Source organism: Cetorhinus maximus, chromosome 8, assembly GCF_964194155.1.
Source record: "Cetorhinus maximus chromosome 8, sCetMax3.hap1.1, whole genome shotgun sequence".
Taxonomy (NCBI): Eukaryota; Metazoa; Chordata; class Chondrichthyes; order Lamniformes; family Cetorhinidae; genus Cetorhinus; species Cetorhinus maximus.
In genome coordinates, this window is record NC_135886.1 from 17554899 (window position 1) to 17691747 (window position 136849).

The window sequence follows — 136849 nt, forward strand, 5'->3', positions numbered from 1 at the left end:
TTTCTGACCACACTACCTTTGCCATTTTCTGCAGCAAATCTGTCAATGGGGCGGCTAAAGTAGTGAAGTTCTTGTCAAACATGCGGCAGAACCCACACATCCCCAAGAATTGCATTATTTCCCATTCAGCCCTGGTAATGGGGAAATCCACCAGCGATTGCGCTGTCACTGCCTTGAGTAACACCACCCTTGACACATAATATGCCCCGAGCTTTAACAAACTCGCCTTTTGTGAGGTTTAACACTAAATTAGTAACAGTAACATTTAGAATGAGGCTTCTAATTGATTTAGATGGTCTCTCCACGTGTCACTATATGCTACACAATTGGACAGGCCAGCTACTCCCTGCTTCATCAGTCTTTGGAAGGTGGTTGGGACATTTCTTAACCCAAATGGCATAACTCAGGATTGCAAAAAACCATCCGGTGTGACGAAAACGAGATCTCTTTAGCTGGGCTGGTGATGGAAACTTGCCAAAATCCTTTTAACGCGTCTATCCCTGTGATGTAAATGGAGTTTCTTACTCCATCAATACAGTCTTCCAGGCGAGAGATCGGGTATGAGTCAGCTCTGGTCACTGCATTAACTTTTCTGTAATCAACGCAGAGCCTGGTTGAGCCATTGGGATTGGGCACAAGTACAACCGGAGAACTCAGGCTGCTGTGGCCGGGCTCCATCAAAATGTGCCCCAACACGGACTTAATTTCATCCTGAACCTGGGTCAGATCCTCAGGACCTAAGCAATCGGGATTTGCTTTCTGGGAGGGGTCTCTCCGACATCTACATCATGTAAGGCTAGGGTAGTGCATCCTGGATCGTCCTTACAGATCCCTTTAAACAATACAAACAGCTTTGTTAAGCCTCCTCTCTGTTCTGCATCTAAATAAGACAGTACAGCAGTACAGTGCCTAGCTTTCCCATGTTTTTCAGTGTTGGCCGGAAGGTAGTGGGTTCAATTTTGGAATCGTCCAGGCTTCCTTCTCCCTCTAACGCTTCCTCACTGTTCCTTTTCACCTCCCCTTTCCTCACTACCTGGCATATCAGTGCCTGTTTGTCACCTTACCAGCTGTAATACCACCCTAAAATGATGACGTAGCACATCCTTTGCTTTTTCCTATGGTCTGGGGTGTTAATTAAATAATTGACTCCACCAATCCTCGTTACTACACTGTATGAGCAACTGAACCCAGCTTTCAGTTTCACCCTGTATATTGGCAGTATAACACTATCACTTAGTCCCCTGGTTTATATGGTCAAGCCTTGACTTGTTTGTCTGCCTGCCTATTAATAATTTCCTATGAGATTTGAAGGTGCTCTTGAGACACGACACAGGCTCTCTTGAGCCGTTCACAGAACACGGGCGCATAGGGGAGAATTTTTCCCATGGCGGGCGGGCTGGGCGGGGGTGGGCGTGGAGCCAATGGCCACCCGCGATCGGCTGCTCACTGCCATTTTATGCGGGCGGGCCAATTAAGGCCCGTCCAGGGTAGCGCATGGCCATTAGCGCTGAGCGCTACCTGTGCGGGCAGGGAGAGGAGGGAGAGTTGGGGCCTGCGCTCTTTCAAGCATACGCACGGAAGAGTGCAGCAATCTCCCTGAGGCACAGCGCTGCCTCGGGGAGATCGAATAGATTATAAAACATTTAAATAAATGAAGTAAAAATTTATTTAAACATGTCCCCTCGTGTGACAGTGTTTATTTTATAAAAGCTTCAGGAAACCTCATCCTGCCCATGGATGAGGTTTCTTGAAAAACGCCAAGTTAGCTCCTCAAACCACTACTTTAGCTGAGACAGTTCTCAGGGGAACGGCCTCTGGAGATCGGGCAGCCACATCCATGATGGTGAGATTTGTTTTCGGCAGGGGTCCCACACCTTCCATCAACACTCTGCTGAACAGTTCCCCAAAAGCTGGTATGGGGATTAGTGAAGCGGTTTTTATTGCAGGTTGGGGCTTCCCTGCAACCTGGCACATGTGACCAGCTTTTATGAATTCCATCACATCCTTGTGGAGGTGCGGCTAATAAAAATGCTGCCTTATACAGACTTGGTTCTTTCGGATAAGGACATGTCCAGCCATTGAAATTTCATGGAATATCCTCAATGTTTCTCTACAGTATCTCAGGGACACTAATGACTGGGGGGACCACTGTCCACTCATCATTCACAGGTCTATGAGGAGGTCTCCAATTCCTCAACAGGAGAACATTCTTTAAATAGTAGCCATTCTGAACTCCCTCTGCTTCAGGTTCGGTCTGGAATGTCTGTGCCATTGGGAAGAATCTTCGGCACGGCGGGTGGAGGTGGGGCCCACTCGCTGAGGCATAAAATGACATGCGGTGATGTCGGGCGCGCGTCCCAACATCACCCCGGGTCATTTAGATTTTCAGTTCGGCGACCGTGCAGCCAATTCAGCTGCGCACCGTTGAACTGTCAAAGGTCCATTAAGGCCATTTAAAAAGCCAATAAAGCAATTAGCTGAACTGCCCATCCAATCTTAAGGTTGGCGGGCAGGCAAAGAGCCCAGACGGCCTTTGCATTTTTCATGGAACCTCATCCACAGGCGGGAGGAGATCTCATGAATGTTTTTAAAGTGTTTGAAAAGTTTTTAATAAAATTAATGGACATGTCCCAGCTCATGTGACAGTTTCACATGAAGGGGCATGTCCTTAAATTTTTTTTTTACCTTTATTCAATGTTTTATAAGTGAAAGTAATCTCCCTCTGTGCCTCAGGAAGATTCCTGTGCTCTTGCACGCACTTGCGCGAAAGAGCGCACTCCCCAACTCAGGCAACCCACCCCCGCCCATACAGAGAGCGCTCAGCGCTTCTGGGCGCGCGTCACACTAGGCAGGCCTTAAATGGCCCGCCCACGTAAAATGGCGGCACCCAGCCATGTGTCAGCCCCCACACAGCACCCCCTCCCCAATGGGGAGCAAATTCTCTCCAATGTTTTTTACATGGTTGTCGGTTTGCTGGGCCTTGTCCAAGGAAGACTGCTTATGTTTCCTCTGTCTCATCTAAATTTCTGAAGAAAGCTTTGGACTGCCGGACTGCAGAGTCATCCTTCTGTGGTGCTGATTCAGCCTCCTCTGACAGAGCTTGTTTGGCAATGGACTGAGTTACCACATGATCAGGGAAAATGCCAGAAACCTTCTCCTGTAACTGCTCTGCCTCCCTAACCTCGTTTGGCCTCTCTAAGACCACTGGCGCAGCTACCACTTAGCCCCCACCAGGTCATTATATAGGAGAAGTTCAATCCCATCCACATGTTAACTAGGGACAATCCCTACAGTAACCAGTCCTCAAATAAGGCTGTGATTCAGGTGCACTCAATACAAATGTACGGGCATGTGTCTCCCTCCAATAACTTCTACTAGCGCATTTGTATTCAGCATGCTCTCAGGTGGGAAGGTCATACCTTTTCCCAGCAAGGGGGATTGTGTGGCCCTGTATCCCTAAGCAGGACTATGGGCTAACTTGCCTCATTGGAGGGGTATGGCATCATTTTCCCTTTGAAAACAAAATCCTGGTAACTTTTAGTAATTCGGTCAAATTCTACCACACACACACAGCCAGGGATTTACTGCCACATTTAGGGCCAGACTTGTCTGCTGTGCTTTCCACCAGGGCTGCTTTGCTTGCACCAGTCTAGTTTACTCTGACAAAACATACAATTGTTCCCTTTAATTTCCAGTAGACAGCTCAGAGGTGGCCTGCTTTGTTACAATGGAACCGCACAGGCTTTCGGACATCACTGCTATTCTCAGCACTTTCATTCTCAGTCTGAGGAGGACCCGTTTTTCACTTTCTCACCTGTGGCTGCTTATTCTACTATCACTCTCCCACTTTCTAACCTTTTTGGGTTTTTGGAGGTGACTAGGGAAAGGTTTATCTTGAGAAAAGTGTTTGTAAACTCAAGCTTTTAATTGTCAGCCATAATTGCAGCCTGTCTGACTTTGGAACTGTTCTACTCTTCAGCATGGGTCTTTCTGGAAAGAGGGAGTGAGTTTTTCCTCAAGGAGAATCACATCTCTGAGCTTTTTGGACATTTGATCTATCTGGAGCACCAGTATCAATTGGTGGAAAGCAAGTTGCTTTAGCCTTTCAAACTCAATGCAAGTTTGCTTGTTCTCTACCAACAAGTTTGGAAATTTTCCTGTTACATCTCCGGCACCAGCTCATACACACTCAGGGTGCTATTTTTGCTCATCTCATAGTTTGATGAGCTCTCATCGAACAATAGGGAATAAACCTCATGGGTTAATCTGCTTTGCAACATTAGGGTGAGAACCTCTGCTGGTCACTCCAACATCATTGCAAATTTTCCAAATGAGGCAAAATGCTTTCACATCCCCCTCGTTAAACCATGGTACCAAGCATGAGTACTTTAAGGGCTCAAAGCTCGGTCCTCATCTACAGTCATTTATTTTAATAGTGGCATCTCCACTGAATATAGCCAACCTTCCCTGTTCAGTTCCATCGCCTTAGCTGCTGGTCTGTTTGTGCCTTTAACTCCTTTTCAAACTTTTCCCCTGGAAGGCTCTTTCTCTCTCCCTTTCCTGGAATTCTCTTTCCTCCTTTCTTTCCTGTCTCTCTTTTCTTTTTCCTGGAATTCTCATCCCTCTTTTTCCTTTCTCTCCTGTCTTTTTCTTTCCTCTTTTTGCTTGAAATTCTAGCTCTGGTTTCCGCTGCTCCACATGTATCTTTGCTAATGTTAGCCTGTCCATTTCAGATTCCATTCCTCCTGTTCTTCAGGTTCAATTGAAATGTAGGTGGCCAAAAGTTTGAGGATTCCGGGTTTCCTAGCTTTTGGGCGGACACTCACTTCTACATGTCTAGCTACACTCCCTAACCCTTCAATGGATAAGGCTTTAAAAGTGTCCCAAGTAACTTCATTCTATCCTATGAAGGTACCATTCCTGAATGTGGATATGTTAGTATTGTCGTACTGTACATCACAAGAAAACCCCTATGGAAGGTTTAAAATACTTCTAGGGATCAATTTGATTTCCTACTTCCTACTTCCAATTCTGAATTGTCCATGAATCCAATCACAGGCGCAGCCCCCAAATTTCTGTTAAGGTCGGCGGGGGTAGTATTAGAATGGCTCCTCTCTCTTTCCACCACATGGTTGACCGCAGCAGGAGTTTTTACAGAATATATTTGCCAATTCAGTGCCTGTTTAACTATTTAAGTGCTGTGGCTGTAAAAGTCACACGCAGGCAGGTTTACTTGTAAGTATTAAAAGAAAAGGAAATAGTATTTCTCCAACTCTCACTCACATATACATTCAAAATTTACACACACACACATGGATGCACACATGTGCATACAAATACACATGCACTCAAGTGTGCAACATACACACAGTCACACATCAGTTACAAAGTCGGGGTGGGGGTGGGGTGGTGGTAGGCTAAATTGCTTATAAGTCCAAAAAAGTCAATTGTATACAGATCTTGTGGATTGATGGTTTGGATGATTTCAGACTGGACTCGATGGTCTCACAAACTGGCCAGTTATCCGAACATGCTCATACCAAGCTAGTTTAAAGCCCATTGTTTGAAAATGATTAGATTATATGGCAGCTGGAGTACCTTTCTCAGTCAGGATCCATTGTCCAACTTGATTGGTTTAATGCCTCAGTCCACACCTAGCTGGATACATTGGTTATGTTTGGATGTATTGTGAATTGTTCAGGAGATGCGTCATTCATCTAAGTTAATTGCCTCTTATGTGTTACTTCTAGACAGCCCGGATCCTTGCTCATAGCTTTGTAATTTGTAGGGTACAGCTATGTGAATGTTCAGCCATCTTAGGAGCTGCCATTTTAAGTCACTTTTAAAATGCTGTTGTTCAGCCTTTTGAAACTTATATGCTCAATAAATATAGTTATTTTCAATATGAAACATGATTTTATAACAATATCAAAGGTAATTAAATGGAAAAACAGGCTTACCTGTTCCCAGTAGAAGCTTTGCTATCTTGCAGCTGGTGTGTTGTGGGCGTCAACTCTCTTTTACACACTGAGTTTATCATTTGTGGTAAATAATTCCATACATCATTAGATTTATCACTGCGAATGGATCAGCCACAATATAAAAATAACAGTTCTTATCTTATCTTCATAATACTATTTTCATCTTCTCCTGCATAACAGCTTTTCTCCTCTGCAATGTCATCTAGATTGTCGAACTTTATTGTAACCCCAAACTTGCTCTTGTACTATAAACCGAGGCTAGGAAGTTGGTGGGGAGGGTCGAGAGCCCCATGAGATCAGGAAGAGCAGGAAAGCTCGATGCCTCAGGTCCAGGTAGGTATGGATCTTCCTGTTGGTTAGCGTCATGTTGGGCTGTGTGAGTTCAGCACATGGTAAATGAACTGCTGGGCAATTTGAAAATCAAAAATTGATCCCACAAGACAAGCAGAACTCTAACTTAAATAAATTATTTCTGCCTTTCAATGTTCCTGACAAGAGCTTCTGACATCAGCACAACCATTTTAACCAATAGGGTTCACTGTCAACCAGAAAGCTACAGATTGAGAGGAGACAGTGATGTCACTCGATTAGTAATCCAGAGGCCCAAGCTAATTCAGATCCACCACAGCAGCTGGTCAGATTGAAATCCAATCAGTAAATCAGCAATATAAAGATAGCTTCAGTAATTGAAACCATAAAGCTATCACAGATTGTTTAAAAAATCCATCTAGTTCACTAATGTCCTTTAGAGGAGGAAATCTGCCATCCTTACTTCACTCCAGACACACAGTGAAGTGGTTGACTCTTAAATGTCATCTATAAGGGCTGAGTCAAGGGCAATTAGGGATGGACAACAAATGCTGGCCTTGCCAGTGATGCCCGCATTTCATAAAGGAAAAAAACACACCTCCTTCCTCACTTTTGGGGTATAGTAAACCTTCTATTGCCTGAAAAACGCTTGCTGTGCAACTTAATTTTGAGGACAGAGTGTCCTGGAACTTACTATTATGAATCATCAGTATTCCAATCAAGATGTTCAGAACAATAAGTAAAGCTAAAGATAAGGTAAATTGTACATGCAAAGAAAATGTTGGATGAACAAAATGAAGGATGCTGAACAAGCTCCAGGGCTTCTATTTCCTAATCCTTCTCCTATTTCTTACATTGGGGAAATATCCAACAATTTACCAGTTAGGCTCAAATCATGTGATAACAAGGATTGTCAGCGCGGACCTGCTTATCACTGATCACACCTGACCCTATCTGTTTGGTAAAACTATCCAATTAATCACATTCCCCACTTTTCCCCAAACCTTTTAAACATTTTCCCTTCAGATATTTATCCAATTCTCTTTTGAATGTTTCCAATGAGCTGCACTGCCGCCCTTTCAGACAGTGCATTCCAGATCACAACAACTCACTGTACACAAAAATGTTTCCTCATGGACAAGCGGTCACCTTAACTTGCCGTCCTCTGGTTGCTGACCTTGTGCCTTTCAATTTTATCACTATCACGTTGCATCCTCTCCCCTTTAAGTTTCTGCCTGCCCAAAGTAAGGTCATCTTTGGATTAACATGTATTTTATTCATTTTCTGTTAAGAAAACATTGATTGGAAGCCATATGCTGGTCGCTTGCCAAGAATAGAAGTTGGGTGCCTCGCATGTCCAAATAAGGTTCTCAACACTGGCTGAAATTGAAATGGATCTGCTGCTATGCGGAGTTTGATCCTCCCAGTTGTCCTGTGGAGCCTACAGGAAGAAATGTTGCTCCTGGTACCAGGAAAATACTCTCAGTCCAACCCTGAACCTGCCAACTTCTCTCCTCCACCACCTGTAGGCAGGCCTGGCATCGGAGCCACACAGCGTTGGTTAGAGCTGCATTGAAATTCCTGATTGGGGTGAGTAGCTCTACCATTTAATGCAAACGAGAGTGAAACCCCCATTTCTATAGGACATGCCATCTATCACCATTTATTCCATTGGATTCCTTTTATTGAAATAACTGATTTTTTAGATTTCATGTTTTGACCCGAAGAATAATAGAGTGATCTGGGGTTCAGAGGCTAAAAGAACTTCGCAAATTTCTGAGGGAAATATAAATTTAATCCAATAAAGCTGATGTCGGATATTTTATTTTTGATAGCCTAATCCAAATCATTGAAACACTAAATGTATTTTGATTTGCAGACTTTGAGCCATCACCAAATACAACATCACCAACCACGATCATTCGGTGGCATTTTCCGCTCCCTGACCAATTCCCCAGGTGGGAGAGGGAAGTCAGAGGGACTTCCACTGCAGAGCATGGTGGGTAAGCACGCTGAATCACACAGCCACACGGTTTACTTTGAGCCTTGTGGCAGGGCAGGCAGGAAGTCGGCCGCCCCGCCATCATGTCTGGCGCCATCTTTAAAACGTACACGGACAGCCCTGCATTAACGGTGCCAGGGCACTTGCAGAAAGATGTGCAGCAGAAGGCAGCAAACTCTGGCCCCAAAATTCAGCATTGCCTCCCTGGAGACACTACTCCATTCCAAAGGATGGCAGCCGGAGGCCCTCACAATTGACCATGGCGGCCCGGATGCCAAGGTGGTCAATGCCCATGGGGTCCACAGGAGGATCACCCTGCAGTGCAGGAAATGGGTCAATGATGTAATCCACTTCACTAGATTAAATGAACATTCTACTCACTCCAAATTCACATTACCACTCATTTTGTGATTCTGTCATGGGGCGTGAATGTCACTGTCAAGGCCAGTATTTTTGTTGTCCATCCCTAAATTCCTAAAGAAGATGGTGGGGTGTTACGTTCGTGAACTGCTGCTGCCCATGTGATGTGCTGTTAGGGAGACAACAGCAGGATTTTGACCCAGCCACAGCAAAGCCACAGCCATGGGGTGTGCAGCGGACGACAACTTGCAGGTGCTGCTGTCCCCATGCGCCTGCTGCCATTGTCCATTTAGCTGGTAGCACCCATGGGATTGGCGATATCAAAGGGGCCTTGATGAGTTGCTGCAATGCATCTTGTGCATGGTACACACTGCTGTCATTCTGTGTTGGTGGTGGTGGGACTGAATGTTGGAGGCGGTGGAAGAGGTGCCAATCAAGTGGGGTGCTTCACCCTGGATGTTGATCAGCTTGTTACATCTTTCTGGAGCTGCACTCATCCAGGCAACTGGACAGCACTCAATCACACTCCTTGAACATGGTGGTCAGACTTCAGGGAGTCAGGAGGTTAGTTAGTAGCCACAGAATGAGCAGCCTACGACCTGGTCTTTCATCAAACTTGCTCACCATCCATCCATCTGTCTTTTTGCAGGAGAAGACAGCCCACACTGAGAGGAAGGGAGAGCAGACGGGTGGTGGGATGTAAGAGCCGCAACCCTCACTGCATTCGCGCAGCAAGCTACGGAGCTGGGAGGGGAGGATAGGAACCGTGCCTGTGCCGAGGGCGAGGTCGGCCTCACCCAACAATCTAGTGAGCAAGCATGCATTATTGTGGGACCTTCGAAAATTCAAGGTGATCGATACGTGCAATGTTTGAGCCAGTCCAGCCAGCCGCTCATTCTCTTTTTTCCATTTCAGCTTCAAGCAAGAAGAGGGGGATGCCAGTCTCCTCCAGTGAAGAAAGCACAAGCCCCCAGGTGTCCGCGAAGGAAGAAGAGTTCTCACCCAAAGAGCAATCACAGCGTTCACCTGCACCGTCCACCAGCCCAGAAACGCACACCTTGGTGGGTCATTGACCTAGTGTAGGGTCCAGGTCACACTCTGGTGGTCACTTCACAAACCCGGTCCACAGCAGGCAAAGGCAGGGACATGCATGATCTCTGCCAAGAGGAGGGCTGCTAGAGATCAGGCATCTGCTAAATCCAAGTCCGATGACGAGCCTCTGGAATCGGTCACAGAGAAAATGCAGGAGATTTTCTTTTTTGTTCATTCATTGGATGTGGGCTTTGCTGGCTGGACGAGCATTTATTGCCCATCCCTAGTTGCCCTTGAGAAGATGGTGGTGAGCTGCCTTCTTGAACTGCTGCAGCCCAAGTGTTGTAGGTACACCCGCAGTGCTGTTAGGGAGGGAGTTCCAGGATTTTGACCCAACGACAGTGAAGGAGCGGCGATATAATTTCAAGTCAGGATGGCGAAAGACTTGGAGGGGAACTTCCAGGTGGTGGTGTTCTCATCTATCTGCTGCCCTTGTCCTGCTAGATGCTAGTGGTCATGGTTTTGGAAGGTGCTGTCGAAGGAGTCTTGGTAAATTCCTGCAGCACATCTTGTGGATGCTACACACTGCTGCTACTGTGCCTCGGTGGTGGAGGGAGTGAATGTTTGTGGATGCGGTGCTGATCAAGTGAGCTGTTTTATCCTGGATGGTGTCAAGTTCCTTGGGTGTTGTTGGAGCTGCACTCATCCAGGCTTGTGCTCCTGATTTGTGCCTTGTAGATGGTGGTCAGGCTTTGGAGACTCAGGAGGTGAGTTACTCATTGCAGGATTCCTAGCTTCTGACCTGCTCTTGTAGCCACAGTATTTATATAGTTGTCTACTTCACTTTCTGATCAATGGTATCCCCCCCACGGATGTTGATAGTGAGGGATTCAGTGATGCTAATGCTATTGAACGTCAAGGGGCAATGATTAGACTCGCTCTTGTTGGAGATGGTCATTGCCTGACACTTGTGTAGTGCAAATGTTACTTGCCATTTGTCAGCCCAAGCCTGGACATTGTCCAGGTCTTGCTGCATTTGGACATGGACTGCTTCAGTATCTGAGGAGTTGCGAATGGTGCTAAACATTGTGCAATCAGTGAACACCCCCACTCCTGACCTTACGATGAAAGAAAGGTCATTGATGAAGCAGCTGAAGATATTTGGGCCCAGGATACTACCCTGAGGAACTCCTGCAGTGATGTCCTGGAACTGAGATGACTGACCTCCAACAACCATAACCATATTCCTTAGTGCCAGTATGACTCTAACCAGTGGAGAGCTTTCCCCCGATTCCCATTGACTCCAGTTTTTCTAGGGCTCCTTGATGCCACACTCGGTCAAATGCGGCTTTGATGTCAAGAGCAGTCACTCTCACCTCACCTCGGGAGTTCAGCTCTTTTGTCCATGCTTGAACCAAGGCTGTAATGAGGTCAGGAGCTGAGTGTCCCTGGCAGAACCCAAACTAGGCATCCTTGAGCAGGTTATTGCTGAGCAAGTGCCGCTTGATAGCACTGTTGATGACCCCTTCCATTAATTGTACTGATGATTGAGAGTAGACTGATGGGGGCAGTAATTGGCCGGGTTGGATTTATCCCATTTTTTTGTGTACAGGACATACCTGGGCAATTTCCCACGTAACCAGGTTGATGCCAGTGTTGTAGCTGTACTGAAAGAGCTTGGCTAGGGGTGCGGCTAGTTCTGGAGTACGTCTTCAGTACTATTGCCGGAATATTATCAGGGCCCATAGCCTTTGCAGTATCCAGTGCCTTCAGCCATTTCTTGATATCTCATAGAGTGAATTGAATTGGCTGAAGACTGGCATCTGTGATGCTGAGCGCCTCCGGAGGAGACCAAGATGGATCATCCACTTGGCACTTCTGGCTGAAGGTTGTAGCAAATGCTTCAGTCTTATCATTTGCACTGATGTGCTGGGCTCCTCCATCATTGAGGATGGGGATATTTGTGGAGCCTCCTCCTCCAGTGAGTTGTTTAATTGTCCACCACCATTCATGACTGGATGTGGCAGAACTGCAGATCTTAGATCTGATCCATTGGTTGTGGGATCACTTAGCTCTGTCTATCACTTGATGCTTATGCTGCTTGGGACGCAAGTAGCCCTGTTTTATAGCTTCCAGGTTGACACCTCATTTTTAGATATGTCTGGTGCAGCTCCTGGCATGCCCTCCTGTACTCTTCATTGAACCAGGGTTAATCCCCTGGCTTGATGGTAATGGTAGAATGGGGGGTATGCTGGGCCATGAGGTTACAGATTGTGTTTAAGTACAATTCTCCTGCTGCTGATAGTCCACTGCGTCTCATGGATGCCCAGTCATGAGTTGCTAGATCTGTTCAAATCTATCCCATTTAGCGTGGCGGTAGTGCCACACAACACAATGGAGGGTGTCCTCAATGTGAAGGCAAGACTTCGTCTCCACAACAACAGTGCTCTCCTACCGATACTGTCATGGACGGATGCATCTGTGGCAGGCAGGTTGGTGAGGATGAGGTCAAGTATGTTTTTCCATCTTGTTGATTCCCTCGCCATATGCCACAGGCCCAGTCTAGCAGCTATGTCCTTCAGGGCTCGGCCAGCTCGGTCAGTAGTGGTGCTACTGAGCCACATTTGGTGATGGACATTGAAGACCCCACCCAGAGCACATTCTGTACTCTTGCCACCCTCAGTGCTTCATCCAAGTGGTGTTCAACATGGAGGAGCACTTATTCATCAGCTGAGTGAGGGCAGTACGTGGTAATCAGCAGGAGCTTTCCTTGCCCATGTTTGGCTTGATGCCATGAGAATTCGTGGGGTCTGGAGTTGATGTTGAGGACTCCCAGGGCAACTCCCTCCTAGCTATATACCACTGTGCCTCCACCTCTGCTGGGTTAGTCCTATTGGTGGGACAGAACATACCCAGGAATGGTAATGATGGTGTCTGGAACATTATCTGTAAGATATGATTCCGTGAGGATGACTATGTCAGGCAGCGGCTTGACTAGTCAGTGAGACAGCTCTCTCAATTTTAGTACTAGCCCCTAGATGTTAGTAAGGAGGATTTTGCACGGTGGACAGGGTTGAGATTGCCATTGTCATTTCCTGTGCCTAGGTCAATGCTGGGTGGTCCATCCGGTTTCATTCCTTTTTGGAGACTTTGTAGCGGTTTGTTACAATTGAGTGGCTTGCTAGGCAATTTCAGAGGGCACTTAAGAGTCAACCACATTGCTGTGGGTCTGGAGTCACATGTAGGTCAGACCAGGTAAGGACAGCAGATTTCCTTCCCTAAAGGACATTAGTGAACCAGCTGGGTTTTTACAACAATTGACAATGGTTTCATGGTCATCATTAGACTTTTCATTCCAAATTTTTATTGAATTCAAATTCCACCATCTGCTGTGGCGGGGTCAGAGCATTACCCTGGGGGGGACCCAGAGCATTACCCTGGGTCTCTGGATTACTAGTCCAGCGACAATACCACTATGCCAGCACCTCCCAATGAGAAGCACGGGAAGACCAATCAGAGGTGCCAGAGACCATCAACAGATTGGCACAAGAGATGAAGGAGCCCGCCCACTTGCTCTCTGATGTCATGTCTGTGGCACGTGAATGCATCAAAGTCTCCACGGAGAGGATTGTGGATGCCATGGAGGTCCAGGTGCAGCAGAATGCACAGTTTGCTCCATAACTGCGCTCCGGCCTGCACTCTTCTGCTGTAGCCATGGCTGTGTTCTGGCAGTGCCTAGCTGAGAGGGGGATGCAGGGCATCTTGATCTCACTCCAAGTGCTCCTTCTCCTCAAGGAGTAAGGGAGGGCCCTCCAACACAGTTCGTCAGATGGACACCCCAGGGGCATCCATCCAGGACTTTGAAAGGGTGCTAGGGCATTCCCAGCCCCTCTGCCTGTGACCCAATCAGCCCTATATGCTCATGCCAAGAAGCATGCACCTGCCCCAGAGCAGGAGACCCAAAGCAGCTCTTGGGCCTCCAGATGACACCCGCCAAAGTCATCGCAGACAGGAGGGCATAATAGCCAGCAGACTGCCTCCACTTCTATTGTGGACAAAGACGATGCACCTAGATGTGGCGGTAGTGTTAGAAAGATTAAGTTCTGAATGCATGCAGTGGGTGTATGGGTATATAATCATTGTATCTCGTTTGGGCACTTGTAAATACATGTTAACTTGCACTGTTTGGAAGTTTCCTGGATTCACTCTTGATGAAGGACATCCATAAGGACCAAGGATGGGTGTCCTGCCCCTTAATGCGTGACTGCACATGAAGCCATCACTATTTGACAAGAGTGATGACAGCCATGTGTGAGAAGCCTCCCTCTCACAATATTCCTCTTGCCTCCACTTCCCTTGAGACTATTAGAGAAATCTTTGCCTTGACATAATAGAAAGACTAACCACAAGTCTTTGTTGGACATGACCATGAAGCCGCGAGGATGGAGGTTTTCAGCCGCCAGTTGGCAGCCATTCACCAGCATGCCCTTTATGGGCATCCACCTCCCTCTCTCCCTTCATCCTTCACTCTGACCACAGCCGAGGGCTAATGGATCAGAACGAGTGGCAACCCAACACCTTGCTGCGATCTCATTGAGTTGAAAACTCTCTGGGCCTGACGTGCTGCCTTGTGGACTTCACCAGCTGTTAGGATTTCAATCATAGCCATATTTCCCATTCTTATTAGGGTGTTCCTTTAATTGTCCAGTTGTGCTGATCTTGACTTCCACCCACCCAAGAGGATCCACCTCCCAGCTGATATTTTTGTATTTGCACATTGGAGATATTGCCTTGCTACTGAGCTGCCTTTGTGAGAAGATGGTTTGTATCACTTGTTGCACCTGCTCCAGGACCTTTAACACTCCCACTGTCAACCACCAACTTCATCCCATCAACATTGACCAAACCAACAACCAGCCCCCGCCATCCCCCTCTCCCAACGTCACCTTCAGCCTTCCCTCTGCAACCTGTGAACCTCTTCCCATCACCCTGGACCCTTTAAATATAACCCTGCACATGCCTTCAATCCCCATGGAGCCCACACCTGTCACCAATCCCATGTCCACTCTGACCCTATCCGGTCCCCTTAACCGTTCAACATTTGGCCTCCGCCAGATTTTCCATCCCAGCCCAGTAAGGATGGAGGGAGAGAGGGAGGTGGATGCCATAAGGGGCTGGTGAATGGCTGCCAACTGGCGGCTGAAAAACTCCATCCTCCCGGCTTCATGGTCATGCGCAACAAAGACTCGTGGTTAGCCTTTCTATTATGTAAAGGCAAAATTCCGCCCATAATTCTCACTAACACTTCGTCAAGCAGCAGTAGAACAAATCTTATTTCTATACTCCACAAATTTTGCCAAAGCAAGGCTGATGGGTCCTATGCTGTCCCAGTTGATTTTCATAAATATTACCAGTGTCATGGTGGACGAACCCACCATATGATTTGTGCTTAAAGTTTGATCTTTGATGAAAATTGTAGTTGTTGCAACCAGCCTAAATTAATGAAATAATAATAAATATATTTACTTGCAAGATGTGTCCTCAAAACATAAATAAGCAATTAAAGCATGCAAAATGAAAATGAATTTGCTCATGTGCTGGTTTGTCAATGTATTTAGCCGAAACCAGAGTGATAATGTAAGATGTCTTAAGTAACCACAGCTGCATTTTAATGTTATTAAATCGATTGTTGTGATAAATTACCTGTTTGTGAGCAAACTGGTTAAATGATTAATAAATAAGTTAGCAGGGAATCACACAAATGAAAATAGTTTGACTATTTCTCAATGGAAGCTGGTGCAATGGTGTCAGCAAAGTGGATAATGGGGATCCTGTAGATGTAGTATATCTGGACTTCCAGAAAGCCTTTGATAAAGTGCCGCACAAAAGATTAACACACAAGATAAGATCACACGGAGTTAGGGGTAATATATTAGCTTGGATAGAGGATTGGCTAACCAACAGAAAGCAGAGAGTCGGGATAAATGGGTCTTATTCTGGATGACAAGCTGTAACCAGTGGGGTGCCACAAGGTTCGGTCCTTGGGCCCCAACTATTTACAATCTATATTAATGACCTGGATTCAGGGATAGAAAGTACTATAGCTAAATTTGCCGATGACACCAAAATAGGAGGGAAAGTAAGTTGCAATGAAGAAATAAGAAATTAACAAATGGATATTGACAGGTTAGGTGAATGGGCCAAAATTTGGCAGATGGAGTTTACCGTTGATAAGTGTGAGGTTATCCATTTTGGTCGGAAGAATAAAAAGGTGACTTATTATTTAAATGGAAACTTCAGAATGCTTCAGTGCAGAAGGATCTGGGTGTCCTCGTGCATGAATCGCTGAAAGCTAGTATGCAGGTACAGCAGGTAATAAGGAAGGCAAATGGAATTTTGGCATTTATTGCTAAAGGAATAGAGCATAAAAATAGGGAAGTGTTGTTGCAACTGTACAAGGCATTGATGAGACCGCACCTGGAGTACTGTGCCCAGTTTTGGTCCCCTTACTTGAGGAAGGATGTAGTTGCACTGGAGGTGGTTCAGAGGAGGTTCACGAAATTGATTCCGGAGATGTGGGCCTTGTCTTATGAGGAGAGATTGAGCAGTTTAGAAGGATGAGAGGAAGTCTAATTGAGGTATATAAGATGCTAAAGGAGATAGACAAAGTAGACGTGGAGCGGATGTTTCCCCTTCTGGGGCATTCTAGAATGAGAGGCCATAGTTTTAGGCTAAGGGATGATAGATTTAAATTGGAGATGAGGAGGAATTACTTTTCTCAAAGGGTCGTGAATCTGTGGAATTCACTACCTCAGAGTGCAGTGGATGCCGGGACGCTGAATAAATTTGAGGAGATAGACAGATTTTTAATTAGTAATGGGTTGAAATGTTATGGGGCGAGGAAAGGAAATTGGAGTTGAGGCCGAAATGAGATCAGCCATGATCGTATTGAATTGGCGGGGCAGGCTCGAGGGGCTGAATTGCCTACTCCTGCCCCTAGTTCTTATGTTCTTATGTTCTTATGAGCATGATAATTATGTAATTTTAGAATCAGCCCCTAAACACAGTAAACAATGACACTGCTTGATTTATTAAAGCTGTCATCTGTCCCCTGGATTCCGTTGTTCTCTCTGTAAAAATTTGCTCTTTCAGCAAAGAAAATAAATTGAAAGGTAAGTTTAAAAAAACCCTTACATTGGACAATTTTGGCTATATTTTTGGATTTTTAATTCCCTCTATCTCATGTTTAGTTGCACTCACACAGAAACTTTCAGGTGCACAGGTCGATGATTGCATAAGCACAATAATCTGAAGGTTGGGCCTATATCTCACCCACACAAGACGAAGCGGCATCGAAACAATGGCCAAGGTTTCCTGGTCCCGCTGTGGTGGGACCCACAGCAGGGGATGCGGTGGTACAAACAAATTGACTTTCAGCGGGACCAGACAATCCCAGCAGCGGGCAGGCCCGGAAGATCCCACCCAATGTTGAAACTCCACAGCACTCAAGAAGCTCAATATGTTCCAGGACAAAGCAGCTCATTTGTTCAGTGCCCCAATCACCACCTTATATATTCACTCCCTCTGTCATCGGAGCATAGTGGAAGCCACATGAACCATCCACAATATGCACTACAGCAACTCGTCAGGCCTCCTTAGGCAGCATCTTCCAAACTCATCCAACCTCTACCAGCTGGAAGGACAAGGGGAGCAGATGCATGGGGACACCAAGTCCCTCTCCAGTCACACATCATCCTGGATTAGAACTAAATCATCATTCCTTCACTATCTTGAGGTCAAAATCCTGGAATCCCTCCCTAACAGCACTGTGGGTGCACCTCCACTACATGGATTGCAGGAGTTCAAGGATGCTGCCAACCAACAATTTCTCCTGGACAATTAGGGATGGGCAACAAGTTGTAGTCTTGCCAACAACACTCACATCCAAAGAAAGAAAAAAACAAACAAAAAAATACCCTCAGGCAATTGGGAATCTAACTGAAAACAGCATTTTCCCATCAGAAATGAGCTGCCAATTAAAATTTCTAACCCACCCTACATCTGTCTCACAGACTATTAACGAATCCACTGTATAAATGATTAGTTTCATTTTTTCTTGGGAAAACAAATGGCGGTAGAATGTGGGATACCAAAACTCATTTACTTCTATTTTCCTTCCTGTGTTGAACCCAAAAATGCTTTCCCTGTGAAATGCTGGAATGATTGTAGACATCAGCGTGCTGTGATTTGAGCTTGTGTCAAAGTTTCAAATGTCTGTTTCTGCCTCGAACTGTTGGAAATGAATTCATGTGGGTGAACTCCTTTCAACTGATACAGTTGTATTTCATTCATTAAAAAAAGCAAGTAAACTGTTTTATTAATGAATCAATGATTTTATTTTGCTGTTTAAACTGCAATTTATGTCTTCAGTTGAGGCAAATTAGATGTGGTACATGGATGGTCTTTATCCACAAAGTAGCGTCACCTCAGTAATTAAACTGAAGACCAGTTACAGCTTCACTGGTGCCCAACGAAGATTACTAACAGGCTGGAAAAATAAAGAGTATTTTAGTGTTCTCTTGTATAACAATAATATTTAATATTATTAAATAATTAAATAATTATTGAATAATATTTAATAATATCACATTAGAAGCATAAAATTATTTAATTTTGTTATTTACTATTGAAAAAAAATTAATTATATTTATTTTCTTGTTTCCTTGCCTTTCTCCTTCCCCAACAACACACCTTCACCCAACAGAACTGACCAGGAGCACATGCAAAGACTTTCCCAATTCCACAACCAGCTTCTGGAATATTTATGTAAAAGCAACTTAGGCTGAAATAAAACTCAGTAACCTCGTTTTGTGAAAATGTCATTACAGATCTCTATGATGCCAGAGCACTACTGTTGCAACTGCAGCGGTTCAAGAATGTGGCTAATCAAAGGTAAATAAGGATGGGCAACAAAAGTTGGACTTGCTTGTGACCCACATCCCATGAACCAATAAAAATAACACTAATGTGAGAGCATACCATCCATTTCAACCCAATCAAAACTGGGAAAATGAACTTACATTCATTTGATACGCACATTGTCAGGATTTGTTGGAATTGTACACCCAGTGAATAGCATTTTGTTAAATTTTACTCATATATTTTGAACTCCTGATGCATTACTTTAGAACTTCTAATAAAGGCTACATTGATATTTTACACGGCCTTAATATTATTGTTTTCACAGAATGCCTGCTTTGAACTATTACTTAGATGAGTAAGCAAGCCTATCTTCTGCTTTCTCATTACCCCCAGTTGCAACAGGTATAGGAAGGATCAAAGACTAATCCAGGAGCACAATGCTTCAGGTAGGTTGCTCCATTGACATATTGATAACATTTGTTCCTGTCTTTTGGATCAGGGCAGGTACAATTAGCTCTGCCAGTGCAGAACCCGCATCCGCTACTGCTGCCACCACCATTGTCACCACCACTAAAACCGCTGCCACTGCCACCTGTCCCACCACTGCCACATCTGCCACCACTGCCACATCTGCCACCACTGCCACCACCACTGGAGGCCTGGGTAGGAGGAACAGCTGGCTGCAGAGTTGTATTAGATGGAACACAAGCTGGAAGGAACTAAAATTATTTAATTAATTGCTTGCTTCAAAATTAGTAGCAAACAAAGATAAAAGTTGCAAAGTCAAGGGCTGTTGCTGCATTGAAAATCTTCAGCTAGAACACAATTGCCTACAGTATCAGGAACAAGCTTCCTGGTAATTCAGTAACATAAAGGCTACTGGGGAAATCTTGTGTCATAGGCAATTCTGTCCGGAGTCTATTTGTGGGAGTGCAAGTTTTGAAGTGTGGTTTATTTCTAATTTTATTTTAAGTCAAGTTACAAAAAATGTGTGGCAGATGTTATTGAACCCCATCTGATAAAACAACTTGATAAATTTGTATCACAATACATTATCCTTTTAAATGACACAATAATACAATGCATTTCTTCAATTTATTTAATTATCAATGCATACTGCATGCAACAACTTGCACAGATTCATGACTTAGCCTGCTAATATTGTTGTGAAGATATGTTATATAAAATATTACTTAATATCATCAGCTGGACATTCAATTGCATTAAATCTTTTTGAAAAGGACATCTTTCCTCAACAAAGGACACTGGCTTACAGCAGCTACCATGTTCCATTTGCAAAGGGCACATGTTGCTTTTTTATGGAGACGTAGAGATCTCAGAAAGAGGTCACATAATCCAGCTCTTCGGTGAAAAGATACTGGATTTTGAAAAGCCAAAGAGAGACTGCCTCGGGGCAACAGCCATACCTAATATCCCTGTCCTCTGAAACATCTCTCATCAAAGTTGAGCTGCTTGTGATTTGATAAAAACCACCAGAAGACCTTATTGCTGGGAACCAAGAGGAGAATTCCAAATCAAAACCTCTGTCTCCAGGGAAAAACACCAGGAACCACCAGCTACTGTGGACCAGGACCCTTCAGCTGCAAACAGGCATCAGGTCACCCTGTGACTTTTTTTCTCTGACTCTACTTGTGACTTGGTCAAGTTGTTCCGTGTTTGATACTCTGAAGAGTTTCAGTTCTTTTCTGCATGCTTGTTGGGCAGGGGAGGGGGCTGCTGGATTGTGTGTGCTGTATGGTGGTTGGACTGGCTGGGGAGTGATTGCTCAGTCATTGGTATGTCTAGACAATAACTGGTAATTAGATTTAATGAACTATATACAGATATACATAACTAGATATTAGTCTGCTGAAGCTAGGAACATTCTCACTCTTGACTCATGGTCATGTGTCTCTTGCAACATCATTATGGGCAGTGCTGTTTATAGAGCCCCACACATTTAACCTTACATGCCTAATACTAGAGTGCAGGTGTTCTTTTTGCATGAGTGAGTATTTGGACATATTTGTTCATTTCAAACCTTGTGTTAGTAATTTCTGCAACTTCACCTGAGGGAGTTTTACCAATGAAGCTAACTCTTTACTTCTTAACTTAAGGAACCTGGCTGGCTTATTTCTTGCACCAAGCTATACACAGTTAAATATATATTAAATTGGCAATAGCGCCTCTCTTTTAATTTCAAGCTCAGGAGTGAGACGAAGAGAGTAAACAACCTGGGTCGAAACAATATATATATACATGTTTCAGTATTTCACTGAATGGCTCATCCTGTTTTAGGAATTTTATGCTTGTAGACACTTAGCAATATTCTAGTAGTCAGATTTCTGTGGATCTAACAATGTTGAAGTAGAAATACATTTAGGTACTCCAACCAATTGCTAAATTATATTAGTTGCTGTCCATGCTGACTTTGTGTTAGCAGCAAGCAATCAGCTCCAAGTATAAAGAATCCTGACATTTACCTGTAGAAATCCCAAGCCCAGTGTGCAGTGTATTAATGAGAGGATAAGGCCCTTGGTTGCAGAAAGTACCGGAGAAATCATCCATAGCAAGATCCCACACCATAGCTCCTCCAAAGTTGTTCTTTTTCAGCCACTCAACCTGAAAGACATTGTTCCCAATTTTAATTCACAAATCCTTATTTGCAAGCAGTTTCTACCCCAAATATAACTTATGTTCCCCAGGGGTCAGTGTTAGGACCCTTGCTTTTCCTGACATATATTAATAACATGAGCCTTGGTGTACAGGGCACAATTTCAAAGTTTGCGGATGTTGCAAAACCTGAAAGCATTGTGAACTGAGTAGGATAGTGTAGGACTTCCAAATGTCATAGGCAAGTTGGTGGAATGGGCAGGCAGGTGGCAGATGAGGTTCAGTGTAGTTAAATGGGAAGTTGTTCAATTTGATAGAAAGAACATTGAGAGGCATTAGGTTCAGGTTCAGATTCAATTGGAGCATATCAAGACTATTATCTGTAAAGGAAGAATGTGTAAGGTTTCAATGAGAAGGCAGGGAATGGCACGAGATGAATTGTTCATTCAGAGATCTGGTGCAGACACAACTGGTCAAATGGCCTCCTCCTGTGACAATCCTGTGATTCTGTGAAGATTTACAACGCAACTGAATACAAAAAGCGATTTCTAAAATCATGGAAATGCCCAAAGGTCCTCTGCTACTTTTGTATGAATAGTGTTTCATGCAACTTTTGTCATAGACCAGGGGCATGGAAATATTTACTTTAATGACTATTAAAGCAGATATTCCAAATATCATTGATATCGTTGAATTAGTATCTGGGAAGTCAGTCATTTCAGAAACTGTCTCCGTTTCTGTCATTGACTGTATCTTGGCGACAAAGACATGAGTTGACAGAAATATGAGCTTTTCCCAGCACTCTTGCATAAGAGACTAAATCAGAAATAAAAATGGTGGTTAAAACACATCAAACAAGATATCTCATCCATAACGCATGCTCCAAAAGTCGAATGAGTAATGGTGTAATGGTCAGTTATTCAACTGATCGCTACAATAACATGATTTGAATGCTGATTGTGACAAACTAGCTGTACATCACAACAAATATTGCACCAAACCATCAAACAAAAAGTGTAGAACATCAGTTTTTTAAAGATACCTTGGCTCCGAAGCTTTTCACATTATCGTATCCAACCCATTCCCTCCCTTTGTAACCATATGGAACCACTTGTGGAGCATTCCATTTCGAAGTGCCAGTTTTCAAAAATGTGCAGATCTGTGAGAAGAGTGAGACATTAGTATTCAAATCATCAGTGGTCACAAATGATCAGTCGTTTGCAACGCTCTCAATGCACATTGACAAGCTTTTTCACATCACTTTCCTTTAATGATTTATTCAGCTATCATTTTCTCTCAGACTGAAGGCACTGTTCCTTGTTTTGCTGCTGAAAAGAAGTTATTCACGAATAGCAAATGCCGACTTTAAAAACAATCAATGATCCCTCACGCTGCATGTTTCCAATCTCAGGCACTGGAGGAGCCAAAGAAGCATCTGGAATTTATTCACACACGTAGGGCAGGATTTTTAAGTTGGCGTGCGGGCGTGGTCGGCTGGCCCGGGAGCGGCCGATGATCAGCGCTGGCTGGGTTGGGGGTGGGGGGGGGGAGGGTGAGCGCTGAAGTCAGCGCGGGAGCTGAGGAGCGCTCACAGAAAGCTCCCTGAAGGTAGGGAGCTGCCTCAGGTAGCTGAAGACTTCAGAAGTTCAAATAAAGATTCTCAAATCCAGAAAAAAATGTCCGCACAGCACAAGCAGTCACCTGAGCATAGACGTTATAAAAATTCTGTGCATAGATTTTTTTTAAAATTTAATAACAGAAACCTAAACCCACCCGTGGATGAGGGTTCCTGAAAAATGCAAAGATCATCTGGCCGATTCGCCCGCCCGGCAACCGTAACATTGGATGGGCAGCGAAAAATCCCAGTTAGCTACATCGTTAATGAGCTTATTAGCCCCCTTAATTGTCGGCGGGCGCACATCCTACTTTAACACGCATCCGCCAACCGAACTATCGCGCGAGTGCTTGCCTGACTTCATCACACGGTATTTTATGCTTGAGCGGGTTGGGCACATGCCCACCTGCTGAGCGAAGAAATCCGGCCATGAGAAATAGATTGATTTAAGTAATAACATCCACGCCAGCTTCCTTACCCTTCCAGCAATGTGGAAACAAGGTTAGCGTACAAACAGTCATAATTGACTGTAATCTTTGTGTAAAAACCCTGGAATTTATTGTAGGGAGGGAGGTTGGGGATGTAAAAGATTATACCCTCCACTTTACCTCCTGGTGTATTTTACAAGACTGACAACAAAGGCCAGAGAAAGACGGTTAAACATCTTCCGATGGTGGAGGGTGTGTCATTATGTCTCTGTTCATCAGAGTATGATGACACATGTTTCAGCTCCTCCTCCTTTGGTGCCTAAGCTGAGCCAGGCCATGTGTTGTGATGCTGGCAGAGGCAGCAGGATCTTCATATACGGGACAGATGATCACATGGGGGCGTCTTTGGTAAGGATGTCAGAATGAACTGCCTGTCTTTAAATCAGGCCATCCTGGATACTTTCATCACTTAAACTGCACAAGGGGAGCAAGCACATGCTTTTATGACACATTTTACTTAATCTGTTTGAGGAAGTTCGTATGTTCGAGGTAATTTCTCACAATAAAGCTTGAGTCGTTTTTGGAGTGTAGAATTCAGTATTTGGTTGGTTAGTATTTTCAAATATAAGATCTTATGGAATAAAGAAGCTGCATCAGTCTCTATACCTCATAATAGGCCAAGATTCCAGCCTGTTTGGTGTAGGGTCCAGCTGGTCCAGCACCTGCTGAAGAGGCTCCAACCGCAGTGTCGGATGAGGTCAGTTTGAACGTGTGGCCATATGTAGGGAATCCAACGTTCAGTTTCTCTGCAGGAGCTCCCTGATCTTTCCAGTATTTCATTGTATAGTCCTAGAGAAAAAAAACATGGAAGTATATTCTAGAAGTGCTTTGCAAACCATCTGGTTGAAGATAGTTAGCCACTGGAAATAATAAATATGATTGGATTCTATTTTCAAGAACACTTACCACGTTAAAGTAAAGGTTGGTATAGCCTCTGTTATTTGGGAGAGGATAAAGAGGGCTATTTTCTCCAGTCATGATATTCCAGGATCCAAAGAAATCATATGTCATCACATTGAAAAAGTCCAAGGTTCTGTATGAGAAGAGATCTGAGTTACACTGATATCTTGTTTACTAAAATAAATGCTAATTATCTAACTCATTAAAAAAATGAGCTCTAACAATTAAAACTATAGAAAATAAACAGGCGCCTTGCATTATACAGGACCCTTTGTGGCCTCAGGATATCCCAAAGCAATTCACAGATGATGAATTACATTCAACATGCAGTCACTGTCACATTGAGATAAATGACAAATTAATGTGATTTTGTGCTGTTGGCTGAGGAGTAAATGTTAGCCTGAACACTGGGAGAACTCTTCCTCGAATAATTCCATGGGGGCTTTTACATCTGTTTAGGGGATCAGACCGGACTTCAGTTCAACGTCACATCTGAAAGACGGCAATGCAGCACTTCCTGAGCATGGCATCAGGGTGTCAGCTGAGGCACTCCAATTGAGTTGCGGCTCAGAGCCAAGTGCTACCACTGAGCCACCGCTAAGACCTTTGTGTGTTTATTAAAACATTTGAAGCTTTTTTTAAAACCCACCACCCAGTTTTTGCTGAAAATGGAGACCGGAAACAGAGAGTAGGAGTAAATGGGTCTTTATCCAGATGGCAAACGGTGACTTGTGGTGTACCACAGAGATCAGAGCTTGGGCCCCAGCTATTCATGATATATATAAATGACTTGGATGAGGAAACCAAATGCAACATTTCCAAGTTTGCTGATGGCACAAAACTGTGCATTGTAAGAAGGATGCAAAGAGGTTTCAGGGCGATTTAGACAAGCTGTGTGTGTGGACAAACACATGGCAGATGCAGTATAACATGGATAAATTTGAAGTTATACACTTCGGTGTGAAAAGCAGAAAGGTAGAGTATTATTTAAATGATTATATATTGGGAAATGTGGATGTACAAAGAGATCTAGGTGTCCTTGTACACCAGTCAATGAAAGTAAACAGGCAGGTGCAGCAAGCAATTAGGAAGACAAATGGCATGTTGGCTTTCATTGCAAGAGGAGCCAACTCAAACCAACTGGAGATTGCACAAAGGGCTTTCCAGGCTTGGGTGGCTCAGCTGCTAACTAGTTAAACTTGCTGAACTAGCAAAGAAGCACAAAAATATTATCCACATAGAAAGTCATGTGCGACGAACATGTTACTTACTTTCCAAGCTGAGGAACCTCATATCTGATGTTAACGTAACCTGGCGCAGCAGAAACTGCAGCTGAGAGCAACATTCTTGGTTTTCCAGAGCTTTTCACCTCAGCTTCAAAGGCTGCCACCATTTCCTAGAAGTTGAAAATGAATAAGATTTCTCTTAACAACAAATCCTCACCATATGGAGGGTTTCAAACTCAGACTGAAGAATTTTCCAGCTTCATGAAATGTATCCATGGCCAATGTCACACAATAATTTATCTAATCCCAGGTATAGTCAGAAGTAGGACCAGGATTAAATGGAGCCTAAATCAATAGCTGTTATTGCAGAGTAGCCAGAACAGTGATTAATGAGGATGCTATTAAATTATTTTGCTGTGTGAATTCATATGTTTCACATTTAAACATTCCATTTTCAAGTTTCACAAATTCAGTGAAATTCTATCCTTTAAAACTGACTCTCAAAGTTATGTTGCTGATCAGCCATGATCTCACTGGGAGAGCTCAGTGGCCTGCGCCTGTTTCTATGTTCCGTGTCCTTGCTGAGGACCTTGAAATGAAATTTAAATTTACAAAATTTAGATTTACAAATAGGTCTACTCAGATTAAGCATCCTGCTAAATACATTTGGTCCTACCTGTGCCAACATAGTGAAGTGCTTTTTGTCTGCTCCCGTAGGATATTCCCAGTCAATGTCCAAACCATCAAACCCATAACGGCGCAAGAAGCTAATCACAGACCTGATGAAAGTTTGGCGAGTTTCTGATGTGGAAGCCATAGCGGAGAATCTAGGGGAGAGTTGAATGTTAAACAAGATGAGAACAGGGGCGTTCTGAGTTTCAGTAATTAACACTTGAACCTTTAAGAGCTTCTAATCTTTTCAAATTTCAAAATATATGAGGAAACCAATTATAATTTCCAAAAATATAATTATGATATGGTGGTGCATTGTTGCTACCCTTGATAATCAGTTGAATCAATCTTCACTTATTCACTTAAATCAAGTCTTTGTAAAAATGATACAATCTTTCCTTTCAGATATCATCTTACAAATATTGTTTGAATTATATTTTACAGACAGGTGAACATAGTCACAGTGTGCTCATTAACAAGCAATCAATATACTTATCTAAAGCTACAAAGTTATCATTTCCAAATCTATCTTTTTGATCTCAACATGTTTACAATATTAGAAATTGGAACAGAATCACTTTTCACCCAATACTGAAATAAAATATTTTTGTCTTACTTCTGAGTTCCAAAGCTCCAGCCTCCGACAGACAGGAGTGTCTTAAGGTTTGCATTTCTGTTGTAAGAATGAGCAAATTTTTCTTTGAGAATAAGGAACATAAGCAAAAGCATTTATTAACACAACAGCAACTGCTGAAAACCATTATTGTTTTTTACTGCTTTCTCCTTTTGGTGACTTTCTCCTTTTGGTGCTAAATTTGAATTGAAATGAAATATCTCAATACAGAACATACATTTCACAACAAGATGTGCCACAGGAAAGAGGATAAGGTTCATGTGGGGATGTCCCACAAACAGTAAAACAATCGCTTTATTTTATTTTTTCATGGGTTGTGGGCATCGCTGGGAGGGCCAGCATTTGTTGGTCATTCCTCATTGCACTTGAGAAGATGATATTAGGAGGCCTTCTGGTGAAGTGGGCAGTGTCCCTGCCTCTGAACCAGAAGCTCTGGGTTAATAACCCATTCCAGGATTTGATGACCGAGGCAGGTGCATTCAAAACACAGCCAATCAGGTTTGATCCCTGTTCCGGCTGGGGTGGATTTGGGAAATGCCTTCTTGTCCTACCCACATTGGAGGTCACGACACTGTGGTAGGGTCCTGTCTTCAGCCTGAAGGATAAGCTGGTAGTGATCCACCTTCTTGAACTGCTGCAGTCTGCCTGGGGCAGTAGCTCCAACAGTACTGTTAGGAAAGGCAAGTCCAGAACTTTGATCCAGCAACAGTGAAGAAACAGCGATATAGTTCCAAGTCAGGATGCTGTGTAGCTTGGTGGGGAACTTGCAAATGGTGATGTTCCCTGGCGTTTGCTGCCCTTGGCCTTCTAGGTGATAGAGGTCATGGGTTTGGAAAGTGCAGTCCAAGGACTTTTGCTTCATTGCTGCTGTGTGTCTTTTATAAAGTACAGACTGCTGCTACTGTACTTCAGTGTTGGAGGGAGTGAACATTTAATTTGGTGAATTGGGTGCCGAACAAGTGGACACCTTTGCACTGGAAAGCATTTCTTTAATGTTAAGTGTTAGAGCCGCACTCATCCAGCAAGTGCAGAGTATTCCATCACACCCCTGACATGTGCCTTGCAAATGGTGGGCAGGCTTTGGGGAGTCAGGAGGTGAGTTACTCACCTCAGAATTTCCAGTCTCTGGCTGCTCTTGTGTCCACATTTATTTATGTGACTGGCCCAGTTCAGTTTGTGCTCAATGATAACCCCCAGTATTTTGATAGTGGGGGGAGGAGGGGTATCAGGGAGGGGTGCAGTGATGGTGATACCATTGAATGTCTTTAACTTTGCCAGGGCTCCTTGATGCCACAGCCGGTCAAATGTTGCCTTAATTACAAAGGCTGTCACTCTCACCTCCATAAATCTTGCTGGCAACATGAATATTGCAGCTTTGAGTGAACATCAGCAACAGAGTCAAGTGGCAAGTTACCTAAGGCACAACAGCGCAAATGGCAATGGAGGAATTTAAAAACCAGGGCGTGGGGATGGGGGACACCAAATCTTTTATTTTTGGGCTACAATGACGGGGAGTAATGTCAATTTTGTGAAAATATTTAACACGCATTGATCAGTGCTTTTTAGTTGGCTGGAATAATTAAAATGCAAATTCCATCTCACTCAATCTAAGCTGCTGAACATAGTCCAATTTCCAGCTCTCTCCAAAGCCCAGTGTTTCTGCATAATGCAGGTGCGTCTCCACTGCACTTTGCATGACAGACATGGCAGCCTGTGCACTAGTATACTCCGAGATTCAGATGCAAGTGCAACATTTAGTACATATGTGAAGAGGCATATCAGGATACACCAGGGAATTACCCAGGCTTGGCCAAGTTGCAGATATAAATTTTTTAAAGTGTCTGCAGTTAAAAAAAAAACTAAAATGAATATGACCTTTGAGCCAGGCCAGGAAGTTGATGAATGGTCTATCAGTTTTACTGTAATAAACTGATAGCTTGACCTCAGGTCAAGATATGAAGAGTGCTGGGCACTGCAGTGAAACATCAGGATAAGTAAGCAAAGTACATGTTTTAGGACATCGTTTGTGCTAATGCTCAGGTCATTCTGTGATTGTTTTATAAATTCTGCCATACCTATGAGGGGTTGAACAGGTCATTCCATGTTTATGTTGTTAGCTCATTTATAATTAAAGATATAACAATTAGATATACCAGATGAGAACATTGTGAGTTAATGATGAGTTACCTAAAAGATGACATATTTATCCAGCAGAAACTGTAACTTCAAACTGCCTTTGTACACACACTCATAGTAAATAACTACTGCTATAATCTGCCTAGGGTCATCTCTGTGTTGAGTGTCTTTTAGATACTCTACAATGTGTGGCAAGTATAATCAAGCTGCACACTAATAAAAATAACTTTTCAGTTTGATCTTCCATGTTAAGGGATTTTGCAATGCTGAATGAATATGTACCGCGGGTGGGTGCGCACCAAACCCAAAAGGGCGTAAAATCGTGCAAAATGACGTTGGGCGAGCATCCCAACATCATCGCGCACTCGTGCAATATTTCACTCGGCAGGCGCACACAAAAGTCAGAAGAGCACCCGTGGGCAATTAAGCTCATTAACGGACCAATTGTAAACGATTTTTCGTGGCCCGTCCAACCTTATGGTTGGCGGACGGGCCAATCGGCCAGACGGGCTTTACATTTTTGATGAAACCTCATCCAAGGGTGGGGTTAAATCTCCATTAGAATTTAAAATAAAAAGAAATATCTGGGGACTATTTTTTATGAGATCTGCTTTCTGGTGATTGATTGTGCTACATTTTTTACAGCAATTTTGTGCTTTTATTATTTGGAGGTCTGCAGCTCCCTGAGGCATCTGTCTGCCTTTGGGGAGATGAATGGAACTGGTCTCCTGCACCCGCAGTGACTTCGGCCCCCACCGGCAGTGCTGAGTCTTTCTCAGTGCGTGTTTTGCGGTGGCTGGCCACTAATTGGTTTCCCGTCCGCTCCTGGGCCCACCGATCGTGCATGCCTGATAAGTGCAAAATTCATGCCAAATTGTTCTTTTGTTTATATGGTACAACATGGTGATATCACGATTGTGTCAGGCATTGTCAGGCACATTGGGCATTGACTCATCTCTGCCAATGGGACACAAATCAACAGAACCCAATTTTACCCATATATCAGCTATCTGACTCGGTCAGTTATGTTATATTTACATGTAATTAGGCATAATTTTTCAAAGTTGAACAGAATATACTAAGGATCTTAAGCTGTACTTAGCACTGCAGGTACATTCTCAGTATTTATTGAATAATTATACTTGTTTTTAAGGCTGTTGAATGAGTGGTAGAGAGTCACATCATTCCATTCAATGGTGGTGATTTGGTTGTCCTTCATCCCAGCAAAAGCGTAGATCAGATGTGTGCACAAGCAAGGATCCACATTCTCTGGCAAATACTTCCCCGCTCCTGGTCTGTACTGAGCCCAGTTTGGAAAATAACAAACCAGTCTGTAGGCAGAGCCTGAGAGTGAGGAGAAAAGAAAATCAGGACAGAGCTTCTACTCATTACATAAAATTTAAAAATGCTTGAAAGGCACAAAGACTCACCCAGTTCCAGGCACGCCAACACGACCACCGCTGGAATGAAGAATATAGGATAAGTGTTAAATTATGATCAAAATATGCTGAAAGGCTCAAGGGTTCACAACAATGCTATTATATGAGTGAATAGGGACCCTTAAGAATCGATCCTTGGTCAAACTCTTTTCCTCATCTATTTGCTGCCCTTTAGTGAGGTCATTGATCGACATGGGCTCAGGACCTACATGTGCATTAATAACACCTGGCTCTACCTCATCAACACCCTCCTCTCCTCTGCCTCTGTACTTTCAGATTATTTGCCCAACAGCCAACCTTGGATGAGCCACAATTTTTTCCAGCTAAACAAAGTAGCATTTAATTCATCAACTGCAGCCCCCATCACCAACTTTCCCACCAACTCCTTCCTGACCACTGTCTCAGACTGAACCAGATTGCTCGCCAGCTCATGTCCTATTCAGTCGCCACTTGAGCTTCCAAGCCCATCTTCTCTCAATCACAAAGGCAGCCTATTTCCGCCTCTGCAACATCATCCAGCTTCTCCCCATCTTCATCTAAAAGCGTCATCAGCACCATTGTCACCTCCAAGCTCAAGGCAATAGATATTAGACTGGTCCATGCCAGAATTGGGTCTGGGTCTTGACTAGAGGTGAGCTGTCAGCGTCAGTCCTGCCTCCACAGCTAGATCACCCTGCAGGAGAAACACATTTTGGACAATGGGGGAAGGAAGGGGGTGCATCACCAAGTCTGTGATGTGAGGGGAAGTACTCCAGCTCCTCTCGGCTCTACAGAAATGGAGTGATTTTCTACATTAAAGTTGATATATAAAGGTGACTTATTCTTGTTTTAGTTTATATTTTGAGGTTGATGGGATGCATTGATTTACCAACATGGGACACTTGATCTTCTTATCCGAGCTGGACCTTTATAGAATTACTGATTGCATTTATTGCATTTGACTATAACTAGCTGCGGACTAATTAAAATAATGTCAGTTTGCTCTCCCAGCTCAATGCTTTTGAATTACATTACTGAATGACCTTACCCAACAGCAGCTGATTTAATTAAAACTACCCTACAAACCGTGAATTTACCTCAGATGTTAACTTTTCAACTGCTCCATTTAGCTGTGTTTTGAAAGTATCGATGTAAAATATTTTAAATGACAAAAGCTGTAAAACTTTCTTTCAAGTTGTCACGCAATTGATATAGTTTGAGAGTAGCTATATTAAATTCTACAGATAGATCAATCTTCAAATGCATCTGAAAATATTAGAATGATATTAAGATTTTCATAAACTTGAAATATCGAGCACTGTAATTGATGTCAATGTTAACACACCAAAATAGAATAAGTAGGCAGTCTGAGAAAGAAAAAATAATCATAACGCTGTTATCCATGAACAAATAGTTGATGCTATTTGATTACTCAGGGAAATATTTCAGTCAAATGAACAGAAATTGAAATGCCAAACAACTTTCTGACTGCACCCTTGCAAAGGAAATCTTCTGGAGCTAATCATCCATTACCATGGTATTCCTTTGCTAATTTAACCAGTTAACCCTAAAATGGTTAATGCTATTGCTAAAAATGTCAGGCAAAGTAATTTCTTGCAGTCAAACTGCTATCACCCAATGCAATCTTACTATTTATTTTCATCAACTCCACCATTAGTTAAAAATGGAAATGGGTAAACCGGAGAATTAACATAGAACCGTGATTACTCATCTGCATGCTTGTACTTTGATGCTATTTTGCATTGCAGCACAAACATAGAGATACATGTTACTGTCAAAGACCATTTAGTGGAGGAACAGCAGGTGGATCATCCAATAGGTTATTTAAGGGCTGTTTGAGCTTGATCAAAACTTGACATCAGGCTACCCAAAAATAAGGCGTCTTCAGAAAACACAACGAAGAATCAATTAATTTATAATTAAGCTTGAACTTGAGAAGAGAATCTCCTCTTTGTTCTACTCCCCATTTAATTCCTAAAGCTTATTTTCTAAAACAATTCTTTCAATGTTCTTAAGGTCAGATGGCAAGTTCTCTTTCCACACCTCAGTTGATCACGACAGGTGTTTTGAAATAATTTTTTTGCCAAAACAATGGATATTTAACTATTTAAGTGCGGTGACTGTAAAAGACATATACAATTTTTCTTGTAAGTCTTGTAAGAAAGGAAATAATATTTATTGTACTTTACATACTTTAGTGAGTATAGTCCTCCCAATCTAAATATAATAACGCACACGCTCCAACATTCTCCCACACACGGGGCAGGATTTTGACTTTGGCTGGTAGGCGTGAGCCCGTGATTGGCCGGGGAATGGGCCGCCACCCACTGGTTTGCCCCCGACCACGATTTCACGTTATCAGGCCAATTAAGGCCCGCTCAGCATGAAACACGGCTCCCCACTGATTGCGAAGGGCCGAGTGGGGTCAGGGGCTTGTTGGCCGCCGAGTCCAACGGCGACCCGGCAACCGGTTTAAAAACGGCACAGGCAGCCCCTTGAAGACTGCCACAGAAGAACGTCTCCTCTGCGTTGTCAAGATTCAAGTTATGGAGTCGAGTGCGGCTGGACACAGCAGACAGGAGGGCAGGTTGGGTGGGCACTTGGCCCCCTGCTTTTTGGATGAGTGTCTCGCAGTCCTCCTGGAGGAGGTGACTGCCAGAAGGGACGCCCTTCTCCCCAGGGATGGGAGGAAGAGGCCACCGCACCTCTCAAAGAGGACATGGGAGGAGGTCGCAGCACTGGTTATCAGCCATGACGTGGTGCGGCACACATGAGTGTAGTGCTGGAAGAGGTTCAATGACCTGCTGCACTCAGGGAGGGTGAGTACCGTGTTGGCATGGATTAGTGTGCAGAAGTGTTAAGGTGTGGCTGTCCCCCCATGGACCTCAGGGGTGCTAGAGGTTACCAAAGTCTGCCTCCACGCCCTCAGCATTCTCCTCACCCTGCTCCTCTTCTGACTCACTACTGGGCTCATCCTCTGTGGCCTGTGCTGCTGTGTCATAATCCTCTTCCTCCAGTGGGTCCTCCCTTGCCAGCGCCGGATTGTGGAGAGCACAGCATGCAACCACTATCAGTGTCACCCGATCTGAGGGGTATTGTAGTGCACCCCCTGAACAGTCCAGGCATCGGAAGAGCATCTTCAGATGGCCTATGGTCTTCTCTACGACCGCCCTTGTGGAGGCTTGGCTCCTCTTGTAACGCTGCTCTGCCTCTGTTCTTTTGTGGTGGAGAGGCTTCATAAGCCCATGTCACCCAGCAGCCATCCACTGAAGAGCCCCGGCACCTGGGAGTGCCGGTGGATGTAAGCGTCATGGGCACTGCCTGGGTACATTGCACAGACTTGCAGAACCTGCATCCTGTGGTCACACACTATCTACATGTTCATGGAGTGGAAGCCCTTCCTGTTGACGAAGGCACCCGGCTCACCCGCTGGCACCTTGATGGCCACATGTGTGCTGTCGATGGCACTCTGGACAACAAGGAACCCTGCAATCGCTGCAAAGCCTCTAACTCGCTCTGCCTGGCTCGTCTCATCTGATACGGTAGTGAATGAAAGTCAATACATGCCTGAACATAGCGTCTGACACCATCTTGACACAACTGTGGACAGCTGATTGGGAGACTCCACACAGATCCCCCACTGAGTGCTGGAAAGAGCCAAAGGCATAGAAGTTGAGGGCCACTGTGACCGTCAGAGCATTGGCATGGGGTGTCCACCCACACATTCGGAGATGATCTCAGGCCCGATCATCCCTTGAGAGGCAGAACCTCCTTCAGCATCGCATCTCAGACATATTGAGGTAGCTGCATCACCGCCCGTAAACCCTGGCAGCAGGATAGTGGCATCTTCTGTGGCCCCTCATGCCTTGGACTTCCTGCTGGCCCTGCGCCCCTTGTGCCTGCGCCTCTCCTCCCACAGGTCCCTCCCCTGGAAGCTGCATTGGGACACCTGGCCTCCTCTCCCTTCTGCCCCTCTCTTCCTCCTCAGAGGAGGTGCCACCAGCGGAGAGCACAATCCCCATTACCAGGGTAACGGAAGGTTGTCTGATACCTGGAAGGGTCCACACGGTCTGAATCCTCCGGGGGCCTTGGAGACACTAAAAAGTCCTGACATGAAACCTGTAAATCTAAGAACGAAGTCCCAAACAAAGATGAACTGCCAAGTACCGATAAGCAACCAGCAGCAAACTATCTCCAAAACTCCTTACTACTCACACTGGCAATGCTGCTGACCCTTTTTATCCTGCCCTTGGATGAGGTTTAGCTAATTGCTGGCTGCCCGCCTGCCCGTTTTGCCTGTGCAGTGAGGGCGAAATTGCACAGGCAACATAAAATCCAGCTTAATTGCCTTTTTAATGGACTTAACTGGCCCTGTAATTGATGGCAGGCGCAGCTCCGACTCCTGTGTGCTCCCGCCGACCGAAATGTTGGGTGAGTGCGCGATGATGTCGGGACACTCACCTAACATCTCATGCGTTAGTTTCCGCTTGAGCAGGTCGAGCGCATGCCTGCCCGCTCAGTGAAAAACTCTGCCCATGGCCTGGAATTTGCCAGCCCCACCCGTGGCAGGACCCATCGTGGGAAATCTAGCGAGGCGGCCAAAAGTGCATTGACTTTTGGCAGAACTTCCTAACCATGAATTCAAGAGTTCTCACATAGACACACACAGACACACACACACACACACACAAACACATGGACGTGTGCGCACACACTACACACACAGAGACATAGATGTTAATTACAACATGGGAGGGTAGGTTAAATTGTTTGAGTCCAAAACAAGTCAATTGTATGTGGCTCCTGTAGATTGATGGCTTAGATGGTTTCAGACTGGGCTTGATAGTCTTTCCGGATTCTGTGTCAAGGTATTTCAAAGATGTGAGTGGAGGGTTTCTACCTTTTCTTTTAGAGCTTCTGGGGTCAGTAGGTGCTGCATTAATACTTAAGATGCTTGAGGTCTGTGGCTAGTCAAAAAACAAGTTTGACAGCAGGACAGCTGGAGAGAGAGAGAGGGAGTCAACTGAGGTTCTTTCTGGTCTCACTCTGACTGGCCTGGAAAGAAGCTGTTTCCTAGAACACAAAGATGGCTCGGTTGCTCATGACATGATCTCCTCTCACAAATTGCAGCGTTATGCAAACATGGTCTTGGGACAAAAGCAGAAACAGAAATACCTGGAAAAACTCAGCAGGTCTGGCAGCATCGGCGGAGAAGAGCACAGTTGACCTTTCGAGTCCTCATGACCCTTCAACAGAACTAAGTAAAAATAGGAGAGGGGTGAAATATAAGCTGGTTTAAGGGGTTGGCGGTGGGGGTAGAAGGGGGGGGTGGTTGTCGGGACAAGCAAGCAGTGATGGGAGGAGATAACCAAAAGATGTCACAGACAAAAGAACAAAGAGGTGTTGAAGGTGGTGATATTATCTAAAATAATGTGCTAATTAAGAGTGGAGAGCAGGACAAGCAAGGTACAGAGAGCTCTAGTGGGGGTGGGGTGAAATAAGACTAAAAGGGCATAAAAGGCATAGATAAATGATGGGTGGAATATATTTAAAAATAATGGAAATAGGTGGGAAAAGAAAAATCTATATAAATTATGGGAAAAAACAAAAAGGAGGGGGAAGAAACGGAAAGGGGGTGGGGATGGAGGAGGGAGTTCAAGATCTAAAATTGTTGAACTCAATATTCAGCCCGGAAGGCTGAAAAGTGCCTAGTCGGAAGATGAGGTGCTATTCCTCCAGTTTGCATTGAGCTTCACTGGAACAATGCAGCAAGCCAAGGACAGACATGTGGACAAGAGAACAGGGTGGAGTGTTAAAATGGCAAGCGACAGGGAGGTCTGGGTGATGCTTGCGGACAGACCGAAGGTGTTCTGCAAAGTGGTCACCCAGTCTGTGTTTGGTCTCTCCAATGTAGAGGAAAACGCATTGGGAGCAATGAATGCAGTAGACTAAGTTGAGGGAAATGCAAGTGAAATGCTGCTTCACTTGAAAGGAGTGTTTGGGCCCTTGGACGGTGAGGAGAGAGGAAGTGAAGGGGCAGGTGTTGCATATCTTGCGTTCGCATGGGGAGGTGCCGTGGGAGGGGGTTGAGGAGTAGGGGGTGATGGAGGAGTGGACCAGGGTGTCACGGAGAGAACGATCCCTACGGAATGCCGCCGGGGGGGTGAAGGGAAGATATGTTTGGTGGTGGCATCATGCTGGAGTTGGCGGAAATGGCGGAGGATGATCCTTTGAATGCGGAGGCTGGTGAGGTGATAAGTGAGGACAAGGGGGACCCTATCATGTTTCTGGGAGGGAGGAGAAGGCGTGAGGGCGGATGCGCGGGAGATGGGCCGGACACGGTTGAGGGCCGTGTCAACTACCATGGATGGAAAACCTCGGTTAAGGAAAAAGGAAGACATGTCAGAGGAACTGTTTTTGAAAGTGGCATCATCAGAACAGATGCGACGGAGGCGAAGGAACTGAGAGAATGGGATGGAGTTCTTACAGGAAGCGGGGTGTGAGGAGCTGTAGTCGAGGTAGCTGTGGGAGTCGGTAGGCTTGTAATGGATATTGGTGGACAGTCTATCACCAGAAATTGAGACAGAGAGGTCAAGGAAGGGAAGGGAAGTGTCAGAGATGGACCATGTGAAAATGATGGAGGGGTGGAGATTGGAAGCAAAATTAATAAATATTTCCAGGTCCCGATGAGAGCATGAAGCAGCACCGAAGTAATCATCGATGTACCGGAGAAAGAGTTGTGGGAGGGGGCCGGAGTAGGACTGGAACAAGGAATGTTCCACATACCCCATAAAGAGACAGGCAAAGTGAAATTACCGCAGAGGAGAAGCAGAAAGCAATCCTTTGAGTGTATGTGATAGCAAGACATCCAATCTCATCCGCAGTCTGATGGCCCCAAACCTGCCTAATTCTAAGTCTTTAACGAATTAGTGGACCTCGTGAAGACGCATTACCAGCCAAAGCCATCCGTAATTATGCAGAGGTTTAAGTTTAACTCCAGAGTTAAGGGCCCCCCCGGGAGAGTGCATCACAATCTAAATAGCGAAGTTGAAGAAGTTGACTGAACACTGCGACTTCTGAGTCACACTCAATGGCATGTTGCAGGATCAATTCGTTTGTGGAGTTCACAACGACGCCACTCAGCACAGTTTACTCGCAGAAGTCAGCACTGATTTGAAGTGGGCCATGGAAATAACACTAGCCATGGAAAGTGCTGCAAGAGACTCACAGGCTTTACAGGACATAAAACATGGCGCAGCTCTTCATGTGGGTCGGGAACCTACCGCCAGGCGTGGTACAAATACCATTGGTACACAGCAGCAAAGTGAGAAACAATCCCTGCATGCTGGAAAAAAGAGAAGGCCTAGTGGAAGATTTCAGCAGAATCTGTTATAGGTGTGGAGGTGCCATGTGCCAGACAACTGCAGATTCAAGGAGGCAGGGTGCCATTATTGGCGTAAGAAAGGGCACATAATAAAGCAATTCAGAGCAAAATCGAAGCAGCCCATAAGACAGCAGACCAAAATGATTGAAGTGATTAATATAACAGAAGCTCAAGCTGCTGACACTGACATCTATTCCCTGTAAAATGTCACATCTGTAAAAACCGAACCCATCACCATCACAGTCCAAGTCAATGGGAAGCCACTAATAATGGAGGTAGGTACAGGACCGTCAACCACAGTGGTGGGAGAGCACAATTTAAATACCCAAATGAAGGTACCCAGCCACTGAATCTGCAGCGAACAATGGCTTAATTGAAGATATACACTGGAGAATCCATACAGGTGAAGGGCATCACCACAGTACCTGTGCCTGTGTCCTAGAGGCAACAGGCAGCCCAGCTTCCAGTGATCATAGTGACAGGTGAAGGACCTAGCCTTCTGGGCTGTGACAGGTGCATCAAGTTATTACACAGCAGTCTCTCTCCCCATCTACACTGTGTAGAGCTAGGGTCGTGCATCCTGGCTTGTCCTTACAGATCTCTTTAAGCAGTACAAGCAGTTTTGTTAAGTCGCCTCTCTCTTCTGTAACTATATAAGACAGCGCAGTGTCTACCCTCCCATGTCTTTCTGTGTTGCCTGGAAGGCAGGCAGTTCAATTTTGGAATCGTCCAGGCTTCATTCTCCCTTTAACTCATCGTCACTGTTCCTTTTTCCCTCCTCTTTCTTCACTACCTGGCTTATCGGTGCTTGTTAGTCATGTTTCCAGCTGTAATACAGCTCTAACTTGTAGATGTAGCACAACCTTTGTTTTTTCCTACGGTCTGGGATGTCAATTAAATAACTCACTCCACCAATCCTCGTTGCTACACTGTATGAGCCATTGAACCTGGCTTTCAGTTTCACCCTGTGTATTGGCTGTATAACACTACCACTTGGTCCCTTGGTTTATATGATCAAGTCTTGACTTGTTTGTCCGCCTATTAATAATTTTCTGTGAGATTTTAAGGTGCTCTTGAGCCACAGCACAGGCTCTCGTGAGCCGCTCACAGAACATGGACACATAGCCTAATAAGGAAGCTTCACCCCTTTGTTCTAAAAACTTCTCCTTGATTAGTTTAAGGGCTGACCTCTCACCTCTTGTCCATAAACTAAATCAAAGGGACTAAAATCAGTAGACTCATTTGATGAATTCCTGGTAGCAAACAGGGGGATTCCCAGCCCTTTACTCACAGCCATATACCCTGATCATGGTATTCAGGGTCTGGTGGTACAGTTGTAGTGCCCATCGTGACTGTGGGTGGTAGGCTGAGCATTTTAGCTGGATTATTCCCAGATTACTCAGGACCTTTTCAAAAATACTAAACATAAATTTGTGCCCTGATCTGGTGGGATCAAGGTAGGCAGCCCATATAAGTTAAAGCATTGAGTTAGACCCTCAAACTACTACTTTGGCTGAGATAGTTCTCAGGGGAATGGCCTTTGGAAACCGGGCAGCCACATCCATGTTAGTGAGAAGATATTGATAAGCCTCTTTTGTTTTCGGTAGGAGTCCCACAATTTCCACTAACACTCTGCTGAATGGTTCCCCAAAAGCTGGTATGGAAATTAGTGGAGCAGTTTTTATTGCAGGTTGGGGCTTCCCAATAATGTGACAAGCACATGTGACCAGGTTTTATGAATTCTGCCACATGCTTGTGGAGGTGTGGCTAATAAAAATGCTGCCTTATGTGGGCTTGTTTTTTTAGGATAAGGACATGTCCAGCCATTGCAATTTCATGGGGTATCCTCAGTGTTTCATGACAGTATCTCAGAAGCACTGCTGACTGGGGGACCACTGTCCACTCTTCATCCACAGGTCTATGAGGAGCTCTCCAATTCCTCAACAGGAGAACTTTTTTTAAATATTAGCCTTTCTGAACTGCCTCTGCCCCAGATTTAGTCTGGACTAATGATTTTTACATGGGTGTCGGTTTGCTGAGCCTTGTCCAAGGAAGACTGCTTATGTTTCCTCTGGCTCATCTAAATTTCTGAAGAAAGCTTCAGGTGACCAGACTGCAGAGTCATCCTTCTGTGGTGCTGGTTCAGCCTCCTCTGACGGAGTTTGTTTGACAAAGGACTGAATTGCCACACAGTCAGGGAAAAAGCCAGGAACCTTCTCCTGTAACTGCTCTGTCTCCCTAACCTCATTTGGCATCTCTAAGACCACTAGTGCAGCTACCACTTATCCCCCACTAGGTCATTATCTAGGAGCAGGTCAATCCCATCCACAGGTAAACTAGGGACAATCACTATGGTAACCGGTCCTCAAATAAGGCTGCACTTCAGGTGCACTCAATACGAAGGTACGGGCATGTATCTCCCCCCAATACCTTCCATTAGCGCTTTGCATTCAGCCGCTCTCAGCTGGGATGGTCATGCCTTTATCCAGCAAGGAGGATTGTGTGGTCCTAAGTAGCACTATGAGCTAACTTGCCTCATTTGAGGGGTATGGCCTCACTTTCCCTTTGAAACCAAAATCCTGGTAACTTTTAGCGATTTGGTCAAATTGTACCGCACACACAGCACTACTTTAACAGGGATTTACTGCCACATTTAGAGACAGTCTTGTTTGCTGTGCTTTCCATCAGGGGCCATTTGTGTGCACTGGTCTGGTGTAACCTCACAAAACATACAAATTATCCCTTTAATTTCCAGCAGTCAGCTCAAAAGTGGCTCGCTTTGTTACAATGGAATCACATAGGCTTTTGGGCATCACTGCTGTTCTCAGCACCTTCATTCTGAGTCTGAGGAGGAACCCCTGTGCTGCCATTTTTACTTTCTCACCTGCGGCTGCTTATTCTATCACTCTCCCACCTTCTATCTTTTCGGGATTTGAGGATGACTAGGAAAGGATATCTCTTGGGAAAAGCGCTTGTGGATACAAGTTCATAGTCGTCAGCCATAATCACTGCTTGCCTGGCTTGGAGGCACTCTGTTCTTGAACATGGGTCTTTACAGAAAGACAGAGTGAGTTTTTGAATTCCTCAAGAAGAATCACATCTCTGAGCTTTTTGTATGTACAATCTATCTGAAGCACCAGTATCAATTGGTTGAAAGCGAGTTGCTTAAGCCTTTAAAGCTCAATATAAGTTTGATCGGGTCATTTCCAAGCAGTTTGGAATTTTTTCTTGGTACGTGTCCGGTCAGGTTGCCATTTTTGCTCACCTCATAGTTTGACGAATTCTCATCGAACAAAAGGGAATAAACCTCATGGGTTTTCCCCGTTAATCTGCTTTGCAGTATTGGGGTGAAAGCCTCTGCTGGTCACTCCAACCTCATTGCAAATTTTCCGAATGCAACAAAAAATACCTTCGCATCCTCCTTATTAAACCTTGATACCAAGTGTGAGTACTTTAAAAGTTCAATTGACTTATGGTCATTTATTTTAATAGTGCCAGCTCCACTGAATACAGCCAACCTTTCCCTACTCAGTTCCATCTACATTAGCTCCTGGTCTTTTTGTGCATTTAACTCCCTTTCAAACTTTTTCCTTGGAAGGCTCTGTCTCTCACTCTTTCATGGAATTCTCTTTCCTCCTTTCTTTCCTGTCTCTCCTTTTTCCTGGAATTCTCATTCCTCTTTTTCCTTTCTCTCCTGTCTTTTTCTTTCCTCTTTTTTGCTTGAAATTCTAGCTCTAGTTTCCGCTGCTCCAGCTGTATCTTTGCTAATGTTAGCCTGTCCGTTTCAGATTCCATTCCTCCTGTTCATCAGGTTCAGTTGAAATTGACCAGAAGATTGAGGATTTCGGGTTTCCTCGACTTTGGGCAGCCTCTAGCTAAACTCCCTAACTCTTCAATGGGTAAGGCTTTAAAACTATCCCAAGTTACTTCATTCTGTCCAATGAAGGTACCATCCCCGAATGTGGACATGTTAAGTATTCTAGTACCGTAAACCACAGGAAAACCTCGACGTGAGGTTTAAAACACGTCCAGGGATCAATTTGATTTCCTGCTGCTAATTCCTCATTGTCCATGAATCCAATCACAGATGCAGCCCCCAAATATCTGTTAAGGTCAGGTGGGGAACGGTAGAATGGCTCCCCTCTCTTTTCACCCTTTGGTTAACCGCAACAGGTGTTTTTAAAGAATTTGCTTGCCAATTTAATGGGTGTTTAAGTGTGACAGTAAAAGGCACACACACATAGGTTTTCTTGTAAGCATTACAAGGAAAGGAAATAGTATTTCTCCAACTCTCACTCACAAACACACACACACACACACACAAAGAGGGAGGGTAGGTTAAATCTTAATAGTCCAAAATCGTTTAGCGTATGCAGATCTTGATGGTGTCAATGATTTCAGCCTAGATTCGATGATCATTCCTGATTCTGCATCAAATAGCTCAAAAAGATGTTTATGGAAGATTTCCATCTTTTCTTGCAGAGTCAGAAGCTGCTGTGTTGATATTTAAGAAGCTGCCTGCGCTGTGTGGCTGGTCAAAACTCAGGCAGGGCACAAACTTGCAGGGCAGCTGGAGAGAGTGAGAGAGAGGGCGCGCACTGAACGTCTTTTTTGTCTCATTCTGACTGGCCTGGAACAAAACAGTTTCTTGAACCACAAAGAGCGTTCGCTTGCTCTTCATACGATCTCCTCTCACAAACTGGCCAGTTATACAAACATGGTCATACTTAGCTGATTTCAAGCCCACTGTTTAAAAATTATTACATTATATGCCCAGTGGAGTTCCTTACTCAGTTGGGGTCCATTGTCCAAAGTGGTTGATTTAATGCCTTGTTCCACCTCCAGCTGAATACATTGGTTATGTTTGGATGTGTTGTGAATGGTTCAGGAGATGGATCATGCATCCATGTTAATTGATTCTTATGCGCTACTTCTAGACAGCCCAGCTCCTTGCTGTGGCTTTGTAATGTGTAGGGTACAGCTATGTGACTGTTCAGCCATCTTAAGAGCAGCTGTTCAAGTCACTTTTAAAATGCTGTGTAGTAACGATAGTTTTGGGAAATTGTGTAGCTTTAAGAATAATGCTGTGATGTTAGATCACATGATCTGTGTAAACCAACATGTTAGCAGCACGGGGAACCTCTGGAGCAGAGTATTTCCTACTTACGGAGTTTGCTGAAAGCGTGTAGTTGCTATTGCTGTCTTGTAAATAAAACCAAATGTTTCCGCTAAGAAAAGTTGTTTGAAGGTCCACTCTATAAAATACTGTTATTCAAGCTTTTCAAACTTAAATGCTAAGTTCAGCTTCTCAATCAATAAAGTCATTTTAAATATAAAACATGGTTTTATAACAATATGAAAGGTAATTAAATGGTAAAATAGGCTCACCTGTTCCAAATAGAAGTTTTACCATCTTGCAGCTGGTACGTTGTGGGCATCAACCTCTCTCTTTTATACACTGAGTTTATCCTTTGTGGTAAACAATTCCATAAGCCATTAGCTTTATCACTGGAAAAGGATCAGCCACAATGGAAAAATAACAGTTCTTATCTTATCTTCGTAATATTACCTTCACCTTCTCTTGAGTAACAACTTGTCTCCTCTACAATGTCATCTCGATTGTCGACCTTCACTATCACCCAAAACTTACTGTTGTGCTATAAACGGAGGCTAGGAATGTGGTGAGGAGGGTTGAGAGAGTACTCTGCTCCAGAGGTTCCGCGTGCTGCTGACACATTGGTTTACACAGATCATGTGATCTTACATCACAGCATTATTTTTAAAGCTACACAATTTCCCAAATTTTAATGTGGGATCAAAAAGAGAGGGAAAGCTCGATGCTTCAGGTCCAGGTAAGTATGAATCTTCCTATTGGTCAGTGTCGTGTTGGGCTGTGCAAGTCCAGTACATGGTGAATGAACTGGTGGACAATTCAAAAATCAAAAATTGATCCTGCAAGACGAGCAGACCTCTAATTCACATAAATTATTTCTGCCTTTCAATGTTCCTGACATGAGCTTCTGACATCAGCGCAACCGTTTTAACCAATATAGCAAAGGGTGCACTTTCAACCAGAAAGCTGCCGACTGGGGAGAGACAGTGGTGATGTCACTGGACTAGTAATCCAGACGCTCATGCTAATGTCCTGGGACATGGATTCAAATTCCACCATGATAGCTGGTCATATTTAAATACAATTAAATTCAGTGGTGGCCACTAAACTATCATAGATTGTTGTAAAAACCCATATGGTTCATTAAATTCCTTTAGGGAAAGAAATCTGTGACCCTACCTTGTCCGGATGACATGTGACTCCAGACCCACAGTGGTTGGCTCTTCAGAATCCTCAAAAATGGCCGAATCAAGGGCAATTAGGGATGGGCTACAAATGCTGGCCTTGCCAGTAATGCCCACATCTATGAAAGAATAAAGAAAGAAATGCTTCCTGCCTCTCATGCTGAGGGTATAATAGGCTGATATAATGTCTGAAAAATGGTTGCTGTGCAATTTACTTTCAAGGCCTGTGTGCCCTGGAAATTACTATTATGAGTTACCCCGTATTCCAATCAAGAAGTACAGAACAATATGTAATGATAAAGGTAAAGTAAATTGTAAGTGCCAAGGAAATGATGGCTGAATATAATAAAGGATGCAGAACAGGCTCCAGGGATTCTATTTTCTAATCCTTCTCCTATTTCTTTGGAACTCTCTTCCTGAAAAGGCGATGGAAGCAGAGTCTTTGAATATTTTTAAGGCAGAGATGGATATATTCTTGGGAAGCAAGGGGGTGACAGGTTGTCAGAGGTAGGCGGGATGCAGATTCGAGGTTACTATTAGATCAGCCATGATCCTATTAAATGGTGGAGCAGGCTCAAGATGCCAAATGGCCTACTCCTTCTCCTTGTTCGTATATTCCTATTATCAGTATTCCCATCAAGATGTACAGAACAATATGTAAAGCTAAAGATAAGGTAAACTGTGCATACCAAGAAAATGGTAGAAGAATAAAATGAAGGATGCTGAACAAGCTCCAGGGAATCTATTTCATTGGTAAAGTGAGGTACCCTGTCCCTTTAAGAAAATGAAAGTGTACTGATCATGTGGCAGCACTGACAAATCACAGAACAGCATGGGCAACTGGTAACTGTAAGTCTAGTTCTGGAGGTTTCGGAGTGAGCACGTATGATCTGGTGCTCTGCCCTATGTCTCAATAAACCATCACTGTTTATTCTTACATTAGTCTCTCCCCATTATTGATTGCAAGCAGCAATTGAGGGGAACATAGGAAGGCGAGTGGTTAGAGTTCAATTGTCCAACAAACTCATTTACCCAAGACATAAAAGTGGTGATGAGAATACAGAACAAAAGAAAATAAATTTCAAGATGGGTGAGCCAAGCACTAGAAAGAGCATCTGTACTTTCAAGTAAAATAGGCGACAGCCGGCAATTGGAGCAGAAAGCAGAGCTGCAGTTTAAAATTTTTAAGAACCCTGTTGAATCGCGATCACAGGGATCCCGCCAAAAATCAAAAAGAATGCAAAACCCAGCACAGAAAAGCCGACAGCTGAAGAGACAGAATTTTTTTTAAATGGTGACTGCGCTTAAAGCAGCAATACATTTATAAGGGTAAATACATGAAAAATGGCTATGGGCAGAAAATTATGAGACCCCAGAGAGTGGGTGACTCCACAGTAAGCCAAACACCTACATTCGCCATTACCTGGAAAGCCTATTGGGAAGTGCAGTCCCCCTGCAGTCATTCATGATGCCGCAGTTCGGGCGTGTCGATCCATTCGACCCCATTTCAGATGGCTGGTCTCTGTATGTCGAATGGCTAGCATTCTTTTTTACCGCTAACGACATCGTGGAGGAGGAGAAGAAGAGGACAATTCTTTTGTTCGCATGCAGGAACAAAACATACAGGCTGATCCGCAGCCTTACGTCACCTAGCGCCCCAGACTCAAAGACTTTTGATGAGTTAATAAAAATTGTACAGAGCCACCTGAGGCCAAACCTCTCAGTTACTACGCAGTGCTTCAAGTTCAATTCAAGGAACAGGTTTCCAGAGGAGACAACAGCTGACTATCTGGCTGTTTTAAAGGCATTAACTGAGTGTTGCAAATTCGGAACGTCCATTAGTGACTTGTTGAGAGATCGGCTGATATGCGGGATTGGAGATGATACAATCCAAAGGCGTTTGCTAGCCAAACCTAGCCAAGACTTCAATAAGGCATTAGAATTAGCTACCACGTTGGAGGGTACAGTTAGAAATTCCAAAGTTCTAAAAGTTACACAAAATAGCGCCGTCCATCTGGTCGAGTGGGACAATCCGGCAACAAAAGGCACGAAAACTTCGGACTCCACGGAAAGGCAGGAAACACTCTCTAGCTCCAGACCATTGAAAAACAATGGTACCGCAGTGAAAACCCACCAAATGAATGAGAGAAATACATCCAGGCCTCCAGGTGAGTGAATGACAACTCAAACAAGTCGAGTGCTTTTTCTGCCACCGCTATGGACATATAAGGCAGCACTGCAGAGAAAGGCTAAAACAACACTATAAAGGCAGAAGGAAAAATCGTGAAATATGCCTCATGGAAGGGCCAGAAGAAATAGAATCAGATATCCGTTCATTATATAACCTCAAAGTGGGTAGAACTGAGAGAATCCAAGTCGTCATTACAATTAACGGACAACCCATTAAGATGGAAGCTGATACAGGAGATGTCCGCCATTGCAGAACATACATTTAGATATCTGGGTAAAGGAACCCATCCTTTGAAGTTAGAAGTTTCGAACTCAAAGCTGAGGACATACACGACCAAAGAAATAAATGTGAAAGGGGTATGTCAAGTCAAGGTGCAGTATGAGGAACAGTCTGCAAAATTACACCTATTTGTAATGTCAGGCAGGGGACCGAGTCTCCTTGGGAGGAACTGGCTGGGAGGGATAAATCTTGAGGGCCCGCTAAGTTCCCAATTGAAAATCAGAAATGTTGCTGCAAGAAAAAATGAGTATGTAAAGACCCAACGGGTGAAGCCCGTAGAGGTGTTACACCGGGTCAGAGTTCAAGCTGGAGTTACCATCCTTTAAAAGGAAATGGAAAATCTATTAAAGAACTTTCATGTGCTACAAAATTCAATCAGCTCCCAATTTGTGCCACAAAAAAGATATGAAGAAGAAACGGAAGAGTTAAGCCTGTCCCTGGCCAAGTTAAGGAATGGATTAGCTGAGAAGGGGCAACAATATGCGATTCCCCAGGAAACTATTGATGAGAATAGGAAAGAATTGGGAGAGCTGAAGCAGCAGCTGCGTAAAAGCCCTGATGTTTCAAAGGTAGGAGACCTTGAAATCTCAGAAGAGCTGTCAGAAATCCCAACTACTGAGCTCATTCACGTTCAGCTCGCGCCTGAGTCTAGTCCCGCCAACAGCGAAATTAGAGAGAAGACAGAGATACCGGTCAGTGCTGCCAAGGAAAGGACACACGCAGGGAGAAAAAGAGAAATCATTGACAGTCCTCAGAAAGAAATACAAAAAGATTTATTTTTTCCTTTTCCTCTTTCTCCTCACACATCATGTAGCTCATCGTTGTATTGCTTTGTGCTTGTTGCCCTTCATCTGTTTCAGCTTGGAGGGGAGGGGCAGCAGGAGTGAATGTGACTACTCCTGGAAGATGGTGAAATCATCCACTGAGGGGTATAGTGAGCAATTGCCCCTGAAAAGGAGGTCTCAGAAACACCAGCCAAGGTTGTTGGGCCGTGTTGCTCAACCTGTGTGAAAGAAGGCCTCCTGAGTGACTTGACCTGTAAATAGTTAGTTTTTTCAGCTTGTTAACTGCACTTTTAAGTAAAGGGGAGGGACGTGGTAAAGTGAGGTACCCTGTCCCTTTAAGAGAATGCAAGTGTACTGATCATGTGACAGCATTGACGAATCACTGTACAGCATGGGCAACTGGGAACTGTAAGTCTAGCTTAGGAGGTTTCTAAGTGAGCACGTATGATGTGGTACTCTGCCCTATGTCTCAATAAACCATCACCATTTATTCTTACATCAATCTCTCCCCAATATTGATTGCAAGCAGCAATTAAGGAGAACATAGGAAGATAGAGTTCAGTTGGCCAAGACATAAAAATCCTTCTACTATTTCTTATGTTAGGGAGATATCCAACAGTTTGCCAGTTAGGCTCAGATCATGTGATAACAAGGATTGTCAGCACAGACCTGCTTATCACCGATGACACCTCTCCCTAGCTCTTTGGTAAAGTTATCCAACTAATCACGTACCCCCACATTTCCCCAAGCCCTTTAAATGTTTTTCCTTTAGATATTTATCTCTTTTGAATGTTTCCAATGAGCTGCACTGCCACCTTTTCAGACAGTGCATTCCAGATCACAACAACTCACTGTACACAAAAATGTTTCCTCATGACAAACAATCACCTTAACTTGCCACCCTCTGGTTGCTGACCTTGTGATTTTCAGTTGTCTCACGATCACTTTGTACCCTCTTTCCCTTAAGTATCTGCCTGTCCAAAGTAAGGTCATTTTTGGATTAACATGTATTTTATACACTTTCCGTTAAGAAAATATTGATTGGAAGCAGATCTGGCATCGGAGCCACACAGCATTGGTTAGAGCTGCATTGAAATTCCTGATTGGGGTGAGTAGCTCTACCATTTAATGCAAATGAGAGTGAAGCCCCTATTTCAGTAGGACATGATATCTATCGGCGCTTATTCCAATGGATTCCTTTATTGAAATAGCTGATTTTTTCAATTTTGCACTTTCACCTGAAGTATAACAAAGTGATCTGGGTTTCTGATGCTGCAAGAACTTTGCAAATTTATGAGGGTAATATAAATTTAATTCAATAAAGTTGATGTTGGATATTTTATTTTTGATAGTCTAATCCAAATCATTAAAATACTAGTTGTATTTTGTTTTGCAGAATTTGAGCCATCAGCAGATATAACATCACCAACCGCAATCATTGGGCTGAATTGTCCGCTCCGGGACCAAGTCCCGTTGCTGGAAAAGATGCCAGAGGGACTTCCGCTGCAGAACATGGTGGGTAAGCACGCTGAATCGCACGATGTTCAGCTCATTCATTGTGCAGCCACGTGGTTTATATCGAGTCTTGTGGCAGAGAGGGCAGAAAGTCGGCCACCCCACTGTTACGTCCGGGCACCATATTTAAAAGGTACGCGGTCAGCCCTTCACTAGCGGTGCCAGGACACTGGCTGAAAGATGTGCAGCAGAAGGCAGTAACATCTGGCACCACGTTTCAGCATTGCCTCCCTGGAGACACTCCTCCAAGCCATCGAGGAGAGGCGGGACCCCTCCTTTCCAAAGGATGGCAGCAGGAGGCCCTCCCAACTGACCATGGCAGCCTGGGAGGAGTTTGCCAGGGTGGCAGCAGCCGTGTGGTCCATAGGAGCACTACCTGGCAGTGCAGGAAACAGGCCAATGGTCTAATCCGCTCCGTTCAGGTAAGTGAACCTTCTACTCATTTCAAACTCATATCACCACTCATTTTGTGATTCTGTCATGGGATGTGGGTGTCACTGTCAAGGCCAGTATTTTTTATGCCCATAACTAAGTGCCTTGAGATGGTGCTGGGGTGCTGCCTTTGTGATCTGCTGCTGCCCATGTGCTGTGCTGTTAGGGAGGCAACAGCAGGATTTTGACTCAGCCACAGTGAAGCCACAGCCATGGGGTGTGGAGTGGATGACAATTTGCAGGTGCTGCCGTCCCTATGCGCCTGCTGCCATTGCCCATTTAGCTGGTAGCACCCACGGGTTCGGTAAGTGATATCAAAGGAGCTTTGATGGGTTGCTGCAATTTGCCTTGTGCATGGTACTCACTGCTGTCATTTGGTGGAGAGGCTGAATGTTGGAGGTGGTGAAAGGGGTACCAGTCAAGCAGGCTGTTTCACCCTACATGCTGTCTAGTTTGTAAGATCTTTCTACAGCTGCACTCATGCACTCCATCACACCCCTGACTTGTGCCTTGCACATGGTGGTCAGACTTCAGGGAGTCAGGGGGTCAGTTAGTCACCACAGAATAAGTAGCCTGTGACCCGGTCTTTCATCAAACTTGCTCACCATCCATCCATGTGTCTTTATGCAGGAGAAGACAGCCCACACCGGGAGGGAGAGAGAGCAGAGAGGTGGTGGGATGTAAGAGCCGCAACCCTCACTGCATTCGCGCAGCAAGCTACAGAGCTGGGAGGGGAGGATAGAAACCGTGCCTGTGCCAAGGGCGAGGTCGGCCTCACCCAACAATCCAGTGAGCAAGCGTGCATTATTGTGAGACCTTTGAAAATTCAAGGTGATTGATACATGCAATGTTTGTGCCAGTCCAGCCAGCCGCTTATTCTCTTTTCTCCATTTCAGGTTCAATGAAGAAGAGGGAATAAAGCCCATGCCCCCAGGTGCCCATGAAGGAAGACGAGTTCTCACCCAAAGAGCAATCGCAACATTCGCCTGCACCCTCCACCAGCCCAGAAACACACACCTCACTGGGTCATAGATCTAGTGTAGGCTCCGGGTCACACTCTGGTGGTCACTTCACAGACACAGACCCACAGCAGGCAGAGGCGGAGCCAGGAGGTCTCTGGAGCAGCCAAGGTCTCTGGCACTCGGAGAATAGCTAGATACCAGGCACCTGCTAAACCCAAGTCCGATGACGAGCCTTTGAAGTCGGCCATAGAGAAAATGCTGGATACAGTGAGAAGAATGGGAACATCATTTAGAGGTGCAAGAGAACCTCAACAGAGCGGCACGAGAGATGGAGAAGTCTGTGCGTGTTCTCTCTAATGCTGTGCCTTTGGCATGTGAGCACATCGAAGTCTTCATGGGGAGGATCGCGGATGCCATAGAGACCCACGTCCAGCAGAATGCACAGTTTCTGCCGTAAATGTGCTCAGGCCTGCATTCAATCGCTGTAGTCATGGCTGCGTTCCAGCAGTGGCTAGGTGAGAGGGGGGACGTGGCACCTCGATCTTACTCTAAGTGCTCCTTCTCCTCAAGGAGTAAGGGAGTGCCCCTTGGGCATCCAATAGGAGGAGGAGCACCAGCCGGACATAACAGGGGCATCCACCCAGGACATTCCAAGCATGTCCAGACATTCCCAATCCCCTCTGCCCATGACCCGATCAACTCCAGCTGCTCAGGCCAAGAAGGGTGCACCTGCCCCTTAGCAAGAGACCCAAAAAAGGCCTCGGACCTCCAGGCAATGCCTGCCAAAGTCATCACAGACAGGAGGGCATAGTAGTCAGCAGACTGCCTCCACCTGTGCTGCAGATATCAGGGATGCACCTAGATGTAGCTGTGGGGTTAGAAAGATTAAGCAGTCCTAAATGCACACTGGTGGGTGTATGGGTATATAATCATATGTATGTTTGGGCACTTGTCGGTATATGTCAACTTGCACTGTTTGGAAGTTTCCTGGATTCATTCTTGCTGCTAGTTGCTGCAATGTTCACATACACTTCACACCCTTCAGGTGAAGGACATCCATGAGGACCAAGGATGGGTGTCCCGCCCCTTAATGCGTTACTGCACATGGAGCCATCGCTATTTGACACGGGCGATGAGAGCCATGTGTTTGAAGCCTCCCTCTCACGCTATTCCACTTGCCTCCACTTGCCTTAAGACCATTAGAGAAATCTTTGCCTTGCCGTAATAGAAAGGCTAAGCACGAATCTTTGTTGTGCATGACCATGACCAGTTGCAAGTTGGCAGCCATTCACCCAGCGTGCTCCTTGTGGGCATCCGCCTCCCTCTCTCCCTTCATCCCTCACTCTGACCACAGCCGAGGGCTAATGGATCAGAACGAGCGGCAGCCCAACACCTTGCTGCAATCTCAATACATGGAGAATTTTCTGGGCCAGGCTTGCTGCTTTGTGGACTTCACCATTCTGTTAGGATTTCAAATGACCACAGCAATCATAGCCATATCTCCCACTCTTATTAGGGTGTTCCTTTAATTGCCAGATGGGCTGACCTTGAGCTCCACCCACCCAAGAAGACCCTCCTCCCAGCTTATTTTTTTGCATTTGTACATTGAGGATATTGCCTTGCTACTGAGCTGCCTTTGTGGGAAGACAGTACATATCACTTGTTGCACCTGCTCCAGGACCTTTAACCCTCCCACAGTCACCCACCAACTTCCTCCCATCACCATCGACCCCGCCACGCCCAAAGTCACCTTCAGTCTTCACTCTGCAGCCCTTGAAATCCTCCCATCACACTGGACCCATAAATATAACTCTGCACATGCCTTCCCTCCCCTCTGAGTCCACACCTGTCACCATTCCCTTGCCCACCCGGACCCTGCCCACTCCCCTTATCCTTTCAACCTTTCGCACCCCACCAGATCTTCTGCCCTCACCCACTACGATTCCCACTGCTAGTGGGACCGGAAAATTCCACCCATAATTCTCACTAACACTTTATTATTTCTATACTCCACGAATGTTGCCGAGACAAGGCTGATGGGTCCTATGCTGACCCAGCTGATCTTAGTAAATATTACCACCACATGATTTGTGCTGAAAGTTTGATCTTTGATGAAAAGTGTAGTTGTTGGAATTGGCCTTACTTAATGTAATGGTAATAAATACATTTGCTTGCAACATACAGCCTCAAAGCATAAATAAACAATTAAAGCATGCAAAATGAAAATGAATTTGCTAATGTACTGGTTTGTCATTGTTTTTTACCACATTTCAGTGTGATAATGTAAGATTGTGTCTTAAGTAACCACAACTGCATTTTAATGTTATTAAGTCAATTGCTGTGATAAATTACGTGTTTATGAGCAAGCTGGTTTTATGATTCATTAATAAGTTAGCAGAGAATCACACAAATGAAAATAGTTTGACTATTTCTCAATGGGAAAAGGTACAATGGTGTCAACAAAGCATCTAAGCATGATAAGTGTGTGATTTTAGAATCAGCCCCTAGACACAGTAAACAATGACACTGCTTGATTTATTAAAACTGTCATCTTTTCCCTGGATTCTTTTGTTCTCTCTGTAATGTTTTTTCTGACAAAATATATTGAAAGATAAGTCAAATGTTTGGATTGGAAATTTTCAGCTATGTTGTTTTGGATATTTAATTTGCTTTGTCCCATATTTAGTTGCGCTCGCACAGAAACATTCAGGGATAAATGCACAGGTCAATACTCTGAAAGTTGGGCCTATATCCCACCCACACAAGAGGAAGCAGCATCAATATAACATTGAAGCTCTATAACACTCAAGAAACTCCACATGTTCCAGGACAAAACAGCTCATTTGATCAGTGCTCCATTCACCCACTTAAATATTCACTCCATCCACCATCGGTGCACAGTGGCAGCCACATGTACCATCTACAAGATGTACCACAAGAACTCATCAGGCCTCCTTGCACAGCATCTTCCAAGCCCATGACCTCTACCAGCTAGAAGGGCAAGGGCAACAGACGGATCGGGCCACCACCATCTGCAGGTTCCTCTCCAAGTCACACAGCATGCTGACTTAGAACTAAATCACTTTCCCATCGCCATCACAGGGTGAAAATCCTGGAACTCCTTCCTTAACAGTCCTGTGGTTGTACCTCCACAACATGGACTGCAGCGGTTCAAGAAGGCTACTCACCACTGCCTTCTCAAAGGCAATTAGGGATGGCCAACAAGTAGTAGCCTTGCAAATGACACTCACATTCAAAAAATTTTTATAAACAAAAAAAGTCCCCTCAGGCAGGTTGGAATCTAACTGAAAACGGTGTTTTTGCGTTGGAAATGTACTGCCAATTAAAATTTCACCCCCACCCCATATCTATCTTACAAAGATTTAATTAATCCACTATATAAATGATTAGTTTCATTTTTTCTTGTGAAAACAAATGTCAGTAGAATGCAGGATACCAAAACTCATTTACTTCCATTTTCCTTCCTGTGTTGAACCCAAAAATGCTTTCCCTGTGAAGTGCTGGAATGCCTGTAGATATCAGGGTGCTGTGCTTTTGAGTTTGTGTCAAAGTTTCAAACGTCTGTTTCTGCCTTAAACTGTTATGTTGGAAATAAATTCATGCAGGTGAATTCCTTTCAACTGAAATTGGTGTATTTCATTAATTTAAAAAAATAAGTAAACTGTTTTCTTAATGAATCCACCATTTTATTTTGCTGTTTAAACTGCAATTTATATCTTCAGTTGAGACAAATTAGATGTGGTACAGGAATGGTCTTTATCCACAAGGTAGTGTCATCTCAGTAATTAAACTGAAGACCAGTTACAGCTTCACTGGTGCCCAACGAAGATTTATGGCAGGCTGGAAAAATAAAGACTATTTTAGTGTTCTCTTATTCAACAATAATATTTCAATATCACATCAGCAACATAAAAATAAACAACTGATATATTGGGCCTCTTTTGAATTGTAATCATTTTCTTGTTTCCTCGCCTTTTGTCTTCCCCAACAACACATCTTCACCCAACAGAACTGACCAGGAGCACTCGCAAAGACTTCCCCAATTCCACAACCAGTTTCTGGAACATTTATGTAAAAGCAGCTTAGGCTGAAATAAAACTCAGTAACCTTGTGTTGTGAAAATATCATTGCAGATCTCTATGATGCCAGGGGACTGCTGTGGGAATGCAAGGGTTGAAGAAGGTGGCTCATGATGGGTAATGGATGGGCAATAAAAGCTGGGCATGGCAGCCACACCACACCCCATGAACTAATAAAAATAACACCAATGTGAGAGAACGCCGTCCATTTCAACCCAACCAAAACTAGGAAAATGAACCTACATTCATTTGACATGCACATTGTGAGAATTGGTTGGAATTGTATACCCAGCGATGTGGTTTATTAAATTTTACCCATCTACTTTGAACTCCTGATGCACCATTTCAGGACTTCTAATAAAAGCTACAATGATATTTTACTCCACCTCAACATTATTGTTTTCACAGAAAGCCTGCTTTAAACTGTAACTTAGGTTAATAAGCAAGCCTACCTTCTGCTTTCTCAATGCGGCCAGTTGCAACAGGCACAGGAAGAATTAAAGACTAATCCAGCAGGACAAGGCTTCTGGTAGGTCACTCCATCAACACATTGATAAAATTTGCTCTTGTCCTTTGGATCAGCATAGATACCATTAGCTTTGCCGGCGCAGAAACCACTTCCGCCACTGCTGCCACCACCACTAGAGGCATGAGTAGGAGGAACAGCTGGCGGCAGTGTTGTTTTAGATGGAACGCAACCTAGAAGGGAATGAAATTAATTAATTCATTGCTTGCTTCAAAATTAGTAGCAAACAATGGTAAACATTGTAAAGGCAAGGGCTGTTGCTGCATTGAAAATCTTTAGCTAGAACTCAATTCCTTACGGGGTCAGGAGCGAGCTGATTGGAAATTCAGTTCAATAAGGGCTACTGAGCAAATCTTGTGACATAGCCAATTCTGTCTGGAGTCTATTTGTGGGTGTGCAAATTTTGAAGAGCGATTTAATTGTAGTTTTATTTTAAGTCAAGGTAAACAAAATGTTATTGAACTCCATCTGATAAAAAATTGATACATTTGTATCACTTTCCATTATCCTTTTAAATGACACAATAATACACTGCACATCTTCAATTTATTTAACTATTAATGCATATTGGATGAAACAACCTGTGCAAAATCATGAGTTAGCCTGTTAATGTTGTGATGTGTTATATAAAATATTAATTTATAATGCCATCAACTGGATATATATTAATTTATTATGTCATCATCTGGAAATTAATTTATAATGTCATCGGGTGGACATTCATGTGAATTAACCTTTTTTGAAAAGGGCATTTTTTTCTAAGCAAAGGACACTGGCTTACAGCAACTATTGTGTTTCATTTGAGAAGGACACAAGTTGCTTTTTATGGAGACCTGGAGATCTCAGAGAGAGGTCACATAATCCAGCTCTTGGCTGAAAAGATACTGAATTTTGAAGATTCAAAGTGAGACTGCCTCAGAGGCAACAGCCTTACCCCATCTGTCTTTCTTTTGTTACCTCTCTCATCAAAGCTGACCTGCTTGTGATTTGAAAAACTCACCAGAAGACCTTATTGCTGCAAACCAAAAGTTCCAAAAGGAGAATTCCAAATCAAAACCACTGTCTCCAGGCGGAGGGGCATGTTAGTGGGGTGGTGAAACAGGCATATGGGACACTTGCCTTTATCAATCAAGGCATAGATTACAAAAGTAGTGAGGTCATATTGGAGTTGTATAGAACCTTGGTGAGGCCACAGCTGGAGTACTGTGTGCAGTTCTGGTCACCACATTATAGGAAGGATGTGATTGCACTGGAGAGGGTGCAGAGGAGATTCACCAGGATGTTGCCTGGGATGAAACATTTAATTTATGAAGAGAGGTTGGATAGACTTGGGTTGTTTTCATTGGAGCAGAGAAGATTAAGAGGCGACCTGATCGAGGTGTACAAGATTATGAAGGGCATGGACAGGGTGGATAGGGAGCAGCTGTTCCCCTTAGTTGAAGGGTCAGTCACGAGGGGACACAAGTTCAAGGTGAGGGGCAGGAGGTTTAGGGGGGATGTGAGGAAAACCTTTTTTACCCAGATGGTAGTGACGGTCTGGAATGCGCTGCCTGGGAGGGTGGTGGAGGCGGGTAGCCTCACATCCTTTAAAAAGTACATGGATGAGCACTTGGCACGTCATAACATTCAAGGCTGTGGGCCAAGTGTTGGTAAATGGCATGAGGTAGGTAGGTCAGGTGTTTCTCATGTGTCAGTGCAGACTCAATGGGCTGAAGGGCCTCTTCTGCACTGTGTGATTTTGTGATTCTGTGAAAAACACCTAGAACCAGTGGCTACTGTGGACCAGGACCCTTCAGCTGCAAAGAAGCATCTGGTCACCCTGTGATTTTTTTTTCTCTCAGACTCTACTTGTTACTTGGCCAAGTTTTCAATATCTGATATCCTGCAGAGTCTGACTTCCTTTTTGTATGCTCGTTGGGTGGGGGATGGGGAGTGATGGATTGTGTGTATTGTATGTTGGTTGGACTGGCTGAGGAATGATTGCTGAGACATTTCTATGTCTAAACAATAGCTGGTTTATTAGATTTAACTGAACTATATACAGTTATACAAATCGAGATATTAGTCTGCTGAAGCTAGAAACATTCTCACTCTCGACTCTGGATCTCTTGCATCATCATTATGGGCAGTGTTGTTTATAGAGTCCCACACATTAAACCTTACAAACCTAATACTACAGTGTGAGCTGGATTTGGACATATTTGTTCATTTTAAACCTGTTGTTCATAGCTTTTACATCTTCACCTGAGTGAGTTTAACCAATAACACTAACTCTTTACTTGTTAACTTAAGGAACCTGGCTGGCTTATTTCTTACACCAAGCTATACACGGTCAAATATATATAAATTGGCAACTGTACCTCCTTTTTAAATTCAAACTCTGTTACAACCAACTCAAAAGTGGGATAAAGAGAGTAATCAGTTCACCCCTGCAACCTGGGCCGCAGTAACATATTTAAATGTTTCAGTATTTTACTGTATGGTTCATCCTGTTTTATGAATTTTAAGCTTGTAGACACTTAGCAATATTCCAGTAGTCAGATTTATGTGGCTCCAACAATGCTGAAATAGAAATACCTTTAGGTACTCCAAATAATTGCTAAGTTATATTAGTTATTAGCAGTTCTCCATGCTGACTTTCTGGTAACAACAAATAACCAGTCAAAGTCTAAATAATCTTGACATTTACCTGTAGAAATTCCAAGTTTCGTGTGCAGTGCACCAATAAGAGGATAAGGCCCTTGTTTGCAGAAAGCACCAGAGAAATCATCCATAGCAAGAGTCCACACCATAGCACCTCCAAAGTTGTTCTTTGTTAACCACTCAGCCTGAAAGACATTGTTCATCATTTTAATTCACAAATCCTTGTTTGCAAACACCACCTGGAAGTTCCCCTCTAAGCCACCCACCATCCTGACTTGGCAATATATTGCTGTTCCTTCACTGTTGCTGGATCAAATTCCTGGAAATCCTTCACTAACAGCACTGTGGATGTAACTACACCACATGGACTGCAGTGGTTCAAGAAGGCAGCTCACCACCACCTTCTCAAGGGCAACTAGGGATGGGCGATAATTGCTGGCCCAGCCAGTGAAGCCCACATCCCGTGAATGAATTTAAAAAACTATTTTTACCCAAATATAACTGATGCTTCCCAGGAGTCAGTGTTGGGACCCTTGCTTTGCCTGATATATATTAATGACCTAGACCTTGGTGTACAGGGCACAATTTCAAAGTTTACAGGTGATACAAAACTTGACAGCATTGTGAACTGTGTGAAGATTAGAGCTGGACTTCAAAAGGATATAGGCAAGTTGGTGGAATGGTCAGACAGGTGGCAGATAAAGTTCAGTGCAGACAAATGTGGAGCAATTTATTTTGATAGGAAGAACAAGGAGAGAAAGTATAAAATTAAGGGTACAACTTTAATAAAGATACAGGGGCAGAGGGACATTAGTATATACGTGCATAAGACATTGAATGTGGCAACACAGGTTGAGAGTGCGGACTAAAGTGTACAGTCTACTGGACTTTATTAATAGGGGCATAGACTACAAGGGCAAGGAGGTTATGTTGAATTTGTATAAGTCACTAGTTCAGCATTAGCTGGAGTGTTATGTCCAGTCCTGGGCACCGCACTTTAGGAAGGACGTGAAGATGAGAGGGCAGAAAAAATTCATGAGAATGATTCCAGGGAAGAGAAACTTAAATTATGAAGATAGATTGGAGAAATTAGGATGTTTACCTCTGAGAAAAGAATGCTGAAAAGAGATTTGATTGAGGTATTCAAAATCATGACACGTCTGGACAGAGGAGATGTGGAGAAACTATTCCCACTTGTGAAAGGATCAAGATCGAGAGGTCACAGATTGAAAGTGAGCGGTTAAGGTCTAGAATGCACTGCTATCTGCTACAAAGAGGTGAGTTGACAGAAATATGAACTTCTCTTAACACTTACATAAAAGACTCAATTATAAATAAAAATGCTAGTTAAATTACATCAAACAAGATATCTCATTCATAAGGTGTTCTCCAACAATCGTATGTGTAATGGCGTAATGTTCCAGCTATTCAATTAATCGATAAAACATCATGATCCTCACGCTGATTGTGACAAACTAGCTGTATATCACAATAAATATTGCAAAACCACCAAATAAAAAATGTAGGACATCAGTTTATCAAAGATACCTTGTCTGCAAAGCTTCTCTCATTGTCATATCCAACCCATACATCTCCTTTATAACCATATGGAACCATCTGTGGAGCATCCCATTCGGAAGTGCCAGTTTTCAACATTGTGCAGATCTGTGAGGAGAGTGAGACAATGGCATTCAAATCATCAGCGGTCACAAATGATCAGTGATTTGCAATGTAGACTGACGACCATTTTCACTTAACTTTTCTTTACTGATTTATTCAGCCATCATTTTCTCTCAATTACAATCCTTAAACTAGGGGCAATATTCTTTTTGCTGTTGAAAAAGTATTTTTAATCATAAACAGCAAATGCTGGCTAATATTACCCTTTACTAAAAGATAATCAATGATCCCTCACACTGCATGTTTCCAATCTGAGGCACTGAAGGAGCCAAAGAAGCATCTGGAGTTTACTCACACACATGATAAAGAGAACGATTTAAGTAATAGCATCAACATCAGTTTCCTTACCCTTCCAACAATGTGGAAATAAGGCATAGGTTGGCACACAAACTGCGAAGGATTGACTGTAATCTTTGTACAAAAATCCCTGGAATTTCGTGTAGGGAGGGAGGTTGGGAATGTAAAAGGTTATATCCTCCACTTTACCTCCGTGTGTATTTTCCAAAACTAACAACAATGGCCAGAGAAAGATGGTCAAACACCTTCCGATGATGGAGGGTGTGTCATTATGTCTCTGTCCATCAGAGTATGATGACACATGTTTCAGCTCCTGTTCCTTTGGTGCCTAAGCTGAGCCAGGCCATGTGTTGTGATGCTGGCAGAGGCAGCAGGATCTTCATACATGGGATAGATGATCAGATGGAGATGTCTTTGGTAAGGATGTCAGAATGCATTGCTTGCCTTAAATTGGGCTTTCATCCCTTGAAATGCACAAGGGATGCACATGCTTTTAAAATACATTGCAACATGCTACCTAATCTGCCTGAGGAGGTTCATATGGTTGAGCTAATGCAGATGTTCTCACAGCATAGACTGAGCTTTTTATCGGGTAGAATTCAGTACTTGGTTGGTTAGTATTATAATAGTATTAATATAAGATGTTTTAGAATAAAGAAATTGCATCGGCATCAACACCTCATAATAGGCCAAGGTTCCAGTAGCTCTGGTGTACGGCCCAGGTGGTCCAGGACCTCCTGATGGGGCTCCAATCCCAGTGTCGGATGAGGTCAGTTTGAAGGTATGGCCATATGTAGCGAATCCAATGTTCAGTTTCTCTGAAGGAGCTCCCTGAATTCTCCAGTAATTCATTGTAAAGTTCTACAGAAGTAAAAAAGCATGAAAGTATGTGTTAGAAGGGCTTTGAAAACCATCTGGTTGAAGACAGTTACCCATTGGAAATAATAAATAGGATTGGATATTATTTTCATGAACACTTACCACATTAAAGTGAATGTTGGTATAGCGGTTGTTATTTGGGAGAGGAAAAAGAGGGCTATTTTCTCCAGTAACAATACTCCCGGATCCATGGTAATCATATGTCATCACATTGAAAAAGTCCAAGTATCTGCATGAAAAGAGACCTGAGTTACACTTATATCTTGTCTACTAAAATAAATGGTAATCATGTAACTCATGAAATAAATTAGCTCTGATAATTAAAACTACGGAAAATAAGCAAGGGCCTTACATTTATACAGGACCTTTTGCAGCCTCAGGATATCCCAAAGCAGTTCACAGATGATGAATTACTTTCAACGCGCACTCACTGTCACATTGAGATAAATGACAAATTAGGCTGAGGAATAAATGTTAGCCAGAACACAGGGAGAACTCTTCCTTGAATAATTCCATGGAAACTTTTACATCTATTTAGGAGATCAGACTGGGATTCAGTTTAACATCACATCTGAAAGACGTCAGTGCAGCACCCCCTGAGCATGGAATTGGTGTGTCAGCTGAGACACTCAAATTGAGTTGTGGCTCAGAGCCAAGACTGCTACCACTGAGCCACCACTAAGACCTCCGTGTGTTTCTATAGTATATTAAAATGTTTGAGGCATTTTTTAAAATCCTATCACCCTCTTTATGCTGAAAAATGAAGAGTAATGAAATGTACTGGCCACTGACAGCCGGACACCTGTCCAACTCGATTTTCAAGCAAGCTAGGAAGCGGCCAGTGCTCATCTGAAACAGACAAGAAACTTATTTAGGCACCTAAATGGGCTAATACGCCCATTGTCGAAGCCAAATGGAATCATTATGGATCACTGGGTGGAACCATTGACACTCAGGTTCAACCATGTGACTCTCTATTACACTGTCCCCATTGCTTGAATGTCTCCAAAATGCTGCAGTGACCAGAAATGGATATAGTAAGTATGGTCTGCCCAGAGCACAATGCAGCAGAATCTGTAACATATAACTTTTACATCAAACCCGATTGATGAGAAGGGCCTTTACATTCAGGGATCGAAATGAGAAAACAAAGTCAAAGCATAATAGACTACATAACAGATAGAGGAGAGGGAATCTAAATGCATGGACATTTCTTATATAACTTAGAAATGTCTTTTTTAGTAAAGAAAAGAGTAACATGTTCTCCTTGTTTCTTGAATGACATTTATCTCTCAATCATAACCACAAGAAAAATGTCAGAATAGCTGGTCATCATCTCATTGTTGTTTCTGGGGTGTTGCTGTGAGTTTGTCGGTTGCTGCATTTCCAAGCATTACAACAGTGTCTACAGTACTCCTAAATACTCTTGACAGTGAATACCTTTGAGATGCCTTGAAGCTTTGAAAGGAGATGCATAATTCAAATTTATTTTTCTATTACTGACCTGCTTTTCATATTTTACTACTCATTAAAAGAAAGAAAGAAGCATTTGTACAGTTTTCTCAGCATTACCATGTCAGAAGTCGAGCTCTGACTCAAGTTGGCAAATTCAGCCTCTCTCTCTCTTCATCTCCCCTGCACTCTGTACTGTGTGACTAACATGGATACTTACTGTCCAAGCTGAGGAACCTCATAGCCCATCTCAATGATAGCCATTCCAGCAGGAACTGCAGCTGAGAGCAACATTCTTGATTTTCCAGTGCCTTTCGCCTCAGCTTCAAAGGCTGCCACCATTTCCTAGAAGTTGAAAATGAATAAGATTTCTCTTAACAACAGAACCTCGCCAAATGGAGGGTTTCAAACATGGACTAGAGAATTTTCCAGCTTCATAAAATGTATCCATGCCCAAGAGTCAGACAATAATTTATCTAATCTAAGGGAATAGTCAGAGGTAGGACCGGATTTAAATGGAGCCTAAATCGATAACTGCTATTGCACAGTAGCCAGTACAGTGATTAGTGAGGATTTTATTAAATTATTTTGCTGCGTAAATTCACATGTTTCACATTTGAACATTCCATTTTCATGTTTCACAAATTCTGTGAAATTCCATCCTTTAAAACTGACTCTCAAAGTACACATATATAGTTGCTTAGGTTGCAGCTCAGCCATGATATCACTGAATGGTGAAACATGCTGGAAGAGCTCAATGGCCTACGCTTGTTCCGCTTGTTCCTATGTCCCTTGTCCTTGGTGAGGACCTTGAGAGGAAATTTACAATCACAATAAGGTTTGAAGGATGCTTTATTTTAGATAGTGGACTAAACATCCTGTTAAACACATTTGGTCCTACCTGTGCCAGCATAGTGAAGAGATGTTTGTCTTGTGTCCCAGGATATTCCCAGTCAATATCCAAACCATCAAACCCATAACCACGCAGGAACTTAATCACAGAATTTATGAAAATTTGGCGATTTTCTGATGTGGAAACCATAGCGGAGAATCTAGAGGAGAGTAGAATATAAAACAAGTCAGAACAGGTATATTTTAGTTTCAGTACTTACCACTTGAACCTTTAAGAGCTTCGTATTTTTTACAATTTCAAAATATACCAGGAAACCAATAATAATTTACAAAAATATAATTATGATATGGTGCTGCATTGTTGCTGCACTTGATAATCAGTTGAATCAATCTTCACTGAGTGCATTATCTTAAATTAAGTCCATGCAAAAATGATGCATTTGTTTCTTGCAGATATCATCTTATTAATATTCTTTGGATTATATCTTACAGGCAGCTGAACATAGTCACAGTATGCTCATTATCAGATAATTAGTATATTTATCTAAAGCTACATGATTATCTTTTCCAAATCTATCTCTTTGACACCAGCTTCTTTTACATTATTAGCAATTGGAAAATCATCACTTTTCACCCAATACTAAAATAAATGTTTTCATCTTACTTCTGAGTTCCAAAATTCCAGCCTCCGATGGACAGGAGTGTCTTAAGGTTTTCGTTTCTGTTGTAAAATTGAACAGATTGTGCTTTTAGAATAAGGAACATAAGCAAATGCATTTATTTCCACTACAAGTAACCGGTGAAAATCATTATTGTCCTAATCTTTCTACTGCTTTCTCCTTTTGGTGCTAAATTTTAATTGAACAGAAATACCTCAGCGCAGGACAAACATTTCGCAACATGATGTGCCACAGGAAAGAGGAGGAAGGTTGAAGTAGGATTATAGGCATCCCCGGTAAGGCCAGCCTTTGTCGCGCAACCCTAATTGTGCTTGAGTAGCTGGCAGTAGGAGGTCATGTGGGCCAGTTTTGTCCCGGCCTCTGAACCAGAAGCTTTGGGTTCAAGTCCCAATGCAGGACTTGATGACCAAAGCAGGAGATGAATTGCTCACCTCAGAATCCCCAGGCTTGGACACGCTCTTATATCCACAGTGCTTATCTGGCCGGTCCACTTCAATTTCTAGGCAATGGTAACCCACAAGTTGTTGAAAGTGGGGTTAGGGTGCAGTGATGGTGATGCCATTGAATGTTTTTAATTCTCAAGGGCTCCTTGATGTCACAGTCAGTCAAATGTTGCCTTAATTACAAAGGCTGTCACTCCCACCTCTATAAATTTTGTTGGCAACATGAAAATTGCAGTGATCAGCAGCAGCAGAGCCCTGTGGCAAGTCACCTGGTTGTCGTCTAAGGCAGGAAAGCACAAATGGCAAAGGGGGAGTTTAGAAACAAGGGGGACCAAAGCTCTAATCATTGAGCTACAATAACAGGGAGTCGCGTCAAATTTGTGAAAATACTTAACACGCATTGATCAATGCTTTTTCGCTGGAATAATTAAAATGCAAATTCCATCTCACTAACGTGTTGCAGAACAGAGTGCAAACTCCAGCTCTCTCCCAAAGCCCAGTACATTCTGCGCTGTAACCATTCTATGATTGGATTCTATTCTACATGCAGGTACACTCTGCATTGCATGACACTCATGGCACATGTACATCTGTGCATTCCGAGATTCAGATGCAAGAGCAGCATTTAGTACATGTGGCAAGTCAACTAACTGCACACTAATTAAAATTACTTCTCAGTTTTATCTACCAGCTCAAGGGTTTTTGCAATGTTGAATGAATATAAAGTGCTTTTTGGTTTTATGGTACAACATGATGATATCATGATTGCGACAGGCATTGTCAGACCCATTGGGCATTGACTCACCTCTGCCAATGGGACACAAATCAACATAACCCAAGTTCACCCATATATCAGCTGTCTGACTGGGTCAGTCGCATTATATTTACATACAATTGGGCATAATTTTTTAATGTAGAACAGAATATAATAAGGACCTCAAGCTATACTTAGCACTCAGGCACGTTCTCAATATTTATTGTATAATTATACTTGTTTTTAATGCTGTTGAATTTGTGGTAGAGAGTTAGGTCATTCGCGTCCAAGTTAGTGATTTGATTGTCCTTCATTCCTGCAAAAGCGTAGATCAGATGTGTGCACAAGCAAGGGTCCAAATCATCTAGCTTGTACTTCCCAGCTCCTGGTCTGTACTGAGCCCAGCTTGTAAAGTAACAAACCAGTCTGAAGGCAGAGCCTGAGAGTGAGGAAAAAAGAAAATCAGGACAGAGCTTCTACTCATTACGTAAAATTAAAAATGCTTGAAAAGCACAAAGACTCACCCAGTTCCAGGCACGCAAACAAGACCACCGCTGGAATGAAGAATATAAGATACGTTTTAAAATTATGATCAAAATATGCTTAAAAGTTCAAGGGTTCACAACAATGCTATTATATGAATGAAAAGGAACCCTTAAGAATCGATGCTAGGTCAGACTCTTTTCCTCACCCATTTGCTGCCCTTTAGTGAGGTCATCGACAGACATGGGCTCAGGACCTGCAAGTGCATTAATAACACCTGGCTCTACCTCCGCTCTTCTGCCTCTGTACTGTCAGATTTTTTTGCCCAACAAACAATTTCAGATAAACCACATGTTTTCGAGCTATTCGAAGGAAGACTGAATTCATCATCTACATCCCCCATCTCCAACTTTATCACCAACTCCTTCCTGTTTATGTCCCAGACTGAACCAGATTGCTGGCCAACTCATGTCCTATTCAGTCCCCAGTTGAGTGTTCAATCCCATATTCTCTCAATCACAAAAGCAGCCTATTTCCACATTCTCCAGCTTCTCTCCTACCTCAGCCCATCTTCAGCTAAAAGCATCCTCAACACCATTGCCCTCCCCAACCCCAATGGGATGGAACTTAAACTGCTTCATCCCAGAATTGGGCCTTGGGCCTTAACTAATCTTTGGATGAGCAGTCAGCATCAGTCCTGCCTCCACAGCTAGCTCACCCTGCAGGAGAAGTACATTTTGGACAATGGGGGAGGGAACAGGGTGCATCAACAAGTCTGTGATGTGAGGGGCAACACTCCTGCTCCTCCTGGCTCTACAGAAATAAAGTAGCTTTCTACATTGAAGGTGATATATAAATGTGACCTATTCTTGTTTTAGTTTACATTTTGAGGTTGATGGGATGCAGTGATTTACCAACATTGGACACTTGATCTTCTTATGTGAGCTGGACCTTTATAGAGAGGTACTGAATGCAAATGCAAGACCTTGCATTTATTGCATGTTGCTACAATCTAGCTGCAGACTAATTAAAATAACATGATTGATCCACCAGCTCAATGATTTTGAATTGCATTGCTGAATGACCTTACCCAACAACAGCAGATTTCATTAAAACTATCCCCAAAATCATTATTTTACATCAGAAACTAACTTTTCAACCATTCCATTTAGCCGTGGTTCTGAAAGCACTTATGGAAAACATTTTAAATGACAAAAGCTGTAAATTCCTCTTTCAAGTTGTCATGCAATTGATATAGCTTAAGGAAGTAGCTATATTAAATTCTACAGACAGATCAATTTACAAATGCACCTGGAAATATTGGAATGATGTTAAGATTTCCATAAACTTGAAATATCGAGCACTGTAACTGATGTAAAACTGTCTGAGAAAGAAATAGCAAGTTGCAACACTATTATCCATGTAGAAATAGTTGATGCTATTTGATTACTCATGGAAATATTTCAGTCAAATGAACAGAAATTGAAATGCCAAACAACTTTCTGACTGCACCTTTGCAAAGAAAATCTTCTGGGGCAAACCACCCATTACCAATGTGGTTGTATGGCACTCCTTTGCTAATTTAACCAGTTAATCCTAAATAGGTTAATGCTATTGCAAAAAATGCCAGGCAAAGTGATTTCTTGCAGTCATACTGCTATCACCCAAAGAAATCTAACTCTATTTATTTTCATTAACTTCACCATTAGTTAAAAAAAGAATTTGGTAAACCTGAGAATTAACATAAAAATGCGGTTGCTCACTGCACAATTGCACTTTGATGCTACTTTGCATCACAACACAAACATACAGATGCATGTTATTATTAAAGAGCATTTAGTGGAGGAACAGCAGGTGGATAATCCAATAGGTTGTACCCTGAGAAAACATACGGATTTTCTCTTTAGTTTCCAGCAGTCAGCTTGGAGGTGACCTGCTTTGTTACAATGGAAGAACACAGGCTTTCAGGCATCGCTCCTGTTCTCCACACCCACCTTTTCAGGCTGAGGAGGAGTCCCTCAGCTTCCATTTTTACATTCTCACCTGTGGCTGCTTATTCTCCTATCATTCTCCCACCTTCTATCCTTAATCAGTTTTTGGGTGTGACTAGGGAAAGATTCCTGTTGGGAAAATAATTTGCAGACATGCTGTCAGTTAGCCATAATCGCTGGTTGTCTGGCTTTGGAAAACCCTTGATCTTCAACATGGGTCTTTACAGAAAGGGGGGGTGAGTTTTTGGATTCTTCAAGGAGGTTCACATCTCTGAGGTTTTTATCTCTGAGGTTTTTGTACGTAGGATCTCTCTGAAGCACCCGTATCAATCGGTTGAAAGCAAGTTGCTTAAACGGTTCAAACTCAATATAAGTTTGCTCAAGTTGCTGCTAGGAAATTCAGAATTTTTGGCGGTACACCTCCAGTACCAGCTCATACACATTTAGGATGACACTTTTGCTCATCCCATAGTTTGATGAACTCTCGTCAAACAATAGGGAATAAACTTCATGGGTTTTCCTTGTTAATCTGCTTTGCAGTATTCGGGCTCAAATTTCTGCTGGCCAATCTAACCTCATTGCAAATTTTCTGAATGAGACAAAAGCACTCCCACATCCTCTTCATTAAACCTTGGTACCAAGTCTGAGTACTTTAGGGGTCCAACGGCCAGTCCTGAGTTATGGCCATTTGCCTTACTGCTGATGTCTCCACTGCATACAGCCAACCTTTTCCTACTCAGTTCCTTAGCCTCTGATCTGTTTGTGCCTTTAACTCCCTTTCAAACCCTTTTCCCTGGAAGGCTCTTTCTCGCTCTCTTTCCTGGAATTCTCTCTTCTCTTTTCTTTCCTGCCTCTCCTTTTTTACCTTGAATTATCTTTCCTCTTTTTCCTTTCTCTCCTGTCTTTTTATTTCCTATTTTTTGCTTGAAATTCCAGCTCTAGCTTCCGCTGCTCCAGCTGTATCTTTACTAATGCTAGCCTGTCCGTTTCAGATTCCATTCCTCCTGTTCTTCAGGTTCAATTGAAATCAAGGTGGCCAGAAGTTTGAGGATTTTGAGTTTCCTAGCTTTGGGCAGGAACTTACTTCTAAATGTCGAGCTAAACTCCCTAACTCTTCAATGGATAAGGATTTGAAAGTGTCCCTAGTTACTTCATTCTGTTCTGTGAAGGTACTATCCTAGAATGTGGATATATTAAGTTTTCCAATATTGTAAACCTATGCCTAAGTTTTTTAATACTTCTAGGAACCAATGTGATTTCCCTCTTCCAATTCCTCACTGCCTATAGGTCTGATCACAAACACAGCCCCTCTAATTCCTATTAACGTCGGGTGAGCAGTGGTAGAATGGCTCCCCTCTCTTTTAACCCCTTGGTTAACCACAACAGGTATTTTTAAAGAATTTGCTTGCCAATTCACTGAGTGTTTAACTGTTAAAGTGTTGTGACTATGAAAGGCACACACAGACAGGTTTTCTTGTATGTATGCAAAGAAAAGGAAATAATGGGCGGGATGTTCTGCCCCGACACCAGGGGCACATTGTCAGGAGTGGGACAGGAATATCTGGTGAGCTAATGCATTTTAACAGCTTTCCGTCCCACCTGGGGTGATGACTGGCACTGACGGGGCAGGAAGATCCCACCCAGTATTTCCCCAACACTCACTGACACTTGCGTTGGAAAGTACAGACACACTGGGCTCAATGGTCTTTCTGGATTCTGCCTCAAGACGATTCAAAGATGTTTATGGACAGTTTCTGTCTTTTCTTCTGGAATAGCTGCTGCATTGATATTTAAGAAGCTGCCTGCAGTGTGTGGCTGGTCAAAAAAACAGGCAGGGTGCAAGCTTGCAGGAGAGAAAGAGTGGGTGCCAACTGAGGGTCTTTCTGGTCTCACTCTGACTGGCCTGGAAAGAAGCAGTTTCTTAAAACACAAAGAGGGTTAGCTTGCTCATCACATGATCTCCTCTTACAAACAGGCCAGTTATCCAAACATGGGCATGCTAAGCCGGTTTCAAATCCACTGTTTAAAAGTTATTAGATTATATGGCTGATGGAACTCCATTCTCAGTCAGGGTCCATTGTCCAAAGCAATTGATTTAATGGCTTGGTCCACACCCAGCTGAATAGACTGGTCAAGTCTGGATGTGTTGTGAATGGTTCAGGAGAGGGATCATTCATCTATGTTAATTGCCTCTTATGCGCTACTTCTAGACAGCCCAGCTCTTTGCTGTGGCCTTATAATTTGTAGGGTACAGCTATGTGAATGTTCGGCCATCTTAGGAGCTGCTGTTCAAGTCACTTTTAGAATACCCTTTACACTCCCTTTGTCCTGTGTCCATGACATCTTTGTCAATTTCTCCTTAGCTCCCATCTATCCCTGACCTTTGATTTTGCTCCACCTGTCCACCCCCTCTTAAACAATATAAAATCCATCACATTTCAACTCCTCTTTAGCTCTGAAAAAGAGTCGTAGAGACTCAAAACGTTAACTCGGTTTCGCAGTACACGGACGTTGCCAGACCTGCTGAGTTTTTGAAGCATTTTCTGTTTTTATTTCAGGTTTCCAGCATCCGCACTGTTATGCATTTATTTAAAATGCTGTCATTCAGCCTTGTTAAAATTATGTGCTGAGTTCAGCCCCTCAATAAATAAAGTCATTTTCATTATAAAACATGGTTTTATAACAATATCAAAGGTAATTAAATGGTAAAACAGGCCTACCTGTTCCAAGTAGAAGCTTTGCCATCTTGCAGCTGGTGTGTTGTGGGCATCAACTCTCTCTTTTATACACTGAGTTTATCATTTGCGGTAAATAATTCCATGTGTCATTAGCTTTATCACTGGAAAAGGGTCAGTCAGAATGGAAAAATAACCGTTCTTATCTTATCTTCATAATATTATTTTCTCCTTCTTGTGAGTAACAACTTACCTCCTCTACAATGTCATCTAGATTGTCGACCTTCATTGTCACCCCTAAACTTCTTCTCGTACTATAAACTGAGGCTGGGAAATTGGTGGGGAGGGTTGAGAGGTCCATGTTCTATTAATGGGGGATCAGAAAGAGTGGGAAAGTTCGATGCTTTAGGTCCAGGTAGGTATGAACCTTCCTGTTGGTCCTGTTGCTGGGCAGTGTGCTTTCAACACAAGGTGAGTGAACTGCTGGACAATTCAAAAATCAAAAATTGATCCTGCAAGACAAGCAGAACTGTAACTTAAATGGATTATTTCCACCTTTCAATGTTCCTGACATGAGCTTCTGACATCAGCGCAATCATTTTAACCAACAACTTTCAACCAGAAAGCTGCTGATTGTGGTGAGACAGTGGCACAGTGGTAATGTCACTGGACTAGTAATCCAGCAGCCCAAGCTAAGGCTCTGGGGCATGGATTCAAATCCTATCATGATAGCTGGTGAATAGAGCACAATATCTATTGGCACTTATTTCATTGGGTTCCTTATATTTTTTAAATATTTTTGAAATTTTTAAAAATTTCAAGTTTTCACCTGAAGAATAATAGTGATCTGTGGTTAGAGGCTACAATAACTTTGAAAATTTGAAGGAAATATAAATTTAATTCAATAAAACTGATGTAAGATATTTTATTTTTGATAGTCTAATTAAAACCATTGAAATACTAATTGTATTTTCTTTTATAGAACTTGAGTAATCATCAGTGTTATGACCGGGATGGGAGGAGTGCGCAGTCGCTCTAGCCCCACTACTCCCACAGGCCACAACATTAGTTTAAATGTTCAATTCATTCAACAGAAATGGCCAATGATTTACCTTTACTACAGTTACTTAGAATAAAAGAGACTTTAACCAAACTTCTTTCAATAAACCACAATCTTCTTTGTTATAAAACCAGTCTTGTCGAATAGCAAGGCAAAGCTTATTAACATGCAGTATGGAATATTATACTAATTACTCTTTCCAGATACCCGAGGCCACATACATACACACACACACACACATACAAAATAAAAATAGGAATGGAGGAATTTGGCCAAAATTAAAAGTCAATGGTTCAAAAGCAAAGGATAGATGGTGGCATTCTTGGAATGGCACCCAGGTTATATGGTTGGTCTCTCAGCACTGATCCGCAAAACAATCAATTACTCTGGCACTGCTTTCCAGGCAGATTCGAGGAATACTTGAGGGTAATCTATTCCAGGATGTAGAGCATCTCTGGAGCAGCTTATATCCACTGTTCGCTATGGCTGGCTCTGGACTACAAAAAAACTGCTGTCTTCCTTCTCAAGCAGTTGGCCCTTCTCTTCTCAAAGCAAAACCAAAACTCGCTTTTTTTTAGCACATTGTCTTCCAGGCATGCTTTTTTTCAGAGCCATAAAAAGCATGTGGCCCCCTTTGTACACAATCCACTAGGGTCAAGAGGTTTACAGCCTTTTTTTTCAATTGCTTAATTACCCTTTCTTGTAAAAGGACCCCGCTTTTTCCAGGGATATCAATCAGAGTCCTGCATTAACCCTTAAAGGGACAGTGTCTTTTAAAACACCAATTCTTCCAGAATGTCCTTAGTCCTTGAAGACGAACCATTTTCTGTGATTAAAGTGTTCATGACACTTCCCGCCTTGGAGAAATGATGCCCCATTTTTACTTGCATTTCATTGCAAAGTGTAATAAAACATAAACAAAAATACTAAAACACATCCACACTCTCATTCAGTCACTTTTTATATAAAGCTAATACAGTTACTCTCTTTTGGCCTTTAGGCAAAGTTAAACTCTCGACAAAGCATCAGCAATTACATTGTTTTTTTCCCACAATGTGAACTGTCAGGAAGATATAATAATTTTCATAATGTTATTGGAATTTATTATAAAGTAGAGTAATAGCGTGGTCTGTGTCTATGGGTCTATGGCTGTGTGTGTGTGTGCATTTGTGTGACTTAATTGAATTAAAGGCAGCTGGTCTGAAGGCTTTGATGTAACAGAAGTTAATCTATGTTTGAAATGTTAAGTAGGTAAACATGGGTGTAAAGGGAGCATTTGTATTTTTAACAAACCAGACTAGATTGAATTCAAAAGAGGGAATGAAATAGCATACTTAGCAGGAGAAGTTAAGAAACAGTGTATTTATTTTTCACAAGGATTACTGGTGAAAGTGGTACTTTGAGAGATTCTTATTATTAGGGAAGTAAAGTCCAAAGACATAGTGAAACAATGGGAATTTGCATTCAAAGGGGGAAATACGGATAAAGGAGAGAAGGCTGTGTGCAAGGGTAGGCATTCTAAGATCTAACAAGTGTGAAAAGCCTTCAGCATCTAAGCCTCAAGTTGCTGTCTACAAAGAACTGAAGTTAAGAAAACCCACTTTGGATTCAACTGTTTCAAGGTATTGTGTGTTACTTTGCCTGGGTCTTTTAAAATCTTTGTGCCTTACTGTTGCCTTAATGAAAATGTAACTGGGAGTTAGATTAGCTATGGGATTTAGAAGTTATCATAGTAGAAATTTTAGATCCATGTATATACTTAAAATCGTTTCTTCTAATAATAAAGTTTAATTTAGTTTTGTAAGAAACCTATAAGACTCAATGGTAGTGTTACTACTGAACCCAAGGCATGCATCTCAAAATTTATACAAATTGCAAAACAGTTGTGGCAGTTGTTTCAAGTTTCCCTTTGGAATTTGAGCAGCTCATCATTTACCATTGACTGTGCCATAACAGGACAACCCTTAAGTGATAAGGCTGTAATAATAAACTTCATTGAAATAGTCTGGCATTCTGGTTTTTAAATCTGTCCATAAAGGATTATTATCAGTACATACCAATATCTCCCTGTATCCATGACGGACATACATGTCAAAACATTTAAGCGCTAATAACAAGTCCAGGGTTTCCCTCTCCTCTGCATCTTTTTTGATGCCGATTCATCTTTTTGGAAAAGTATCCCATGGGCCTTTCTAATCCCAATTCAGCTTCTTGTAACAGGACTGCACCCACCCCCAGGTCACTAGCTTCAATTGCTACTTTGAAGGATTTAGTGAAATGTGGAACAATCAACGTTGGTTCATTGATCAAAATTGCTTTCGGCCTTTCAAAAGATGCTTGGCACTCTCCAGTCCACACTAGCTTGGCTTTCTTTTGTAACAAGTCTGTCAGCAGAGCAGCTATAGTACTAAAGTATGGTACAAATTTTCATTAAAACCCACACATCCCCAAAAACCTCCTGATCTCCTGTTTAGTTTTAGGGGCATGGAACTCCACACCAATGCCTGTACTTTTGCTGTTCTTGGCAACACTTGTTCTTGTCCTACGATATGACCTAGATAAGTTAATCGTGCTTTTGCAAATTCACTTTTGGCGAGGTTTATTACCAAATCAGCTGATGGTAGTTTTTTAAACAGGGCTTCTGGTTGTTTCAGGTGGCGCTCCCAAGTGTCACTAAAAATCAGTACATAATCAAGATAAACCTCACAGTTAGGAACACCAGCCACTACTTGGTTCATTGGCTTCTGAAAAGTTGCTGGGGCGTTTTTTAGCCCGAATGGCATCACTCGGCATTGGAAAAGATCATCTGGCGTGACAAAGGCTGATATTCAATTAGCTCGGGGTGTTAAAGGAACCTGTCAATATTCCTTTAACAGATCTATTCTAGTAAGAAACATAGCACTGCCAATTCTGTCAACACAGTCTTCCAAGCAAAGAATTGGGTAGGGATCTACTTTTGTTACTGCATTGACCTTTCTGTAGTCTATACAGAATCTGGTTGAACCAACTGGTTTCGTCACTAACACAACAGGAGAGCTCCAGCTGCTTTGGCTGGGTTCAATGAAGTGATTTTCCAACATGCACTGGATCTCTGCTTTCACCTGAGCCTGTTTCTCCAGCCCAAAGTGATAAGGATGCTATTTCATAGGGGGAGATTCTCCTGCACCCACATCATGTATGGCTAAGTTTGTACATCCTCATTTGTCCCTAAAGATCCCTTTAAATTCTTTAAGTAACCTCACTAGATCCTTTCATTGTCCTGCCTCTTGGTATGAAAATGTTCTAGTATTTCAGTGTTAGCTAGCCAGATAGTAGCAGGCTCAATTTGGGAACTGTCTAAGTCTCCTTCTGCTTCGCTCTCACTGTCTGTTCCATCCTTCACTGTTCTTACTACCTGACATACCTGTTCCTTTTTATCTGCCTCCATACGATGGTATTGTTTCAACATATTGATATGACGTAGCTGATTCTTTTTCCTGCAATTTGGAGTGTCTATCAAATAGTTTATTTTACCAATCCTCCTAATGATCTTATGTGGACCACGGAATTGTGCTTTCAGAGAATCCCCCTGTAAAGACAATAACACTTCATCCCATGGTTGAAATGTTTGGGTCTCAGGGTTTTTATCTGCCCACTCCTTCATCTTTGTTTGAGAAACTTTAAGATGCCCTTGAACCACTTTGCAGGCTTCCACGAGCCATTCGTGGAAGACGGACACATAATCTAACATAGAGAATTCATCCTTCTATCCTAAAAGCTTTCCCTTGATTAATTTCAGAGGACCTCTTACCTCATGTCCATAAATTAATTCAAGAGGGCTAAAACCAGTAGATTTATTCGGTGAATCTCAGGTATCAAGTAAAAGAAAATTCATGCCTTTGTCCCAATCATTGTTTTGAGAGTTTGGTGGTGCCCCTCTAAAGCCCCCTGTCCCTGTGATGATATGCTGTGAACTTTAACTGTTTTATACCCAAACTACTCATTACATGAAAAATTTTGGACACAAAATTGGAACTTGCTCCGACTGGATCTCCACTGGTAATTCATGTTGAGTAAAAAATTGGGTTAACTTCTCTACTTTAGCTGTAATTGATCTTAAAGGGATGGTCTCTGCAAATTGAGTTGTCATATCCATAACAGTAAGGACATACTGGTGTCCGGCTTTTGTTTTTGGTAAGGGCCCCACACAGTCTACTATCATCCTACTAAATGGTCCCTCAAAAACTATTACGGGCATTAGAGGTGCTGGTTTGATTGCATGTTGTGGTTTTCCCGCCATCTGGCAGGTATGGCACATTTTACGAAACTGCACCACGTCCTTGTGAAGACCCAGCCAGTAAAATTGCCAGTTTATCTGCTCTTTAAGGGACAGTGTCTTTTTAACATAATTCCTTCCAGAATGTCCTTAGTCCTTGAAGATGCACCATTTCCTGCGTTTTAAGTGTGCATGACATCACCAACCACAATCTTCAGTAGAATTTTCCGCTCCGGTACAAAGTCCTGTGGCAGGAGTGGGAAGGTGAAGGGACTTCTGCTGAAGAGCAAGGCAGGTAAGCTTGCTGAATCGCGCATGTTTAGCTCATTAAGTCGAGTCTTGTGGCAGGGCGGACAGGAACTCAGCCACCTTGCCATCATGTCTGGCACCATCTTTAAAAGGTATGCGGACAGCCCTTCATTAGATGCGCCAGGACACTTGCAGAAAGATGTGCAGCAGAAGGAAGCAACCTTCAGCCTCATGATTCAGCTTTGCCTCCCTGGAGACACTTCCCCAGGCCATCAAGGAAAAAGGCAGGACATCCTCTTTCCAAAGGATGGCAGCAGGAGGCACATCCAACTGACCAGGGTAGCCTGATAGCTGGTCGCCAGGGTGGTCAGTGTCCATGGGGTTCACAGGAAGACCACCCTGCAGTGCAGGGAAAGGGTCAATAATCTACTCTGCTCCGCTAGGATAAGTGGGCCTTCTACTCACTCCAAACTCACATCACTGTCATGAAGCTATTAATGTATTAATATTATTGGAAATTATTTTTCCTTATAAAATAGAGGTTTAGTCTGTGGGTGTGTCTTAATTGGATTAAAGCCAGCTAGTCTGGGTGCTTTGATATATACAAGTTTTGAGATGTAAGAGAGGTAGAGCACATTTGCATTTTATTGAATAAAACATTCAGGAAAGCGAGTGAAATCTGGCACCTAGCTAGCAGACACCAAGAAATATGTTTATATTACTAATAAAATTGACACTATGAAAGGGATTTTATTGTTGGAAGAGGTGAAGTTCAAAGGGGCTGGCGATACAATGAGAATTTACATTCAATAAGCTGTTTTGGGTATAACAGTCAGCAGTTTTGTGTGTGCAGGGGCACAGGCAATGTAAGATCAAAGCAGCTGTAAGCCTCCAACTGTCTCCACAGGAACCAAAGTGAAAGGAACCTAATTTTGAATTTGTAAGGTAAAAATGCTTTGCCTGGTGTCTGCTGGAAGTCTATGGGTTGCTGTTGCCTTAATGGAGATTAGTTTGGGAATTTGTTATAAATTATGATAGTAGTAATTTGTAGCCATGTGTATATATCTAACTTGTGTAAATTAATAAATGTCTCATGTATTTTGACGTAAAACCTCTCGAGAACTGATGGCCTGATTTCTGAATTTACAGCTGCATCTCAAATATACCACTTAAAGTTATAGGTTATGACAGTTGTTTAAAGTTTCCCTCTGGGATTTTTAAATAACTCAGCTTTACCAACAGCTATGTCATAACATCACCACTCATTTTGTGATTCTGTCATGGGGCATAGGCGTCACTGTCAAGGCCAGTATTTTTTATGCCCATAACTAAGTGCCATGAGAAGGTGGTGGGGTGCTGCGTTTGTGAACTGCTGCTGCCCATGTGCTGTGCTGTTAGGGAGGCAATAGCAGGATTTTGACCCAGCCACAGTGAAGCCACAGCCATGGGGTGTGGAGCGGACGACAACTTGCAGGTGCTGCTGTCCCTATGCGCCCGCTGCCATTGCCCATTTAGCTGGTTGAACTCATTGGTTTGGAAGGCGATATCAAAGGAGCCTTGATGAGTTACTGCAATGCATCTTGTGCATGGCACACACTGCTGTCACTCTGTGTTGGTGGTGGAGGGACTGAATGTTGAAGGTAGTGGAAGGGGTGCCAATCCAGCATGCTGCTTTGCCCTAGATGCTGTCTAGCTTGTTATGACTTTCTGCAGCTGCACTCATGCAGGCAGCTGGAATGCACTCCATCACCCTCCTGACTTGTGCCTTGCACATGGTGGTCAGACTTCAGGGAGTCAGGGGGTCAGTTAGTAGCCACAGAATGAGCAGCCTGTGACCTGGTCTTTCATTAAACTTGCTCACCATCCATCTTTATGCAGGAGAAGACAGCCCACACTGGGAGGGAGGGAGAGCAGACGGGTGGTGGGATGTAAGAGCCGCAATCCTCACTGCATTCGCGCAGCAAGCTGCAGAGCTGGAAGGGGAGGATAGGAACCGTGCCTGTGCCGAGGGCGAGGTCGGCCTCACCCAACAATCCAGTGAGCAAGCATGCATTATTCTGAGACCTACGAAAATTCAAGGTGATCGATACGTGCAATGTTTGAGCCAGTCCAGCCAGTCGCTCATTCTCTTTTCTCCGTTTCAGGTTCAATGAAGAAGAGGGGGAAGCCAGTCTCCTCCAGTGAAAAAAGCCCAAGCTCCTGTTGTATGATGTTGTATGTGCCAGCATGTCATTGTAATGGAAAGGTGCTCGGTAGAGCAAGAGTTAATGTGGGACTGGAGCATAACACTGCCCATGGTAGGATGCATAGAGTTACATGGTAACAGACTGAGAGAACAGTCCAGAAAGAACACTCTAGAAGCAACCGACCTACATGGCAGCAGCACCATGCATGACAGTAACCCAAGATCTGTACATAGTTAACGATTGACAATAAATGGTTCATGTTTGAACATCCAAGTCTCAAGATCTCATAATTGAGACACCACAACACAACATGGTAATCAGCGGTGATATACAACACCCCCAGGCCTATGAGGAGGAAAAAGAATTCTCAGCTGTAGAGCAATCACATCATCCACCTGCACTCTCTTCCAGCCCAGAGACACACACCTCGGTGGGTCTTAGATCTATTGTAGGCTGGGGTTCACACTCTGGGTGGTCATTTCACAGGCATGGGTCCGCAGCAGGCAGAGGCAGGAGCAGCCATGGTCTCTGGCACACAGAGGACTGCTAGAGATCAGAAACCTGTTAAATCCAAGCCTGATGATGAGCCTCTGGAATCGGCCATAGAGAAAATGCTGGAGGTACAAAGGGAAGCACGGGGACATAAATTAGAAGTGTTAGAGGCCCTCAACAGAGCAGCATGAGAAATGGAGGAGTCTGCCTGCATGGTCTCTGGTGTCAGGGCTGTGGCATGTGAGCACATTGAAGTCTCCATGGGGAGGGCCGTGGACACCATGGAGTTGCAGGTCCAGCACAAACTCTATCAGGAGTGCACTCAGACCTGCACTCTATCACTGTAGCCATGACTGCGTTCCAGCAGTGTCTAGGTGAGAGGGGGGACAGGGCACCTCGATCTTCCTCCAGCTGCCCGTTCTCCTCAAAGAATCAGCGAGAGGCCCTCAGGTACCCAAAGGGAGGAAGAGCATCAGCCGGACATCCCAGGGGCATCCAGCCAGGATACTCCAAGGATGTTCAGACATTCTCAATCCCCTCTGCCTGTGACCCAATCAGCTCCAGCCGCTCAGGCCAAGAAGGGTGCACCTGCCCCTGAGCAGGAGACCATAAGCAGCCCTCGGACCTCCAGACAACACCCGCCAAAGTCATCACAGACAGGAAGGCCAAATAGTCAACTGACTGCCTCCACCTGTGCTGCGGATGTCAGGGATGTACCTAGACGTGGCCGTAGAGTTGGAAAGCTTAATAAGTCCTGAATGCATACTGGTTGCATGGGTATATAATCATTGTATGTCGTTTGGGCACTTGTAAATATATGTCTACTTGATCTGTTTGGAGATTTCCTGCATTCATTCTTGCTGCTAGTTGCTTTAATGTTCACGTACACTTCCTCCCTTCCAGGTGAAGGACATCCATGCGGACCAAGGATGGGTGCCCTGCCCCTTAATGCGTGACTGCACGTGGAACCATTACTCTTTGACAAGGGTGAATGCAGCCATGTGTGAGAAGCCTCCCTCGCACACTATTCCGCTTGCCTCCACCTCCCTTGAGACTATTAGAGAAATCTTTGCCTTGCCATATTAGAAAGGCTAACCACGAGCCTTTGTCGGACATGACAATGAAGTCGGGAGGATGGAGGTTTGCAGTTGCAAGTTAGCAGCCATTCACCAGCTTGCCCCTTGTGGGCATCCACCTCCCTCTCTCCCTTCATCCCTCACTCTGACTGCAGCCGAGGGCTAATGGATCAGAATGAGCAGCAGCCCAACACCTTGCTGCGATCTTATTGCTTTGAGACGTCTCTGGGCCTGACCTGCTGCCTTGTGGGCTTCATCGTGCCATTAGGATTTCAGATGACCACAGCAATCATAGCCATGCCTTCTATTCTTATTAGGGTATTCCTCTAATTGTCCAGTTGTGCTGACCTTGACCTCCACTCATCCAAGAAGACCCTTCTCCCTCTATCACTTCCCCCCAGACTTCATCTTCCAAACCCCCACCCACGTTCCCCATGCCTTCAAACTACCCACACCTCCCCCTGCCCCCCTTCCTTCAAGCACATGACATCTGCTGACAAGAGACTGCTGGCACCAGGGAGAAGAGCAGTCTGAATGAGAAGGCAGCATCTGGTAGCATGTATGTCCAAGGGGTATCCCTTGCCAGGCGTTTGCCAAGTCAGGTAATTCATGCTATCGGAGTGGAAGATTTCACAGCGGCACAAGGTACTGGTTTGTTGCCCAGCCAGTGAGCAAGCATGAGATGTAAAATACGTTCTTGACATTCACTAGGTGGAAAGGCCATCCACGATGAACCCACCTGGAAAATCAGGTGAGGAAGATTCCAACCTGATTTCCCAACGTCAAGAAACTGATTTTTAGCCTCCCGTCAGATATTCTACCCCCACCCACCATGATTCCTGCCACTGTTGGCACCGGAAAATTCCACCAATGATTCTCAATAACAGTTCACTAAACAGCAGTATGACAACAATTATTTTTGTAGTCCACGAATTTCCTCAAAGCTAGACTGATGGGTCATATGCTGACCCAGCTGATCTGAGAAAATATTACCATTGTCACAGCTTTTTTTCATTAGCGTCACTGGCTAGGCCAGTATTTATTGCCAATCCCTAATTGCCCTTGAGAAGGTGGTGGTGAGTTGCCTTCTTGAACCCCTGCAGCCAATGTGCTGTTAGGGAGGGAGTTGCAGGATTTTGACCCAATAACAATGAAGGAATGGCGATATATTTCCAAGTCAGGATGGTGAGTGACTTGGAGAACTTGCAGGTGGTGGTGTTCCCATATACCTGCTGCCCTTGTGCTTCTAGATGGCGGTAGTTGTGGGTTTGGAAGGTGCTGTCTAAGGAGTCTTGGTGAGTTCCTACAGTGCACCTTGTAGATGGTACTACATTGTTGCCACTATGCACTGGCAGTGGAGAGAATGAAAGTTTGTGGATGTGGTGCCAATCAAGCGGGCTGCTTTGTCCTGGTGGATGAAATTACCATATGATTTGTGCTGAAAGCCTGACCTTTGATGAAAATTGTAGTTGTTGCAATTGGCCTTAATTAACATAACATTGATAAATACATTTGCTTGCAATATACTGCCTCAAGGCATACATGAACAATGAAAGCGTGCAACATGAAAATGAATTTGTTAATGTGCTTCAAAACAAAATAAAAACAGAATTACCTGGAAAAACTCAGCAAGTCTAGCAGCATCGGCGGAGAAGAAATCAGTCAACGTTTCGAGCCCTCATGGCCCTTCAGCAGAACTGAAGCATAGTTTCAACAAGGCACTTCGTTCATTTCTTCAGGCAACTGATGTTGGAGGGACGCAAACTGGGCGACCGTTTTGCGGAACACCTGCGGTCTGTCCGCAAGAAAGACCCAAACCTCCCTGTCGCTTGCCATTTTAACACTCCACCCTGTTCTCTTGCCCACATGTCTGTCCTTGGCTTGCTGCATTGTTCCAGTGAAGCCCAACGCAAACTGGAGGAACAGCACCTCATCTTCCGACTAGGCACTTTACAGTCTTCTGGGCTGAATATTGAATTCAACAACTTTAGATCTTAAACTCCCCCTCCCCCCATCCCCACCCCGTTTCTTTTCCCCCCCCACCCGCCTTTTTTTTCAATAATTTATATAGATTCTTCTTTCCCCACCTATTTCCATTATTTTTAAATCTAAAACTAAAACCTTTAGTCTTTCCACCCCACCCCCACTAGAGCTGTACTTTGAATATCCTGTCTTGCATTCTTAATTAGCACTTTTCTCAGACAAAGACCACCACCTTCAACACCTCTTTGACCCTTTTGTCTCTGACATCTTTTAATTATCTGCTCACACCACACCCTCAATGTGTCTCTTCCCCCCCACCCACCTTAAACCAATTTATATTTCTCCCTTGTTGAAACTATGCTTCAGTTCTGCTGAAGGGCCATGAGGGCTCGAAACGTTGACTGATTTCTTCTCCGCCGATGCTGCCAGACTTGCTGAGTTTTTCCAGGTAATTCTGTTTTTATTTTGTTTTGGATTTCCAGCATCCGCAGTAGCTTTTAGCTTTTTGTTTTTATCTTGTTAATGTGCTTGTTTGTCATTATATTTACCAGAACTCAGTGTGATAATATAAGATAATGGGCGGAATCGTCCCAGATTTGTACTAAGCGTATTAGCAGGTGTGAAAAAAGACCTTTTACCCTCTGGCTGCAATGGCAGTTTTTCACGCCGTATCATCTGCTTCCCGCATGATTAATTATGCAGTCACAGGGAACACACTGTCGCACTGGCGGGCCACCACTAAATCGCCCTCCATACTATTACCTTACCCTTTCCTCACATCAGGATCGCAGCCCAGGGCTGCTCCAGTGAATGCCAAGAAGAGTTCAATAGCCCGTCACTGGAATGCCTTTGGAGGCCCACCGTGATGTCCTCCATGTCTGCTCTGGCTGCAGGACATCCAGCAATTGCCACTCCAGTTTGGGTGGTGGTGGCAGTGATGGTCAGTGCCAATGCCGTGCAGAAGATGTTGGCCACCCAGTGCAGAAAGAGGATCTCATCTGTGCCGCCAGGATAAGGCAACAATCTCATCATTGTAAACTTTCACAATCACAAGCCCATCAAACAAAAACTCACCAAGGCTCCTTAGACAGCAATTTCCAAACCCACGACCACTACCAGCTAGAATGACAAGGGCAGCAGATATATGGGAACACCAACACTTGGAAGTTCCACTCCAAGCCACTCACTATCCTGATTTGGAATTATATAGCCTGTCCTTCACTGTCGTTGGGTCGAAATCCTTGAACTCCCTCCCCTAACAGCACCGTGGGTGCACCTACACTACATGGACTGCAGCGGTTCAAAAAGTCAGTTCATCACCACCTTCTCAAGGGCAGTTAGGGATGGGCAATAAATGCTGGCCTAGCCAGTGAAGCCTACATCCCTTGAATGGATAAAAAAAAATTCACTGGCATCTCACTCCCTGTCAGCTCAAGGGACATCACCACTCACTCTCTCACACAGACACACACCCCCTTACATCTCCACCTGGGCTCATCTCCTCTGGAGGCTGCCGCTTCAGCCCTCACCATTTTGAGGCCACCTCCACAAATCAATATGTGCCCCCACACACACTCTGGGATACCCCCCTTCCCCAGTACTGCCCTTGCCCTGAAGCCCCTTCCCCTGCCTGAGGCCACTTCTTCCCCTTCTCCAAGCAAGTCCTTGCCCTGCAGCCGTTGAAAAGCCACCCCAGCCTTATGGCTGATCTGATATGTAGAGACCTGCCTGTGAGCCCCCTTAAAAGTGATGTGGTGCTGTCTGCAACGCCAGGCAATGATGACCAGAAGTGCTGCCCGGAGCAATCGCGCCGACGTGCCTGGATGATCCAGCATGGGATTACGGGACCAGAAGATTCCGCCCTGTGTCTTAGGATCCACAGCTGTATTTTAATGTTATTAAACCAATTGTATTGATAAATGACTTGTTTATGAGCAAGCTTGTTTTACATTTAATAAACAAACTAGCAGAGAATCACACAAATGAATTCCTCAATAGAAACTGGTGCAAAGGTATCAACAAAGCACCTGAGCATGATAATTGTGTGATTTTGGAATCAGCCCCTAACACAGTAAACAATGACACTGCTTGGTATGTTAAAGCTGTCATCTTTTCCTTGGATTCCTTTGTTCTCTCTGTAACAATTTTTTCTTTCAGCAAACAAAATAAATTGCAAGATAATTGAAAAGAATAATGGATTGGACATTTTCGGCTGTTTTGTTTTGGGTTTTTAATTCCCTTTGTCTCATATTTGGTTGCACTCATGCAAAAACATTCAGGTGCTGGGGGGATGAATGCATAAGAACAATACTCTGAAGGTTAGGCCAATATTCCACCCACACAGGAGAAAGCAGAATCAAAATAATGTTGAAACCCAAAACACTCCAGAAACTCTGCACGTTTCAGGAAAAGCAGCTCTTTTGATCAGTGCCCCATTCACCAGCCACATGTACCATCTACAAGATGCACCACAGCAACTTGTCAACCTCCTTTGACCTCTGCCAGCTAGAAGGAACAAGGACAGCAGATGCATGGGGACACCACCACCTGCAAGTTCCTCTCCAAGTCACACATCATCCTGACTTAGATCTAAATCGTCATTCCTTCACTATCACTAGGTCAAAATTCTGGAACTCCCGCCCTAATAGCACCTTGGGTGTACTTCCACTAATGGAAGTTCAAGAAGGCTGCTCACCACCACATTCTCACGGGCAGTTCGGGATGGGCAACAAGTAGTCACCTTGTCAATGACACTCACATCCAAAGAAAGAAAAAGAACAAACATTAGCAAACCCCTCAGGCAGGTGGGAATCTAACTGTAAAAAGCATTTTCCCATCAGAAATGAACTGCCAATTAAAAATTCTCCACCACCCCATATCTGCCCCACAGGCAATTAATTAACCTGCTATATAAATGATTAGTACCATTTTATCTTGTGATAAATATATTGGTAGGATGCGAGATATCAAAACTCAGTTGGTTCCACTCTCCTTCCTGTGTTGAAACCAAAATGCTTTCCCTGTGAACTGCTGGAATGACTGTAGATATCAGCGTGCTGTGCTTTGAGTTTGTGTCAAAGATTCAAATGTCTATTTATTCCTTAAACTGTTGGAAATGAATTCATGCAGGTGAATTCCTTTCAACTGAAATTGTTGGATATCATTCATTAACAGAAAATACCAAGTGAACTGTATTCTTGATGAATCAATGATTTTTATTTTGCTGTTTAAATGGCATTTTATACCTTCAGTTGAGACAAATTAGATGTGGTACATTAATGGTCTTTATCCACAATGATGCATCACCTCAGTAATTAAACTGAAGACCAGTTACAGCTTCACTGGTGCCCAACGAAGATTTATGGCAGGCTGGAAAAATAAAGACTATTTTAGTGTTCTCTTATTCAATGATAATATTTCAATATCACATCAGCAGCATAAAAATAAACAACTGATATATTGGGTATTTTTTAAATTATAATTATTTTCTTGTTTCCTCGCCTTTCTTCTTCCCCAACAACACATCTTCGCTCAACAGAACTGACCAGGACCACACGCAAAGACTTCCCCAATTCCACAACCAGGTTCTGAAACATTCATGCAAAAGCAGCTTAGGCTGAAATAAAACTCAGTAACCTTGTTTTGTGAAAATGTCATTGCAGATCTCTATGATACCAGAGCACTGCTGTGGGGACTGCAACGGTTCAAGAAGGCAGCTCACGAAGGGTAATGGAAGGGCAATAAAAGCTGGGCATGACAGCCCCACACCCAATGAACCAATAAAAATAACACCAATGTGAAAGCATTCCATCCATTTCAACCAAAACGAAACTAGGAAAATTAACCTAGATTCATTTGACATGCACATTGTGAGGATTTGTCGAAATTGTACACCCAGTGAGCTGAGTTTTGTTAAATTTTACACGTATATTTTGAACTCCTGATGCATTCCTTTAGGACTTCTAATAAAAGCTACATTGGTATTTTACACTACCTTAACATTATTGTTTTCACAGAAAGCCTGCTTTAAACTGTTACTTAGGTTAGTAAGCAAGTCTACCTTCTGCTTTCTCATTATGCCCAGTTGCAACAGGCACATGAAGAATCAAAGACTAATCCAGCAGCACAATTTTTCAGGTAGGTCACTCCATTGTCACATTCATAAAATTTGCTCTTGTCCTTTGGATCAGCGTAGATGCCATTAGCTCTGCCGGCGCAGAAACCACTTCCGCCACTGCTGCCGCCACCAGGGGCCTGACTGGGAGGAACAGCTGGTGCCAGTGTTGTTTTAGATGGAACACAAGCTAGAAGGAAACAAAACCCACTAATTCATTGCTTGCTTCAAAATTATTTGCAAATGAAGATAAACGTTGCAAAGACAAGGGCAGCTGCTGCATTGAAAATCATCAGCTCGAACTCAATTCCTTACGGTGTCAGGAACGAGCTGTTTGGAAATTCCGTTCAATAAGGGCTACTGAGAAAATCTTGTGACATGGCCAATTCTGTCTGGAGCCTATTTGCTTGAGTGAAAATTTTGAAGTGCAATTTAATTATAGATTTATTTTAAGTCAAGTTACACAAAATGTTATTGAACCCCCTCTGATTAAAAAATTGATAAATTTGGATCACAATACGTTATCCTTTTAAATGACATTATAATACAATGCACATCTTTAATTTATTTAACTATCATCGGCAGACTGGATGCAACAACCAATACAGATTCATGACTTAGCCTGTTCATATTGTTACGAAGATGTGATATTTAAAATATTAATTTACAATGCCTTCAGCTGGATATTTATTAATTTATAATGTCGTCGGGTGGACAATCATGTGTATTAACCTTTTTTGAAATGGACATTTTTTTCTAAGCTAAGGACACTGGCTTACAGCAACTACTATATTGCATTTGAGAAGGACACAAGTTGCTTTTTATGGAGACCTGGAGATCTCAGAGAGAGGTCACATAATCCAGCTCTTGGCTGAAAAGATACTGAATTTTGAAGGTTCAAAGTGAGACTGCCTCAGGGGCAACAGCCTTACCCCATCTGTCTTTCTTCTGTTACCTCTCTCATCAAAGATGATCTGTTTATGATTTGAAATACCCATCAGAAGATTTTATTGCTGCAAACCAAAAGCTCCAAAAGGAGAATTCTGAATCAAAGCCACAGTCTCCAGGGAAAAACACCAGGAACTATTGTGGACCAGGGCCCTTCAGCTGCAAACAGACATCTGGTCAGCCAGTGATTTTTTTTTTTCTCTGATTCTATTTGTTACTTGGCCAAATTTTTAATACCTGATATTCTGCAGAGTCTTACTTCCTTTTCCTTGCTTGTTGTGCGGAGGAGGGGGTGATGGCTTGCGCGTGTTGTATGTTGGTTGGAATGGCTGAGGAATGATCGCTGAGACATTGCTATGTCTAAACAGTAACTGGTTTATTAGATTTAATGAACTATATACAGATACACATAGCTAGGTGTTAGTCTGCTTGAAACTTTCTCACTCTCGACTCTTGGTCATGTGTATCTTGCATCATCGTTATGGGCAGTGCTGTTTATACAGTCCCACTCATTAAACCTAACAATGCTAATGCTACAGTGTGTGTTGTTTTTGCATTAGTGAGTACTTAGGCATTTTTTTCATTTTAAACCTTTTTTTAGTAATTTCTGCATCTTTACCTGAGTGAGTTTTAGCAATAAAGCTAATTCTTAATTCTGCAATTAAATATATATAAATTGGCAATAACATTTCTTCATTAAATTCAGACTCTGTTATAATCAAGTCAGGAATGGGACAAAGAGCAATCAGTTCATCCCAGCAACCTGGGTCGTAATGTTTATACATGTTTCAGTATTTTACTGCATGGCTCATCCTGTTTTAGGAATTTTATGATTGTAGACACTTAGCAATATTGCAGTAGTCAGTTTTCTGTGGCTCTAACAATGTTGAAATAGAAATACCTTTAGATACCCCAAATAATTGCTAAGTTATATTAGTTATTAGTGGTTGCCCCTGCTTACTTTGTGGTAGCAACAAGTAATCAGTCCAAGCCTAAGCCATCCTGACATTTACCTGCAGAAATTCCAAGCCCAGAGTGCAAGGCATTAATAAGAGGATAAGGCCCTTGGTTGCAGAAAGCACCAGAGAAATCATCCATAGCAAGAGTCCACACCATAGCTCCTCCAAAGTTGTTCTTTGTTAACCACTCAGCCTGAAAGACATTGTTCACAATTTTAATTCACAAATCCTTGTTTGCAAGTAATTTTTACCCAAAATATAACTTATGCTCCCTAGGGGTCAGTGTTGGGACCTTTGCTTTTCCTCATAAATAATAATGACCTGAACCTTGGTGTACAGGGCACAATTTCAAAGTTTACAGATGATACAAAAATTGAAAGCATTGTGCACTGTGAGGAGGATAGAGTTGGGCTTCAAAAAGACATAGGCAAGTTGGTGGAATGGGCAGACAGGTGGCAGATAAGGTAAAATGCAAAGAAACATGAAGTAATATATTTTGATAGGAAGAACTTGGAAAGACAGTGTAAAGTAAAGGGTATAAATATAATAGGGGTGCTGGAACAGAAGGACATGAGTGACATATGTATATGTAATTTAATGTGGCAGCACACGTTGAGAGAGCAGTTACTAAAGCATACAGTACCCTGGGCTTTATTAATAGTGGCATAGAGCACAAGAGCAAGGAGGTTATGTTGAACTTTTATAAGTCACTAGTTCAGTCTTAGCTGTAGTATTGCATCCAGTTCTGGGTACTGCACTTTAGGAAGGACACAAAGGCATTAGAAGGTGCAGAAAAGATTCACGAGAATGATTACAGGGAAGAGGAACTTCAGCTATGAAGATAGATTGGACAATATAGGACTATATTTTTTCGAGAAAAGAATACTGAGAGGAAATTTGATTGAGGCATTCAAAATCGTGACAGCTCTGGACAAAGTAGATAGGAAGAAATTGTTCCCACTTGTGAAAGGATTGACAATGCGAGGTCACAGATTTAAAGCAATTCGTAAAAGAAGCACGAGTGATTTGAGGAAAATAATTTCCGTGCAGCAAGTGGTTAGGGTCTGGAATGCACTGCTATCTCGGTTACAAAGAGGTGAGTTGACAGAAATATGAACTTTTCCCAACACTCTTGCACAAGGGACTGAATCAGAAATAAAAATGATGGTTAAAACACCATGAAACAAGATATATCATCTATAACGCAGGCTCCAACAATCCTATGTGTAATGGTGTCATGTTCCAGTTATTCAACTGATCGCTACAACAACATTATTCTAATGATGATTGCAACAAACTAGCTGTAAATTACAACAAATATTGCACCAAACCACCAAATAAAAAGTGTAGGACATCAGTTTATCCTTGTCTCCAAAGCTTTTCACATTGTCATATCCAACCCATACATCTCCTTTATGACCATATGGAACCACCTGTGGAGCATCCCATTCGGAAGTGCCAGTTTTCAACAATGTGCAGATCTGTGAGAAGAGTGAGACATTAGCATTCAAGTCATCAGCGGTCACAAATGATCAGTGATTTGCAATGCTCTCAACGTACATTGGCAATCATTTGCACATCACTTTCCATTAATGATTTATTCAACCATCATTTTCTCTCAATTACAATCCTCAAACTGGGAGCACGGTTCTTATTTGCTGTTGAAAAAATATTTTTATTCATAAAAAGCAAGTGATGACTAATATTACCCTTTATTAAAAGAAAACCAATGATTCCTCATGCTGCACGTTTCCAATCCGGGGCACTGGAGGATCCAAAGAAGTATCTGGACTTAAATCAATCTCTTTAACCTGTGTAAAGTAGTAGCGTCAACACCAGCTTCTTACCATTCCAACAATGTGGAAATAAGGCATAGGTTGGCACACAAGCTGCTGAAGATTGACTGTAATCTTTGTACAAAAAACCCTGGAGCTTCCTGGGGGGAGGTTAAAGATGTAAAAGGTTATATCCTCCACTTTACCTCCTGGTGTATTTTCCAAAACTAACAACAATGGCCTGAGTGAGACAGTCAAATACCTTCCGATGATGGAGGGTGTGGCACCAAGTCTCTGTTCGTCAGAGTATGATGACACATGTTTCAGCTCCAGTTCCTTTGGTACCTAAGCTGAGCCAGGCCATGTGTTGTGATGTTGGCAGAGGTAGCAGGATCTTCATACACGGGACAGATGATCACATGGGGGTGTCTTTGGTGAGGATGTCAGAATGAACTGCCTGTCTTTAAATCAGGCCATCCTGGATACTTTCATCACTTGAACTGCACAAGGGGAGCACATGCTTTTAAGATACATTTTAACATGTCACTTAATCTGCCTGAGGAAGTTTGTATGATTGAGATAATGCAGATGTTCTCAAAGTAAAGCTTGAGTTGTTTTGGAGGATAGAATTCAGTACTTGGTTAGTATTTTCAAATATAAAATCTTATGGAATAAAGAAGCTGCATCAGTAGCAACACCTCATAATAGGCCAAGGTTCCAGTCTCTCTGGTGTACGGCCCAGCTGGTCCAGGACCTCCTGATGGGGCTCCAATCCCAGTGTCGGATGAGGTCAGTCTGAAGGTATGGCCATATGTAGCGAATCCAATGTTCAGTTTCTCTGCAGGAGCTCCCTGATCTTTCCAGTAATTCATTGTAAAATTCTACAGGAAAAAAACAAAAAGTATATGTTAGAAGGACTTTGAAAACCATCTGGCTGAAGATAGTTATCCACTAGAAATAATAAATATGATTGCATTCTATTTTAATGAACACTTACCACATTAAAGTGAATGTTGGTTTGTGTTTGTTATTTGGGAGAGGATAAAGAGGGCTATTTTCTCCAGTGACGCTATTCCCGGATCCATGGTAATCGTATGTCATCACATTGAAAAAGTCCAAGGTTCCGTATGAGAAGAGATCTGAGTTACACTGATATTTTGTTTACTAAAATAAATGGTAATTATCTAACTCATGAAATAAATTAGCTCTGACAGTTAAAATTATACGAAACAAACAAGGGCCTTGCATTTAAACAGGACCTTTTATGGCCTCAGGATATCCCAAAGCAGCTCACAGATGATGAATGACATTCAAACTCTTTCGAGTTATCAACAGTCACAGATTGCAACTCTTTCGAGTACAATCACAGTTCTTGGTTTCCGGGAGTGGGACATGAACCCACAACCCTCTGATTCAAAGGCGAGGGTGCTATGAACTGAGCCACAGCTGACACCTCTGAATGACATTCAACATGCACTCACTGTCACATTCAGGTAAATGACCAATTAGAGTGATTTAGTGCTGTTGACTGAGGAATAAATGTTAGCCAGAACACAGGGAGAACACTTCCTCGAATAATTCCATGGGGGCTTTTACATCTATTTTGGAGCTCAGACTGGACTTCAGTTTAACATCACATCCGAAAGGCGGCAATGCAGCACTCCCTGAGCATGGCATTGGAGTGTCAACTGAGACACTCCAATTGAGTTGTGTCGTGAACCCACATTTGACTGATTCAGATGCAAGAGTGCTACCACCGAGCCACCTTGTGTGTTTCTATAGCATATTAAAACATTTGAGTTTATTTTAAAACCTGCCACCCAGCTTTTGCTGAAAAATGGAGACTAATGAAATGTCCGGGCCATTGACAGCCAGAAGCCTGCCCAACTCGATGTTCGAGCAAGCTTTGAAGCACACGGCCAACACTCATCTGAAACAAACAAGAGCCTTATTTAGATTCCTAAATGGGCACACACCCATCGTCGAACCCAAATGGAATCATTATGGATCAATGATGGAACCATTGACACTCAGGTTCAACCATGCGACTCTCTATTACACTGTCCCGAATGCTTGAGTGTCTCCTGAATGCAGCAGTGACCATAAATGGCCATGGTAAGTATGGTCTGCCCGGAGCACAATGCAGCAGAACTGTAATATATAACTTATACATCACAGCCCAACTGATGAGAGCAGGGCCTTTATATTCAGGGATCTAAATGAGAAAACAAAGAGTAACAAACTACAAGATGATCGAAGAGGAGGATTCAAAATGCATGGATACTTCTTATATAACTTAGAAATATATTTTACAGAAAAGAAAAGAATATGATGTTCTCCTTGTTTCCTGAAATACATTTATCTTTCAATCATAACCAGGAGAAAAATTTCAGAATATCTGGTCATCATCTCAAAGCTGTTTCTGGGGTTTTGCTGTGAGCTTGTTGGTTGCTGCATTTTCAGGCATTACAACAGTGTCCACAGTACTCCAAAATACTATTGACTGGGAATATATTTGGGATGCCATGAAGCTGTAAAAGGAGGTACATAATTCAAATTCATTTTTCCATTACTCACCTACTTTTCATGTTTTACTACTCATTGAAAGAAAGAAGCATTTGTACAGCTTTCCCAGAATTTCCCAAATTGTGAATATAGCACAGTCAATAAACAAACTATCAAACCCAAACCATGGGGGCAAGAGTTCCTAGATTGTGTTCAGGAGAATTTTCTACAGCAGTACGTGTCCAGTCCAACAAGAAGGATGTATTGTTGGACCTGATTCTTGGAAATGAGGTGGGCTAAGTAGATCAAGTGTCAGTGGGGGAACATTTAGGAGACAGTGATCATTGTATCGGAAGGTTTAGGATGATGGTAGAAAAGGACAATGTGCAATCCAGAGTAAAAATAATTAACTGGGGAAGAGCCAACTTCAATGGGGCAAGAATGGAGATGGGCCGGATGGACAGGAACCAAAGGTTGGAAGCAGAAACTGTAGCTGAACAATGGGCTACCTTCAAAGAAGAAATGGTTCGGGCATGGTCAAGGTATATTCCCCAAAGTGAAAGATAGGACAAACAAATCCAGAGCTCCCTGGATGAAGAAGGAGATACAAATTAAGATAAAGAAGAAAAAGTGTGCTTATGACAGGTGTCAGTTAGAAAATACAACTGAGAACCAAACGGAATACAGAAGGTGTCAGAGGGGAGGTGAAAAAGCAAATAAGAGAAGGAAAGAGGGATAATGAGAAAAGACCGGCGGCCAAAATAAAGGGGGATCCCAAAGTCTTCTATAGGCACATAAATAATAAGAGGGTGGTAAAAGGAGGAGTAGGGCCACTTAGGGACCACAAAGGGGATTTGCATATGAAGGCAAGGGGCATGGCTGAGGTGTTAAATGAATACTTTGCATCTGTCTTTACCAAGGAAGCAGATGCTACCTAGGCCACGGTGTCAGAGGAGGAAACTCTGTCACTAGAAGGGTTCAAAATTTATAAGGAGGAAGTGTTGGATAAACTGTTGGTGCTTAAAGTTGACAAGGCACTGGGACCGGATGAGATGCATCCAAGGATACTGAAGGAAGTAAGAGTGGAAATTGCAGTGCCACAGGCCATAATCATTCAGTCTTTCCTAGACTCAGGGGAGGTGGCAGAGGACTGGAAAATTGTAAACATTATGTCCTTGTTCAAAATAGGTTGTAAGGATAAGCCCAGCAATTATAGACTAATCAGATTAACTTCAGTGGTGTGGAAATTTCTAGAGAAAATTATTTGGTATAGAATTAGTCACATGGAAAAATGTGGGTTGATTAGGAGGATTCAGCATGGATTTATAAAGGGGAAATTGTGTTTAACTTGGTTGCTGGAGATTTTTGAAGAGGTAACAGAATGGGTTGATGAGGGTAATGCTGTTGATGTGGTGCACATTGACTTTCAAAAGGCAATGCCACACAACAGACTTGTGAGAAAAGTTATAGCTCATGGAATAAAAGGGACAGTAGCAATATTGGTACAAAATTGGCTGAGTAATAGGAAACAGAGGGTAATGGCCAATGGATATTTTTCAGGCTGGAGGAAGGTTTGTAGTGGAGTTCCCCAGTGGTTGATACTAGGATCCATGCTTTTCCTGATATGATCTTGTTCTTGGTGTACAGAGGACAATTTCAAAGTTTGCAGATGATACAAAGCTTGGAAGCATTGCAAAATGTGAGGAAGACAGTGTAGAACTTCAAAAGGACATACACAATTTGGTGGAGTGGGCAGATAAGTGGCAGATGAAGTTCAATGCGGAGAAGTGTGAGGTGATTCATTTTGGTAGGAAGAACATGGAGAGACAATATCAAATAAGGGGCACAATTCTTAAGGGTGTGCAGGAGCAGAGAGACCTAGGTGTATATGTGCATAGATCATTAAAGATGGCAGGAGGGATGGAAAGAGTAGTTAATAAAGCATTTATTAATAGGGGCAAGAGCAGGGAGGTTTTGTTGAGCTTATATAAGATGCTAGTTAGACCTCAGTTGGAGTATTGTGTACAGTTCTGGGCGCCACACTATAGGAAGGATGTGTTCGCACTGGAGAGAGTGCAGAAGAGGTTTACAATAATGGTTCCAAGGATGAGAAACTTGAGCTATGAAGATAGATTGGAGAGGTTGGGACTGACCACCTTGGAGAGGAGAAGGCTAAGAGAAAATTTGATAGAGGTATTCAAAATCATGAGGGGGCTGGATAGAGTAGATAGGGAGAAGCTGTTCCTACTTGTCAAGGAATTGAGAATGAGACAGCACAGATTTAAAGTGATTTGCAAAAGAAGCAAATGTGATGTGAGAAAAAACTTTTTCACACAGCGTGCGGCACGAGTCTGGAATGCTGTGCCCGGAAGTGTGGTGGAGGCAGGTTCATTTGAGGCATTGAGGCAATAGATGATTATTTGAATAGAAACAATGTGCAAGGATACGGTGAAAAACAGGAGAATGGCACTAATTCATGATACTCATTTAGAGAGCCGGTACAGAAATGAAGGGCTGAATGGCCTGCTTCTGCGCCGTAACAATTCTGTGATTCTGTGATATTGGCAAGTTCTATAATTGGAAAGGGCAAAAGAAATATCTGCTTTTGTGACCCCAGATGGTCTATATCAAAGTCAGGTGATGCCTATTGGTATGAAAATGCCCCAGCCACATTTCAACCACTGACAAACAAGGTGATTGAAGGAATCAGCAATTGTGCGGTCTATATTGGTGATTTGGCTGTGTTCAGTCAGATGTGGGAAGAATACCTAAAGCAGTTGGAGAAACTATTCAACCGACTACAGGAGGCTTATTTGGTTATGAATTTGGCTAAAAGTGAATTTGCAAAGGCAAAAGTCACGTATTTAGGCGACACTGTTAAAGATGATCAAGTGGCCTCACGGGATACAAAAATGAAAGCTATTGTGGAGTTGTACCATCTACAAGATGCACTACAGAAACTCATCAGCCTCCTTAGGCAGCATCTTCTAAATCCACCTGACCTCTACCAGCCAGAAGAACAAGGGCAGCAGACACGTGGAGACACCACTACCTCCAAGTTGGTTTCCAAGTCACACATCATCGCAACTTAGAACTAAATTGTCATTCTTTCACTATCACTAGATCAAAATCCTGGAATCCTTCCCTAAAAGCACTTTGGGTGCACCTCCACTACGTGGACTGCAGCAGTTCAAGAGGGCTGCTCAGCCCCACCTTCTCAAGGGCAATTCAGAATGGGCAACAAGTCTTGTCAACAACACTCACATCCAAAGAAAGAAAGAAAAACAAACAAAAGTAATCCCCTTAGGCAAGTGTGAATTTTTCCATCAGAAAAGAACTGCCCATTAAAATCTCTGACCAATCCCATATCTGCCTCACGGACAATTAATTAATCCACTATATAAATTATTAGTTTCATTTTTTTATGGGAAAACAAATGTCGGTAGAATGTGGGATACCAAAACTCAGTTGATTCTATTTTCCTTCCTGTGTTGAACCCAAAATGCTTTCCCTGTGAAGTGCTGGAATGATTGTAGATATCAGGGTGCTGTGCTTTGAGTTTGTGTCAAAGTTTCAAATGCCAGTTTCTGCCTTGAACTGTGTTGGAAATGAATTCATGTGGGTGAACTCCTTTCAACTGAAATTGCTGAATTTCATTCATTAAAAAAAAAACAAGCAAACTGTTTTCTTAATGAATCAATGATTTTATTTTGCTGTTCAAACTGCAATTTATATCTTCAGTTGAGACAAATGTGGTACATGAATGGTCTTTATCCACAAAGTAGTGTCACCTCAGTAATTGAACTGAAGACCAGTTACAGCTTCACTGGTGCCCAACGAAGATTAATAGCAGGCTGGAAAAATAAAGACTATTTTAGTGTTCTCTTATTAAACCATAATGTTTCAATGTCACATCAGTAGCATAAAAAACTTCTATATTGTGTCCTTTTTAAATTATAATTATTTTCTTGTTTCCTCGTCTTTCTTCTTCCCCAGCAACACATCTCCACCCAACAGAACTGATTAGGAGCACACGCAAAGACTTCCGCAATTCCACAACCAGGTTCTGGAACATTTATGTAAAAGCAGCTTAGGCTGAAATAAAACTCAGTAACCTTGTATTGTGAAGCTGTCATTGCAGATCTCTATGATGCCAGGGGACTACTGTGGGGACTGCAATGGTTTAAGAGGGTGGCAAATCAAGGGTAAAAAAAGAATGGGCAATAAAAGTTGGACTTTCCTGTGACCCACATCCATGAACCAATAAAAATTACACCAATATGAGAACATACCATCCATTTCAACGCAACCAAAACTGGGAAAATGAAACGACATTCATTTGACATGCACATTGTTAGCATTTGTTGAAATTGTACACCCAGCGAACTGCATTTTGTTAAATTTTACCCATATACTTTGAACTCCTGATGCATTTCTTTAGAACTTATAATAAAGGCTGCATTGGTATTTTACACCACTTCAACATTATTATTCTCGACAGAATGCCTGCTTTGAACTGCTACTTAGGTTAATAAGCAAGCCTACCTTCTGCTTTCTCATTACGGCCAGTTGCAGCAGGTACAGGAAGGATCAAAGACTAATCCAGGAGCACAATGCTCCACATAGGTCACTCCATTGACACATTCATAAAATTTGTTCTTGTCCTTCAGATCAGGGTAGGTACCATTAGCTTTGCCAGCGCAGAACCCACTTCCGCCACTGCTGCCGCCACCACTGGCACCGCCTCCACCACTGCCGCCACTGCCACCACCACTAGGGGCATGAGTAGGAGGAACAGCTGGTGCCAGTGTTGTTTTAGATGGAACACAAGCTAGATGGAAATAAATTTCATTAATTCATTGTTCGTTTGCAAATTAGTAGCAAACAAAAGATAAACATTGCAAAGTCAAGGGCTGCTGCTGCATTGCAAATCTTCAGGTAGAACTCAATTGCTTATGGCATCAGGAACAAGCTTCTCAGAAATTCAGTTCAGTAAGGGCTACTGAGAACATTTTGTGACATAACCAATTCTGCCTGGAGACTGTTTGTTGGGAGTGCAAATTTTGAAGTGTGATTTAATTATAGCTTTATTTTATGTCAAATTACATAAAATGTGTGGCAGATGTTACTGAACCCTGTCTGATAAAAAAAACTTTTTAAATGACAAGCCAAGAGTTCTAGAAGGACATTCTGAATCAAAACCACTGTCTCCAGGTAAAAACACCAAGAACCAGCAGCTACTGTGGACCAGGACCCTTCAGATGCAAACAAACATCTAGTCAACCCGTGAATTTTTTTCTCTGACTCTACTTGTTACTTGGACAAGTTTTTAAAATGTGATACTCTTGCACTGCTTTTAGAGTTTTACTTCCTGTGTGTTGGGCAGGGGAGGGTGCTGCTGGGTTGTGTGTGCTGTATGTTGATTGGACTGGCTGAGGAATGATTGCTGAGACATTGGTATGTCTAGACAATAACTGGTTTATTAGGTTTAATGGACTATATACAAATATACATAAGTAGGTTTTACTTTGCTTAAGCTAGGAACATCCTCAATCTCAACTCTTGTCATGTGTCTCTTGTATCATCATTATGGACAGTGCAGTTGAGATAGTCCCAAACAGGAAAAACTTACAACCCTAATAAAGTTTTTGTCTTATTGGGTACTTGGCCATATTTGTTCATTTTAAACCTTTTGTTTGTCATTTCTGCATCTTTACCTGAGTGAGTTTTAGCAATAAAGCTAACTCTTTACTTCATAACTTAAGGAGCCTGGCTGGCCTATTTCTTGCACCAAGCTATACACAGTTAAATATATATTAAATTGGCAACAGTGCCTCTATTTTAAATTCAAACTCAGGAGTGAGACGAAGAGAGTAAACAGTTCACCCCTGCAACCTGGGTCGAAACAACATATTTACATGTTTCAGTATTTTACTGAATGGCTCATCCTGTTTTAGGAATTTTATGCTTGTAGACACTTAGCAATATTCTAACAATCAGATTTCTGTGTCTCTAACAATGTTGAAATTGAATTAAATTTGGGTACTCCAAACAATTGCTAAGTTATTTTAGTTATTAGTTGATGTCCATGCTGACTTTGTGGTAGGAACAAGTCATCAGCTCCAAGTATAAAGGATCCTGACATTTACCTGTAGAAATTCCAAGCCCAGTGTGCAGTGTATTAATGAGAGGATAAGGCCCTTGGTTGCAGAAAGTACCCGAGAAATCATCCATAGCAAGATCCCACACCATAGCTCCTCCAAAGTTGTTCTTTTTCAGCCACTCAGCCTGAAAGGCATTGTTCACAATTTTAATTCACAAACTCTTATTTGCAAGCAATTATTACCCCAAACATACCTTATGCTCCCCAGGAGTCAGTGTGAGACCCTGGCTTTTCCTGATATATATTAATGACCCAGACCTTGGTGTACAGGGCGCAATTTCAACATCTGTGGATGATGCAAAACTTGAAAGCATTGTGAACTGTGAGGAGGACAGTGTAGGGTTTCCAAAGGACATAGGCAAGTTGGTGGAATGGGCAGATGAGGTTCAATGCAAAGACACGTGAAGTAATTCATTTTGATAGGAAGGACATAGAGAGACAATATAAAACAAAGGGTACATCTTTAAAAGCGGTGCAAGAGCAGAGGTACCTGGGTGTATATGTGCATAAGTCATTGAATGTGGCAGGACAGGTTGAGAGCACAGTTAGAAAGCATACAGTATCTTGGGATTTATTTGCAGGGGCATAGAGTACAAGAGCAAGGACATTCTGTTTAACTTGTATGAGTCACTAGTTCGGCCATAGATATAGTATTGCATCCAGTTCTGGGCACCACACTTTAGGAGAGACATGTAGGCATTAGATTGTGCAGAAAGGATTCACAAGAATGGTTCCAAGGATAAAGAACTTTAGTTATGAAAATTATGAAGGTAGATTGGGGAATTTGAGACTGTTTTCCTGAGAGAAAAGAATGCCTAGAGGAGATTTGAAACAGGTATTTAAAATCATGAGCAGTCTGGACGGAGGAGGTAGGAAGAAACTTCCCACTCATGAAAGGATCAAAAAGGATAGGGCACAGATTTAAAGTAACTAGTAAAAGAAGCAAAAGTAGTATGACGAGAAAGTTTTTCATGCAGCAAGTGGAATGCACTGCCTGAGAGTGGGTGAAGGCAGGTTCAATTGGAGCATATAAAAACTGTTACCTGAAAAGGAAGAATGTTCAGGGTTACAGAGAGAAGGCGGGGGAATGGCATAGGGTTAACTGCTCATCTGGAGATCCAGTGCTACACAACTGGTCAAATAGCCTCCTGCTCCATAACAGTTCTGTGATTCAGTTATTCTGTGAAGATTTACAACACAACTGAATAAAAAAAGTGACTTCCAAAGTTTGGAAATGCCCAAAGGTCCTCTGCTACCTTTGTGTGTACACTGTTTCATTCAGCAGATATTCCAAATATCATTGATAATGCTATATTAGTATGTGGGAAGTGAGTTTGTTTCTGTCATTGAGCGTATCTTGGTTACAAAGACATGAGTTGACAACAATATCAACTTCACCCAAAACTTTTGGCTAAGAGGCTAAATCAGAAATAAAAATGGTGGTTAAAACACATAAAACAAGATATAGCATCCATAACGCATACTCGAAAAGTCATATGTGTAATGGTGTAATGTTCTAGTTATTCAACTGATCGATATAACAAGCTAATTCTAATGCTGATTGTAACAAACTAGCTGTATATCACAACAAATATTGCACCAAACCACCAAATAAAATGTATAAGACATCAGTTTATCAAAGATACCTTGTCTCCAAAGCTTTTCGTGTTGTCATATCCAACCCATTCCCTCCCTTTATAACCATATGGAACCACCTGTAGAGCATCCCATTCGGAAGTGCCAGTTTTCAGAAATGTGCAGATCTGTGAGAAGAGTGAGACATTAGCCTTCAAATCATCAGTGCTCACAAATGATCAATCATTTGCAATGCTCACAATGTACACTGACAAGCTTTTACATGTCACTTTCCCTTAATGATTTATTCAGCTTTTAATTTTCTCTCAAAGAAGGCCTTGTTCTTTTTTGCTGTTGAAAAAATATTTCTATTCATAAATAGCAAATGTTGAACAATATTACCCTTAATAAAAGATAATCAATGATCCCTCACACTGCATGTTTCCAATCTGAGGAACTGAAGAAGCCAAAGAAGCATCTAGAATTTACTCACACATATGAAAAAGAGATTGATTTAATTAATGGCATCAACACCATCTTCTTTACCCTTCCAAAAATATGGAAATAAAGCAAGGGTTGGCACACAAACTGCTAAGGATTGACTGTAATCTTTGTACAAAAAACCCTGGAATTTCGTGTGGGATGGGAGGTTGAGGATGTAAGAGATTATATCCTCCACTTTACCTCCTTGTGTATTTTACAAGACTGATAACAATGGCCAGAGTTGGACAGTCAAACACCTTCCGATGATGGAGGGTGTGGCATTATGTCTCTGTTCATCAGAGTATGATGACACATGTTTCAGCTCCTGTTCCTCTGGTACCTAAGCTGAGTCAGGCCATGTGTTGTGATGCTGGCAGAGGCAGCAGGATCTTCATACATGGGACAGATGTTCAGATGGGGGTGTCTTTGGTGAAGATGTCAGAATGAACTGCCTGTCTTAAAATTGGGCCATCCTGGGTACTTTCATCACTTGAACTGCACAAGGGGAGCAAGCACATGCTTTTATGATACATTTTAACATGTTACTTAATCTGTTTGAGGAAGTTCATATGATGGAGGTAATTTCTCACAGTGAAGCTTGAGTTTTTTGGAGTGTAGCATTCAGTATTTGGTTGATTCATATTATTAAATAAAAGATCTTATGGAATAAATAAGCTGCATCGGTATCAATACCTCATAATAAGCCAAGATTCCAGCCTGTTTGGTGTAGGGCCCAGCTGGTCCAGCACCTGATGTAAAGGCTCCAACCCCATGAGAGCTGGATGAGATCAGATGGAAGGTATGGCCATATGTAGGGAATCCAACATTCAGTTTCTCTGCAGGGGCTCCCTGATCTTTCCAGTATTTCATTGTGTAGTTCTACAGACAAAAACATTGAAGTATATGCTAGAAGTGCTTTGCAAACCATCTGGTTAAAAACAGTTACCCGCTGGAAATAATAAATATGATTGGATTTTATTTACATGAACACTTACCACATTAAAGTAAAGGTTGGTATAGTGTCTGTTATTTGGGAGAGGATAAAGAGGGCTATTTTCTCCAGTGACACTATTCCAGGATCCAAAGAAATCGTATGTCATCACATTGAAAAAGTCCAAGGTTCTGTATGAGAAGAGATCTGAGTGGCACTGATATCTTGATTACTAACATAAATGGTAATTAAAAAAATATGCTCTGACGATTAATACTATCGAAAATAAACAGGGACTTGCACTTATATTGGACCGTTTATGGCCTCAGGATATCCCAAAGCAGCTCACAGATGATGAATGACATTCAACATGCACTCACTGTCACATTCAAATAATTGACCAATTAGAGTGATTTCGTGCTGTTGGCTGAGGAATAAATGTTAGCCAGAACACTGGGAGAACTCTTCCCTGAATAATTCCATGGGGACTTTCACATCTATTTAGGAGATCATACTGGACTTCAGTTTAACATCACACCTGAAAGACGGCAGTGCAGCACTCCCTGAGCATGGCATTGGAGTGTCAACTGAGACACTCCAATTGAGTTGTAGCTTGAATCCACAACTGTCTGACTTAGAGCCAAGAGTGCTTCCATTGAGGCACCACTAAGACCTCCGTGTGTTTCTATAGTATATTAAAATATTTATTGACTGGGAATATTTTTGGGATGTCCTGATGCTGCAAAAGGAGGTACATAATTCAAAATATTTCTTCTGTTACTCACCTTCTGCTTTTCCTATTTTACTATTCATTGAAAGAAAGACACATTTGTACAACTTTCTCAACATCACCCAGCTTCTGAATAGAGCATAACTGGGATATTCCCAGCCAAGAACCAAACAATTAAGCCCAAACCATGCAAGAAGCTAAGCTCAGATTCGAGTAGGCAAATTCAACCTCTCTCTCTCTCTTCATCTCCCCTAAACTCTGTCTCTCTCTCTCTCTCTCTCTCTTTCACCCTGTCACTCCCTCCTCTCTCCCCTCTCCCTGCATTCACCCTCCTCTCCATCACCTTGCTTTAAAAACTGGCAGAATTAGATAAGTATTTTTTGGACAATTTCCTATCTCTTTTTCGAAATGCATTTCTACAGACACCACATGATGAACCAATCATTATTGATGTCTAACTTTGAAATTGCAAACTGATAGGTAGTTTACTGTGTAGAGATTCAAAGCAGAGCCCAATTGTATCCTCACCTGATGACCAGGTGGGTGCACTTTAAGGCCTTAATTTTGTGCTCATCGGACGCGCTTGATTGGTGGGCCCGGGAGCAGACGGGAAATAGTCCCCCGACCGCAATCGGCCTCTGACTGCGGTTTCATGTTGACTGACCAATTAGTGCCCAGCCAGTGTGAAATGAGCCCAGAGAAAGGCTCAACACTGCTGGTGAACACTTCCAGTAAGCTCCCTGAAGGCAAACAGATGACCCGGGGAGCTACAGATCCCCAAATAATAAAAGACAGCACAAAAGTCCTGCTAAAACTGTCCATGCAGTACAATCAAGCACCTGAAAGCATACCTCATAAAAATGCTGTCCCCAGATTTTTCTTTTATTTGTAATCCTAACAGAGATGTCATCCCGCTCTTGGATGAGGTTTCATCAAAAATGCAAAGGCCGTCTGGCCGATTGGCCCATCCGCCACCCGTAAGGTTAGACGGGCCACAAAAAATCGCGTACAATTGGGCCGTTAATGAGCTTAATTGCCCGTTTAATACTCAGTGAGCGTTCTTCCAACCCGCCGCGCACGCCCGTGGATGAAAAATCACGCAAATGCGCGATGCCGCCAGGACACTTGCCTTACGTCATCTCGCACGATTTTATGCCCGTTCGGGTCAGGCCCAAGCCCACCCAGGGACGTAAAATTCAGGCCTAACTCAAGGGTTACAGGACAGAATGGCAACACCAAGGACAGACTTGGCACCTCTAACATTACTTCAGCTGGATACAGCCAACTCAACACCAACTGGAGATTGCACGGAGGACTTTCCAGGCCTGGGTGGTTCAGCTGCTAACTAGCAAAACCTGCTGAACTAACAAAGAAGTACAAAAAAATTCTCTATATACAAAGTCATGTGCAACTAACATGGTACTTACTGTCCAAGCTGAGGAACCTCATATCTGAGATTAACATAACCAGGGGCAGCAGAAACTGCAGCTGAGAGCAACATTCTTGGTTTTCCAGAGCTTTTCGCCTCAGCTTCAAAGGCTGCCACAATTTCCTAGAAGTTGAAAATGAATAAGATTTCTCTTAACAACAGATCCTCAACAAATTCAGGGTTTCAAACACAGACTGAAGGATCTTCCGGCTTCACAAAATATACCCCTGGCCAAGTATCACACAATAATTTATCTAATCCCGGGTATAGTCCGAGGTAGGACCAGATTTAAATGGTGCCTAGATCGATAACTGCTATTGCACACTAGCCAGAACAGCGATTAATGAGGATGCTATTGAATTATTTTGCTCTGTGAACTCATATGTTTCACGTTTGAACATTCCATTTTCATGTGTCAGAAATTCTGTGGGAAACTGTCTTTTAAAACTGTATCTCTAAGTTATTGGTTAGGTTGGAGATCAACCATGATCTCACTGAATCGTGAAACAAGCTGGAAGAGCTCAAAGGCCTACGCATGTCCCCAGGTTCGGTGCTCTTGGTGAGGACCTTGAAAGGAAATTTAAATTTACAAAAAGATGCTTTATTTTAGCTAGTAGACTAAACATCTTATTAAGTACATTTGGTCCCACCTGTGCCAACACGGTGAAGAGATGTTTGTCTGCAGGATATTCCCAGTCAATATCCAAACCATCAAACCCATAACCGCGCAGGAAGCTAATCACAGACTTTATGAAAATTTGTCGAGTTCCTGCTGAGGAAGCCATAGCGGAGAATCTAGAGGAGAGTAGAATGTTAAACAAGGTCAGAACACGTGTATTTTCGTTTCAGTAATTACCAACTGAACCTTTAAGAAGTTTGAATCTTTTACAATTTCAAAATATACCAGGAAACCGAGTATAATTTACAAGAATATGATTATGACATGGTGTTGCATTGATGCTCCTCTTGATAATCAGATGAGTCAATGTTCTCTGGGTGTATTAACTTAAAATAAGTATTTGTAAAAATGGTGCATTTGATCCTTTCAAATATCATCTTATAAATATTCTTTGAATTAAATTTTACAGACAGATGAACATAGTCACAGTATGCTCATTAACAGGCAATCGATGTACTTAACAAAGATCACACAGTTATCATTTCCAAAAGTATCTCTTTGACCCCAGCTTATTTTACATTATTAGCAATTGGAAAAGAAGCACATTCCGCCCAATGCTAAAATAAAATATTTTTATCTTACTTCTGAGTTCCAAAGTTCCAGCCTCCGATGGACAGGAGTGTCTTAAGGTTTGCATTTCTGTTGTAAGAATGAACAAATTGTTCTTTTAGAATAAGGAACATAAGCAAATGAATTTATCAACACAACAGCAACTGCTGAAAACCATATTGTCCTAATCTTTTTACTGCTTTCTCCTTTAGGTGCTAAATTTTAATTGAACAGAAATGGCTCAGTGCGGAATATACATTTGACAACAAGATGTGCCATAGGAAAGAGGATAAGGTTCATGTGAGGATGTCCCACTAACAATAACACAATCTCTTTATTTTATTCTTTCATGGGATGTGGGCATTGCACTTGAGAAGATGGTATTAGAAGGTCTCGTGGTGCAGTGGGCAGTGTCCCTGCCTCTGAGCCAGAAGCTCTGAGTTAATGACCCACTCCATGAATTGATGACCAAGGCAAGTGTATTCATAACACAGCCAATCAGATTTGATCCCAGTTCTGGCTGGGGTAGATTGGGGAAATGCCTTCTTGTCCTACCCATGGTGGAGGTCACGACACTGTGGTATGGTCCTGTCTTTGGGCAGAGGCCTGAAGGAGAAGTTGGCAGAGATCTGGGGCAGTAACTCCCACGGTGCTGTTAGGAAGACAATTCCAGAATTTTGATCCAGCAACAATGCAGGAACAGCGACATAGTTCTAAGTCACGATGTTGTGTGGTTTGGAGGGGAACTTGCAAACGGTGATGTTCCCAGGCATCTGCTGCCCTTGCCCTTCTAGGTGGTAGAGGTCACGGGTTTGGGAGGTGCAGTCCAAGGATCCTTGCTTCGTTGTTGCAATGTGTCTTGTATAGAGAACACACTGCTGCTACTGTACATCAGTGTTGGAGGGACTGAACATCTAAGTTGGTGGGTTGGGTGCTGATCAAGCAGATTTGTTTGTACTAGATGGTGTGGAGTTTCTTGAATGCTGAGTCTTAGATCCGCACTCATCCAGGCAAATGGAGAGTATTCCATCACACTCCTGACATGTGCCTTGCAAATGGTAGACAGGCTTTGGGGAGGCAGGAGGTGAGTTATTCTCCTCAGGATTCCCAGTCTCTGACTGCTTTTGTATAGTGTCTATACAGCTGCACCTGTTCAGTTTGTGCTCAATGATAAACCCAATATTTTGATAGTGAGTGGGGGGGGGGGCAGGGTGTGAGGGCGGGGTGCAGTGAAGGTGATGCCATTGAATGTCTTTAATTTTTCCAGGGCTTCTTGATGCCACAGTCAGTCAAATGTTGCCTTAATTACAAAGGCTGTCACTCTCACCTCCATAAATCCTGCTAGGCAAGATGAATATTGCAGCTTTGAATGAACATCAACAACAGAGCCCTGTCAGCCATAGTTACCTGGTTGTCCTCTAAGGCAGGAAAGGACAAATGGCAAGGGAGGAGTTTAAAAACAGGGATCACAAAATCCCTTACTATTAGGCTACAAAACAGGGAGTAGTGTCAATTTTTTGAAAATATTTAACACACATTGATCAGTGCTTTTTAGCTGGCTGGAATAGTTAAAATGCAAATTCCATCTCACTCACTCTGAGTTGCTGAACAGAGTGGAAATTCCAGCACTCTCCGAAGCCCAGTGTTTCTGCCCACATGCAGGTGTGTATACACTGCACTTTGCATGAGGCACATGGCATCCTGTGCACCAGTGTACTCTGAGACTCGGATGCATGTGCAAAATTTAGCACATATGGCAAGTATAGTTGCATACTAGTTAAAATAACTTGTCAGTTTAGTCTGCCAACTCAAAGGCTTTTGCAATGTTGAATGAATATAAAGTGTTTTTTGTTTATATGGCACAACATGGTGATGTCATGATTGCATCAGGCATTGTCAGACCCATTGGGCATTGACTCATCTCTGCCAACCGGACACAAATCAACATAGCCCAATTTCACCCATATATCCGCTATCAGACTGGGTCAGTTGTGTTATATTTACATATAATTGGGCACAATTTTTCAATGTTGACCAGAATGTAATTAGGACCTCAAACTATATTTAGCACTGCAGGTTCATTCTCAATATTTATAGAATAATAATACTTGTTTTTAAGGCTGTTGAATGAGTGGTAGAGAGTCAGATCGTTCACAGCAGTGGTGGTGATTTGATTGTCCTTCATCCCAGCAAAAGCGTAGATCAGATGTGTGCACAAGCAAGGGTCCACATTCTCTGGCAAATACTTCCCCGCTCCTGGTCTGTACTGAGCCCAGTTTGTAAAATAACAAACCAGTCTGTAGGCAGAGCCTGAGAGTGAGGAAAAAAGAAAATCAGGACAGAGCTTCTACTCATTACATAAAATTTTAAAAATGCTTGAAAAGCACAAAGACTTACCCAGTTCCAGGCACGCCAACACGACCACCGCTGGAATGAAGAATATAGGATAAGTGTTAAAATTATGATCAAAATATGCTGAAAGGTTCAAGGGTTCACAACAATCCTATTATATGAATGAATAGAAACCCTTAAGACTCAATCCTTGGCCAGACTCTTTTCCTCACCTATTTGCTGCCCTTTAGTGAGGTCATCAATAGACATGGGCTCAGGATCTACATGGGCATTGAAAACACCCGGCTCGACCTCATCAACATCTTCCCCTCCTCTCCCCTGTACTGTCAGATTATTTGGCCAACAAACAGCCTTGGATGAACCACAATGTTTTGCAGCTAATCAATGCAAAACTTAATTAATCATCTACAGCCCCCATCCTCAACTTTACCGCCAACTCCTCCCTGTTTACTGTCTCAGACTGAACCAGATGTTATGACCTTACACAACAGCAGCAGATTTCATTAAAATTATCCTCCAAATCATTACTTTACCTCAGATACTTAGACAGCACCTTCCAACTCCATGACCACTATCATCTAGAAGGACAAGGGTGGCAGACACATGGGAACACCACCGCCTGGAAGTTTTCCTCCAAGCCACTCACCATCCTGACTTGGAAATATATCGCCGTTCCTTCACTGTTGCTGGGTCAACATCCTGAAACTCCCTCCCAAACAGCACTGTGGGTGTACCTACACCACATGGACGGCAGCAGTTCAAGAAGGCAGCTCACCACCAACTTCTCAAGGGCAATTAGGGATAGGCAATGAATGCTGGCCCAAACAGTGATGCCCATATCCCATGAATGAATTTTTAAAAAAAACTAACTTTTCAAATGTTCCTTTTAGCTGTGGTTCGAAAATATTAATGTAAAATAGTTTAAGTGACAAAAACTGCAAAATTTACTTTCAAGTTGTCACGCAATTGATTATGTTTAACAAACCAGCCGTATTGAACTCTACAGATGATCAATTTTCAAATGCATCTGAAAATATTAGAATGATATTAAGCTTTCCATAAAATTGAAATATCAAGCGCTACAATTGATGTCAATGTTAACACACCAAACTGGAATAAGCAGGCAAACTGAGAAAGAACAAGTTCATGTACAATGTAGAAAAGAACATGTACAAGCAGATGATGCCAATTGATTACTCATGGAAATACTTCAGTGAAATGAATAGAAATTGATATGCCAAATAACTTTCTGCCTGCACCCTTGCAAATGAATTCTCCTGGGGCAAATCATCCATTACCAATGTAGCTGTGTGGCATTCCTTCGCTAATTTAACCATTTAATCATAAGTCAGTTAAATTGCTAAAAGTGCCAGACAAAGTAATTTCTTGCAGTCCTACTCCTACCGCTCAGTATATTCTAACTATATTCATTCTCATTAACTTCACCATTTGTTAAAAACGTGAGGATTTGTTAAAAACATAAACCTGAGAATTAACTTGGACCACGATTGCTCACCTGCACACTTGTACTTTGATGCTATTTTGCATCACAGCACAAACATACAGAGGCATGTTACTGTCAAAGAGCATTTAGTGGAGGAACAGCAGGTGGACTTTCCAATAGGTTGTTTAAGGGCCGTTTGAGTTTTTTTCAAAACATGCACTTGACTGCAAGCTACACAACAATTAGGCGTCTTCAGATAATACAACAAAGAATCAATTCCTTTATAATTAGGCTTGAACTTGAGAAGGGAATCTCCTCTTTGTTCTATTCCCCACTTAAATCCTAAGGCTTCATTTACAAACAAAACTTACAATATTCTAAAGGTCGTGTGAGAAGTGGTAGAATGGCTCCCTTCTCTTTCTATGCCTCAATTGATCACAACAGGGTTTTTTTTAAGAATTTGCTTGCCAATTCAATGAATGTTTTACTGTTTAAGTGCGGTGACTGTAAAAGACACACACAGACAGATTTTCTTGTAAGTTTCATAAGGAAAGGAAATAGTATTTATTGTACTTTACATACTTTATTGTGTATTGTCCTCCAGATCTAAATAATTAATACACACGCTCCGTCTCTCATTCACACATGGGCTGGAATTTCCCATCCCACTTGCAGCAGGACCCAATGCAGGAAACTTGACGAGGCAGCCAAAACTCCATTGACTTTTGTGGGAATTTCCCGGCCATGCATTCAAGAGTTCACACACACATACACACACATACACACACGTGCGCAAACACTCATAAACACAGACACACACTCACAATCACAGATGCACAAACACATAGGGCAAAATTTTATGTCCCACAGGCTGGCACGCGCCCAAACCCAATCGAGTGTAAAATCACGTGAGATGATAGCGGGGGAGCATCGTAACATCATTGCACACTCATGCAAAATTTCGGTCAGCGGGCGTGCGCAAAGGTTGGAAGCGCACCCACCAACAGTTAAGAGGGCTATTAAGCCTATTAACAGCGTAATTGCTTCTGATCATGGCCCGTCCAACCTTATGGTTGGCGGACGGGCGAATCGGCCAGGCGGACTTCCCGTTTTTCATCAAAACTCATCCAAGGGTGGGATGAAATCTCCGTTATGAAATAAAATTAAGATATCTATGGACAGCATTTTTATTAGGTATATTTTCAAGGGCTTGATTGTGATGCATGGACATTTTTTGGGAGCTTTTTAAACCTTTCTTTAATCATTTGAAGGTCTGCAGCCCCCTGAGGTAGCTGTTTGCCTTCAGGGAGCTCACTCGCAGCGCTCACCCTCGCCCACGGTGATGTTATCGCCCTTCCTCTTCCCGCCCCCACCCCGGCAGTGCTGAGCTTTGGAGCACATGTTTCACGCTGGCTGGCCGTTAATTGGGCAGCCAATGTGAAATCGTGGTCGGGGGCCGATCGCAGTCGGTAGTCTATTTCCCGATCGGTCCCGGGCCCGCCAATCACGTGTGCCCACCCAAGCTAAATTTCAGACCATAGACTCAGAAGTTAATTACAATGTAGGAGGGTGGATTGAATTGTTTAAGAGTCCAAAACATGTCAATTGTATATGTAAATTGATGGCTTAGATGGTTTCAGACTGGGCTTGATGGTCTTTCCAGATTCTGCGTCAAGGAATTTCAAAGATGTAGGTGGAGAATTTCTGCCTTTTCTTTTAGCGTTTCTGGGGTCAGCAGCTGCTGCCTTAATATTAAAGATGCTGCCTGAGGTCTGTGGCTGGTCAAAAAACAAGCCTGCAGGACAGCTGGAGAGAGAAAGAGGGAGTCAACTGGGGTTCTCTCTGGTCTCACTCTGACTGGCCTGGAAAGAAGCTGTTTCCTAGAACACAAAGATGGTTAGGTTGCTCATGACATGATCTCCTCTCACAAATTAATATGTTATCCAAACTGTTTTGTGACATCTTTTTTTTGTGACATGGTGCCAGCCATGTTGTGGTATGGGTTCTTTCTGCTGGGAGGATAGCTCATTCATGAGATCCTGCAGAGTTTTATGTTTAAACATGAACTCTTTATTGCTAGTCTTTAACTATTTACAGGTCCTAGGTTACTATCTTGCATGGAGTTATTACTGCCATGCAGGTAGGTTGCTTACAGAGTGCTGTTCTAGAGTGTTCTGTGAGAGTATACCATGTGACTCTATACATTACATTGTGTGCGATGTTATTGTCCAGTCCCATATTAACCCTTGCCCTGACAAGCACCTTTACATTACAATGGCATGCAGGCACATTTCACAACATCCCCCTCTCTTCTCCAAAGAAAACTTTCCACCCTTCCAATGGAGTATTACAATACAATTTTTACTCGCTATACCTGCTCCCCAATCTCAAGTCTCCGACTTTATAAATTCAGATGGTCTTGAGGCTTGAAAGTTCTGTCATGTTTGGAGGAATGGTAATAGTATTTCATGTTTCTGGTACTTGGCTATCTCCATTTGAATCGCTTTTTGAGCTCCTTCAGGTTGCGTTTGCCTTTATTAACAACTTGTCCGCTTTTGTCGGACACTGTGGATTTGTCCCGTTCCTTCCACAAGGAATGTGCACAGTCATCTAAGTTGATTATCTCTAGTGGGATACTTCTGGACAGCCCGGCTCCTTACTGTGGGTTTGTAATTTGTAGGGTACAGCTCTGTGAATGTTCAGCCATCTTAGGAGCTGCTGTTAATTTACTAAAAATGCTGTTATTTAGCCTTTTTAAACTTATCCACTAGTTTCAGCCCACTCATTAAATAAAGTCATTTTTGATATAAAACAGGGTTTAAAACACCTCCCCACCAGGGCAAATGAGCATTTCATTGCAATTATTTTCTTCAGAAAAATGGAAATTAATAGAAACAAATTCATTTTCAAACATTCATTCACATGCACATTAGACACTGGCTGAATTTAGTACAGCCTAGACCCGGCCTCCCATTATCCACAGCTCTTGGGATGGTTTTGTGCTGAATCAAACTATAGATAAAACATCAGGTATCACATTGCTTTTTTTCCTGAAATGCGTGTTTTCTTTAAGTGATACAATCACTGAAGCAGACTCCTTGCATTATGAATTTTGAATTTTTTCACAGTGGTTAATTTGTTGTTATATGTGTAGGTTAAGGTCTCTATAGGTCCATTTTGGACATATATTACAAATTGCTTGACAGTGAGTAGCAGACCTAGAGTTTCCTTCTCTACAGTGGAGCACCTCTTTTGGTGTCTTTTCAGTTTCTTTGAGAAATACCCAAGCGGCCTTTCGATTCTTGATTCATCAACTTGGAGCTGAACTGCACCTACCCCTATGTCACTAACATTAATTGCCACTTTAAAGGGTTGGTTAAAGTTCAGAGCTGCCAGCACCAGTTCATTTGTTAATATGGCTTTCAGCCTCTCGAAAGCTGTTTGCCACTTTTCTGACCACACTACCTTTGCCTTTTTCTGCAGCAAGTCTGTCAGTGGGGTGGCTAAAGTGGTAAAGTCCTGGTCCAGCATGCAGCAGAATCCACACATCCCCAAGAATCGCACTATTTCCCATTTAGTCCTGGGAAGGAGAAAGCCACCATTGCTCGCACTGTCACTGCCCTGGACCACACCCACCCTTGACCCCTAACGTGCCCTAGCTAGCTTACCTGAGCTTTGCAAGCTCACTCTTTGTGAGGTTTACCACTAAATTAGTAACAGTAACATTCAGAATGGGGCTTCTAACTGGTCTCTAGGTTATCCCTTCAGGTGTCACTGTATACTAACAGATCATCCAGGTATGCTACACAATTGGGCAGGCCAACTGCTACCTGCTTTATCAGTCTTTAGAATGTGGTTGGAACATTTCTTAACCCAAAAGGCATAACTCAGGATTGGGAAAAGCATCCGGTGTGACGAAAACGAGATCTCTTTAGCTTGGCTGGTGAAGGAACCTTGCTAATATCCTTTTAATAAGTCTATCTCTGTGATGTAAGTGGAGTTTCTTACTCCGTCAATACAGTCTTCCAGGCAAGAGGTCTGGTATGAGTCAGCTCTGGTCACTGCACTAACCTTTCTGTAATCAATTCAGAGCCTGGTTGAGCCATTGGGATTGGGCACAAGTACAATTGGAGAGCTCAGGCTGCTGTGGCCGGGCTCCATCAGGATGTGATCCAGCACGGACTTAATTTCATCCTGAACCTAGATCAGTTCCTCAAGAACTAAGGGATAGGGATTTTGCTTTCTGAGAGGGATCTCTCCTATATCTACATTGTGTAGAGCTAGTCCTGGCTTATTCTTACAGATCCCTTTAAACTATGTAAGCAGCTTTGTTAAGTCTCCTCTCTGTTCTGCATCTAAATAAGAGAGCACAGTGTCTACCCTCCCACGTTTTTCAGTGTTGGCTAACCGGAAGGTAGGGGATTCAATTTGGGAATCGTCCAGGCTTCCTCCTCCCAATAACTCATCCTCTCTGTTCCTTTCCCCTCCTCCTCACTACCTGGCATACCTTTGCCTATTTGTTCCCTTCCTGAGTGTAATACCGCTCCAACGTGTAGACGTAACACACCCTTTGCTTTTTCCTACAGCCTGGGGTGTCAATTAAATTATTCGCTTCAGCAATCTTCGTCACCCCACTGTAGGAGCAACTGAACCTGGCTTTCAGTTTCACCCTGTGTATTGGCAGTATAACACTATCACTTAGTCCCCTGGTTTATATGGTCAGGCCTTGACTTGTTTGTCTGGCTGTCTATTAATAATTTTCTATGAGATTTTAAGGTGTTCTTGAGATACAACACAGGCTCTCTCGAGCCGCTCACAGAACATGGACACATAGTCTAACATCCCTGTGGATGTGTGACGGGTTTGTGAGTGTGAGTTGAGAGTGATGAGGAGAGTGAGTTAACAAAGAGGGATGGTAGGGTAAGCTGCTTGTAATTCCAAAAGACTGATCGCTGAGGGGAAGGAGCACCTGGAGGGACAACAAGGTGTCCGTTTCCCTCTCAGTGCAGGGACTCGCCATGGCTCTCATGTTGGAGTGCAGGTCTGCACACATCTCCACATTCTGCTGGACCAGGGTCTCCTTGGCGTCCATCATCCTCCCTATGGAGACCTCCATACACACACAAATGGGCTGCACTTGATCAGAGAGCCACGTACGCACTCCTCCGATTCTCGTGCAACTTTGTTGAGGGCTTCCAACAGCTCTGTGTGATGTTTCCCCACCTTCAGCTGACTCTCCAGGGTGAGTTCAAAGGTCTAATCCAGAGGTTCATCATTGACTCGGACCTCACAAATGCCTCTTCCCCAGCAGTCCTGTGAATGCCGGGGAGCTTGGCTGAACCTACCACCCCCTGCTGCAGACACGTGTTCATGCGGTGATCACCAGACTGAACACGAGCCTGCTCTAGATCTAGGTCCCAGCAAGGCGTGTGTCTCTGCGCTGGTGGAGGGTTTGGGTTAGCGCTGCGATGGGTCTTCCAGGCTGCTTATCTCCAGCTCTTCACTGGAGGAGGTGTCCTCCTGGCTGGAGGTGAGGACCTCGATGCAGCTGACTGGCTACATGAGGGGCCGGTCACTTGGCAGAGCTCCCTGTGAACCAAACTAGAGATAATTAGTGCATGGCACCAGAGTCAAAAGCAGGAGAGCGAGCACTTACTGTTGCTTTGAGAGAGGGATGATGTGGTGCAGGATCCTCAGGTGGGTGTTCACTGCCAACCTCACCATTGCCACAGGCACGGCCCACATTCTCACCAGATAGCACAATGGCACACTCCTTAAAGTGAGTGAGGACCTCATGTGGGCCACTCCACCCCTGGTCTGGGACCCCTCCCTGCTGATGTGAGCAGGCTTCTCCTGCACGAAAACAAACGGAGAGAGTGTGAGCGGGACACATGGCACTGCGTGGACTGGTTGTGTGGTAAGCGGAGCCATGGACAGGAATGAGGGTGTGAGCTCGAGAGGAAATGAGCCTAATGGAGATGTGAGGGTGTGTGAGCCTTCAGGTGTGAGATCCCTGTGGATGTGTGACGGGTTTGTGAGTGTAAGTTGAGAGTGATGAGGAGAGTGAGTTAACAAAGAGGGATGGTAGGGCAAGCTGCTTATAATTCCAAAAGAAGCCAATTGTATAAAGGTCCTGTTGACTGATGCTTTGGTTGGTTTCAGACTGGGCTCGATGTTCTTTTCAGATTCTGCATCAAAATGACTCAAAATGTTTATGGAAGATTTCCATCTTTTCTTCTGGAGTCAGGAGCTGCTGTGTTGATATTTAAGAAGCTGCCTGCAGTGTGTGGCTGGTCAAAAAACAGGCAGGGCACAAACTTGCAGGACAGCTGGAGAGAGAGAGGGGGTGCCAACTGAGAGGCCTTTCTGATCTCACTCTGATTGGCCTGGAATGAAGGAGTTTCTTAAAACACAAAGAGTGTTAGCTTGCTCATCACATGATCTCCTCTCAAAAAACAGGCCAATTATCCAAACATGGTCATACTCAGCTGGTTTCAAGCCCATTGTTTAAAAATTATTAAATTATATGGCTGGTGGAGTTCCTTACTCAGTCAGGGTCCGTTGTCCAAAGTGATCAATTTAATGGTTTGGTCCACACCTAACTGAATAGACTGGTTAGGTCTGGATGCGTTGTGAATGGTTCTGGAGTTTGGTCATTCATCTATGTTAATTCTCAAGGGCTATTTCTAGACAGCCCGGCTCCTTGCTGATAGGGTATGTCTATGCAAATGTTCAACCATCTTAGGAGCTGCTGTTTAGGTCACTTTTAAAATGCTGTTGTTTAGGCTTTTTAAACCTATATGCTGGGTTCAGCCCCTCAATAAATATAGTCATTTTCAATATAAAACAAAGTTTTATAACAATAGCAAAGGTAATTAAATGGTAAAATAGGCTTACCTGTTCCAAGTAGGAGCTTTGCCATCTTGCAGCTGGCGTGTTGTGGGCATCAGCTCTCTTTTATACACTGAGTTTATCATTTGTGGTAAATAATTCCATACGTCAATAGATTTATCACTGGAAAACAATCAGTCACAAAGGAAAAATAACAGTTCTTATCTTCATAATATTATTTTCACCTTCTTGTGAGTAGCTTATCTCCTCTACAATGTTATCTAGATTGTCGACCTTCATTGTAACCCCAAACCTGTTCTTGTACTATAAACGCAGGCCAAGAAATTGGTGGGGAGGGTCAAGAGGCCAATGTTCTGTTAACGTGGGATCAGGAAGAGTGGGAAAGCTCAATGCTTCAGGTCCAGGTAGGTATGGATCTTCCTGTTGGTTAGCGTCAAGTAGGGCTGTGTGAGTTCAGCACAAGGTGAGTGAACTACTGGGTAATTCGAAAATCAAAAATTGATCCCACAAGACAAGCAGAACTCTAACTTAAACAAACTATTTCCACCTTACAATGTTCCTGACATGAGCTTCTGGCATCAGCGCAACCATTTTAACCAATAGGGTTCACTGTCAACCAGAAAGTTGCAGACTGGGGAGAGACAGTGGCACAGTGATGATCTCACTGGGCTAGTAATCCAGAGGCCCAAGCTAATTCAGATCCACCACAGCAACTGGTCAAATTGAAATCTTACTAATAAATCTGCAATATAAAGATAGCTTCAGTAATAGAAACTATAAAGCTACCATAGATTGTTGTAAAAATCCATCTGGTTCACTAATGTCCTTTAGGGGAGGAAATCTGCCATCCTTACCTGGGCTGGATGACATGTCACTCCAGGCACACAGCGAAGTGGTTGACTTTTAAATGCCATCTAAAAGGGCTGAGTCAAGGGCAGTTAGGGATGGGCAACAAATGCTGGCCTTGCCAGTGATGCCCACATCCCATTAAAGAATAAAAAAACGTGCTTCCTTCCTCACATGTTTGGCTACAGTAGGCTGTGTATTGTCTGAAGAGACTCAAATCAACGCAGAAGAAGCCTCTGAAGAGGAATCTGGAGGCATTGAAGTCCCGTCACAGCCTCCACCAGCGCAGAGACACACTCCTCGGTGGGACCTAGCTTTACAGTAGCCTCAGGATCACAATCTGGTGAGCACATCGCACTGTCTGTTCCGCAGCAGGCAACGGCGGGGACTTCCCAAGTGTTCTGCACTCGGAGGACTGCTGAAGACCAGAACATTGCTGAGTCCAAGTCAGATGATAAGCCTCTGGACTCAGTCATGTCACAGTTGCTGGAGTTGCAAAGGCAAGCTCGGGAACATCAGGAAGGGATGTCCGCTGCACTCCTCAGATTGTAAGGCATGATGGAGGAGTCTGTCTGCCTTCAGGCTAAGGTGATAGCAGGTATGTCAATGCACCGAGGTCAACACTGGTAGAGTGGCCACGATGGAGACCGTGGTTCAGGACATCGCTCCTGCACTGCTGCGTGGGCTGAACTCCATTGCTGATGCCATAGTTAGCCTCCAACAATGTGTACACCAGAGGGGTGTCAGGCAGCTCGATCTCACTCCAGCTACCCCTGCTCCTCAAGGAGTCAGCCTGGAGCCCTTGGGCACCCATGAGGAGGAGGATCAGCAGGTGCACACTCTGGGTCCATCCATCCAGATGACCCCAAGAGTGTCCAGCCCATCCAACTCCCCTCTTCCTGTGACCTCAGTGGCTCCAGTTCCACAGGCTGAGGAGGGTGCCACTGCCACAAAGTAGGATCCTGAAAGCAGGCTGGGGCCCTCCAAGTCTCGGCCCTCTAGAGGACGCTCGCTAAGGTCATCATAGACAGGGCGTTGCAGTCAGCAGGCTGCCTCCACCTCCGCTGTGGATGGCCGGGCAGCACCAAGACATAGCGGCAGGGTTAGGAAAGTTAAAATATTGTTGCACAGCCTGGGCATGGGTTTTAATCACTATTGTCAATAAACTCCCAAGAATGTCTCCCTGCCTATGGCTCCTTGTTCTGATGAGTGTTCATGTCACTCAGATGTGAAATCACCCACGGTCTCTGTGGGTCGTCCCTATCCCCGAGGAGTCATCCCTGCAGCTTCTGTGGACCCTGGAAGACGTCAGGGATCTGTGACCAACTGAGAATGTAGGTGTCCTGCACACTCCCTGGAAACTGTGCACAGACCTGCTGGATGCTTTTGCGGTGGTCACACACCAGCTGCACATTCAGCGAATGGAATCACTTGCGGTTGACATAGTTGACTTGCTTGTTGTGACGGAGATCTGAGTGCCACATGAATGCAGTCAATGGCACGCTGCACCTGTGGGAAACCCGAGATCTGGGTAAATCTAATTGCTTTTGCAAGCTGGCTGTCCTTGTCCCAGGCGAAATGGACAAAGGTGTGTGCCTTTGCGAAGGTGGCATCCATGACCTCATGGGTGAATTTGTGGGTGGAGGCTTGTGATATCCCACAGAGGTCACCTGTGGAGCCCTGAAAGGAGCCCCTGGCGTAGTAATTGAGTGCTACTGTCACTTTCGCGACCACTGGCAGTGGATGCCCTCCATGTCCCAGTGGCACCAAATCCTGCAGTAGCTGGCAGATGTGACCGACAAGTTCCCTAGACATGTGTAGTTTTTGGTGACACTGGTTCTTGGTCATCTGCAGGAATGAAAGGCGGCATCGATTGTACCTGGGTTTAGCTAGGCACCAACCAGTGATGGCTCGGTGTGGCTCTTCTTTCTCGCCATATTGTCCACTCACCTCATCGGACACATGCGACGCCATCGGGCATGGAAAATCCTGGCCCGTGATTCTAATGCTGATTATGACAAACTAGCTGTACATTATAACAATATTGCACCAAACCACCAAATAAAAAGTGTAGGACATCAGTTTATCAAAGATACCTTGTCTCCAAAGCTTCTCACATTGTCATATCCAATCCATACATGTCCTTTATAACCATATGGAACCACCTGTGGAGCATCCCATTCGGAAGTGCCACTTTTCAAAAATGCGCAGATCTGTGAGAAGAGTGAGAAATGGGCATTCAAATCATCAGTGGTCACAAATGATCAGTCATTTGCAATGCTCTCAATGTACACTGACACCTTTTCCACTTCATTTTTCTTTAATGATTTATTCAACTATCATTTTCTCTCAAACAGAGGGCACTGCTCTATTTTTGCTGTTGAAAACATATTTTTATTCATAAATAGCAAATGCTGACTGATATTACTCTTAATCAAAAGATAATCAATGATCCCTCACTCCACCCTGTTCTCTTGCCCATATGTCTGTCCTTGGGTTGCTGCATTGTTCCAGTGAAGCCCAACGCAAACTGGAGGAACAGCACCTCATCTTCCGACTAGGCACTTTACAGCCTTCCGGGCTGAATATTGAATTCAACAACTTTAGATCTTAAACTCCCCTTCCCCCCATCCTCACCCCGTTTCTCCCCCCGCCCCACTTTTTTTTCAATAATTTATATAGATTCTTCTTTCTCCACCTATTTCCATTATTTTTAAATCTAAAACTAAAACCTTGTTAGTCTTTTCCACCCCACCCCCACTAGAGCTGTCCTTTGAGTATCCTGTCTTCCATTCTTAATTAACACTTCTCTTAGACAAATATCACCACCTTCAACACCTCTTTGATCCTTTTGTCTGTGACATCTTTTGATTATCTGCTCCTATCACGGCTTGCTTATCTCCACAATCACCACACCCTCAACTTCTCTCTTCCCCCCACCTCACCCCCCCCACCTTAAACCAGCTTATATTTCTCCTTTCTCCTAACTATGCTTCAGTTCTGCCGAAGGGCCGTGAAGGCTCGAAACGTTAACTGATTTCTTCTCCACCGATGCTGCCAGACCTGCTGAGTTTTTCCAGGTAATTCTGTTTTTGTTTTGGATTTCCAGCATCCACAGTAGCTTTTAGCTTTTTGTTTTTATCTCTGTCCAAAATTAATCCCATTTGGCACGGTGGTAGTGTCACAGAACACATTGGAGGGTATCCTCAATGTGAAGATGGGACTTCGTCTCCACAAGGACTATGCGGTGGTCACTCCTACCGATACTCTCACGGAGAGCTGCACCTGCGGCAGGCAGGTTGCTGAGGATGAGAAAAATATGTTTCTCCGTCTTGTTGGTTCCTTCACCACCTGTCGCAGACTCCGTCTTCCTGCTATGTCCTTTAAGAGTCAGCCAGCTCGGTCAATGGTGGTGCTACCTGGAGATAGACATTGAAGTCCCCCACCCAGAGTACATTCTGCATCCTTGCCACCTTCAGTGTTTCCTCCAAGTGGTGTTCAACATGGAGGTGTACTGATTCATGAGCTGAAGTTTGGGGGCCGGGTGGGGTGGTGCAGTACATGGTAATCAGCAGGGGATCTCCTTGCCCATTTTTGACTTGATGCCATGAGACTTCATGGGGTCTGGAGTCAATGTTGAAGATTCCTCCCAACTGCCACCACCTCTGCCTCGATGGTGATGGTGGTATCTGGGACATTGTCAGTAAGGTATGTTTCCAGGGGTATCACTATTTAAGGCTGTTGCTTGACTAATCTATGAGACAGCTCTCACAATTATGGTACGAGCCCCCAGATGTTCATATGGAGGACTTTGCAGGGTCGACAGAGCTGGGTTTGCTGTTGTCGTTTCCAGTGTTGATGCCGGGTGGTCTGTCTAGTTCCACGACTTTTCAGCAGATTTCAGAGGGCACTTAAGAGTCAATCGCATTACTGCGGATCTGGATTCACATGTAGGCCAGACCAGGATGACAAATTTCCTTCCCTAAAGGGCATTAGTGAACCAGATGTGTTTTTATAACAATCGACAGTGGTTTCATGATCATCATTAAACTTTTAATTCCAGATCTTTATTTGAATTCAAATTTCACATCTGCCATGGTGGGATTCGGTCTCCAGAGCATTAGTCAAGCTCTTGGGATTACTAGCCCAGCAACAGTACCACTATTGCCACCACCACCACCTCCCCACTGTACATGATAATCAGTTCAATGAATCTTCACTGGGTGTATTAAATTAAGAATTTGTAAAAATGATGCAATTATTCCTTTCAGATATCATCTTATAAATATTGTTTGAATTATATTTTACAGACAGATGAACATTAACAGACAGTCTATATATTTATCTAAAACTACACGCTCATCTTTTCCAAAACTATGTATTTGACCCAAGCTTATTTTCCATTATGAACAAAAGGAAAAGAAGCACATTTATCCCACTGCTAAAATAAAATATCTTCAACTTACTTCTGAGTTCCAAAGTTCCAGCCTCTGATGGACAGGAGTGTCTTAAGGTTTGCATTTCTGTTGTAAAATTGAACAAATTGTTCTTTTAGAATAAGGAACATAAGCAAATGCATTTATTAACACAACAGCAACTGCTGAAAACCATTATTGTCCTAATCTTTTCACTGCTTTCTCCTTTTGGTGCTAAATTTTAATTGAACAGAAATACCTCAGCACAGAACATGCACTTCTCAACATGATGCACCACGGGAAAGAGGACCTAAGGTTCAAGCGGGTTTATGGACATCTCTGGTAAGGCCAGCCTTTGTTGCCCATCCCTAGTTGTGCTTGAGAAGCTGGTAGTAGGAGGTCTTGTGGAACAGTGGATAGCATCCCTGCCACTGAGCCAGGAGCTCAGGGTTCAAGTCCCACTCCAGGATTCGATGACCATGGCACATACAATCATAATGTAGCAATCAGGCTCAGTATTAACTTGTAAACCTTTCCAACATAGCCAAAGACAGGCAGGGAGAGATTCCTGGTCAGCCATGTTATGGAAAGAAGTTGAAGCCACTACCATCACCTCCAGGCTATATCATGCATGCAAAGGTGCATGGTGCCAGAGCAACTTGCCTCCTTGGGGAGTTGGTTAGCTCTCTTGGCTGGATAGCTGCTGTGGACGGGATTGGTGCCAGAGGATTTGATCCCTGTTCCAGCTGGGGTGGATTGGGGAAATGCCTCCTTGCCCTACCCATAGTGGAGGTCATGGCACAGTGGTCCGGTCCTGTCTTCAGGCAGAGACCTGAAGAACAAGGAGCTGGTAGTGATCCACCTTCTTCAACTGCTGCAGTCCGTCTGGTGCAGTAACTCCCATGGTGCTACTAGGAAGGGAATTTCAGAATTTTAATCCAGCGACAGTGAAGGAACAGCGATATAGTTCCAAGTCAGGGTGTTGCGTGGCTTGGAGAGAAACTTGCAAATGGTGATGTTCCCTGGTGTCTGCTGCCCTTGTTCTTCTAGGTGGTAGAGGTCATGGGTTTGAAAAGTGCAGTTCAAGGAGTCTTGGTTTGTTGCTGCAGTGTGTCTTGTATAAAGTACACACTGCTGCCACTGTACACTGGTGTTGGAGTGAGTGAACATTTAAGTTGATGGATTATGTGCAGATCAAGCAGACTCCTTTGTGCTGAATGGTGTCAAGTCTCTTGAGTGTTGAGTGTTAGAGCCGCACTCATTCAGGAAACTGGAGGGAATTCCATCACACTCCCAACATGTGCCTTGTAGAGGGTGAACAGGCTCTGGGGAGTCAGGAGGTGAGTTACACACCTCAGAATTCCCTGTCTCTGACTGCTCTTGGTCCACTGTGTTTATATGGTTGGTCCAGTTCAGTTTGTGCTCAATGATAACCCCCAATATTATGATCATGGAGGGGGGGGTCGGGTGGGCAGGGTGTGAGGGAAGGGTGCAGTGATGGTGATGCCATTGAATGTCTTTAATTTTGCCAGGGCCCCTTGATGTCACACTCGGTCAAATGTTGCCTTAATTACAAAGGCTGTCACTCTCACCTCCATAAATCTTGCTGGGCAACATGAATATTGCAGCTTTGAGTGAACATCAGCAGCAGAGCCCTGTGACAAGTCACCCGCTTTTCCTCCAAGACAGAACAGTGCAAATGGAAAAGAAGGAGTTTAAGAACAGGGGGGACCAAATCACTTACTATCAGGCTACAAAAACGAGGAGTAGTGCCAATTTTGTGAAAATATTTAACACACATTGATCAGTGCTTTTTAGCTGGCTGGAATAGTTAAAATGCAAATTCCATCTCACTCACTCTGAGTTGTTGAAGTGTTTCTGCACATATGGAGGTGTGTATACACATTGCATGACACACATGGCAGCCAGCGTACTCCAATTTAAGATGCAAGTGCAACATTTAGTACATGTGGCTAATATAATCTAACTGCCACTAATTAAAATAACTTCTCTTTTTGATCTACCAGCTCAAGGTTTTGAATTGCAATGTTGAATGAATATTAAATGTTTTTTTGTTTATAAGGCACAACATGGTGATATCATGATTGTGTCAGGCATTGTCAGACCCATTGGGTAATGACTCATCTCTGCCAGTTGTACACTAATCAACATAGCCGAAGTTCACCCATACATCAGTTACCTGACTGAGTCAGCCATGTTATATTTACATAAAATTGGGCATAATTGTTCAATGTGCAACAAAATATAATAAGGGCCTCAAACTATACTTAGCATCGCAGGTACAATCTCAATATTTATCATATAATTATACTTGTTTTTAATGCTGTTTAATTTGTGATAAAGAGTCAGGTCATTCATATCAAAGTAGGTGATTTGATTGTCCCTCATCCCAGCAAAAGCATAGATCAGATGTGTGCACAAGCAAGGGTCCAAATCATCTAGCTTGTACTTCCCCTCTACTGGTCTGTACTGAGCCCAGTTTGTAAAGTAACAAAGCAGTCTGTAGGCAGAGCCTGAGAGTGAGGAAAAAAGAAAATCAGGACAGAGCTTCATAAAATTACATAATTTTACATAAAGTTAAACAAAGTTTGAAAAGCACAAAGACTCACCCAGTTCCAGGCACGCCAACAAGACCACCGCTGGAATGAAGAATATAGGATAAGTGTTAAAATTATGTTCAAAATATGCTTAAAGGTTCAAGGTTTCACAACAATTCTATTATATGAGTGAATAGAAACCCTTAAGAATCGATCCTTGGTCAAACTCTTTTACTCACCAATTTTTGCCCTTCAGTGAGGTCAGCAACACACATGGGCTCAGGATCTACATGTGCATTGATAACACCTGGCTCTAACTCATTAACACCTTCCCCTCCTCTGCCTCTGTACTGTCTGATCAATTACCCAACAAACAGTCTTGGTTGAACCACAATTTTTTTCAGCTAATGATCATAAGACTTACTTCATCATCTACAACTCCATTTCCCAAATTTATCACCAACTCTTTCCTGTTTACTGAACCAGATTGCTCGCCAGCTCATGTCCTGTTCAGTCCCCAGTTGAGTTTCCAAGCCCAGCTTCTCTCAATCACAAACACTTCCTGGATATCTGGTGCAAAACTACTTAATAAGTTTCTTATGGTTGCAGACCAGTTGTACATTGAGTGAGTCGTAGCCTTTCCAGTGCCTGTTGCCGGGGAGTTTTTATACACGTGAGTGCAGTCGATGGCACCCTGAACCTGTGGGAATCCAGCAATCTCAGCAAAGCCCAGGGCTCCTGGCAAGTTGACGTAATTCTGGGCTTTGGCAAAAAGGGCATCTGTGACCGCAAGGGTGTATTTTGTGGGTAGACGATTGAGAAATCCCGCAGACACAGAAGTGGAGCCCTGGAAGGAATCATTGGTGTAGAAGTTTAAGTGTAGCCATTACTTTCACAGCCATTGGCAATGGATGTCCTCCCCGTGGCGCCAATTCCTGGAGAATATGGCAAATATGAATCATCGGATCCCTGGACCTGCGGAGCCATTGGCGACACTAGTTCTTGCTCATCTGCAGATAAGACATCAGGCTTCTGGACACCCTGGGTCTCATAAGCCACCTATATTAGGATGTGCTACTTTCAATATCCTAATACTCCACTCTTTGAAATAAATACAAGGGTCAATGTTTAGTCAGGAAGTGAGATTATTTGAGGGGGGGGCCTAAGGCTTCTCTTCTGTGAAAAATCCAGCGCCAACTTCCTAAAGACTTCTGAAGCTCGTCCAGTCTCCCAATGGCTCTACACTGCGAACAAGGGGTTAAAACAAGGCAATTGATTAGTGCCACTTTTTTGGGTTTAGCTTTACATGAATGGCCATCATTGCTTCACTTTCCTGATTCCCTGTATTGTCATTGAAAGGCTCCTAACATGTCTCAACTGTGCCTCTCTCCTTATTTGGGGATGCACATTTCAGTTGGGTGCCACTTTAATCGGGTCCCCCAGTCCATGCATCTGTCCTCCAATTGCCCCTCAGAGCCCTCATCAGCAGAGCTTCTCCTCATTTTATTTTTGTACTGCACCATCGCTGCAGGTTGGAAGATGGTGCTGCAGAACTCTCACTGCCAGTTCAGCTTGGTCCCTCACTGTGTGAGTGTGGAAACCCCCCCAGATCATCCCAGGAGAGCTTAATGTTCAGGTTTCCCTCCCACACAGACCCCTCAATCCTGTTCGGGAATTCTTTGATCCTATTGTTTTTGTGCTTTGTGAGCCCCTGAACATTTTGAGGTGGATGTGCCTATGCCCCATTTGGTCCTCACCCCTCCCCATCTTGAGGTCATTTGCACAGTTAAAAATATACCTCCCATGCACTTTTGGATACCCTGACAATGCCTTTTCCCCATTTGTAGGCTGCAGATGCCACCCATGACTGAATGTGCCATCTGCGGCCCAGTATGATGCCAGAAACCTCGCAGATGGAGACACGTGATGTTATGACAATGCCCTCAGTACAACATGCTGGGCACAGCTGAGACTGGACAAACATGCCCTCCACCTCCCTGGACTGGGTCTAGGAACATTTTTACAATGTAAACTGAAGCGTTTCTTCACTTAGCGCTCCTCCCATTCTGGCCCCATGTGGCTTATGTCATTCTGAAACATACTCGTCCTTCCCCACTGGTACCCCCCTGCCAGTCGGGCCCTAGCCCTGCAGCCCCTTTGAGGCCAGTTTCCCCCCCTACCCGAGCACAGCCTTTGCATTGCAGCCCCTTCTGCTGCCTGAGGCCAGTTGCCCCCTACCCCAGTATAGCCTAACGCTGGAGCCCATTAAAAGTCACCCCCTGCCTTACCCCTGGTCCAGGAGTTAGAGACTTGCCTGTGACATCCCCTGAAAGCAATCTGGTGCTGCCTGTAAAGCCTGGTGTTGATTGCCGTGAATGCTGCGCGATGCAGGGTGGGCAAACTATCCTCAAAGTCATGACCAAAGTGCAGGTCGCCAGGTGCACGTCGCTTATGTCCCGTGGTGAAACGCCTCATTCTAATTGCACGCCGATGTGCCCGGATGATCCAGTGTAGGGGAATGATTCCAGTCAGACATCGGTATAATGAGTTGCAAATGTTTTGAAATGTCATTCCCAATTTGCTGGAGTGTGCAATCACAAAATGGATTTACAAGACCAATTTTTGGCCTCCTCACGATATTTTCAGTTTCTGCCCGCTATGACCCTCACCTCAAACAGGAGCAGAAAATCCTGGCTGTGATCTTGTGACCTGACCTGAACCTTTATAGAGGGTTGCTGAATGCAAATGCATGACTTTGCACTTATTGCATGTGGCTATAATCTAGCTGCAGACTAATGAAAATAACGCCAGATTGATCTCCCAGCTCAATGGTTTTAAATTGCGTTACTGAATGAGCTCACCCAACAGCAGCAGATTTCATTAAGACTATCCGCCAAATCATTACTTTACCTCAGATACTAACTTTTCAACTGCTCCATTTAGCTGTGGTTCTGAATGTATCGATATAAAACAGTTTAAATGACAAAAGCTGTAAAGCCTTCTTTCGAGTTGTCATGCGATTGATATAGTTTAAGGGAGTAGCTATACGGGTAGATCTCTGGAATAGGAAGGGTGCAGTCACAATGTTGGGGGTTTACTATAGGCCTCCCAATTGCCGGCGGGAGATTGAGGAACAGTTATGTAGGCAGATTTTGGAAAGATGTAAAAGCAATAGGGTTATTGTGGTGGGTGATTTTAACTTTCCCTATATTGACTGGGAATCACTTAGTGCTAGGGGATTGGATGGTGCAGAATTTGTAAGGTGCATCCAGGAGTGCTTCCTGAGACAATATGTAGATAGTCCAACTAAGGAAGGGGCAATACTGGACCTGGTATTAGGGAATGAACCCAGCCAGGTGGTCGAAATTTCAGTAGGAGAGCATTTCGGGAAAAGTGATCATAATTTAGTAAGTTTCAAGGTACTGGTGGATAAGGATAACAGGAGTCCTCAGGTTAAGGTGCTTAATTGGGGGAATGCTAATTATAACAATATTAGGCAGGAACAGAGGAATCTAGACTGGAGGCGGATGTTTGAGGGCAAATCAACAACTGACATGTGGGGGGGCTTTCAGACGTCAGTTGACAAGAATTCAGGACAGGCATGTTCCTGCTAGGATGAAGGATAAGCATGGCAAGTTTCAGGAACCTTGGATAACGAAGGATATTGTGAGATTAGTCAAAAAGAAAAGGGAAGCATTCGTAAGGGCTAGAAGGCTGGGAACAGATGAAGCCCGTGGAGAATACAAAGATAGTAGGAAGAAACTTAAGCAAGGAGTCAGGAGGGCTAAAAGGGGTCATGAAAAGTCACTGGCAACCAGGATTAAAGAAACTCCCAAGGCCTTTTATACATATGTAAAAAGCAAGAGGGTAGCCAGGGAAAGGGTAGGCCCACTCAGGGACAGAGGTGGGAATCTGTGTGTGGAGCCAGAAGAAATGGGAGAAATACTAAATGAATACTTCTCATCAGTATTCACCAAAGAGAAGGACTTAGCGGTCGATTTGTCTAGGGAAGAGTGTGTAGATAGCCTGGATTATGTTGAGATCAAAAAAGAGGAGGTGTTAGGCGTCTTGACGAATATTAAGGCGGATAAGTCCCCAGGGCCAGATGGGATTTACCCCAGAGTACTGAGGAAGGCATGGGAGGAGATTGCTGGGGCCTTGACAGAAATCTTTGTATCCTCACTGGCTACGGATAAGGTCCCAGAGGACTGGAGAATGGCCAATGTTGTTCCATTGTTTAAGAAGGGTAGCAGGGATAATCCAGGAAATTACAGGCCAGTGAGCCTTACGTCAGTGGTAGGGAAATTATTGGAGAAGATTCTTCGTGACAGGATTTACTACCATTTGGAAGCAAATGGGCATATTAGTGAGAGGCAGCATGGTTTTGTAAAGGGGAGGTCGTGTCTCACTAACTTGATCTAGTTTTTCGAGGAAGTGACAAAGATGATCGACGATGGAAGGGCAGTGGATGTTATATACATGGATTTCAGTAAAGCCTTTGACAAGGTCCCTCATGGCAGACTGGTACAGGAGGTAAAGTCGCACGAGATCAGAGGTGAGCTGGCAGGATGGATACAGAATTGGCTTGGTCATAGAAGACAGAGGGTAGCAGTGGAAGGGTGCTTTTCTGAATGGAGAGCTGTGACTAGTGGAGTTCCGCAGGGATCAGTGCTGGGGCCTTTGCTGTTTGTGGTATACATAAATGATTTGGAGGAAAATGTAACTGGGCAAATTAGTAAGTTTGCAGACGACACTAAGGTTGGAGGAGTTGCAGATAGTGAAGAGGATTGTCAAAGGATACAACGGGATATAGATCGGTTGGAGACTTGGGCGGAGAAATGGCAGATGGAGTTTAATCCGGACAAATGCGAGGTAATGCATTTTGGAAGGTCTAATACAAGTAGGAATTAAACAGTAAATGGCAGAACCCTTAAGTGCATCGATGGGCAGAGGGATCTGGGTGTACAGGTCCACAGGTCACTGAAAGTGGCAACGCAGGTGGACAAGGTAGTCAGGAAGGCATATGGCATGCTTGCCTTCATTGGCAGGGGTATTGAGTATAAAAGCTGGGAAGAAATGCTGCAGCTGTATAGAACCTTGGTTAGGCCACACTTGGAATATTGCATGCAATTCTGGTCACCACATTACCAGAAGGCTATGGAGGCGTTGGAGAGGGTGCAGAGGAGGTTTACCAGGACGCTGCCTGGTCTGGAGGTTATTAGCTATGAGGAGAGGTTGGAGAAACTCGGATTGTTCTCACTAGAGCGACGGAGATTGAGGGGCAACTTGATAGAAGTTTGCAAAATTATGAGTGGCATGGACAGAGTAGATAGTCAGAAGCTTTTTCCCAGGGTGGAAGAGTCAATTACTAGGGGATATAGATTTAAGGTGAGAGAAGAAAACTATAAAGGAGATGTGCGGGGCAAGTTTTTTACGCAGAGGGTAGTGAGTGTCTGGAATTCGCTGCCAGAGGAGGTGGTGGAAGCAGCTACGATAGTGGTGTTTAAGAAGCAGTTTGACAAATACATGAATAGGATGGGAATAGAGGGATACGGACACCGGAAGTGCAAAATGTTTTAGTTGACGGGCAATATGATCGGCTTAGGCTTGGAAGGCCGAAGGGCCTGTTCCTGTGCTGTACTTTTCTTTGTTCTTTGTTCTTAAACTCTACAGACAGATCGAATTTCAAATGCATCTGAAAATATTAGAATGATGTTAAGATTTCCATAAACTTGAAATATCGAGTACTGTAATTGACGTCAATGTTCACACCCCATTATAAAATTAGCAGGCAGTCTGAGAAAGAAAGAACAATTCACAACACTGTTATCCATGTACAAATAGTTGATGATATTCGATTACTCATGGAAATATTTCAGTCAAATGAACAGAAATTGAAATGCCAAACAAATTTCTGACTGCACCTTTGCAGAGGAAATCTCCTGGGGCAAATCACAATGTGGTTGTATGGCATTCCTTTGCTAATTTAACCAGTTAATCCTAAATAGGTTAATGCTATTGCAAAATATACCAGGCAAAGTGATTTCTTGCAGTCCTACTGCTATCACTCAGTACAATCTAACTATTTGTTTTCATTAATTAGTTAATTCACCATATAAACGGAATTGGGTAAACCTGAGAATTAACATAGAACCACGGTTGCATTTTATTTTACATCACAACACAAACATACAGATGATGTTACTGTCAAAGATCATTTAGTGGAGGACCAGCAGGTGGATAATCCAATAGGTTAATTGGAGTGCAATTTGAGTTTGATGAAAACATACACTCGACAGCAGGTTACACAACAATAAGGCATCTTCAGATAACATAGCAAAGATTCAATTCATTTATAATTAGGCTTGAATGTGAGAAAGGAATGTTCATTTTGTTCTAATCTCCAATTAAATCCTAAAGTTAAAGTTACAAAAAAAATCTTACAATATTGTTAGGGTCAGGTGAGAACTGGTAGAATGGCTCCCCTCTCTTTCTACCCCTTAGTTCAGCACCACAGGTGTTTTAAAAGAATTGGATGAGTTTCCTTGTAAGTTTTAAAGGAAAATTTAGCAAGTAATATTTATTGTACTTTACATACTTTATTATGTATTGTACACACAATCTAAATAAATTAATAAAAACACTTCAACTCTCAATCACACATGCATTCAAGAGTTTCCACATACACAGACACACACACATACACAAAAGTAAGTGGCAAAATGGGAGGGTAGGTTAAATTGGTTACAACTCCAAAATAGGTCAATTGTACACAATCCTGTAGATCAGTGGATTGGATGGTTTCAGACCGGGCTTGATGGTCTTTCCAGATTCTGTGTGAAGACGACGCAAAGATGTTTATGGATGATTTCTGTCTTTCCTTCTGGAGTCAGTGGTTGTTGTGTTGATATTTAAGAAGCTGCCTGCAGTGTGTGGCTGGTCAAAGAACAGGCAGGGCACAAGCTGGCAGGCCAGCTGGAGAGAGGCAGGGTGCCAACTGAGGGTCTTCCTGATCTCACTCTGACTGGCCTGGAAAGAAGCTGTTCCTTAAAACACAAAAAGGGTTAGCTTGCTCATCACATAATCTCCTCTCACAAATTGCCCAGTTACAGAAATATGGTCAAAGGAAGCTGGTTTCAAGTCCATAGTTTAAAAATGATTTCATTATATAGCCATGGTATTCTTTTCATAGCCAGGATCCATTGTTCAAAGTGATCGAGCTCAATGGCTTGGACAAACCTAGTTGAATACACAGGTTATCTCTGGATGTTTTGGGAAAGGTTCAGGAGATGGGTTATTCACACATGTCTACAGTAATTGTCTCTGGTGGGCTGCTTTTAGGCAGCCTGGTTCCTTGATGTTGACTTTGTAATTTGTAGGATACAGCTATGCAAATGTCTGGCCACCTTAGGAGCTGCTGTTTTAGTCACTTCAAATGCTGTTGTTCAGTCTTTTAAAACGTATCCGGTAGTTTCAGCCCACTCAATAAATAAAATCATCTTCAACATAAAATATGGTTTTATAACACCTCCCCACCAGGAGGAACGCACATTTCATTGCAATAATTTTGGTCAGAAAAGCGGAAAGTAATAGGCACACATTCATTTTCAAAGATTCACTCATTCGCACATTAGACACAGTGGCTGAATTTTATACAGTCCATACCCGGTCTCCTATTATCCACAATTTTTGGAACGTTTTTGTGCTGATTCAAACCATAGATAGAACGTCAGGTCGCAAAAGTAAGCTCCATCGAAAATATCCTTGCATTACAGGTTTTGAATTTCTTCACAAATGTTGATTTGTTATGATCTGTATAGACTAAAGTCTCTATGGGCAGAATCTTTAGCTTGGCATGCAGGGAGGCGCCCAACCCACTCGAGCGTAAAATAGCGCGTGATGACGTCGGGCGAGCGTTCCTACGTCATCCCAATGCTCACGCGATATTTTAGTCAGCGGGCGCGTGCAAAAGCTGGAAATGCACCCGCCGACAATTAAGAGGGCAATTAAGCCCATTAAGCCAATTGTCCCCGACTTTGCATGGTCCGTCCATCCTTACGGTTGTCGAACGGGCGAATCTGCCAGGCGGACTATGCAATTTTGATGAAACTTCATCCCAGGGTGGAATGAAGTTTCTTTTAATGAATAAAAAAATCAAAATGTATGGACAGAATTTTCATCATTTATACATTCAGGTGACTGATTCTGATGGGTGGACATTTTTTTTCCAGATTTTAAAATCCTTCTTTATTGCTTTTAGATTCTTCAGCTCCCTGAGGCAGCTCTCTGCCTTCAGGGAGCTTTCATTCCGCGCTCCCCCACACCCGTGCTAACGTCAGCACCATCCGCATGAGATTGTGGTCGGGGGCCGATCGCAGTCAGCGGGTCCGTTGCCCAGACGATCCCAGACCCATCGACCGCACCCGCCCGCCGAACTGAAAATTCTGTCCAAATATCTATTTTGATTGTATATTTCAAATTGCTTGACAGTGAGCAGCAGCCCTAGCGTTTCCTTCTATACAGTGGAGCACCTCTTTTGGTGTCTTTTCAATTTCTTTGAGAAATACCCAAGCAGCCTTTTGATTCCTGATTCATCAACTTGGAGCTGAGCTGCACCTACCCCTTTGTCACTAATATTTGTTGCCTGTAAATAGTTGGTTAAAGCTCAGAGCTGCCAGCATCAGTTCATTTGTTAATATGGCTTTCAGCTTCTCGAGAGCTGTTTGCCACCTTTCTGACCACACTACCTTTGCCTTTTTCTGCAGCAAGTCTGTCAGTGGGGTGGTGAAAGTAGTAAAGTTCTGGTCCATAAAGCGGCAGAACTCACACAGCCCCAAGAATCACATTATTTCCCATTTAGTCCTGGGAAGGGGAAATCCGCCAGTGCTTGTACTGCCCTGGACAACACCCATCCTTGACCTATAACATTTCCGAGGTAGCTTACCTGATCTTTAACAATCTCGCTCTTTGCAAGGTTTACCACTAAGTATGCAACCTAAACCTTCGGAGTGGGTCTTCTAACTGATCTAGGTGGCCTCTCCATGTGTCGCTATACGCTAACCGATCATCCAGGTATGCTACACAATTGGACAGGCCAGCCGCTACCTGCTTCATCAGTTTTTGGAAGCTGGTTGGGACATTTCTTAACCCAAAAGGCATAACTCAAGATTTCCAATATCCTTTTAACAAGTCTATCTCTGTGATATAAGTGGAATTTCTTACTCTGACAGTACAGCCTTCCAGGTGAGAGGTCAGGTATGAGTCAGCTCTGGTCACTTCATTAGATTTTCTGTCATCAATGCAGAGCCTGGTTGAGCCATTGGGATTGGGCACAAGTACAACCAGAGAACTCAGGCTGCTGTGTCCGGGCTCCATCAGGATGTGATCCAGCACAGACTTAATTCCTTCCCTAAGCTGGAATAGTTCCTCGGGACCTAAGCAATAAGGATTTTGCTTTTTGGGAGGGTTCTCTTCTACATCTACATCATATAAGGCTAGAGTTGTGCATCCTGGCTTGCCCTTACAGGTCTCTTGAAATGCTGCGAGCAGCTTTGTCAAGTCTCCTCTCTGTTCTACATCTAAATAAGACAGCACAGTGTCTCATCTCCTTTGCATCTCAGTGTTGCCCGGAAGGCAGGTGGTTCAATTTGGGAATTATTCAGGTGTCCTTCTCCCTCTAACTCATCTTCACTGTTCCTTTCGGCCTCCTCTTTCCTCACTGCCTGGCATAGCAGTGCCTGTTTGTTCCCTTCCCGGCTGTAATACCATTCTAAGATGTTGACGTAGCACATCCTTTGCTTGTTACTACGGTCTGGGGTGTCAATTAAATTATTCACTTCACCAATCCTCGTTACTACACTGTATGAGCCCCTGAAACTGGGCTTTCAGTTTCACCCTGTGTATTGGCTGTATAACACTATCACTTAGTCCCCTGGTTTATATGGTCAAGCCTTGACTTGTTTGTCTGGCTGTCTATTAATAATTTTCTATGAGATTTTAAGGGGCTCTTGAGACACAGCACAGGCTCTCTCGAGCCGCTCACAGAACATGGACACGTAGCCTAATAAGGATGTCTCTTCCCTTTGTTCTAAAAACTTCTTGATTAGTTTCAGAGCTGACCTCTTACCTCTTGTCCATAAACTAAATCAAAGGGACTAAAACCAGTAGACTCATTTGGTGAATTCCTGATAGCGAACAGGGGGAATCCCAGCCTTTTATGCCTGTCATGGGAGTACTCACAGCCATATACCCCGATCATAGTTACAGGGTCTGGTGGTACAGTTGCAATGCCCGTTGTGACTGTGGGTGGTAGACTAAGGACTTTAGCTGAGTTATGCACAGATTATCCTTGATCTTTTGAAAAATACCAGGCATAAAATCTGTGCCCTGATCCGACTGGATTTGTACAGGCAGCCTGTATTGGGTAAAGAATTGAATTAGCCGCCCAAACCACGACTTATGCTTAGATGGTTCTCAGGTTAATGACCTCTGGAAATCAGGTAGCCACATCCATGATGGTGAGAAGATATTGGTAAGCCCTTATTGTTTATTGGAGGGGTCCCACAACCTCCACCAGCACTTTGTTGAATCGTTTCCCCAAAGATGGTATGGGAATTAGTGGTATAAAAATAGAAAATGCTGGAAAAATTCAGCAGCTCTGGCAGCATCTGTGGAGAGAGAAACAGAGTTAACATTTTGAATCTAATATGACTCTTCATCAGAACATGTAGCAAGTTTTAAAGAACTCCACCACATCCTTGTGGATGTGTGGCTAATAAAAATATGGCTAATGCGGGCTTGGAGTTTTCAGATAAGGACATGTCCAGCCATTGGAATTTCATGGGCTATCCTCAATATTTCCTCCCAGTATCTCCGAAGCACTACAAACCAGTGGACCATTGTCCACCCTTTGTCCACAGTCTCTTATTCATCAACAGGAGTACATTCTTTAAATAACAGCACTCCTGAACCCCCTCTGCTTCACCTTCAGTTGGGCAGTCCGTGCTAACTGTTTTAACACGGGTGTTGCCTTGTTGAGCCTTGACCAAGGAAGACTCCTTATGCTCCATCTGGCTCACCTAAATTTCCAAGGAAAGTTTCAGACAGCCAGGATGCAGAGTTATTCTTCTGCAGTGCTGGTTCAGCCTCCTCTGATAGAGTTTGTTTGGCCATGAACCAGGTCACCATACAGTCAGGGAAAATGCCAGGAAGCTTCTCCCATAACTGCTTTGTCTCCCCTAACCTCGTTCGGCCTCTCTGAGACCACTGGGGAAGCTAGCACTTAAACCCTGCCAGGTCATTACCTCAGACCAGGTCAATCCTGTCCACAGGTAAACTAGGCACAGTCCATATGGTAACCGGTCTTCAAATAAGGTCGCACATCAGGTGCACTTGATACAAAGGTACTGGCATTTATCTCCCTCCAATAACTTCCACTAGCACTTTCGCACTCTCAGGTGGGAAGGTCATACCTTTTCCGAGCAAAATGATGTGTGGCCCCTGTATCCTTAAGTAGAACTATAGCCTGACTTGCTTAATTTGAGGGGGATGGGGTCACTTCTCCTTTGAACAGAAAATCCTGGTAACATTTAGGAATTTGGTCAAATTCTAATGCACTCACGGCAATACGCTTACATGGATTCACTACCCCATTTAGAGCCAGTCTTGCCTGCAGTGCTTTCTGTCAGGGCCCCTTTGACTGCACTGATCTGGTGTACCCTGACAAAAGGTCCAGATTTTCCATTTAATTTCCAGCAGTCAGCTTGGAGGTGACCTGCTTTGTTAAAATGAAAGCACACAGGCTTTCAGGCATCGCTCCTGTTTTTAACACTTACTTTTTCAGTCTGAGGAGGGCCGCCGTGCTTCCATTTTCACTTTCTAACCTGTGGTTGCTTATTCTCCTATCACTCTTTCACCTTTTGTCCTTTTTGTTTCTTTGGTGGCAATTAGGGAAGGACTTCTCTTGGGAAAACAGTTGTGGACAGGCCTATAGTCAACCATAATCACTGCTTGATTGGCTTATCTGACCCTCTGCACTTCAACATGAGTCCTTATGGCAAGGGGGAGTGAGTTTTTTAATTCGTCAAGGAGAATCAGGGGCTAGGAATCGTGCAACGAGTAACTCACCTCCTGACTCCCCAAAACCTGTCCACCATCTACAAGGCACAAGTCAGGAGCGTGATGGAATATTCCCCACTTGCCTGGATGAGTGCAGATCCCACAACACTTAAGAAGACTGACTCTGTCCACATCCTGTGAATGAATTTTTAAAAAATCACATCACTGAGGTTGTCGTATGTGGGATCTATCTGAAGCACCGATATCTATCGGTTGAAAGTGAGTTGCTTAACACTTTCAAACTCAATATAAGCTTGCTCAGGCCGCTCCTGGGAAGTTTGGAATTTTTGGCGGTACGCCTCCGGTAACAGCTTGAACACACTCAGGATGCCACTTTTGTTCATCTCATAGTTTGACGAGTTCTCGTCGAACAATAGGAAATAAACCTCATGGGCTATCCCATTAACCTGCTTAGCAGTATTAGGGTCCAAACTCTGCTGACCACTTCAACTTCATTGCAAATTTTCCAAATGAGACAAAAATGCTTCCATGTCCCCTTCATTAAACCTTGGTACCAAGTGTGAGTACTTTAAGAGCTCAACGCTCAGTCCAGTGTTACAGTCATTTGCTTTAATAGTGACATCTCCACTGGATGCAGCCAACTTTTCCCTAGTCAGTTCCATCTGCCTTAGCTCCTGGTTTGTTTGTGCCTTTAACTCCTTTCAAACCTTTTCCACTAGAAGACTCTTTCTCTCTCCCTTTCCTGGAATCTTCACTCCTCCTTTCTTTACTGTCTCTTCTTTCTTTTTCCTAACGTTCCCATCCCTCTTTTTCCTTTCTCTCCTGTCTTTTTCTTTCCTCTTTTTTGCTTGAAATTCTAGCTCTGGTTTCCACTGCTCCAGCTGTATCTTTGCTAATGTTAGCCTGTCCGTTTCAGATTCCATTCCTCCTGTTCTTCAGGTTCAATTGAAATGTAGGTGGCCAGAAGTTTGAGGATTTTGGGTTTCCAAGATTTTGGGTGGACACTCACTTCTAAATGTCTAGCTACACTCCCTAACCCTTCAATGGATAAGGCTTTAAAAGTGTCCCAAGTTACTTAATTCTGTCCTATGAAGGTACCATCCCCGAATGTAGACATGTTAAGTATTCTAGGACTGTAAACGACAAGCAAATCTGTACGGAAGATTTTAAATGCTTCAAAATTGATTTGATTTCCCACTTCCAATTCAGCATTTTCCAAGAATCCAATCACAGACGCTGCCCCTAAATTTCTGTTAATGTCAGGTAAGCAGTTGTAAAATGACTCCCCTCTCTTTCCACCCCGAGGTTGACCACAGCAGGGGTTTCTAAAGAATTTGTTTGCCAATTCAGTGAGTGCTTAACTGTTTAAGTGCTGTGACCATAAAAGACACACACAAACAGGTTTTCTTGTAACTTTTAAAAGAAAAGGAAATAGTGAGCAGGATGTTTTGGCCCTGAAACCAGTGGGCATCATCACAGGCAGGTGGGAAAATTCGGCGAGCCATTAACTTTTAATGGCTCTCTGTCCCACCCGCGATGATGCCTGCCGCTGGTGAACCAGGAAGATCCCCCCCCAGTATTTCTGCAACTTTGACTGAGGCATGCATTCAAAAGTTCACACACACAAATCCACACGCACACACAGACAAACAAACCCACACGCACACACACACACACACACACACACATACACACATACAAACAAGCAGGAGTAAGTTACAAAGTGGGAGGGTAGATTGAATTGTTTACAAGTCCAAAAAAGGTCAATTGTACACAAACCTGTAGATCGATGGCTTGGATGGTTTCAGGCTGGGCTTCATGGTCTTTCTAGATTCTGTGTCAAGGCAATTCAAAGATGTTGATGTATGATTTCTGTCTTCTTCTGAATTCAGCAGCTGCTGCATTAATATTTAAGTGTGTGGCTAGTCAAAAAAACAGACAGGCACAAGCTTGCAGGAAAGCTGGAGAGAGAGGGGGTGCCAACTGAGCGTCTTCCCGGTCTCACTCTGACTGGCCTGGAAAGAAGCCATTTCTTAAAACACAACGAGGGTTAGCTTGCTCATCACATGATCTCCTCTCACAAACCAGCCAGTTATCCAAACATGGTCATACTAAACCAGTTTCAAGTCCATTGTTTAAAAGTTATTCGATTACATGGCTGGTGGAGCTCCATTTTCAGTCGGGATCCATTATCCAAAGCGATTGAGTTAACGGCTTGGTCCACACCCAGCTGAATACACACATTATGTCTGGATGTGTTGTGCATTGTTCAGGAGATGGGTCATTCATCTAAGCGGATTGTCTCTGGTTTGCTATTTCTAGACAGCCCAGCTCTTTACTGATAGTTTCGTAATTTCTAGGGTACAGCTGTGTGAATGTTCAGCCATCTTAAGTGCTGCTGTTTAATTCACTTAAAACGCTGGCAGTTTCAGTCCGTTCAATAAATCAGGTCATTATTGATACCAAACATAGCTTTATAATCATATCAAAGGTAATTAAAAGGTAAAACAGGCTTACCTGTTCCCAATAGAAGC

General features: G+C 43.3%; 3 protein-coding genes and 1 pseudogene across 3 annotated transcripts; all 4 read right to left on the reverse strand.

Annotated features, from left to right (window-relative positions):
* Nucleotides 1-18062: 18062 nt before the first annotated feature.
* On the reverse strand, nucleotides 18063-43426 carry LOC144683468 (acidic mammalian chitinase-like). The gene is made up of 12 exons (XM_078546516.1): nucleotides 43289-43426; nucleotides 43102-43182; nucleotides 30321-30350; nucleotides 30033-30234; nucleotides 26737-26793; nucleotides 26125-26275; nucleotides 25494-25618; nucleotides 24229-24355; nucleotides 23929-24111; nucleotides 22262-22378; nucleotides 21090-21228; nucleotides 18063-18232 (listed from the first exon to the last, which is right to left on the reverse strand). Exons 2-12 carry the CDS (start codon nucleotides 43124-43126, stop codon nucleotides 18225-18227), a joined length of 1164 nt encoding a protein of 387 aa, XP_078402642.1. The 5' UTR covers nucleotides 43127-43182; nucleotides 43289-43426; the 3' UTR covers nucleotides 18063-18224.
* An 11311-nt stretch (nucleotides 43427-54737) lies between these two features.
* Nucleotides 54738-69699, reverse strand: LOC144684065 (acidic mammalian chitinase-like). Its single transcript, XM_078547780.1, has 11 exons — nucleotides 69675-69699; nucleotides 65005-65034; nucleotides 64718-64919; nucleotides 63268-63324; nucleotides 62653-62803; nucleotides 61972-62096; nucleotides 60402-60528; nucleotides 60099-60281; nucleotides 58992-59108; nucleotides 57490-57628; nucleotides 54738-54973 (listed from the first exon to the last, which is right to left on the reverse strand). The coding sequence occupies exons 1-11, from the start codon at nucleotides 69697-69699 to the stop codon at nucleotides 54738-54740; spliced, it is 1392 nt and encodes a 463-aa protein (XP_078403906.1).
* A 15305-nt stretch (nucleotides 69700-85004) lies between these two features.
* LOC144684066 (acidic mammalian chitinase-like) lies at nucleotides 85005-90706 on the reverse strand (annotated as a pseudogene).
* Nucleotides 90707-94999: 4293 nt separating this feature from the next.
* LOC144683471 (acidic mammalian chitinase-like) lies at nucleotides 95000-114488 on the reverse strand. Its single transcript, XM_078546518.1, has 11 exons — nucleotides 114464-114488; nucleotides 106168-106197; nucleotides 105879-106080; nucleotides 103804-103860; nucleotides 103193-103337; nucleotides 102541-102665; nucleotides 100448-100574; nucleotides 100146-100331; nucleotides 99041-99157; nucleotides 97381-97519; nucleotides 95000-95085 (listed from the first exon to the last, which is right to left on the reverse strand). The coding sequence occupies exons 1-11, from the start codon at nucleotides 114486-114488 to the stop codon at nucleotides 95075-95077; spliced, it is 1164 nt and encodes a 387-aa protein (XP_078402644.1). The 3' UTR covers nucleotides 95000-95074.
* Between the last annotated feature and the right edge of the window lie 22361 nt (nucleotides 114489-136849).

Coding starts and splice junctions, on each gene's coding strand:
- LOC144684065 (XM_078547780.1), bottom strand. CDS start 69,699: ATGGCAAAGCTTCTACTTGGAACAG. Junction 63,325..64,717: donor TTCAACAGCATTAAAAACAA/GTATAATTATAC, acceptor ATTTTACAACAG/AAACGAAAACCTTAAGACAC. Junction 62,804..63,267: donor TGGAATTTTGGAACTCAGAA/GTAAGATGAAAA, acceptor ACTCTCCTCTAG/ATTCTCCGCTATGGTTTCCA.
- LOC144683468 (XM_078546516.1), bottom strand. CDS start 43,126: ATGGTAAAACTTCTATTTGGAACAG. Junction 30,235..30,320: donor GTTGGCGTGCCTGGAACTGG/GTGAGTCTTTGT, acceptor CCTCACTCTCAG/GCTCTGCCTACAGACTGGTT. Junction 26,276..26,736: donor TGGAGCTTTGGAACTCAGAA/GTAAGACAAAAA, acceptor ACTCTCCCCTAG/ATTCTCCGCTATGGCTTCCA.
- LOC144683471 (XM_078546518.1), bottom strand. CDS start 114,488: ATGGCAAAGCTCCTACTTGGAACAG. Junction 103,861..105,878: donor TTCAACAGCCTTAAAAACAA/GTATTATTATTC, acceptor TTCTTACAACAG/AAATGCAAACCTTAAGACAC. Junction 103,338..103,803: donor TGGAACTTTGGAACTCAGAA/GTAAGATAAAAA, acceptor ACTCTCCTCTAG/ATTCTCCGCTATGGCTTCCT.